At 40.6% G+C, this 144,179-nt stretch overlaps 1 protein-coding gene across 2 annotated transcripts; it reads right to left on the minus strand.

The window, feature by feature from the left end:
• Nucleotides 1-12,227: 12,227 nt before the first annotated feature.
• Nucleotides 12,228-101,079, minus strand: NCK2 (NCK adaptor protein 2). Of its 2 annotated transcripts, XM_037377057.1 has the most exons (6): nt 100,815-101,079; nt 98,646-98,737; nt 67,595-67,666; nt 44,295-44,536; nt 23,300-24,021; nt 12,228-13,612 (listed from the first exon to the last, which is right to left on the minus strand). In XM_037377057.1, exons 4-6 carry the CDS (start codon nt 44,518-44,520, stop codon nt 13,418-13,420), a joined length of 1,143 nt encoding a protein of 380 aa, XP_037232954.1. In that variant the 5' UTR covers nt 44,521-44,536; nt 67,595-67,666; nt 98,646-98,737; nt 100,815-101,079; the 3' UTR covers nt 12,228-13,417. The 2 variants fall into 2 exon arrangements, with proteins under 2 accessions (XP_037232954.1, XP_037232953.1); XM_037377056.1 differs by lacking the exon at nt 98,646-98,737.
• Nucleotides 101,080-144,179: the final 43,100 nt, after the last annotated feature.

A 144,179-nucleotide genomic window follows, 5' to 3' on the forward strand; every position in this document is an offset into this window, starting at 1 on the left:
AGGAGAAGGGCACAACAGTGAAAGCATCAGGGCAGTATTGGTACTGGGGGTCATCTGGCACGGGTGTCCCGCATCCATACAGGATTGTGATCCTGCTTGCACAGAGAGGCTTAGGACCAAAAACAGACAAGCAGAAGAGCTGAGCATGGAGCAAGGGGACTCACCCAGAAGAGCTCAGGCACTTGAGCAACTCATGTTTTAGGGCCCAGAACTGGTGATTGCTTTGAGACTTCTAAGCTTTTAGGTCACTTTGAACAAGCTTCCCTTAAGCATGTGCAATGCAAGCCATTTCCAAAAGTCCCAGAGGCCTAACACCATCCCCTTGATGGAATCAGATTACAAGGAAAACTTGGGTCATCCAAGAAACATCATCTAATAACAAAGTCATCTCTGGCAGTCCCAGTGGACTGCAGCGTAGGAGGCTGTGAATCACTGAAGACGTGGGAAAATGGCAGCAAGAGACAGAAAAAAAGACCAGCTCGCAGCAGATAAACAGGTGTAACCCTGCTAAATCCTTCTGCAAGCAGTTGTCAGAACCCAATCACTGCCTGGAAACTTGCTGCTCTATTCTTTAAGTAGCCCAGTTCTGATACTAAACGTCTGGAGTAATTACTGCAATATTAAGCTTGTGAATCCAGCCAGCTCCAGCCAGTAGAGAAGAAAAGAACATCACTAAGCAGCAAGGACTGTGAAGCTGAAATAAAAAGAACCCAAGAGAAACAAACCCCCAAACTTTAGCTAAGGCTTGTGTTATACCATCACAAAGATAAACATCAAAACCCATGGGATGAACAAATTGAAAACCACCACTCATAATTTACCCTTTAAGCTCTGTCACATATTAATAGTTTTCGCTACAAAGATGCAATAAGTGACTATCTCAAAAACAAGTCCCAAAACCGGGAATATGCTGGGGGAATGTCTGCTCTGTAGTTCCAGAAGACTGAGGGAAAGTGAGTTTGTACAGTCAAAGTTTATTTTTTTTAATGCTGGCTTATTGTAAATGAACTAAATATGCAAAATCCCTATGGGATGGGAATATAGGGTCCAAGAGCACAGGCACAGCAATACCACAGCGGTTCCCTGGAAAGCTGGAACATTATTCGAAAGGTGAAATAAAACAAAAAAAACAAGAAAGCAGTAACAGCATCCTTTTCTCTTCCAGCCTGAGGTTTCCAAGTCCAGAAGTAGTATAGTATTCTTTAAATTCTTAATAGTAAGAAGGCTTTGTCCATTAAAAATATATCTATAACTTAAACCACTTTCCACTAGCTAGGATAAAGTAACATTAGCAAAGGGAGCTCTGTAATTGGAGGGCTGAATTTTAATAACCAGAAAATCTGGGAAAAGCCATAGCAATTCTACAGCAGAAAGCCTAGGAAGTCAGGTTCAGTTAAAGAACAGTGCAATAGTTGATACTAAAGTAAGCATGAAATCCTCTTTCATATGACATTTTCTTTGCAGATTTGGCACCAATTCCACGTTTTATCCTTTTTGCAAGATTGGTAAAGTAAATATGCTTCGCCTATGATAGTTTAGAAAACACAGATGTACAATGCAGTCAGATGCTCTGGAACAGAAGTTAACATTTCTGATTCCCCCCTATCCTCTAAAACCAGGCCTCTTAAAATCATAAGTGCCTTAATACTTTCTGATATCAAACAAAAGTCAGTAAGAAATGAATTATATTAACAGTTTGATCCAAAGCCAAGTCTAGTCACTTTGATCTTTCCATTAAATTTCAGCCTGCCTTGGTACAAAACCTTAGAAAACACGCAAAGTAAATGTTGATGCTCTTTGTGGTTACTGTAATGTTGCAAGGCTCTTTGCAAAAGGTTTTCTCTTTCTGTGTCTCAGTTCATGGCTACTGCCCATTAAAAGCCAAAGCATTATCAAAGTAACAATCAGGGTGCCAGATAAAGGACATGAATCTGCATGTGGTATTTAGTTACGGAAAGCAGCCATGCACACAAAAGACCAGCTAGAAGTCTACAAAAACCTGTAAGAAATTAAATAAGCACTATCATGTTCCCACACCTAAAAGAAAAATGTTAAAAAAAACACAACCATGTGCAGAGGTACATGTGTGCCTACCAGTACGGGCAGCATCACAGGGTCAGTGATTTTGTCTTGTGCTTGCATAATTACACAAGAATCTTGCTGAAGTATGTTAACAAGTCTGTATATTCAACACGTGGTGAGCATTAATTGTAAGCACTTACCAGAAGACAGTACCAAGACTGGCTAGTTTCCTGAGTTCTAGGGCAAGAAATTAAGATGGAAGGAAGCACTGTGAAATCTGGAGTACTGCGTTCAGCTCTGGGACCCCAGCGTAAGAAGGACACAGCCCCGTTAGAGTGAGTCCAGAGAAAGGCCACGAAGATGGTCAGAGGGCTGGAGCACCTCTCCTATGAAGCCAGGCTGAGAGAGTTGGGGTTGTTCAGCCTGGGGAAGGGAAGGCCCCAGGGACACCTTCCAGCAGCCTGCCAGTACCTAAAGGGGGCCTACGGGAAAGCTGGAGAGGGGCTTTTTACAAGGGCACGTAGTGATAGGACAAGGGGTAATCGTTTTAAAGTTGAAAGAGGATACATTTAAATCAGATATTAGGGAGAAATAAACGCTTTACTGTGAGGGTGGTGAGATGCTGGAACAAGTTGCAGAGAAGCTGTGGATGCCCCATCCCTGGCAGTGTCCAAGGCCAGGCTGGATGGGGCTCTGAGCAACCTGGCTGAGTGGAAGGTGTCCCTGCCCATGGCAGGGAGGTTGGACCTAGATGATCTTTAAGGTCTCTTCCAACACAAACCATTCTGTGATTCTATGATGATTCCCTGTGGGCTGGAAAGCCCAAGGCTTACAGAAAGCGTAAATGACATTCAGAGAAAGAAGCATCTTCATTAACTCTTCCTATTTTGTAGTACCTGGCTACCTGTCATCTTATATGAGCATGAAAATCTCTAGCTGTCTAGATCATCCGCTTTCTTTTTCAAGCCAGTAAGTGATGGATGTGGTTTTCACCATCAGAAAGCACAGCAGTCCAAAGCCCAGGGAATGATTAGTTCAGAGCACCATGCTAGAAGTTCCTAACTCACTTCTACCCATCCCACCTGGGAGGAGACAGGTCCCATTCAGAAGTCAGAAAGCCCCACAAGAACTGATGGGGAACGAGCAGAGACTTCGTCGGTCAATAATACTAGTAGAAAAGGTGTATTTTAGTTTAGATGCACTGTTTTGCAACAGTTATGTTCTCCTGCTTTAGAAACAGAATTGTCACAGTGAATTTCAGTGCTTTTCAGGCCTTGCATTGCCCTAACATATGTGTACCGATAAGACTACTATTAAAACTTACAGGAGCACCAGCAGACCTCTGCACTGAAAAGAGGCAATTCAGAACTGGCACCAAATCTTACATGTTCTCAAGCCTTACACATCATCAGCTCCCAATCCAACTCATATCCATGTGGATGTGGAACGATATAGGCCCAACACAGAACCTCCTACTGCTCTTCCACTGATGGAGCAATCCTGTATTTTCCGGATGCTGATGGCAGGCAACATGTTCATCTAGTTATGGCAGTGGGCAGCTGGGTGCCCTGGCTGGCATGAGTACAATTACACAAGAGCAGCCACTTCTCATATTCAGTGGGAAAGGCTGGTCTGAGGGGAAGCAGGCTCAAGGGGGTTGGGTTTTTTCCAAGTATCAGAATTAAAGTTGGAATAAATTTGAAGTTGTATCAGGGCTGTAAAACAGATGACAGAAGCCAAAGGGATACATGTCCCCAGCAATCAGCATGGTGGGTAAGGTAGAAGAGCAGAGTACTTTTAATGCAATCATGGGCACAAGTAAAACTGTTCAAACATTGGCTCTCCCTTCAGAGAGCACTGAGCTCATCATGGATTAGTCACCCATGTGCAGCCTAGGGCAAGTCTGCACTCATGTTCAAATGTAATTAAACCTTTCCCTAGCAATCACCCTGCTATGGAAAGGCGTGCACCGATTCTGAAAGGATAAGCAAGTTAGTTCTGGAACATATCAAATTTGAAAAAAAATATTTTAAATGGAGGGAAAGTAAACACATGCACACACACATCTATCTGGGACAAAGGGGATTTCTTAGATGTCTTCATTTCCTGCCACAGAAGCAGAGGCTGACTGCTTATTCAAGTCCACTGCTATTTATACCCTGTCTCCACATCATGAGAGAAAAAGCAAGACAGCTCCACAATGAATCTGAAGTTCCTCTGGCCTGGGCCTGCCAAGCCCAGTCCCTCAGCAAATGCCTTGTGCAATCATTTTGGACTTCCCTCTTGCTCACTGGTGCCAACACATGTATCATCGCACTTGCGTGGGTGAGCACACTCATAACAGCTTTATCTGTCACCGGTCCTTCATGATGCTTCATTTCCATGGCTCCTCAGTGCATGCTCTTTGCCTGTTCTCCATCATCACTCCACAGTACACAGCAATCGTTCTGGCTGCTTTCTTCAGTTTGAGCTGCTCCCTCCTTTTGTACATGGGCTGAGGGGTATTTGTTTTCTTTTTAAAGTAAAGGGCTTTGCTTACAGTACCAGGTTTTTAAATGAGGATTTATAGCAGACCCCATAATTATAACAGTCCCAATAAACAGTACAAACTGTCATTTACAGCTGCAACACAGTGATATAGTTATATGCCAGCATAACATCTCCACTATGTCAGCCTAACTATACATTGATGCACTTCAAGCAAATCAGATCTCACAAAAACTATAACTGCTGAATTACAGGTCTCTTGGAGGAATCCTTGGTATTTCTCTCTTCAGTACTGGAAAATACCATCCAGCAGGTCAGGGAGAAGAAACTTTGGCAAGCATGAGAGCAGGGGTGGGCGACCACCTCCAAATACCAACACAAATAAGAATTTCACTGCCTGTTTTGATGAGCACGCTGTGTGACATTCAGGGGAAATATGCAGAAATACTGTCCATGTCATTTTCCCCTCACCACTTCTGAGCTGCAGTTGCTTAGCCTGTTTGAGCACCAAGCTTTCAACAGTGAGAACACAAGCAGTGAAGCCCTAAAGTCAAGTTGCTGATTTAGGCTGGGATGGTATCGTCCAACCAACCACCTCTCTGAATGATAAGAAGAGGTTTGCTCAAGCAATACAGTTGCTTGGTGGCCTGCTCCTTGCTGTGCCTGCAGCACAAATACAGCTCCACCCAGGGAAGCAGGACTGCTTCTCTGCAACCTCGACACATACAGGAAAAGCACGGAGTACAGCAATTTTTCCCGTTCATTAGGTAGGCTCTAAATAGTAAAGGTTGGAAATGGAGGGAAAGCAGAGACAACTGAAGAAAGGAAGGAGCTGAAAAACTGGAGAAGCTTTAGTTTAGGGTACAAGAGAAAAGAAAGGAAGAGAGCAGAAAAGGTGAGTATGAGATGAAGTGCAAACAGGGCAGGAAGGCAGGGCAGAAGAACAAAGCACAGGACAGGCAGGATTCCTGGAAACTCAACCAGCTCAAAAGGAAGCGATGTCAGACCACATGCAACTGCACTAGAAAACACACAGGAAAAATCCATTCATTTGAGTAATCATAAAAGTAAAATTGTTGCAGTTAACAAAAAAATAACAAAAAAATCAAGCTAGATGACTGCATGGCGCCTTATCCTCAAAGGTTCAGTACTGCATTTAGTATGCACAGCTTGGTTTCAGATATATTTCTAAAGGCGTCTGGGTTTGTTTTTCAAAAATTCTATGAGCATCACAGAATCAGTGTTCTGCTAATGCTGAGGAAAGGAGTCTCCTTCCATCCGTAACTAAAGTATATCCTGGCATTGCACTATATAATGAGCTTCTCCCTTTTTACAGTTTTAAAATGATTGGCGAGCACTTGCAGAGTGATTTGATTTAAACCAGAACTGTAACCTGTTCTTTTTTTTTTTTTTTCTTCTTTCCTAAAGAATGGCCAGAATTCATGCTATTAGCATGAAGTGTTTCCAAGAACTAGCATAACGTAGGAAAGTACCTTCAGTTCTTATTTCTCCCACCACAGGATAATGCAATTCATCAAGAAGGGTATTATTTCCCATTAAGCCAACATTGGATGGAAACACCATTGTTCCAAACAGTCCACAAAGTTTCAGAACAGCAGCCAAAGAGACTTTCTGGGAAGTAACAGGACTGCCAAAGACAGATGCATGTGCATTTTTGAGGAAAAGGTGGAGAGGGAAGGAAAAGCAAAAAAGACAAATCTGATGTTAATTTAGGGAGATGAGTCTCAAAGATCACCATTAAAAAACATGAGATATTGCTGTCAAGGGGCCGGTGACTGATAATCTAACACTCACCACATGGCAAAGGACTGACCTGAGGCTGTTAACTTTTGAAACATGCTCAGACTTCTCAGTTTTGCAGAAAAAGTTACACCAAAGAGCATCAGAAGGCTGACAATGTAGGTTCGCCATATACTATATCAGGAATGCCAGCTAAAAAGAAATAACAATTTCTCTTAAACCATGCCAAATTTCATACCAGAATGATTTCAGAGACAAGCCAGAGAGAAGCGGCACATCTGATCAAAGTTACCTGTTAGCACAAGAAACAACTCTGTGCCTTATTAACACGGAACATCAAAAACTGGTAATGTCAGCACCCATGGCTGAATTAGTAAGGGCAAAGGACAGAAACAGGCACCCTGTGGCATTCTCCATGGCTCCCGTCCGTGACTGGTGAACACTCATTCAGCAGCTTGCTCTCCTCTTCACGTTCAGCTCTGTGCTCAGCCCAAGCCAGAAGCACAAGAGCCTTGACTACATTATGGAAATCCCTTCTAACAAAATCCCAGTTACCTTGTCTTCAGTAAAGTCAGGTTATGTTAGCACAAAGTTGGGCCAATGCTAGCGCAAACCCAAGTAACGTGGAGAGGTAGCCCACTTTTCACTGGGATATAAGCCTTGAAGGATTTTCAGTAGGAAAAGCTGTCACAAACACCAGTACCCTTAATTTTCTTTAGGGCCTCAACATCCACTTTCCCTCCTGCAGTGTTAATTCCTTGAATTTACTACTCAATAAACAGACTGTACACCAAAAAAGGGTTAAGTTTCACTTTTACAAATCAGCTATGCATATTCAAATGAAAATAAGCATACTAATTCTCCAGAGAGAAACCATCAGATACCTGCTTCATGATCCCAGGAGCTTTTTATCTCTGCCTGTCTGCTGGTGCCTTACATGCAATTCTTTATGGCTGTATTATCATCATCATCATCTATGGACTTAGTATTCCGCACGTACCAGCCACCCACAACTGAAGGGCTTCTTTGCATTACCGATTATAATTGCACTAAATGCTCTGCTGGTTCTTTAACATAAAAAGGAACAAACAAACAAAAAAAAAAATCATCAAGCTTATTTTAACTTGACAGAGTTGAACCCAGGTAAAAAGCTAAGTCAGTAACCCACGGAACCCACTAATTAATTACCATATAGATGTATGTATCCAATCTAATGGAGATCAAAATCAAAATTAAAAAAAAAAAAAGAAGTAACCCATTATTCACCACCACAGTTTCAATTACAGCTGGGAGAATAATTCCGGTTAACATATTCTCTGTGGTCTGGCTCACACCCAAAGAGATGCTTCTTGGGAGGCAGCTCAGAAACAAAATTTGGCTTGAAAACTGGAGCAAGACACCTCTTTCGAAGTCTTCCACAAAAATCAAAACAAAAAAAAATGACCAGCACAGAAAAGTCCTCAGAATCACAGTTCTCCCCTTTTGAAGATTACTACTATTTTCTGGAGTAGGACATTGAGATTAATAAATGTATCCATCCATTCCTTCGTTAAGATGGACTGAGCCAGCATTAATTTGTTAACTTTGTAATACTTCACACACACTAGCGCCATATGATGTCAAACTAAATTCACTTAGGAAAATAGAAAAGAACATTTCTTACCTGTTACTTTTTCCTCATAATTGTGGACTCCCACTGCTGAAGATAATTTGTCACGTTAAGATTCTTCTTTTTATTTTTAACCTCCCACTCCTAAAACATTTAATATTACCAGATATGAAAGAAAATGCATGGAAAAACTTATCTTTCAATGGTTTCATGCCATTTCTGTTAGTCTGCTTCTGTATAAGCTTGGGTAGATTTTTCAATATCAGGGGAGACAATCTATTTTATAACAAGAAAAGAAACACCAATAATATGCCAGAAAAAACTTGCATTTTAAAATACAAAAGTAGTATAGGGTTCCAGAGGCATGCAAAGGAAAATATTATAGCATTACGTAGATTATATAGAGATTACATTTCATATTAAGTCAATTTAGGTCAAAACCCATTGTGCTGAATTTTTCAATGTACTATAACTATATCCAACAGCTGTAGATATGAATGCCCACCTAAAATAGAGAAAAAGACAAGACATTATTGCTTTTGCAAGATACCAGCACAAGAACATACATGTATTAGGCATTGTTATATACAAAGTTGGTGCACTTTGGGTTGCAATTGCAGTACGCTTTCTAGAATAGTATTGCACAACTGATTTACTTGTTACTTAAAAGCCTATTCCACCGAGGGGCAACTAGTGAATGAACAGCAGCATTTACCTACATCCTCCTTCTACTCTGGAACCTTTCACTCCAGGCGATCTATAACACTATTCAGGACTGTGCACCCTGTAACTTCCTGGTTTACACTTTTCCACTTCGTAAGAAAGGCACCGAATTTTGGAGGTACCGAAGAGAAAGGAATAGAAAGTTCCACAGTTCCTAGTGTTTTTTAAGAGCTGAGAGTTACTTCAGCAATACACCTTTCACAGATTATCAGTATAAATAAGTTAACAATTTTCCATTTAAAAATGAGTCATCCCATCCCACTGGAATAAGGAAACAGAACTAATCAGATTCAGATTCTGGTGATTGCACAGGTCTCATTTACCTCTACATCACTGAATTAAACTAGTTTAAGACCAAGAATGAACAAAAGCACTCACAGATATTTAGTAGCTTCTGCCAAGTAAATTGCCAGACCTAATCCAAAAGAAGCGTGATCCATTTTCTAGTTTCTGATTTATAAATTAGGCAAAATCTGACTCATTTTTATAAGTAAAATTGTATAGTGGTATTTTAAAAGTACCTCATCTTTGTGTCATAACAAAAGTTACTGTTTTAAGTGTGGAAGATCTCTGTTTCCCCTTAGTGAAATCATTAAACCAGGCAGCAAACTTTACAGCATAGAAAAGTTACAATAAACGTTTGGAAGAACAGCTGTAAGCTTTAAGGATTTCTATGAATTTATGAGACAAAAATATCTGGAGAGAGAATACTAAACAGAATCATTCAAGAGTGGGACTTGACAGTCCATTCATATAGTCCATATTCATGTTAATTACCCAACTGCATGTCTTTATTGCCTCTTCTCTCCCCAAAAGCCAAAACTACACGAACTCTTTGCTTTTATAATACAGTAAATCCATGTGAGTTTACCTGGCATGCTTTTGGTTCACTCTTAGATTAATCCTTCAATAATTTGTCCCCACCTAATACGTGACTGCCTTCAGTACCAAATCAGGTCAGCCGTGGCTACCTGGTACCCAGCGACAGTATTTTGCTGACAGGTACTCCAAGCCAGCTGAGCACTGCACAGCTGTATTAAGCGTTCTGTTGTACTTCTCTGCCAGACCCTCGGGCTGAGACTCAGCACCATGCCGTGGGTTCCTGCTTCTTCCAATTTGGATCTCAGCTGCCTAGCTTGGGACTTATGCAGAAGCTTGCGTGCATTTATCTGCAAACCAGTGTAAACCCTGAAACTCTCCAATGGTTTTGGCCAAATAACACCATCAGTAGCATGGTAGGTACACCACACTGGAATGGCTGGCGTAACACTAGCCTTCTCTCCTTGGAAAATGTCTCATACATGCATCTTTCATAAGACTGAACAGCATAAGAGCTGGGACCAAGGACTACACTGTAGATATTTAGGAAGAACAGCTACTACAGCACCCTTTAAATAATACATCCTCAGAAAAGGAGTGCTACAGAACAGATGGGCTGTGGTGTGTAAGTTCAGAAGTGACGGGATTTTGACCTTCTTTTTGCACCTACTTGAGGCAGGGTTAGTTGGCGACACCACAAACAGTCAAGAAAACTGGAAAAGGAAGCTCATCAATAAGCTCCTGGAGCTAAAAGTGAAAACACAGATCTCAAATTCCTGCCACTGCATGGAAAGTGTGGCAACTGCTACAGATTCAGACAACTCATTCACATTCTTATGTAAACACCAGCAAGGCAAGAAAACATTAACAGCTGTACAGGAATAATACTGATACATCCACACGAACCAGGTAAGATGGGAAAAGCCAGACTGAATACCATAAAGAAAAATCACCACTTCTACTCCATCAGAAAATATTTCAGCCTTTAATGAAAACTGCAGGTGAAGAAACTCAGGTCACCACAAATTCCTCTCATCTTAAAAAAAAACCCAAAAAACCAAAAACAAAACCAAAACACACACCCAACCCCAAGCTTTGGCAAAGAGGCTTTAAGTAGTCAAAAAATAAGGGTGAGGTTTTGTCAAACAATAGAAAGGTACATTTAAAATAGGAAAATAAAAATAAAATATGTGTCTGTTGCACATTTATTAAGCAGTTAGTACTGAACATTGTTAATGCTTATGTCCAATGCAGCAAATGAGGTCAAAAATGCAGCAAAACTTGCAGAAACTTATCTCAATTTGTAAAGACCAAAACAACTGAAGAACTATTACTGAGCCTGTCGAATGGACAGCATATTGATTAAGTACAGCATGGGCAAAAACAAAATGAGGTTGTTTCAAACAAACACCACCCCCCCCCCCAAAAAAAAAAACAACCAACAACCCCAAACCCAAAACAAACTCAAGTTAGTCATTCACACTGCTGCATCATAAATTAACCAACTGCTTCCAAAACAAAATACTTTAACAATTAACATGTCAATACACAGAAGCTGTTTACAGAGGATGAGGTAACAAAAATTTTTTGATAAATCCATTAAAATATAAAGCATATGGTAAAAACTTCCTTTATACATCTGTTTGATTTAGTTCTAAGCTACTAAGACTAGAACGGGGTTAGGAACTAAGATAGCTTGTAAAAAGGGACTATTAAAAAAAAAAGTGGAAAAAAGGATTGCAAGAGGCATACAAAGGCTCCTGGAACAGGAAACATGGAGAACATTACAGAAAAATGAACAAGGGGCATGAAAAAGTAATTGCAGCAATCAGTTTACTGAAAAGGAAAACCATTCCCGTATATCCTTCTCCCAGATACTACAGAGTCAATGAGATTGAAAAGCAATTCACTCAAACTTGAAAATGCCCATACAACATATAGTTGACCTTCTTAATGTCATTGCCATACTCGGTACTTGCTTAGTTTCACCTAAAGAACTAGATATTAGATGGCAAAAACCTACATTCTCTGCAGAATTCATTTAAGAAGTTCAAGCAGCAGCCCACTGTGGAGTCCTTCTGTAGGTAGACTGTAAACAACTGGTACTTCTAACCAACTTCCCAGGGAAAGTTTCCATATTCTCAGAAGATAATCATGGGTAGGTGCTCTTTGGGATAACACATGACCATTCGGGAGTGCTCTGACTCACTACTTTCCTTCATTAAGCTGGACCAAGCAGAAGTGTCACTGCCCAGTTTTCAGTTAATGCATGTACACAAATACAGTTGTCAGTTCAGATAACCTTACAGAAATAAGATTTCAAGAGTGATGGGAAAAGAGCACATGTGCACAATTTCAGAAATTGTACTTGCCCCTCGGGTCTGAGCAAGGCTGCAATTCATTCGCAGATGTACCAGTGCAGTCTCTGGCAGTGGTATGATTTACGCCAAAGCAAGGCAGACAGTGCTGGTGTCTGCTTAACCTACGCTGGAGTTATGCACAGAGGTAGTTGTACTACCACTGACTGAGATACAGTATAGGTAAGGAACATGTTTTAACAGCAAAAAGGTACCAGGAAACAGCTCCATCTCGCAGTTTTCATTAAAGCTATGAACAGACTTACTTATCACAGAAACAAGCAACACAGAGCTCATTAGACACTGCTTCATATCACTGTCCCCTGCAGTCACAGAAGTTTTCTTTTTAGGCCACACAAATTCCAAGACAAACAAATTCATTATTCACTCTATTTCACCATTCTAAAGCAACACCAGGACTACCACCCAAGGATAAATCCAGTACTCCATCATGACATAATACCTTTTTTATTACAATATCCAAAAAACTGAGTATGCAAGATTTTGAGATCTCATGATCCCTTCTTCAATCTTAGGAATGTGCCATCTAAAGACTGTATATTTAAACCATAAAGGAGTTTAAATGTAAAGAAAAGAGAAAAATGCAATTTCTTCATAAACATTCTGTGTGTCTCTTCCTACCAACCACGCCATCCTCTGTAAAACCCGAAGATTTCTTTCTGTAAAGCAAATATATATATAGTGTTGGTAGCCCGCCCCACCCCGTCCCAAGATCAGTTTTTATTAATCTTCTGTATTAGTGTCAACAATCAGCTACAGATACATATTACTTTGAGAATTAAATACATAATCGTTTAATTCAAACAAGCAGAAGGGCAAGAGGAAAAAGCATTATGTGGATGGCACATTTGGTTGCAGATTACCAAAACATTCAGCCTTTACAATTCAATGATTCTTTCTCTAGTAATCAACTTTCAAATAAAATTTCTCTTTGTTGCAATTACAGACCAAAATACACTAGATAATTTTCTTTTACTACAATCTTACCATAGTAGTTTAAGAAGTACTATTACAAAATGCTTTTAATTAGTGTACTCTTTACAAAGAGTCAGAGAGGCAATGTAATAGCAGAGTACAGTGTAAAGAGTGCTTCTAGGAACTAGGAGTTTTTGTAATATGCTACTTGGTAAGCGATATAGCTACAGAACTCACAGCCACAACTGTTATGTCTACTCTCTCTCACTTAAGTAGCTGCAGCTTCAGTGCATTCAAACTGTGCCCGATGTCTCTGAACGGAGAGTTCTGCCTTTGTGAGCAATCTGAACAGATTAACACTGGTTTGAATTGAAAACACCCCTCCTTGATCTGAGCTAACTATGTAAACGTACACAGGAGAGGGGAGTTTTGAACTCAGCCAGGAAGGTGAATGCTCACCACGGCCACCAAGGGAAACTCTCAACCTGAAGAGAGGTGGTCGGAGAATAACAGAACTGGAACACAAAAAGAGGCAAACAAAAAAAAAAAAAAAAAAGACAAACAGCAACCAACAGAGCAAACACTTTAGAAAGAGCCTAATCCTTAAGCCTGCTTCAGATATTGCTCTGCTCTATAAAAGTGAATTTAGGACCTAAGGCTTGTAAGTTATAAGAGGCCCATGTGGCCAAGTCCATCTTCAACGTCACTGAAGTGCTTTCACAAGATATAGCTTTTCCCCGTGTTCACTGGTGAAGATGGGAGCCTTTTTGTAGTGTTCCACCAACTCATCCATAGTATTAAAGCGACGCTGCCCAATACAATAGACATTGTCCACGAGCTGCACCTTGAAATGTTTGTTCTTCCCCGATGCTTTTAGAGATACTGAGAAGTCACTGGGCTGTTGAGAAGAATTCAAAAGAAAAAAAAGAATTACATAAAAGTGAACAAAATGAAGGCGTAATTTTGTGGTTTCAGGAACAAACTGTGTCATATAGTTGATGGTAATTTATGCTAGTCTTTGTTCCACAGCTCGGTGCTTCAGCTACTTAAGAAACCCAATAGTCTATTATTCAATAAATAATTGCCATCATTATTAACGTGCACAGTTAAGTCAGTTAAGTGAAAGCTCCCCAGATGCACAGTCTGAAGTTGCCAATTACATGACTAAATTGCAAATATTATCTTAGTTACTCAACCTAGAAGCATGAGAATGTCAAGGAGAAGGGAAAAACTTCCAGCACGTATGGTTTCTTTGCTAGAAAGTCCTGGAGAAAGCAATTATTGCCATACTGCTTGGGCGAGATGAAAATTCCCCTTACCACTTTTTTTAGAGCCGTGACCACTAGAGGGCCGTTCTTGCTTTGCATTGCAAAAGCCAAAACCCCATTCATCTTTTATCTTCATTATCACACGTATGGGGAATAATTTCTCCTATTGAGTACACATTTTTTGTAAAAAAATATAAAGCTATAGAACGAAAACACAGTACAAATCTCACCATCAAACCACTGTCCAAAAAAAGACAAAATGTAAGCACTAATTAAGATATTCAGGACAGAACAATTTCACACTATACATCTCTTTGTCTTGGCATTGCCTTAAGGAAGACAGTTGGGATGAGACCATTCCGCTTTCTGCACCACATGCCACCTTAGGAGGGTAGAAAGGACACACTGTCCCTCTCTTCCAGCTGAACTCCATCTCTATCCATTGACTGCTGCTGGTTGGCCATACGGATGGCAATACAGGACTTGCCCTGCGAGAGGCTGCTGGAGGCAGCTGTTGCCAGCCAGCAGAAAAAGGAATAATAACAAATAAAAAGCACACACCAGAGTTTGTAGCAAGTGCTTAATGGAGATAAGTAACACCTCTGCCCCACCACTCTGCTGCTTTGGTTGGGCCACTGCTGCAAACCTGACCTCGTCCAGGGTAAACAAAATGCACAAGGGGCTATGTGGTTCACAGCACTGCCTGACAAACAGCCCCAAGCGCAGCTGTGGCACAGCAGAGGTCCAAGCGGGGTGGGGTGAAGGCATTTGTACATTACTGCTTTCACCAGAATTTGGTTCATGAAACCACAGCCTCTGGAGTCCTCTACGCTGCATTTGGGGGGTGAGATACTCACTGAGTACATACCCAGGTAAGCTGAAGGACAGCATTTTCTCAGTCACGCTGTCTTTTTTTCCTGCAACGATGCATGTCTCCACCCCACGCATCCCCCGTGTTCTGTCTATCCCAAAATCTCATCCCTTGCACCTCCCTCTCACCTGTTTTAGTACCGATGCCTTCTCTGCCTTCCCTTCCGACTCCACCTGCCCTGCCCAGAGCAAAGCGAGCTCCTGCTGTGCCTGTTGATCTGGCTCTGGCCCAACTCCCCAGGCTTGTACCTCAGCTTTAGGCAGCAGCTCTTCCCCTGTTGCACTGCTCAAGGCAGCAGCTAGCTCCCCACACCTCTGGAGTAATTCTCTTCTACCTCAAGCCCACTACATTCCAGATCCACAAGCATCAATCATTAAAAACCATTTTACAGAACACCCACAGATGAATTACCCCCTCCGTCTATAACCCAGGGTCACTGGGCCTTGGCCAGGTCAGTGCAGGGTCCATCAGGAAGGCTGCCTCAGGCATCAAGCAGCTCCAAAGCCACCGGCTCAAAATATACACAACACCCTCCGTGACTACTTAGAGGACTGGGGAGGGTGGGGAAAGGGATGGAAACAAATGTGCATGAGAGTGTACCTTTGGGGTTTCCAGGGCTCCACCCAAGATACATTTCATGCCCTGTCATCCATCCTTAGCTCCAAGTTGGAATACTTCTATTTTAAGCCAGCTAGCTCTGATATTAAACCCCTGCCTCAGGAGCACTGCAAACAAGGCTGCACAGAGCTCACACCAAGACTGACCTATTTTCAACACCTATCCTACTGGGTTAAAGCTAACCCAGTTGTACCAACACTGCGCTGTGCTTAAGACCCTGAATGCAGTGTGGACAAACCCTCCAAGCAACCATAACCACACAGGCCTGGGACCTGTTTTAGTGGACATCTCCATAGTCGTAAGCAGCAGCCATTGATCGGTAACAAAACACGGGCCTGCACAAAAGAAAGCTCTGCAGAAGCTCTGGGACCCTGGGTTCATGGAGGAGAAATCTATTGCACGGGCTCTGGGCAGCGTGCTGATCACTGTGCTCTGAACACAGGCCACCAGGCAGGTCCATAGGGTCTCTTCAAGGACAGCACTGAGGGGGGCACTTACAGACTATCCGCTTAGGATTCAAGAAACATGATCAAGTCTTGCTGACTGAGGTTCTGCTCCTTCCATGGGCAATGCCTACCCCAAACGAAAACCAGTAACCAGAAGGCCCTCATTTAAAATAGAAGAGCTTGCAAATGGAAATTTCATAATCTGAACCAAACACATTTTTTTTGGTTTTAGGAACAGGAAAAGATGTTATGACAAAGGTTTAAAAATAAGTGAAATAATCACTTTGTGCCCAACAACGTTTTAATATTTTCTGACAAAGCACAGTTGTTTTCAGCATATCCAAATTATGAGTTTTCAAAGCTCTTTGTATCTGCTAAGCATCATTATCTTTAGACCAAAAAGCATATGCTAATGACACACAGAGACATGCAGCACTGAAAGAGGTCTTAGACCTCTGATCTACTGTCCTATGTCCCAGGCCGTGGCCAGACTTAGACCTCTGTGAGACGATCTACACACTATGTTAAATACTTTCCTGCCATTTTAATTATAACTTCAATGAATGAACGTTCCCCTGAACTATTGTCCATTCTTCCCAGCCTCCGCACTGCTAGTTAGATTAATGCATAAATAGAAGACTTTATTATAACTTATTTTCTCCAGAGTATGTTACAAAGTTTATTCTTTTTGTGATCCGATTTAATTAAAAAAAAGCCCACAACCAAAAAAACAAGCGGAAAGGCTGATCTAACTCCTGAGAGCCATCATCCGGTGCTAAGAGATGGAAGAGCTCAAACAGCTGTTGCAAAAATCCTGAAACCCTTTATTGGCCTCAGCACAGTAATTTCTACAGGAGTCAAACAAACAGCAAAAGAAACTGGACTTGGGGGTTTGTTTTGTTTTGTTTTGGGTTTTTTTTGTTTGTTTTTAGTTCCTTCCCACTAACAAAACTGCAAAATGGTTAAAAAGACTATTTTAAAAAAATTCTAGATAAACTACTGCTCTTAATATTACCATTTCAAAGTATGCTGGTTCAATGCAGCTTGAATTGGTTCCCTGCTGTCCTCCTTGGATTTGCTCCAAGTCTGTTTATTTTATTTACTGTTTAAACTATTTTGTTTCAACTGCTGGCCAATTTTTCTCCCTTCTCCCTCTTAAATTAACTGCTATATTTGGATGTTTGCACACTAACTTTTCCAGGAATAAAAGCCTCACATACACCAAATAAAGGCACATCAGAAGTAAGCTTTAATCCCTGAAATCTACAGAGGACTTGATGATGCTGGAACAGAATTACAGAACACAGATTCATGGCAGAGAACCTGTGAATATTTTTACACCATCATAACTGGGAAGACCTAAACCTGAAGTTAAATCAATTCCTACAACAGAAAACTGAAGATTAGCTGCAGCTCTTTAGTCTAGGTGAATTACTTTTTTGAATTGTTTCATATTCCTTTATTTTAACACCAGATTATCACAAAGATGACCACAGGCTAGCTGGTGCCTACAGCATGTGGAAGACAACAGGTAGGAAGATGTTCCTTTAATTTTACTTCTTTGGTCAGGAACTTCACTGTCTTTTTAAAAAAGGATAGAAAACCTTATCAAGAAGACAAGTTAGAAAATGACATAATAGAAAATAAGGGAAACCAGGAAAGAAGGTTCCCTCTTTACAACCTCCATTTGAGAATGAAACAAGGCAATTCTATTATAAATGGCAATGTTGGGGAAAAATAACTCCCACTGGAAGCCTTTTACTGATTTTGTAACTTGTTAATCCACTTCCACTTGGCAATGCCCTTCCTCCATGGAAGATATTCTCATGCACTCATTCTTCAGACTATTCTAGATCCTTTAAGCTCCAGCCTGTAAGCCTGACCCGGAGCTTCCCAACTCCTTCCACTTCCATACCCAGGTTTTCCCTCACTCCTCCTTCACCCAGCCAAAAAAATCAAGTCATAGCTCAAAGGTCTGAAGTCAGGCTGGACAGAAACATCCGGGAGAGTTAATTCCTTTTTCTACCCATTTAGATATAAACAAATACCCTTCCTCTCCATGTAATGTTTGCCATGTTCCAAAATCAATGTTACACAGGTCAGAAACATGAATTGGCTCCATCAGTCTTCAAATACAGCTCTAATAAGATTTCTGTTCTTCCATTTGAAATAGACTACTAAGGTATTTCCTTAAGCCTGGTTTTGAAGGTAAACTTTCTCCTCCTCTTCGTTGTATTTGTCAATCACAGCATGTCACGGAAAATGACAAATGCTTCAGTTTTTGAACAGCTGCCACATTGCATTGCTTCTATCCAACACTTGCAGGATTAAAACCCCAGGAAAATATGGGACAGCCTGAAGGCTACACAATCAGCATCTCAAAAAGCATAGAAACTCTCAACCTGTGCATCCTCCCTCTGCTGTCACTATGGCTGGACAAAGAGCAGAGAAGCTAAATGTGATCTCAAAGGGCTGACACAAATCCAGTTGGACCTACAATCCTCAGTATCATCTTAATACATCTACGATCATCAGGATCAGCTGGTATTATACCCTGCAACCTCATTTAGGATCGGTTATTATAATTTGATAGCCGTGACACTATCGGCAGAAGGTAGCCATTACTTCCTAATGAATAATTGCTCCTGAAATCATGCAAAAAATTGCATAGCTTATTCATGCTAATAAACAGAACTGGTCTGAGAATAAAAAACATTGTCTCTGCTTCATGGGAAGATGTTGCAGGGCTATGAAGTAGTGGTGTTTTGCACCCACTCACAACAGAACGCAATGAGACTGCAAGTCCTGACAGAAGCTCCCTTTGAAGTCTAAGGGTGTCTGCAGCAGAGGATCTGCTCAGAAGCTTGAGGTGTGGTGTGGCTGCCCTCCCTCATCGCCAGCCACAACCTATTACTGCTTCCTGTTAGCTATAGCACTAGCAAGCACACTTGTTTCCCAAGGTGAACCTGAACAAAAAAACCTCTTCCTTCCAGATTTGCTTCTCTCCCCAAAGGAATCTTAGATCTTCAAAGCATGTCAATCACCTACCCAACCCAGACCAATGGTGTCAGCCAAGTCTTACTTGTCTTCTGTTAGGTACCAAAAAGAGAGAACAAAAATCTGACCGTTAAAGAACTTGCAATTCAAAAAAGGTAAGAAATGGCTGCACAGAGACCGCATCGATTAAATCTGCATTATTTGTTCAGAAGTACAACCTAAACGAGACAACAAACTTCAGTTTTCAATCAAAAGGGCAGCCTGCAATGCAAAGAACAAATCAAGCAGTGTTTCTAACTAGGTATGTTCCACTTCAGTCTCCTCCTTCATGTCTCCAAAACTAAGGTGACATTACTTAGGTGTAACAGAGTTGCAAAAACGTTACCAGTAGGTAACTGTGCCTGTTACATAAACTATGGGCTTAAATGGTTCAAACAAGTTTATCGTTCTAATAATAGTATTTCGTAATTAATGAAGATAATCAGGCTTCTAGCCACCTGACAGAGTTCGTCTCAGGATATTCTCCACTATGGCAGCATCCCTTAGATCTAAGGGTAACTGAGGAGATTATTTACGGCGAAAAGAATCTACCTGTGAGACAAATATCTGGTAAATTACATCTAGAGAAACATTGTAAAATCTTGCAACTACTAAAATTTGAAATGGAAAAACATGACAGTCTCATCAAGTGAATACAGAATGATACAAGCCATCTATCCAAGGAGAGCTTTTCATAGCTCAGTAACAATAGGAAAACTCAAATCTATGGAAAAATCTTATACATACAAATGTTTGCAACTAGGGTGACAGAAGGCTATAGAAAACTCTAAAACAGGTCAATAATCAGGCAAAGGATTAGCAGAATGACTCACAGTTTTATCTATGGGCCTTATTAGAAATGAATAACCCCTGTACCCACAGCTTTAATAGGTGGGTTCATAACACAATGCAATGGGACTTGCTGGTCTGCTGGAAAGATGAGCAAACTGGAGAGCTGATAACTTCGCTCTCTTCAGCCTGGTCTCTCTAACCAAGATCTTTTGCTCTGATTGCGCAGACACTCCTGGTGACTTTTAGCCACTGCATGAAGGGCCTGTGTAGTCATGCATGTGAAGTACAGTAACCATCAAGAATTTGAGACTCACTTCTAAAGTCTTTCTGTGTTCCAAGCTTGAAACAGGTATTTTATGATATTTTTCCCAATGCTACCAAGTATGCTTATCTGCTTATTGCACCACTCCAGACACTTAACAAAAAACAAAACAAAACCCCCACCAAAAAGTTAGCAATCCCCAATGCTTTTATAATTCACATGCATGAACAAATGACATGATGGTATGACATATAAAGATTAGGGCATACAAAAGTCTGAGATGTAGCAAAGTATTTCTTTAAACCTAATAAAAACTAAAACTCTCTACTAGTACTAAGACAGTAGTACTCAGACATTTACATGTGTAACTACAGTTTTTCTCGTTGCTCAAAAAACTCCAAATACAGAATCATTTGGATACAAGACCAGATCAAGATTAGAAAAAAAGAAAAAAAATTAAGTCCCTCAATTCAGCACTTTTTTTTTTTTTCATGTGTGCAAAAACTTGCTGTAATATGAATTGAGAAATTTTTCCTGGGATTCCATTAAGCGTCAGATGTAGAAACAACTTGAAGACCACATTCTGAATGAAACTTTTTGTGCTCTACAAGCAACAATTTTCCCAGCAACAATGCAGGAAGCAGATTTGAAACTGCTTTGAATACAAGTATGTTCAGTGTTATGATGTCATGTTAAATGAAAAGGTTACTGTGTCTTTTCAAGAAAATTCATTTACTCCAGAGGTAGACTCTTCAGCGCAAAGAAACAGGCTGTAGTACGGTGATCACTGTGATATGGCATGGGCTTAGAAATGGCTATGCATTTTTGTATTTATGTAATGTATTAATTTTCAAATTGTCCCTCTGGCACTTCCCCGAAAGACAGCAGAAAATTGATAGCTACTGTCTCAGAATAACCCACAATGCAGCATCCATATCTGAAAGTGAGCTTCTACCTGCTGGATGGACACACCAAGGGCACACCATATCCAGTATGGTTCGGACAGGATGCTACTTTGAAGAGACTGCTGAAATACTGTAATTTAATGATTACCATAATCCTCTAGTGGCTTTCTACATTTTAGAAGATGTATGCCCCATCTTAGCCTCTTCTTCTGTTGATTAAAGAAACTTGATTTCTCCCTCAGACTCTGTAAGTCAGTCATGTTTTCTAAATTTCTATTTTTCTTCCTGTTTTCCTCTGGTTTATTTGCATTTGCCTTCATCCAGTGATTACAGTTAACTAAGAGCAGAAATAGAAACTCAATGACACAGAGCTTCAAAGAAAGGGTAGTTTGACAGCTATTATGTTTTCTGCAGAGCAAATTTATCAACGAAAGATGCCTGAAACCTAATCATACAATACTGTATCCAGAAAAAAATAATACTTGGGACAGTTACAGAATTGTATTTTGTCAATAATATTGGTTGTGATGTAAAAATTTCAGGGAATAGCAAGAGTCCTAGGTTCAATAATAATAAACAACTACTGTTTTCAAAAAATTAGAATGCAATTTTAATTGGATTTAGAAAATCCTGCAGAATTAGCAATTTCCTTGTCTTTCAACTGTTCTGCTGTCACTGTTCATCTCCCTCACCAGAAGCCAGCATGCCTGCCAATCCCAAATTTTAGCATTGCATATGAGGAATGCATGACAATTCAGACTGAAACCTGAAATACTTAGTTGCTTGTCCACTGAAGGGTACCCTTTAGTATGCACTGTTTAGTGAATCTGCCTCAATACTACCTCATATTTTGACTTCATCCAAGTACCTCTTCTGAGTAGTTAAAATTTTAACTTTGGAAGAACAAAAACAAGAGATGAAATGCAAAACATATTTCCAAAAAAGTACTGGGAGCTACAAGGGTCTTTACTTCCACATTCCAGCTCAAGCCTAATTTTATCTGTTAACGTAAATTCTTTGTCTTACAGCCTGTAGTCATGCCAACACCTACTACTGACTAGTTACTCAAATCATTTACACAAAAAATAGCATATGAGAACAGTTTTGTTCCAGTTTATAGCCAAATATGATAAAGAATATCACAAGTTCTAACCAGAGGTGATATATGCAATCAATACAGCCTTCTAAAGTCATTAAAGTCAAGAAATCTTTAAAAAAACATATTATAGCTCAAACGGAATGTATTTGACACTGCTCTAGTTTTTATTCGTAGTCTACGTTGTAAACCAGGATAGCCCACAACACGGGCACAGTGAAACCTGATATAAATATGACACAGGGATAGATATCTGTAGCTGTATAAGGTATACTTATTTTAGTAGTATCGTACACTCAAATTAGAAGACTGAGCTAACACAACTATATTAATTTTGAATTTTTATACATGAAGCAAGAAAATACTTAGATGGAGGCATCTGCTAGACAACACTTTGTCTTCAGGGACTGACCTTACAATTGAAACAATAAATGCAGAACAGCCCTAATCACAAATTCAGATTTGGTGGGGGGTTTTTTGGTAGCTTTTAAAAGACATATTAGGGAATTATTAAAAACTCTCATCTTTTCAAAATCACAGTCAAGGAATAATTAAATTTTGAGCACTTTAACTATGAATTCTCTGGCTTCAGCATACATGAAAGACCTTTCAGTGTAATTTAAAATTTTAACTTCCAGAATTACAATGATCCCTAATGAATATTACTCATATCCCTCTGATGTCATCAAAGCTCAATCTAGAAAGCATGAGCTGCTGACTTGACCCCCTCTGTTGTGTATCATAACCTTAACAATTAGATACAACTTTACCTTATTAAAACCTAAATAATCTCAGTAGAACAGAAATACAGTAAAAAATGGGATTTTAACCAACAATTTAAAGAACCTATGTTATTATTCAATTAAAAGCAGAACAAACCCAACCAATACAAAGATCTCAATTTGCAGTTAGCTTTAAAATCAAGTTAATGACCAAATTTGCAATTCACAGGAATTATTTTATCTTGTAGCGCTGTAAATTTGAGGAGGATTGCATACGAGGAACATATGAAAAGTCAGATTGAAGCCTGAAATATTTACCTTGCTTGTCCACTAATTAAAAAACCCTGGCTAATACAAAACAGCTGCTAAATTTCAGTGCAAATGTCACTGCATTTCAGTAACAGACTAATTCTCACAAGCAGTAAGCGCATCAGTTGGTAATGCCAAAATGTTGCTTGTTTCTTTAAGGGGGAAAAGCCCTTTACTACAGATAGGGAAGCTATTAACTGTCATGCTTGCTAGCCCAAGCATTGGGTATTACAAAGCCTACCAGGCTGAGTACCACTTACCGAAGATTCACTATCTCTAACAAGGAAGTCTCCTTCCACTCCCCTTTCATTCAGGGCACATTCTGCTTGGTGTCGGGTAACATTCCCGTAATACCACTCTCTTCCAGCAAACCGTCCAGTAGAGGATGGTCCCGTGTAGCTTATCTGAGGCGGATGGGAAGTGTTAATGGTAGGACCATCGCTAATGATTACTACATAGTTTTTAGGAACAAGACCAATTTGCCCTCTGGAATTTTTACATTTCCACCATTCTGGGTCATTTTCTGGCTTTTCAATGACTTCCATCGTTTCCCCTTTCTCAAAATTGAGCTCTTCTTCTGTGACGGAGCTGAAGGGATACAGTGTCTGAACAACGTGAAGTACTTTGGTGCCCTGGCCGTTACTCATGGAAGCGCCTTTCCTTAAGCTGAGAAAGCTGGGGGAATCTGCAGTTGCCTCCTCAACCTCCTCTACCACATAGTTCGAAGGAAACCATCCAATCTGTCCATTGTAGCTACCTCTCCACCAGCCGTCACTGCACTTCTCCATGACAATCACTCGGGATCCTTTAACAAGGGACAGTTCATCCTCCCTTTCCGCGACATAGGCAAATTTCACGTAGGCTGGAATGTTAAGATCATAAATCCGGTCGGCACTACTGCCATTGGATGGGTATTCTGCGTCTGTGCTAGGAGTGGGTGAGGCGTCTCTTGCACTTGTCTTTCTCTTGGTTTTTCCCAAACCTGTTAAAGAAAGACACATAAAGTGGTCACTTGGAATGCTCATCCCCAGACTGCAAACACTGGATTTGGTGACATGCTCTCCACCACTTTAACAACACTGCTAAATGGAGATCTCTTCTGTAACACTACACAGTCAGAAAACACCACCTTTAAGAAATTATCTTTAACATCCAGTTGATGCACCATTAAGTAAGGAGCAATTTGTGTTATAATAGCTCTAGTCCCTTCCCAGAAGTACCAGAGTTTTAACACACTTTAAAATAGTGGTTTCTTCACTACTAGAACAGCTAATCACTGGAACAGTTGCACAGCTTGCTGTTATATCTCTTAAAAATCCAGCCAAATTATCATGCCTTTTAATTTTAGTGATGACTTTAATTTGGCTTAAGCAAAACATGAAAGGAAATCTACAAAAATAAACTAACACAGCCATAAAAGCTTAAGTTTCTCTGCAGATTACATTCTGCTCTCTTCATTCTTCAGTGAGTCCCCAGGCAGCTACAGCTGCAACTGCTTCCAACTGCAAGTCTCCTTTTGAAATCCACACCTCTTTCATCTACATTTCATCACGTACTATAAAAGCATAAACCTGACAGTGAGGAAGGCCATTTGCATATGTTCCCCTGTAATCTGTAAATTCTGATGTACTGTTGTGGCTTTAATTACAGCATGGAATACAATGTACAGAAGTAACAACAATAACATGAAACACAACTTTTTTTTTTCTTAATTAAAGGAACCATGCTAGCGTCTGTTTAAATATAGAAGAAAAAACTCACAACACACTTTGTGTACTTTTCAAACTTCTGTGGCAAGGACTGCTTAAGCTTATACATAAACAGAAAGATAGAGTGAACAAGTAGCCCTCACTTGTGAAATTCATTTATAAAAAAATCTGAAGAGAAAACAAAAGATGAAATCTCAGTATAACACAAACTAAGCAACACCCAAAATGTCATGCAGGGGACAGAAAGCAAAAACCAACACAGAAATTGGAGTTTCTGTACTTTTCTGCATGCTCCTTGAGCCTTGCTGGCAAGCGAGAGATTCACTTGAGACAGAACCAGTACATGCTGATTATGGCAATTGAATGGGGTGCATATTATTTCATTTTTACCAATTCAGGACTATTTAATCTGGCCACTCCACTGCTGAAAATGTGTTCAGTTTTAATATATACACATATATATGTACATGCATATACACTGCAAAACCACCTGGTTTATTTCACAGAGTTAGCTGTACAGCACAAACAGTGTGCACACAACCATGTGGGCACTGCTAGACAGAAGGGTTAAATACATTAATTAATACAGTCTTAAGGTCTCAGAAGACTGCAGAAAATTCCAATGATCCTAAAGTGTTTCCTGACCTTCCCCAGCAGCTCCTTGCTTCCTGCTGGAGCCTGCTTACATCCTAATGTCATTCTAACTACATCATGTCAGCCATGAGCCAGTGGCTGCACTTTCAGGCAAAATGAGGGAGAGCAGCTTATTGTACTAGGGGAGACAATCGCAGGAAAAGAGTGTCCAAGCAAGCACTAATGGGAAGCTGCCCAGGCTCTGATCTCTGCCAAGACTGGAAATTTTCATCAGTTTAGAGATCATTCTCAACCAAAGACAAGGAAGTATCAGAACTAAGGAGCATTAAATTAGGGTGATATAAACAAACACAACTTAAGAGTCATTCTGTTAGGAAAGGGGGGCAATTACTGTTATAACTTCATAGAAAACAAGCAACTGTATTTCAGTAGTCACTCTACACAAAGCCCTACACTGAGATTGAACCTCCAAGATTAAAAGCTTAGGTTTTGATGTGCTTGGTAATGGAGATATGCAGCACCACTTCTTGGAATTACAGTAGAACAACAAATACAATACAAAAACCCCACCAGATGATAGAGTAGCTGGCCAGGAGAAAACTAGCTGAAAATCAGAGTACAGAAATAATGGAGATATATGAGGACGCAGTGTGTTAAGAGAATGCCATAAACTGAAGTATCTAGAGAAAAAACTGTTGACAAACAGGTGAAAAACAAATTTCTCAAAAATAAATTCTGAGGTCTGATAAAGGTGCCTAAACATTTAGCAAAAGGTCATCATCCAAGCACTTTCTTTCAAGTGGAGGTTTTTTAAGTTGCATCTTTTTCCACAAACCTTCCAGTGCTGCATCTTACATTTTAAATGTTCCTTTCTATCCTCCCCATTCAACATAAACCATAACAACATCGGGAAAAGAAATCAGAAACTTCACTACTTTGCTTTATCAATAAAGGCAGTTGGAGCTCTTCAGTTTAACATTTAACGTAACCAAGCTTTTTAAGGCTGATAGCATGGTAACAATTAGTCTTTTGCAATAGCAGCAACGTGCACCAAAGATTGTGTTTCCAGCTGGTTTGACCAAGGTAACTAACTACGCAGAGACCCATTTGAGCCAACCACAGCAAAGGGTACACACAGCTTTATCTAATACTCATTTTTAATGTGAGGTTACAACATTCCTAACTGCCTCTATGACAGAAGAGGAAACAAGTTGTTCCATGAGCAGAACGAAGGAAATCTGTTCCTGTTTTTCTCCTTACACCTCCTGCCGCATTACTCCCCCTCTTGCCTCCCCCATCTCCTGTAGGATCCATAACAAGCCCCTTTACCATATGACTGCCTTCGCATGCCCAAGTCCTTCTCATACCTCCAGCTCTCCACTGCCATGTCCAAACTACCCTCAACCTATACCCCCCCCTCTTCCCTGGCGATGCCCTCCCTACCTTTGTTGGGCTGGCCAGCCAAGCACAGTGTCTGGCACCCCGCTGCCTTTCAGCCCTGCATGGACTGAGCAAAAAGCTGGGATTTCACTGGCTTCTCCAGTGAGGGACACCAGCAATGACCCTCCCAGGCACTGAGTTGGAGAAAACCAGTTAGTTTATCTCTGCCAGTCTGTCAAGTTTGCTTAAAATTGGCTATCAAGGGTGGACAGATGGATGGACGATGACAGCTGACTGTGACAGCATGACTAGTGTAAGCTTCATTTCCTTAGGAAACAAGAAAAAAAAATATAATTTAGTAGGATGGCTGGTCATAGTTAAGCAAGAATAAAGTAGGATGATTACAAACTTCACATGCACCCATGACAAAAATCACAAACCTGTTAGAAAAAAAAAAGTACAACCTACATGAGTCATCTCTGGAAGAGTAAACACTGCCGTTACTCACTACTAACAGAAACATTTGCTTACTACTACTTGTAAGGGTATCCCTATTATTATGTTCAGATGGAATGAAACCCATGTAAGGATTTTCATGGAAAAGAAAAAATTCAAGCACATTTGGAGACATGTTTGGAAGAGTCAAATATACTTGTGACTGCACTCATGATTTTGGCATTTTTATTGTCTTTGTTTTAATGAAAACTTATCTACTAGTGAAATACAACTGTATTTTCCCATTCTGACTCATTGGTTACAGTTCACCTGAAGCCATAATCCTTTGGAATACAACTAGTTGTCATACCCAGAAACCTAAAGCAACGGATTAGCTTTTAAGTGAGGGGAAAAAAGTGGGAGTAAAAGCATTGCAAAGCAGAAGAAAGCCTATTTTATGGTATGGTATCTCATAGGAAATAACACTTTACAATCTACAGCTGACCCATCCTAAACTAGTTCATTTTCATTCTCACAAACAAGCTGCCAAGTGATGTAAGTAGGTTTAATTTTTAGATGGATATATTGCAGAGGTAAAAAAAAATAATAAAAATGGTTAGCATCATTTCCAGAGAATGGATCCACTGCAAATCCTCCTTCTCTCTGCAGTGAAAGAAGTCTTCTGGCCCCCAAGTTAGTCCTATGGAGACTCAGAAACATGCCTCCCCCATTACTTTGTGCCCTCTTCCTTTCCTCACTCTGTTGCAGCTCTAAAGAATAGCTTGTTTTGCGAGCAGCAGGCTGAAGGAAGACCAATTTCCTATGCATTTGCTTCCTGTCTTTTAAGTCCCCATTGTGCAAGCCCCAGCTTTTCACCCTTTCGTTACCAACTTGTCCTTCAGCTCACACCTCCGATGCCCTCCCCCTGCAGTGCTTCCAGCCTTCTCGCCTTATTGTGCTCCTTAAGCTCTCCCAGGAAATGTTCTGAGCTTCCCCCAGACCTCAAAGTGGTGGAATTTCCTTCATCACGCCCCTTTGGCCTGATACTGTGATACTGACAGTTCCCCTACCCCTACTCTATGTCTTCTGCCATGCTGGCCAAGCTCCTGGGCTCAAAGCTTGGCCACCTGTCAGACAGCACAGATGCCCTGACTGCCCAGCCTTCCTCCTGTTAAAACCAAAAGGATTTCTCTCTCCTTCTGCCTTCAGTGAAAGCACTGAAAAAGGGCCGCATAGCTACAACCTTTATGAAAATTGGTGCTTAGGATAAGCAAGTTTAGTTATCTTTAAAACTTTATCCTAATACAGAATTTATCAAATACAAATATAACACGTGTATAGCAAGGGATCTTTTCCCCACTAGTAAAAATTCATATTCCATTTGCTAATTATGGTTTGTAGTACATACCACCTTTCCCAGAAAAAGCCCATTTACAAAACAGATCTTTTCCTAATTTTAGGAAAAGCTATCTGATGAGTCTTTCCATGCTCCTGTGAGTTGGTGTCCTTGCTTGAAACTGATGGGTGACCACATTTTGTATTTTAACTGCTTTTGCTCATCTCCAGGAGGTGAAAGAACAGATTCACTGATGTGGCTGTATAATGCAGGCTTATTCGTACTCACATTTATTTTATTAAGTTCTGTTTAAGAATAAATTCACTAGACACTGAAGATATTTGCAGTCAAATTGTCTAGCACCACCTTCCCCAGACTGCTCCCTATGTTTATTACACCTTGTACATAACTTTAAATAGACTAAATACAATTGCATTTCTTTTACAAAGGAATTTCATTTGATATCTCAGATTACTGACTTTTCCATTCTCCCATTTTCTGTATATAAAAAGGTCAGTCAATACCCAAAGCCAATTTCTGAAAAATAGTTGGCAAGTGACACTAGTATCATCTGAATTCTCCCAACCTATCTTTTCTAAAGCCTTCTCTGATTTTAACACATAAATTATGAGCAAAAATATTTTCTGCGCATCAAATCAAATTCACAAAACAAAAAAAAAAAAAGCAGCCTTTCAGAAAAAAAGGTGCAATACAAGAAAACTGTAATGCTTTGAGAAATCATAAAGGCAACACTAAATTTCTGAAGTGGAATTCCTCAGTCCAAAACTCAATGGAAGAGACCATGCCATTAAACATGCCAGATACAACTGCTTAAGAAGACTCCAATAACTTCTTATTAAAATATCAAGAGCATTTAAGGAAGGACACCCCCCCTCCCCCAAAGTAAGTGACCATTAAACTATAAAAAACACTCCAAACCCAACAACAGAAGTGTCTCAATACAACTCAATTCTTGGAAGCTACTTCCTCTTTAAGGAACTAGTTTTCTACTAAATGGTGTCCTTCAAATATCCTATATCAATGCTGGAGTAGCTAGTTTGAACCCTAAATATACAGCTGGAAATATATTAACAAATGCTGCTGAGTAATGCTGTTACCTTGCCTCTCCCCACGGGAATTAGAAAATCAATTTTTTTATCTATTTTCTTTTATTGCTAACAGATTTTTTTCATAACAAGTCAGAACTAATTTTTGTACCATGTATTCAATCTTTTATGTTTGAAATTAGTTTTCCATCAGTTACATATTATTACAAAGCTGTAAATTGGCAAAAAATTAATTCAAGTATGACATAGGTCATCAAATAGATATCTTGAACTAATAGTACATCACATACTGCCAGCTACTTTCTTTCACAGTCTATTCACAAACACAACAAGCTTTTTCTCAATTAAAAAAACTAAATTATGCTGTATTACCTAGTCAAAACACAGGAACTGATACTACAACTGAATTAAAAGCACACTTATGTACAGTCAAAAACAAAGGTGGATAAAAAAATGATGTATTTAATTTTTATCTCTCCAAACTGTATTTTGTAGATTTTTTTTATTTTTTCAATCATCTGAAAACAGAAATGTGATGCCCTGCCCACCTGGAAAGGCAGGCAGGACTACTGAGGATCCCTGCCTTCCCACCTCCTGGCTCCCCACCAGCTCTTAAGTTGCTCAAATTGGCTATGTCTTCCCCAAAGAGACTAGCTCTACCATCAGGTTAGCACCCAAAAAATCAACCCATGATGCTCAGTTCTGTCAAAAGTCAATGAATTGGCATGATTTTAGTGAGATGAATGCAATGCTATGCTGATCTTGATAAGTCAGCAGCTATTTGGTATCAAACTGATGAACATATAAAAAAAAAAGGTATTGAGAAGAGGAGGAAAAAGGGTGAAAGTCCTGGGAGACTGTTGCTTCAGTTTCTGCCTTAAAACCTGTCCACGCTACCACAACTCTCACGCATGCTGTCAAAGCATGGATTTTAAACATAACATGAAAGAGTCTTTGAACTAAATGAAATAAAATGCATTTATAGGAAAAAAATATTTTTTAAAAGGATCTTTCATTGGCATTACAAATTACCCAGTAACTGAAATTTCTTTACATTACTAGCATTCTTCTCTGAATTACAAAAACACCACCAAAAGAGTTACTTGTAAAATTTTTCATACAATTTTTAATGTAATCTGTGTACCCTCCCTTCTAGAGTAAAACAGTTTAAACAGCACTGTTAGCTTTATGGTTAAAAAAAAAATGATCATAGAAGCCACCACAAAGAGCATAAGTAGAGTACGTTTTTTATGAAAATATTTTAATTTTAATCAGATTTTTAAAATACTGTTTTTCTTCTTTAAAAATAAATCCATTAAAATTCAAATTGAAACAAGACACTCCAGAGCTGAAAAATTTAACATTATTGTAATCTATTGAGATGACTTCCATTGAACAGCTGAAACAAACAAGTGAAAATGTTTAAGGTTGATAAATTTAAGGAAGCCAAACAAATGAGCTAGGAGAACTCCCAGTATAAATACCTAGAGCAAGACCTTGTTCAAATACTGAATAATAATAGTAATCTCTGAAAGAGTTAGAAAAAATATTTTTAAAATAATTTCTGTTTAATGGCTTCTAGAAAAAGTTAAGAAATCAATTTCAGCTGTGATGAAAATACATTTTTGTTCCCCCAAATATAAAACAAAATTCTAGAGAACAGCTCTCCTAGTTGTAAAAATCTTAAAAGACAACATAACCAGAAATTCTCATTCAATTTACTAATCAGGTGTTTTATGTTAGATGCAGCAGCAATAAGCAAGCTTATCAAAACCCATTTTTATTTAGAGGCTTATGTAATATTTTAGCCAATTTTTATTTAAGAAACTTAAAAATCATGATTTTTCTTGTGCATTTTAATAGAATTGCAATTCCACCTGGCTTCACATATACGCAGTTAAAAAATTTTCCTTTTCTGTCTAACAAGTTATTCATCTCTTGATACTAAGGCTCTGAGTTATATTCCATATTAATGTATGCATCTAATAAGTAAGCAAAGTTTACAGTCGTTTTTAAAAGAAAAAAGTATTTAAAAAGAAGTCATTAACTTTTCAGGAAAATTTCTAAGAAAAAACAAACTGATGTAAATTAAGTAATTCATTCATCCAAAGCAGAAATAAACACATCATTTCTTAACAGCTGGAACATCCAGACCAGACATTCATTCATTTAGCTTTACGTTACTTATTATTTTTATAATTTTAAATTAACTTGTCTTTGCCTCTTTATTAAAAAGGAAAAGTTTCTTCTGTTACACAGAAAGAAAAACCAAACATTTCTGCACATTTTCAGTCTGTAACCTCCCACCCCTTCTTCTGCCCTTCCACCTACACATCCAGTTTCAAAGCAAATGTTCCAAGGCCAAGATCCATATGGACAGTCAGTATTTTAGAAGCAATATCTCCATCAACAGCACTCTTTAAAGGACACTGCTATAAATTCCAGAAATCTTCATCTGCACTTGTGATACAGAAATGAAGCCTTACAGCTCTATTAATGATTTTTCTGTATCTTCTTTAAGCAGCTCAATATCAAAAAAAGCCACACTAGAACAAACCAGAAAACGGAAGCTGCTCTTTAAATGTCAAAGTGAAATTCTGACATTTCGACAACCAGGCTGCTTTGTCACTATGTTTTTCAAATGCAGGAAAAAGTAATGTCAAAGTTTCCCGTGCATCAAACACTATTCGGTATGGAGGCTCCCATAAAGAAACCAACTCCACAATTGTATTAAAAACAACTACTGCATTAGTTCTTGTAATTTAGACTGTGTTAAACATGACTACCTGTTATCATGAAAAGCAAATCCAGTACCAGATAACAAGTTTTCTGTACGCAGAGCATTTTAGATCAAAAGGTTAAAATGAAACATGTACTACAGGGGCGTATGTGGACAGAGTTTTCCAAAGATGCCAAACACACGATCCAAAGGCTTCCATCAACTGCCTTGCGTATGTTCTCACCCCACTGGAAAAGCGAAGTAGATGAAGTCTTACCAGGCCAGTTTAAAATGGCCTTGGGATTTTAAATTCTCTAAGGAAAACAGTGTTCTCAGTCTCAAATAGAAGGCATATAAAATAAACGGGGTTTCTCAAGATCTATGGTTCCAATTTCTGCAAATTTAAATTGAAGACAGTTTGCTTTAAATACACACCTGTTGCTTTCAAATAGAGATCATTTAAAGATATTTCCACCTACTTTGTAATCTTATTAATGTTGCTCTCTTGATTTTGTAGGATACCCTGATAAGAAAAAAACAAAACAGGACTACCTTAAACCTAAGGCAACCCTATCATTCTAAGAACAGATGTATAAGGGATGAGGAGAAGGCACAGTAGCCCTGCAGGACTTCCTAGTGCTTTCTGTTCCCTTCATGTAGAGAAGGAGAGCTACGCCGTTTTGCTTCCCCTTCACAAACACTAACAGAATACTGACAAAGAAACCCCTAATATGCATGAGGTGCTCCAAACTGTTTACCCCAACACATGCTCCTGTCCCTCAGCAAGCATACAACAGCTTATGTTCCCCCCTCCTTCTCCAATGTTTGATGGGAAAATAATTTATATTTAGCTATCTTGCACTTATATGAAGCAAAAGAGGTGCATGGGACAGCTCAGGATACAAATCCAATTTGCTAACACAAACTTACTCAATTTTTATTTTTTATTTTTTTAATAAATAATACAGCAAGCACAAAGTAGATTACCCCTCAATTTAAAGGCTCTTCCCGATACATGAGAATGAATCATTCTATTTTGGGTATGGGCAATTATACTACTAACTTGGTCTTTTCACTTCTTTTTTGCTCAAATTTGCTCTCAATTCTGTACATGAAAATGAAAGGTTTTATAGATGTAACAAATACAAACTGAAGTTCAGATAATCAAGCCCAAACCTGACTAAATAAATTACAAAGCAGTATTATACATAGCCCCTCAACTCAAGGAAATGCATTAAAGACAGCGATGCAAGTACTGATTAATGGGCAATCTCTTGGGATCAAAAAGCTCAAGGCAGTCCTTCCTGAATGTACCATGGGTCGGCTACTCTTTGAGGTTACAGTGTTTTATTCCAGTTGGCCCATACCAGCACCAAGCATGATGTAAAGCCTTAGTAATTCCGGCATAAGGTCAGAATGACCATGCTATATTATACTGAAGTTTTTAACCATTAAATAGCATCTTGGATAGAAAATCCAAGGTGTCTCCGACTTTTTTTCTTTGGAAACGACGGAACTCCTTACAAGCCCGTCATATATACTGCAGTTTTAAGAAAGGAAAGCACCTTCTCTTCACTAACTTCCTCCCTGAACTGCAATGCCCATAGCATCATTAATAAAGGGCTCTCAAGTTATTTGCAACTACATGCACAAAACCAGACATCCCCACCACTGACGAGGATGTACCAGGGGAAAATGGCTTGCTTAAACAGCTTGTCTCCTCTGAGGTTTGGCCCTCACAGCCAAAACACCAAATCCCACAACTCACAAACTAAAACAATTTATTCTATAGATTAAAATTCAATAATGAATTAGTAAGTAATGCAGTAATAAATTTAGCTCCTGTTCTGGAGAACAACTTCCTGACTGAACAATTAAAAAAATATCTTACAGATTTGTAAATTGGTAGAGACCATGTACAAGAACAACGACTTTTCACTACACCAGAACACGTTTGCCCTGTCTTTTCTCTTTCACTTTCCATTTTCTTTCATTTACAAAGTCTCAAAGACTGCTGAACAGCAGCAATGGCAATGATTGCATATAGCTTAGACAGTCTACAGCCAAAGTCCTAAATCAATTTTCTGGTGCAAAATACAGTTACAAATAGTCACCTAGTAGAATCAGCGCCCATGAATGTTCACATGGCCAACCTTACCGCGCATTCACAATAAGAGCAGTGTTGGTCCAAATCTCTTTGCTGAGACCACAAAAACTTACTTGTTAGTAACTAATCACATTTACCACTGAAGTGACTCAAAGAAAGCCATCTCTGCCACTGGAACCCTCCCCTCCTTAAAAACAAGTGGCCATTTTCTCTCACATACCAGATTTATGCTGGGTGCCTGGATACACTGCATACATCTTGATTTCTGCTTTATGGATGCACTCCACAAAACAAAACATTTTTGAGACTCAGAAAAAGGAAGGAAATCTTCTCCTGTACATTCTAAGACAAAGCCCAATTTTTTTGGTGTGAACACTATGTTAGAAGTTTTGTTTGTTCAGGTCTTCAAAAAAACTGAGAAAACAGAAATCTATAGAACCCAAGTGGGACGACACAGATTAAAAAAACCAACAAATGCTCCAGAAGACCCTGGAAGATTAAATATTAAGACAGCCCAAGGCCTCAAAAAAAAAGAGAGGGAGTCAGTAATATTGAAAGGATTATTTAATGATGTATATTGGAGGAAATACCTGCATCTAAATGAGAAGAATTCTACAATGATGCTGAGGTGGTAGAAGAAGCAGCCATTGTCATTTCAATATAGAAAAATTGCTTGTCCTTCGAGTCACTGGAATTCTTTGGAAAATGGTGTCCCCAAGAGTTCATACACAGGCTATTGATTTTTGCCAGCCATCTTAGATCGGTCTTTCTAAGAGTGACCCAGCTACACACACCAAACAAGTTATACACAAGACCTCAAAACCAGCTACTGTCGACTGTTCCTTCTCTGCTACCACATTCACACACTAGGACATGAAGCTAAAGGAGAGGACAGTACACAGAGACCACTTTTTCTGAAGTGTGGTCATTGCATTCCCCCACAAACACATGCTTACATTACAGGAGAAGTCCAACCCTGACAGCAGGGCGCAATGTGGTGATCCACACTGCAGCCCCAGTTCTGCTGCTTCAGAGGACTTTGGTCCTCCCAGGAACCTGAGGGAAAGGAGGACAGAAGGGAACACAACCCAAGAAATCCAGTACAAGACACTACTTGGAAAAAAAGTACTCTATTTTAACTGCCTCAGAAGAAGAGACTTAATTAGCAGATTGCTTAAAGGATTTTATTCTATAGAAAAAATTAAACATCAAAAGAGTTGAGGATTCAGACACAAGCTTTTAACACTACCAGAGCAAAAAGCTCTGCCTCCATGGCTGGAACAGGGTATAAGGAAGAGCTACTGGCAATGGGGTGACTCTCTTTAATAGGGAAAGATGAAACTGCCTTGGGAGCTAATCTTTGGGCTTGCATGTTGAAATATAAATGGCTCGGAGAGGGGCAAAACCAAGGGTCCTCAAAGGTGACAGTTGAGGTAATGCCACCAAAGACACCAGTACACGCAGCCACACCGAGTTAAGGTGATCCTTTTATCTTTTCAAAACATAATTATGACTAAAATAAAGGCTCATTCTACAATCTGTAAATGTCAAATTGTACCCCCATACACTGCATGGGAAGGGAGGAGAGAAGTACCTATTACACAAAACTTCTAATACGGTACAAGGAACAAATTTATTCACTCAACATGGCCTAAAACCAGCAAGATTTCTTTACACCTTCAACTTTTCAATGTTCTACTGCAGCCATCTTATTAGAAAAATCTGCTGAAAGGTAGAACACATCACCTTTCCATTATATGTTTGTTTCAAACTCATGAAGCAGTAAATCCTTTAAATAATGCACTCCAATAAATAGTTTGCATAAAACAAACTTTCAGCAGAATATAATACACGCAACTGTAAACTGAAACGAGCAAACTTCTGCTCCCATCACCAGCTAGTACTGGAGCTTGGGGCCACTGCAACAGGCTGCAGGCTCTGCTTTCGCTGCTGCTTTTGGCTTTTCAACTCAGCTCAGATAAAGGGCCGGATGCATACAGCCGGCAGAGACAATCTCTTATCAAGCAGTAAAATAAGCTTTACTCTATACCTTGAGCTCTCCAAAATATTTACTAATTTTCTTTGCTTTCGAGTCTTTTTGCTACAGGCAACAAAAAAAGCATGAAGTTTGTGATTTATTTTGTTTTGGGGTGGGTTTTTTTTTTTTCAGTAGTCTGCTTTGCAATTTCAGATTTATTTTCCTTCATGAGTACATGTTCCTTTAGAAATGGTAACACGGTATTTTTTAGAAAGTCTGATTTTAGTTCCACTAAGCAGAGACTTCAATTCCTTTAATGCTACTTTCACTGGACATAGTTGATATGCATAAAGTTATTCAAATTTTTACAGGCATACAACAGGTACATAACCATAAATTTGTGAGTTTGTTTTGTATTCTGGTAACTATTTTAACATGCACAATGGTAACACTAATTCAAAATGAATATATTCTTATGCTATTATGTATATATCAAATTGATAATGAGATAGCAGACGCTACCATGTCAGCAATATCTTCTTGTATTATTTTCCATATGCAGAGCTACTGGTATCAAATGTGTGTCCAGATCTTCAAAGATCATCAATGAAGTGAAAATAGCTGCTTAAGCTAGTCTAGGTTTTGATGACGATCATGAGGCAGATATGTTTCCAGAAAACAACAAAGCATTTCAATTCCTTATCATACAAATCATCTGCTACCCCTCCAGCGGTATCAGCACTGCCAGCTCCTAACTCCACATGCTCTAGATGGGAATGGAAGAAATCTCTTCCTTGTGTTTTGAAATCATTGTGAGCATCTCCCATTTCTCCTTTCTCAGCATCTAATGACAGTAACCCGTGCAACCAGACTGATCTGTTACTGCTGTGAAGATGGAAGAAATGCAATTGTTCCAGCTTCCCCCTCTCCCAAACCACCAAAGACACCACACCTAAACAAAGTTCCCATCAGCTTCTCTTGCTACCAGAAAACCATGTTCCTCAATTTCATCACTGGTGAAGAGTCACCACTGTTGCTACCCTGCCAGACAAACAAACATACATGCGTACTTTGAGCAATGCAACTAAAAAGCAGGATGAAGCACAGCAAAGGAAGTGCTTTTGTTAAACAAACTCAACCATGGAATAAGCTATTTCAACACAGAGATACTAGAAAACTGAGCAAGAATTTGTGCCGTATATAAAAAACTTCAACTACTTCCTCTCTGCAAATATGAACTTAAATTCCTGTATATTGACTGCTTAAAAGTGCCGATACAGATGACTTACCCTCAATCCAGTCTTCCAAGACACATGACAGATGTGCCACAACTGTCATGCCTACATTTTCTGACAAGCTAGAAAGCTTCAAAGCAACATAAAGCGACACAGAAAAAAACAAACCCAAAACATATTTGTTTTGAATTCCTAACAAGAGGATTTTACTGCTAACTTCAACTGGAAATGTTTGGCTAAATGAAAGGCTTCCTATCGTTCTTTCTTCAAAACCTTTATATATGACATGTAATTTGACAAGCAGCTACATACTGTAGAAAGTTGTTAAAGTTGGTTTGTTATGTCTTTAAATCAAATTTATTAAATGCCTGCTCTTAAGTGGAAAGACTAGCATTTCTTACAGGTCTGTAATAAGGAAGTCCAACAACATCGGGAACTTGCAGTTCTAGAGAGATTAAAATAACTTCTGTTTGTCTGATAAGGCAGCTCTGTTTTTATTAACATGAGCTCTACAAGGCTTAAGAGGCTGTGCTATACAGCAGTGTACTTACAGAGTGATACCATATTCATATTTCCACCATTCTTTCATTCTGTAGTAAATTTTACACCCACATGGTGTCCAGAAAAAACTAAACTTGAGAACAACTAATTAAGAACTAATAGATATATTTTCAAACTAGTACTCGGCCATATTACCGATTTAATGTGTTTTCTGTGATCTTGCAGCTAATATGGCTAGGGCAGTTTGCTGATAAACAAACACAAATTCATCAAGCAAAGAGTACGGAAGACTCAATTTATAGCTATCACTGTGCCAGAAATACTGCATATGCTTCTCATGATTACACACTTTTAAACACTAGTGCTGAAGAACTGGAAAAAGTTCAGTTAAAAACCACAACAATTTGAGTCACATAAGTAACTTTCACCAGTGAAAGACTTAATTAGTAATCAAATTTCAGTATTCAAGACAAGATTTAGAAGCAATCAGATGAATGTCAAAATACTACCTTGTACAATTAAATCTACAAAACACACCATGTCAGAACTATTGAAATTGGGCCACTAAGAGATTTTAAATAAAGAAAAAAAATCCTCAAAACCAAAATAAAATAAAGACCACTAACCTATATACTAGAACTTAAAGGTTGATGACTTATTTGGAGAATAAGATTTCATGACCACATTATACAGAATAGTAATAATTTGAGTTGAAATACTTGTATCTAAAAAGGAAGTACACCAAACCTCTTAACCAACACTTTCTTCCAATGTTAAAGAAAACATTGCACTAAAAATGACCCGCTCCACATTTCTGCTTGTTACGAAGCAATGGCTGCCTAAAGAAAAGAGCTACCTTCCCTGGCAGTTTCCAGAAAGGCATGGTGAAGGTGGTATTAAGTAGCTCTCAAACAGGAAAATGTGAAGCTGTAAATATGAAAAGAACCTTTTCATGTAAATAAATTTAAATAGCCAGGGGAGAGGTCTAAAACTGTTGGTTCCTGGAAGTGACAGTATAGCTCTCAGGAATTTTTGCACAGACCTACACGCTGACCCAGGTAGACACCATGGAGGCTGATGAACACAGGAAATACTCTTGGACACTCACACCACTTCTGAAATAACGTACTAGGAGCAGTGATGCAAGTAAGGACTGGTTTCTGTAGTTCACATCTCACTTGTCAGTTCTTACTTCCCACATGAAAATCTGGCACACAGAGTGAATTAGAATTAAAAAGTTACTGAAATGTTTTGCTGACTTACAGAAGCTTAATAAAGAAGTCGTGCAACTTAAAACATCTCTGTGAAATGTTATGGAGATTACTGTTACTTGCCATCATTGCCAACACTCACTAGTGTTTCTGTTGTTCCTACGCATTTTGCAAACCTAAAACCACAGCAAACCTCCTGTATTCCTGGTGTCCAATCTCTCTTTCAATACCTTTTAATAAACCCTATTTCTTTAGCTGGGCATCTGTTCAAAAACTTACACTAAGAACCAAGTGGAAATGTATTCAAGGTTTCTTATGTGGTTGTTCACTGAAGACAGCAAGACCAGACACCTTTAATAAATCCCTGTTACACAGTGCTAGTTGTGAAGCAATAGTGGTAACATTCAGAAAATTGTGGATTCCCACAAAAATGGCACCCTGCTGCTGGATCACACGCATAAGTCACCCATGGCACGCTGCTGCCTGGGGAGTTGTGCTGTTGCCAGGAAAATGACTTGCAAAGGGACGGAAAAAATGCAGAAGTTTTATTTTGCTTACACAAATAACTGACTTCTTCATTATTTTTGCTTCCTTCAGATAAGCCTTCTGTTCAGCATGACAGAGACAAGCCAGCAGCACAGATCTTCTTTGCTGCAGAAGGGGAAACCCATGGAGCCCCACTCACAGGCAGCTCTGAGGGTGGTGCTCGCAAACACCTGCTCCATCCAAGCGGGTCTAGGAATTCCTTCCCACCTCCAGTGCATGGGAAGAATTATATAACAGAAAATTACAGTTTGGAAGACATATGCTGGAAGTATCTTGCTTAGCAAGATTTAATCAAAATGTATAAAAAATACCCTCCCCACAAAAGAAATACTGTACAAGGAAACTATTTTAAACTTCATTATAATGAATGAAGATGAAATTTTAATCACAAGCCTGGAAGCCGGCTTTTGCCTTAAGAATATTAATAATTACCAGATTTCATTCAATATGAGCAAACAGAAGACAGCAATTTGAAATGGCTAAATTGCCATTAACTTTTTACTTGCAGTATCACTCAGTTAAGACAAAAAAGGGAATGAGAAGATGAATCATTTAAAATACTTAATAGATGGCCTATATGCTACGTTTCCATAATTAAAACTGGGCTGTTGTAGCTATGCATCCATTAGAATTCACCCAAGAAAGAGATTCAAGAACACAGAAATTATATATATCAAACAGAAAAATGATAAAAACAGACATCCATCAACAGAAAAATTTAAGTCTCAAAATGTCTCCAAGTCACTTAAGGAAAGCTAAAAGTTTTGGAAAAATTCCCTGATGACAGGACTAAAAGAAGATACTGCAGAAGAGAGTAAGACCGTAGAAGTGAAAAGACAAAGTGAATGGTGCAAAAAAAGGCTACTGTTTTGTAAAAAAATGTAGGATGATCCAAAGGTACATCTTCAGAAATTACTGGGGATCATTTGAGATTTGAGGGGAGCTGTTTTCAGTCCACAAGTAACTGACCTAATGAACATTTGCTAAATAAGTGTTAATCAGCATTTTAAAATATACCCGGCACATTTAAAAGAGCTGGCTCTGAACACATTTTACCGCTGAAATACAATGGAAATTCCAGAAGCCTTAAGACATTGCTGAAAACAGGCTGATGTTTTAAACCATCAAGCCACGTATTCTAGATATCCACGTGCCCATTAACCTTCTACCGACCCGAAGCCAAACAATGGTAAAGCTGATGGGATTCTATTAATAAAGTATTCAAGGGCTGAGATTCAATTAATGACAGTCAACAGAGTTCTGGGAAAATTCGTTTTCAGCACAACAGGCACGACTTCATTCTTTGATGAGATTAAAAGTTTTCCTGATAAAGGCAATTTTGTAAAGTAAACTTTTGTGGGGTATTTTGTTTTTTATGTACGAGACACCAACATATTAAGTGGTGCCATAAACTTCCATTATAACACAGACAACACAGATTAAGAACTATTTAGATGATGTATCTTCAACAGCCAACTATGAGTACTATTAATTAAATAGTAAAAGCTCTTATGGGGTCTGCCACAATTTGAGCTATGGTTGGCACTTTTCATATTTATTGACTATCTGGAAGTAAGTATAATTCAAACACCAGTTAATTACTGTGGATAAGCCTAAGAGTGGCAGATAACCACAGGCAATCACATAGACAACACACTCAATCATTTGCACAATAACAACGCTTTCAGATGAAGTATGTTCGAACACAAGGAAATGTCATCAATTAACAAAGAGGTAGGGAAAAGCGCATCTCCATGGGACCAACCGTTTGCTGGAGCGCTGCAACTATGAAAGGTGAGTCCACATATATCAGAGGGTTACACTCTTTAAAGCCCACTAGCCTTGACCCTGAAAGAAGCTAAAAGCCTGCTGTTTCTCTCCTGACATTTCACAAGACTTATGATTAATTACTGACTGATTATTAATTTTATTTTTGTTTTGTGTTGTTTTTGTTCAGTACCTGATATTTTGGTAAAAGCCTCAAGGTCAAAGTTGAAAACAGACTTCATTTAAGGAATAATACTCACAACCACCATTCCAATCTGTGCTGGGTTAGCAGGTATTTTAACGTGAATTTTCTTGTGATCTTAGGAAAGGCATGTTTGATGAGACATTAGACATATTTCTATTAAGAGAACTTAAGAACTTGTTTCACTGGGCACAGCAGAACTTTCAAAAGCTGTTTCACTAGATCAAGTGTCAGCCTTGCAATTTGCAAGCCTTTATTTAAAAAGAAATGCATTCTTGATGGGCAGTTAAAACAAAGGATCCTCTTAAGGAAGGACACATGCTCTCCTTGTTCTGAATGGGAAATACTGTACAGCTAGACAAGCTTAAAGACTACAGTTAGTTGAGGATGCAGATTCAGGTAAGATAACAAGAAAATTGTACAGATACGTGGTGCACAGCACAGACTAAAGTTTCATTATGCATACATAATATGCATACCTTCAACTGTAAAAAAAGAATACTCTTAAGCACCAACTTTTTTGTGGGGGCATTAAGAATATCCTGAGCCAATGTGTGGGTTATGTATGGCTTCAGCAGTTTCTTACTGTCACAAGATGTACAAGCACAAAAGAGCATGAGATGCTCTTTGGATTCTGTATAATTAGCCGGTAAGTGTGGTCACTGCAAAAAAAAAAAAATAAATCTAGGCTCCGTCACACAGTATTTTCTGCCTCAGCTGAACAAGCAATGCACAGAGAAAACCATTAGAAAAGGTAGGGGAATCGGTAGATTGTAGTTTACAGTCCTTCAGAACATGTGTGCAAAGGGCTGAGGTTTGGAAGAGGTGACACGAGCGAAGGCTCAGCCATGAAACCAGCAAGCTTTGTTCTCACATATTTTTATCAGTCACCACCATAGTGAAGCATCCTGCAGCACACAGCTTTGCTAAGATGAAGGAGGTAAACATGCATAAATGCTTGGACATGTCTCTGTTCCTTCACTTAAACACATTTCTGTTGAATATAAATAAAAATGAGTTTACATCAAGTAAATACTGTCCACATTTCACACAAACACGATATATAACCACAATAGAAATGCAATCCTTTCATAAAGGAGCTTTCAAACAAAATACATGTATTTTAAACAACATAAATCCATGTAAAAGGAGCATAACACGCAAAATTTTGATTTTAACTAATTAATTGATGTTCAGGCTTATTCCTTATACAAATCTTTGAAAAAGGCATAATCACATTTGCTGGCACTGTAATGAGTATATTCCAGAAGTATCTGTAGAAAGACCTATGGTTTTAAATATTACTGTGGTAAATCCTGTGATAACCTTGTTTGCCTGCCTCCCATCCTGTAGTCCTCAATTTTCATGTACTTTACGGCAGCTCAGCAATGGAGGACACCATAATGAGGTGACCAAGAAACCTAACTTGCTAGATGCAACACCAGCACAGGACACCTGCAATAAGCCTACACAAGCTATTGCCGTGTTATTTTCCAGTGAACCTTTTTGCTTTTTGACAAGTCTAATTCCAAATTCTAATTTTTCTGTTGAAGAGTCTGTATTTTCTACAGCAAATTGCAACAGAGTAAGTTTTCTCTATGTAAGATTTGCAAAACACAGGCAAAAACCAAAACACAAGCAAAAAATAACCTCAAAACACCTCCAGGTGCATAGCTGTTTCTGTTTTATTCATAACATCCTAAAATACCACTAGTAGGGGGTTTTTGGCCTCTAGATAAAAAATGATTACTTATCCCTACGTTTAACCTTTCTTAGCCGCATGCAAAGCCCTTAATTTTTTAGTAATTCAACCAGTCATTAAAAATCATTGCAAAAATAAAGGAAAAAAAATAATTTAACCAGACTTCCAAATACATTTCTTAAAAATACACTCAAAATTTTTCAAAGGTCTACCATTTTATATGTATGATACACTGTTGTGAAGAATTTATGTACAAGTATAAAACGGAGACCATATTAATGGCTTGGAAGCAGAAGGAACATCTCAGACCACAGAAACTTAGCCCCTGACATTGCACATAGCCACATTGTATAATCCCATTCATAAAGTGATTTAGCTTTGCTATGATAGCTGTGCTGAACAATCCAGTTTACATCCTTCTATTTCTGAGCAAGTGGACCCAGAATGAGAGGAGGGGATTCAGCAGCTGATATCCCAATGAAAACACAATTCTCAAGCCACTGAAAATACACAGCCTCTGACAAACTGGAACAAAAATAACATCTTACTCTCCTGGATGTGATATGAGAAAACCTTTTACAGATTTTTCCATGATTCTTCACGACCCCCTCATCCCTCCCACTCCCAACCATCCACAATGTTACCTCAAACCAAGGATTAAGAAAATCTAAACAAGCCTGTTAAAAAATATTTATGTGCACATTACATTCCCAATCTGAAACCCATCAAGTCTACTAAACTTCTTCCAAAATACAAAAGGACTTACCCAATGTGTCTTTTAGATTTTTAACCAGAGAACCTTTCTTCAAGCTGTTTTTTCGCTCCACATAATTTGATGGCACATATCCCGTTTTGTTGGCCGCGTTTCTTACCCTCCACCATGTCTTGGAATCATCTAATAGCCAAAGACGCTCATTTTTCTTGATGTCAAGTTCTTGGTCCTGCTGTGCAGTGTAATCCCACTTTGCAATAACAATAACTTCTTCTGTCATCTTTCATGGAGTCCTTCTGCAACAAAATATTAAAACATGCTCATCAGTAAATTATATCATGTAATTCTTACTCAGTTTTTTCTTTGAGCTCTTCTGAAATAAGCAAGAAAAGGCTAGGTTAAAAAATGAGAAAGCCATACAGAGAGAAACCTCATAGATTGGAACTCCTAAAAATAAGGGAAATCATATCAATCTTTCTTGCTTTTTCTGCCACTAAAATATGACACCACCTTGAAAGTAAATTCTAGTCATAATGTATTTATGTTTGGTTCCTCTGAATGTATACAAAATATTATTCAGATATATGTTAACAAAGGCTAATTTATGAAACCCATTTAGTTTTTGCACATGGCATTATAAAACTATCCCACATCTGGCATTCAAATTTCTGATCTGAGGAAAAAAAAAAAGGCAGCATTGCAAAAATGTATTTGTTTTTCTTCTGCCCTAGTTCCTCATCCTCATCCTAACGTATTATTTATAAGTTTTCTGCATATAAAGTTATCCATCTTTTTTTTTTTTTTTTTTTTTTTTTAGGAGGAAGTTAAAAATAATTGAAGAAGTAATATAATTCAGCAGGGAAACCTGCCATCAAGAAGAGGGCATTGTCTTTAACAAGCCTTTGTTCACAATGTTTTGCGCAGGCAGCACAAGACTGCATCTTTGGAGAATCCTTTGCTTCCCCTTTGCTCCTGGAAAGATCCCAGCTCACTGCAGTCCTGTGCCACGCACAAGTCAGTGGGCTGGAGGAAAAGTACCCACTGCACTTCCCTCAGTTGCATATCATTTATTCTCTACCCGAAACTTTGAATTCAGAGTTCTGTTAAGACTGAATGAGTTGTCTTTCTTTTAATTACCTATAACAGGAATGATCTTTTCCAAAGCTATTTGTCACCTGCATAAAGACAGCCACATGCCTCCACGTTTTCCTATGCATCCCAGTAATTACTGGGAACAATGTAAGGGAGCACAACAGTGTGCAAGGAAAAGTGCCATGCCAATACCAGTAACACTCAAACACATTATAATGCCAACCAAAACATGTTGATTGTACCTTTTGAGTTCTAAGAAGTTACCTAAAATTTTCTAATCGCTGCTGGGGGATTTTGGGGCAGAGGGAAGTGGAGGAGGACAGGAGAGAGTGGGAGGTGAGAATGTATTTGAAAATAAATGTAGCAGATAATTTTATTTAAAAAGCAAAAGCTGCAGTTTTCCTTTGAATTACGGTTTAGTAGAAGTAGTAGAGACAGGTCCCAAGTAGTAGTAGAAGTAGTAGAGACTGTACTTCAAACTGTTAATGTCCAAGGATCTTCTTAGCATGATTGACTTTGTTGCCTAGTTCTTAGCAGTCCACAACCCTATGAATTCTGATACCTAATAGTTTACAAGACAGAGAGGTAATTAAAAAGAAAACCCAAACCTCATTGAGAAATTCTGTTCAGCATTTAAGTTGTATAACCTATATTCCAAAAGGGTTCCTTCTGCAGTCTGTAAACACACACATACGCACCTTCTCCCTTTAGCTATAGTACAGGCTGTGAGAACTACATGCTAGACAGACTAGCAGTCTACTCTTTCAAAGAAGTGTTTTCCCTTAGTTAAAGTTAACCTATAATCATAAGACACAATAGTGGATTCCATTATAATTTAACAGCCTCCTCTTACCATAATTTTTATTTCCATGACAGCATCATACAGGGTTGAGCTATAGTTACTAAACTATTTGAAAGCAAAGCTTTGGAAAACACCAGCAACGTCACCCCTCATGACCAAGGTAGGTGACATTTTTGAAATCTGAAGCTGAATCGACACGCTTAAGTACTTACTTTCCAATTAGAAAACAGAAAAGAACATACAACAATTAAAACATTTTTCAAATGTGTTTGCATAGCTGAAAGCCCCAAGAGGACTTCAAAAAGAATTTAGGACATTTCAAACAAGTGGAAAGAAATGCAGCCCTTACAGTTCAAACAGGTTGTGACTTATGCAGATAGAATTGATGATTTTACAAGAAATAAGTCACTATACCCTTCAACCATTTTTTTCCTCTAAAACAATAATCCCATCTGACAATGACATGGGACAGTCTGAGCTTTGGACCACAGTCTCCAATAAACCGCCCTGGTTTCTGACTCACATAAAATGGACAGATAGCCCACAGGTCTATAAACTGATGTAGCCACAGGGGGATTGCAATCAAGCATGTCCTGGAGGCCAGCGTTGTCAGTGTAATCTCTCTTTCCAATTTAGATCAGTTTATCTCAGCAATTGTAAAATGCTCTATTGTTACTATTCCAGGGGACATGGAGAACATAAAGAAATAGGACACCGTCAATGCAGTTGGCTGATGTTGCCACCACACAGGCTCCACTTCTAAAAAAGATTATTTTCACAACATAGGCAAGTTAAAATTCTCTATCAATATTACAGTATATTAATAATAAAAAAAACACACATTAGGCTTAATATTTGACTAGTGACTGATGAAAAACTATTACACTTCCTATCCTTCTGAAGAAAAAAAAATAAAATTGAATTGGCCCCTGCTGCAAGAGTTGCCAAGTGTTTCCCTGCGGTGTTGGGCAAGGACAGAAGCACAGGAAGAGACCATACATCAGGGCTGATGACATCAACTATACAGTCCTCCAAAATTCACTCAGGACAAGGAGACTCAAACTACCCGATTTCTGTAATTCCAGTTATTGTAGATGTGTAAAACTGCCACTGTGCTTGAGAAACCATATTATGTCACAAGCAGACCCCTTGCATGATGCAATTATGGTGGAAGTGTAGAGTAGCCAAGTTACTCAACTGGTATGCTCATGAAGAACCTATTTTAGTAAAGTACTCCAGGTTTTGCTGAATGTATAATGGGGCAAGCATTTCTACCCAAGAGGGAACAGGAGTTATAAAGAGTCAAAATCCATCATATAATGGCAGCTGAACATTTACAGCTGTATGCGTGTGGAGGGATTTCATTGTGCTGGTTTTTATCTTGGGGAGAATTTGGGTGGGGGGTGGTGTTTGGGGTTGGGGGGGTTTGTGAGTTTCGGGTTTTTTGTTTTGTTTTGTTGTTTGGGTTTTTGGGGGGGTTTTGGTTTTTTTTGTGGTTGTTTGGTTTTTTGGGGGTTTTTTTTGTTTGTTTGTTTTTTATGTGAGGAACTAGTATTAAAGTTCTTAACATTACTTTTGTATGGTTACATCATTAGACTGGTTCCGTCAAGGACAATAAGGTTCTTCCTGTGACATCTGCAGAGCTAAGATCTCCTTGTATGTGAATAAGGACACATTTGTTCCCCAGAAGTGGGGCTGTGGAATTAATAGTTCTTAAACGCTTCTGCAACACAGTTGTGTGCCAAACAAAACATTAGAAGCAAATGACATAACTAGATATGGGGAAAAACATAAGTAAAAACCAATAATATGGCCTTCCAAAGCATCTGAGTGTCCCATAAAAACTTGACATGCATTCAAAACATGAGATTTCTTTAGTACACTGCTTATAGACCACACAACAAAAAGTATCACAGTCCCTATACACTAACATTAACATGGGAGTGCTTCACACCAAGAAAATAAAAACCATTACTGCAAAGAGTATACAACTTTCTAGAATGTTCCTCCTTAAACAGCTCAAAAGTCCTAGTGCTGAAATACAGTCTTCTCATATCCAATATAACGCACCCACTTTAAAAAGCACCAGTGAAAAGCTCTGAAATCCCTGTGCAAAGGACCGTAAATTTACAGAACGCAACAGTCATTTCTCAGTACAAGACTGTTTCACTTTAAGAAGTATACTTATAACTTCGTTTTTAGCTTACCATATCACGAAGTCATTTGCTTTACTTTTATGGCAATCCAACTTGCAACTACAGTTTTTAAAAGCAAAAAAAAAAACCCCAAAACCGACACCACACTAAATGAGCAAATAAACAAAACGCCACAACCCAGACCTTCATAAGGTAATTCTTCTATTAGCTACGTTACCAATCCAAACTTCCAACGCCTTTTAATCCAGCATTTCCTTCATTGCTAGCAGTGGCAGTAAACTAATTTATTTTACCAACATAGTTACAACATTTCAGCAAATACAAAATACTTTAGGTATTTTCAGTGGCTTTGTTTCTTCCTTCCAGTTTAGGTTTTGTTAAGGAGTCCTGTCTTCAGTGGCAGCTACCCTACTGCAGAAGCACACATGAAAATTTTCCTATACGAAAATACCCTTGGGAGAGAGGGGAAAAAACTGTAAAATCTGCCAGGCTAGGAAGGTAGTGAACAAAAATGCAGCCAAGGTAAAGTATAAGACGACTGTACTGAGAGCCTGCTCAGACAGGTGAGGAACATTAGCTAACCCTCAGCCAGAACAAAGGCAGACATCAGTGGAATATCTAGTACTGTAGCTCCCATATAGACGTTATCAGAAGAAAGTCCAGAAAGAAAAAGGTTATGTTGAATGAACTATCAATGATCCAAGAATTTAGCAATGCCAGAAAAAAACCAAGGACGACCACCTGCATTGTTTTGAACTAATGCTTAAAACTGAACCATGCAAGCAATACTTCAGATTATGGAAACTTAAATGTAAAGGAACTTAAGAGAATTTGTTCCTGAAGCTTGTAAATCTGCTAGTTATATTTCATGTGAAAATTTGCTCAGTCAATGTTATTTTAAATATCAAACTACATCCAGTTGTTAATACAGACCTCATTACCTTTTACCAGGCCTGGATTCCACTAACACCTACACACTCCATATAGGGCCTAATGTGTTTCTTCCACAATGATACGTAAGAAAGGAACCATTCCAGTTCCAGCAGGCTACCTGAACTGGAATCCTCTCCTATAGCATGATGCAGGTTAGCACTCCCACTACTCCCTGGCCCAATGGGCTGAAAAGCAGCACCTTTTCTTGTCTTCAGGAGGAAGGCTCAGGGTTACATCGGGGTACAGTTAGTTAGGATAGTGTAAACAGGAGGTATGGTTAAGCTTTAAAGATGCAGTGGGAAAGGAAGCAGTTGCTTGCCTTGTTCACAATTTAGTTTGCAAAAGCTAACATGGCTGAAAGATGACTGACAGTAATGCTTGAAATTTAATCCCTCACCAAGGGAACAAGCAAAAATTCTATTAATAGGAAGTGCCAACTGATATAACAGACTGTTCTGGAATTGGATGTCCTCCTAAGACATGCTGAAAGAAAGGCACTAAACTGATACAGAGGCTTTTACATGACACTGATGTACATAAACCACATAATCGCTACACAATATTACATAAGACATAATTACTATATACAATGTGTAGTTAATTGTCCTGGGAGAATGAAAAGCTAACTAATGACATGTCACTGTTTTCTCTAAAACTGGAAGGCTGAACAACCTCCCCTTCTCTGGCCCTGAGAACACTGAAAATCAAAATGGTTTCTGAACCCTACAGCACGTGCTGCTGGTGGGCCAGCTATCTGTGATGTCCACTTGGTTAATCTTTCACAAACTATAGCAAAATAGGCAATAGTTAGTCTTCTAATGTAACACAGTTGTGGAAAATAATAAAAAAAAACCCAAGTCTCTTTCCATCAAGGCCTTTTCCATAACAAGTGGATGAGCTTACTGTACTGTGTAACTAATGAAATATCTTGTATCAGATCACTTCATCTGAAGTAAACCCTTAAGTCTGAAACTTGCTTATAAAGATGCAATCTCTGGTGAGCCTGCCTGCTGGTTCAGGAAGTTTGAAGCTTTGTTTTCACTTACAGTTATTTTCTTTGTTGCATGTGTGTGGGTGTAGTTAGGTTTGGTTTGTTGGGGGTTTTTTGTGTTGTTTTTTTTTTTTTTTTTAATCAGCCTAGATTAATAGTTTTGACATACAGAAAGATTTCAAAAAAGCACCTCTCTCTGTAGCTGAGATTGTTTCACTCTGTTCTTGGGGCTCTGTAAAGCAGCAAATTCAAAGACAGAACTCAGAAGGCATTAAAAAGAACAGAAATGTGAATTCAGATAAAAGCTTGTGAAAAAGAATACACCTTTTGGACACATTTTTTAGCTATTTCCAGTAGAACACAGCATTTTTGATACTTAAAGTATGTATGTTTGAAAAAAACTTTGGCCTTTGTGTTTTCCTGTTAACCTAAACCAAGTGAAACATATTTCTAATGACTGCTACAGGAAAATTTCAAAATGCAGAGGTTTAAAAAGAGTAAACAAACTGACCCAAATTATGGCAAATCACAGCCCTCTGTTAAAACCCTTTCCATGCTTTGTTACATGGGCTATTTACTGGTGCTCAGACAAGTGGAGATGAATCACATAAAGGCCACCTTGTCTAACTGCTTCTGCAGTTTAACACTTCAATACTGCATATAATGTGTGTCAATCCACCCCAAGAGACACATTTATATGGAAAGAGGTCACTGCACCAAAAATTATTGTAAGAATACTCCCCTCCTCTTTCAAAGAAAGTTAACCAAATACCTGTAGTGACCAAACATTCATCATCCTGTTATGCAGTTCTGAGGTGTCAAACCAATACCTGAGCAGAAAAAACACTCACATACCTGGGCTGCCTAAAATTGCTGTTTTAACACAAGCCTGACAATTAATTTTGGTTATTTCACTATTAGTTCTGTAGTTAGCACATCCTAATGAAACATAAAAGCGATAGTTGAGTAAGTGCAAGGGACTATTATCTAATTTACTTTGCTGCACAAACTGAAAACAACCCACAGGCAACTGAAATCACCTGTGGGTCCTTTAGGGCTGTCAATTTTCCTAAGGTGAAAGCAAGGATGAGTGGAAGCTGTAAAGAATAAATGTGAACAAAGATGTAAATAAACAGATGCACTGCAAAGGAGGAAATTTTATTACATTTCTCAACCTATTCTCACAATTTAGTATTTATGAAAGAAGTATTATATGGTTTAAAATGTCCTGTTTAAAAAGTGAGGTAAAAAGCTGTTGAGGTGCCTGTGTCCCCTCTTTCTCTGCTCCTTTCTTTGAAAAGGAAAATCTGATAGCAACAAGCTCAAGTCAGGAAATACAAACTGAAGGTATCAAAAGAAGTGCAGTTCCGCTCATTAAGAATTATAAAAAACTATTAAACTGTGTCTGGAATAGATTAAATATTAGCACTAAGTACAGAATTAGATAGAACATTAAGTTTCCTGCACACGATGTAGGGGAAAAAAGTATGTTTAAAACTTAGTTCTACACTATGGGATTATTTTACAATGACAAACATTTTCTTCTCTGTCGTTAACTAGGGTACAAAAAATAATAAGAAAAGTTAAACACTTTTAATCTTCAAATGCACCCCAAGATAGCAGAGCTGTCCACAAAGGTTTTGCAGTTTTAGCATCAACTCTGAGGAAAATCTGGAGCAATGAAGACGTTCCGGAGAGTTACAGTTGTGCCACTCATCTGAAAGCACAAATTGGAAAATCCTTGATAGCACTACCAAGTAGTCAGACAAACTCTAATCCTAAAGAAAAATAAAGAGATAAAGATGTCCCCAAAAGACCTACACAGCATACCAGCAGATTATGGGTGTGCAATTAGTACTTATTAAGTGTTTTAAGGAAGATGGGAATGAAGAAATTTTTTTTTCCTGTATATTTTTCACTTCATGTGAGCTCCTGATTTAGGCCTACCCATCCACCAAAGCCTGCACCCCCGCTGAGCAGATGAACAACCAGCCAAGGGACAGGCCCAGCCACATAGGTGACTTCAAAGGCAGGCTCAGCAGACACCAAGAGCTTTTCTGGCAGGCCCCCAAGACATTTGTTCTTAGGTGCAAAAGCACTCTGTTTCCTTATGAGTCACCTGGAGCAGGGGGAAGGGGAAAATACTTTTAGATAAAACTGTGAGGGCAATACAGCCCCGTGGAATGGCTGATCATGTCGGACATGCTGGGCCCAGGTGCCACTGGCAGGACTGCCCAGCCCCAGCCGGCTTCCATGGGCACCACAAGCGTGGGTTTTTCAGGTGATACTTCTTGCTAAAACACAAGCGAGCTGCGCATCTTCAAAAAAAGCACGAGAACAGTCTTAATTAACCAGTAATTTAGAACTGTATTAACTTCATCTTGATGCTACCCAACAGCCTGCCCTGCACACCCCAGACCCTCTTCCCCTCTGTATCGCCTGCCATTGTTTCAGGGCACAGCGCTGCGAAGTTTGGTTTCTTCTTCTTTGGTTTTGAAGTTTCTTCAGCTGGGTGCCTCTGACAGCTTCTGAGCAACGTTGTTTTCTCTCGGCCCACAATATATCTGATATCCCAATCTCTAATACAACTGCTGCTACACTCGAGCACCTTGTATCTTACGTTACAGAACAACTGCAAACAGGAAACCTCAAGACTAGTTTAGTGGTAACGAATTTCTGCGTAGCTCCAACAGCACAAAAGTTAATCTTGTTTTTTGTCTTGTAAGTGGCTTAGAAGTCTTTTTAAAAGACACACAAAGAAATAAAGGAGAATACAGAATAGAAACACCCAGAAATACATCCTTCCTGCTAAAGGAGTCAGTACAGCACTTTACCATTCAACAGAAATCTCACTTTACAGATGTTTGTATAATAACATAAAAGGATGTTTGTAAAAAAATTTTCCCACCCAATGTTTTCATGAAGCCTACCACACAAATCAGTCTGCTCAGATGAAATAAGCAGGGACTGCTTCAAATGATCTTTTGAAACGTAAACTTGTCATTTAAGGAAAAGGAATAATTTTAATCACAAAATTAAAACTATTAAAACTCTCCTTGGTGAGACCCACCTATGTCTTGTGTGCAGCCCAGAGTCTTAGCGATGACCATCTCTGATGCCTGTAGGTGATGCCTAGGCCCTTTCCAGCTCTCCAAGCCCCACTCCAGCAGGAAGGTACAGCACCAGTGTCTAGCTGACAAGAGCAGTGGGGATGGCCTTGATGGTAGAGACTTTCAAGCACAACAAAAGCACCGAGTGCAATCCCCCAGCTCACATCTTTCTTTCTTTCTTGTAAGCCAAGGTCACCTCACAATCACAGCTGCCCATTATTCAGACTAATACAGCTTCATAATTTGAGGCGTACAGCCTCAGAAAAAAGTTGAAGTTGTAAGAAGACAACAATGCCATCACAACAGTAAGACTCTGGAAAATATTATGAGATAAGATTAAAATTGCTAACATTTATATGAGAAAGTAGCTTCACCAAAGGCAAGTCCTGCCTGACCAACCTAGTGACCTTCTATGATGGAGCAGCTACATCAGCGGACAAGGAAAGAGCTATGGATGTCATCTATCTGAACTTCTGTAAGGCCTTTGACATGGTCCCACAAACAACATGCTTCTCTCTAAATTGGAGAGATATGGATTTAATAGATGAACTGTTTGTTGGATGAGGATTTGGTCAGATGGTCACATCCAAAGGGTAGTGGACAATGGCTCAGTGTCCAGATGGAGATCAGTGATGAGTGGTGTCCCCCAGGGGTCCTTACTGAGACTGGTACTGTTTAATGTCTTCATCAATAACACAAGGGGACTGAGGGAACCCTCAGCAAGTCTGTAGATGACACCAGGCTGAGTGGTATGGTTGACACACCTGAGGGATGGGATGTCACCCAGAGGGACCTGGACAAGCTTGAGAAGTAGGCCTGTGTGAACTCCATGAGGTTCAACAAGGCCAAGTGCAGGGTCCTGCATCTGGGTTGGGGCAGCCCCCAGTATCAGTACAGGCTGGGGTATGGAGGAATTGAGAGCAGCCCTGCCAAGAAGGACTTAGGGGTACTGGTGGATGAAAAGCTGGACACGAGCCAGAATTGTGTGCTCGCAGCCCAGAAATCCAACCGTATCCTGGGCTGCATCAAAAGCAGCGCGGCCAGCAGGCCGAGGGAGGTGATTCTGCCCCTCTGCTCTGGTCCGGTGAGACCCCACCTGCAGTGCTGCATCCAGCTCTGGGGTCCTTGGCACAGGAAAGACATGGACCTGTTGAAGTGGGTCCAGAGGAGGGCCACAAAGATGATCTGAGGGATGGAACACCTCTCCTGTGAGCAAAAGGCTGAGTTGGGATTGCTCAGCCTGAAGAAGGCTCTGGGCAGCCCTGACTGCAACCTCTCAGTACTAAAGTACTTTCTTATAAGAAAGATGGGGACAGACTTTTTAGCAGGGCCTGTTGTGACAGGACAAGGGGTAATGGTTTTAGATTAAAAGTGGATAGATTTAGACCAGGTATAAGGAAGACATTTCTTACGGTGAGGCTGCTCAAACACTGGCACAGGTTTCCCAGAGAGGTGGTAGATGCCCTGTCCCTGCAAACATTCAGGGTCAGGTTGGAAGGGGCTCCGAGCAACCTGCCCTAGTGAAAGGTGACCCTGTTCACTGCAGGAAGTTTGGACTAGATGACCTTTAAAGGTCCTTTCCAACCCAAACCATTCTATGAAAGTAGCACTGCAGCTAAAGGTACATCAGCCTGCTGCCTCTCTAGTGGGAGAAAGAGAAAGATGTCTGGGCTGTTACAAGGTAGGCTGCTGCAGCATTAGAAGAACACAAATCTGAGTTCTGGCCTTCTATAATTTATGCAATACCACCCTAATTTTATACAATGTTGACTGTTTCATCTTGTGACCTTCATACAAGCTAACCTTCGCAATTCCATATTTTTTTAATTTCATTAGTAATACTGCTATGCCACAAAATGTCCTGGTCTCTGTCAGTTCGAGGTACAAATGCTTAACCAATGTGACAGCGTTTAAAAGACATAATACTATCTTTCCTATTTATTTGGTAAGCACTCTGCTGTTTTGAGAAGCAAAGTTTTAAAAATATCTTTTGATGTCTCACTTGAAAAGGGTATTTCTATACCATTTTTGGAACAGCATGCCTGTTATAAAGTAAGCAGTATTCATTTTTAGCTTCTGACAGGTGATTTAAATTTAAAATTTTATTTCAAAGGACAAAAAGCTGGTTTTCTACAGAAACAAGCTGGTATTATAGCAACATATGTTAAAAGTTTTGCAATACTAGTTAGAAGCCTTATAACTTACCTATGCTTAAAAGATAGGTAATGATAATAGAAGTTACAGAGAAAACACTCTAACTGGTCTTTAGCTAAGCTGTAACTGAGTATGGTCACCAACACACAGGGCAAAGGGCTTATCATAACCTGGCTGAAGTAGTTCCATAAACATGGGATAACTATTAAGAAATTGGCTAAAGAAAACCTTAAGGGATTATAAAAAAATCCAAAAAAACATATTTCAGCCTGTTTAAGGAGTTGTTTTTAAGAAATTTGTGTTTTTATTTTACTCAGAAAGCAGGACAAAGATTAATAAGACAGTACTGGCAACCTTCTAGAGACCAGACAAAAAACACTGAGATGATTTTTGTAGTTAGATGATTTTATCAGCACTTCATCCAACCCTGATGGTGGTTTTGGAAGAAGGTACTTCTCCCTGTCTTGAAGGCTATACAAAATTGCATCTTTTCATGGCCTTTTATTATATACTTTCCAGAAAACACAAGGAGCGTGAATTATTAAATTATCATCATCTGCTGAAAGAAGAGGGGTGTGGTGGAAAGTTTGAATATAAACCAACTCCAACCGCAGATGGCCAGCTAACATCCCTTCCCACCAACCCCTTCCTGCAGCCTTTAGCCCCTGCATGTTCATGCCATCTGCCTGCAACTTCCCTTTTCTGCATCTGTTGCTGCAAACTCCATCAGCAGGGCTCAGGCAGATGCCAGCTGCAGCTGCAGGTTCTCATGCTGCCTCTGTCAGTAGTCGATGCAGATGCAGCTACTGCGGATGACCCAATCTGCATGACTTCTTTCACTATTAGTGCAAAAAGCTTCCTCTTGCTTTATTTTGAAGGCATTGCCATCAAGACCAATGGTTTTCCATGTTCTAGACAGCAATGGCAAAACCCAGACTGTGCAGACAGGACATCTTCAGACCCTTTGGCTGCAAATGGCATGCAAAAAACAGGGAAGCAGCGGCTTTTTTGACCTATGTTTCTTGGTTGCAGAGTAAACGCAACAGAACCCCAGCCACTGCCTCACATTTAGATAAATACAGAAAGAGGGTCAGAAAAGAGCATCAGCTCACCTTTTCCTGAATTCTTTTAGAAGTAGTTTCAGAAAAGCCACATAGGTAATAAACAGCTCAGCTGCACTAAAAGCAACTTTTGGTTTAAGGAGACCTCATCTTGCCTCTAAAACAACAGCAATGATGAATAGCCACATCTCCACATTGGTTTATGGGTGTTTCTGCTAAGTCAGAGACACAGATAAGCTTAATGTTTGTTAGTGTTGCTCTGGATTGTTCTCTCTCCCTTCCTCCCAGCCAACAATATTTAAGCTTACCTATACATTTCAAAATACATGAAAACAAAAAACCCCAAACAAACGAAAAAAAACCCACCCAAACATCAAGATAAAAAAGAGGGGAAGGTCCAGGAAGAATACAACGTACATTGATTGTATACACAACACAAAATTACAAATCATTGTGCACCTACCAACCTCTTCACAGTCCCTTACAAAAAGGGGGTAGGAGGGAGCCAAGCTGATAGAATAAAAAACCAGACACTCTACTGAGAGGACATTTAGGTAACATTATCTATATAAGACTGGTGAAACATGCTCTGTGGAAGAACAAATTAAGCGTATTGCTGTTCATGCATTTTCATCCTCACTATCAATACACCTTCCTTCTTGCCTTGAAATTAGAACAGCCAGCCACTCAGGATATGGTTAACACCATGAAATGTATAAAGGATACACCCTTGAACTTCTTTCAAGATTCAAAAAAAAGCATTTGAATTATTTGCTTCCATTGCTGCTGCTTTTCCCCTAGCTCAAACATTCAATGGTCTGCAGGAACTGTACTTCACTGGAAGTGTTTGTACATTTATGTATTGTATAAACAATGAACAGTGCTCAGATGTAAGAAGTTTAACCTTGATCTCACACAGAAGGACAAAGCTCAGAATCACTGTGGATTGCTACGTTTTACTGCTAATCCCTTGAAACACTGCTACCTACTTTTCAAGGGATTTCACTTTAAACTGTCTATAAAATGCTGAAAATAAAATTGACCTGCTGACCTTCTGTTCCCCAAAAGAAAAATCATATCTTCACTTTTTAACTAGAAAGAGGAAGAGATGTTTGTTCAGTTCAAAAACACATTTATTCCCAACCAAAGTTGTTTAAGGAAGGAAAAAAAAAAAAAAGTACATTGTCCATTTCTAGACAATGTTCACTTTATAGTCTTAAGTAACTTCATAGTTTTAAGTAATTTATCAATTGCTTTACAAGAAAAAAACAACATTCAATCTACCACATGACAGTAGTGAAAAGTACATATATTAAAACAACTTTTAACTTTCTAGCTCACAGAGCACTAAGTAATTTAAAGGCCCTATTCAAGACACTGTTCCTGTGAGCTTTCCAGTTTACTGTAATGTCAAATACTGAATGAATTCTTAGACTTCTGGATTTTTTTACCAGGTCACCTGGGCAAGAATTTTTATCCAATATGAAAAAGTACATGTAATGGGGGGTGGGGCATGGGGTGAACAAGAAGTTTAACTAATTTAACTCTCAAGGTAAAGTTCCACAAATTTTTACCTGAATTTGGAGTTATTGAACACCTATTTCTTATATCTAGGAGAGTTTATCTGGCAAAAAACTTCTTTCTAGCAGCAAGGTCTTTGAATAATACAGGCAAAAATAATGACCAGGCACAAGATTTCATTCTTGATTCTGTGCTTACATATGTAACCAAAGAGGTAGCTTGAAAGATACAGTGTTAGATTTCATTAAGCAGCAGCTAATACCATTAAATTTATTTCTGTATATATCTGTACATCTTCTTGAAGAGACTGAACCACAAGATCGTTACTCAGAAAGTTATCCTTCTAGTTTCCTTACAGGACACGTACCAAAAGAAAGCACAATTTAAATGAAGAGACACTCCTGGATCTTGTACGAGATGTAAGTGAATGCTGCAGCTTCACAAGTCTCTTGTCAGTCAGATTGACTGCTGTCAATATATAGTGTCAATATAAATGTCAATATTATATCTAATGCTATAAAACAGGGAAAGTATCAGCCCATGCAAGAAATGGCCATCCCAGTCTCCCCCAAAAGTTATTTGTTCTCCTTACATTTAACAACTCTTCAGTCAAGACAGGAATCCTTTCTTACCACTCCCAAAACACAAGTACAGAGGACAGTCTACCCCTCACACTTTTCCAAACAAAACAGGTTTCAAACCAACCTGTCCCGTAGCTCTTTAAAATGCTTTAAAGTCAAAATTTGATTTTTTGGTTTGGAATGTTGCAGCACTCTATTTCAAGCAAATTACTTCTTATATATCTTCTGCCAGTTCAAATGAGGTCTTCTTCCAAAAAATAGTTATTTGTGAGTGCTCTGCCACATGATTACAGCAGCAAGCCATTGTTAACTCCTCAAAGGAGAGGGGCAAAACTAAGAGAGAAGCACCATTCACCAAAGGGGGGAAAGGATGAAAGGGGAAACCCTTCTTGCCAGGTGTGATCCAGAGAAGAGAGGCTGCTGTAAGAATGTAAGGAAGATGTTCCTTATTCTGAACTCTCACCTTGCAGTTCAGGTGTCAGCTACTCTAAGACAGCTGACACAGACAACCTAAAAAGTTGTTCCACTACTATTACCCCAGCATGACTTTCCACTGTACCAGAACTGCTGCTCAAAAAGATAAGCTTCTGAAAATAAACTTTTACTGGATAAAGGCTAGGAATATCTGACTTTTTCCACAGAAATAGCTACCCAAAACCATGAATAAGCAATTAGAAGAGTCTACATTTCTGGGAGCAAAATACACATTCAATGGAGACCAACACTGCCTGGCAATGCCAGACTCTCATCCTCCTTTATTCCTACTCTCGGCTCCAGTGCTTGAACAAAACTGAATTTTTTCTAACTCTAAGCCTCCTCCTATTGTTTTATCTTCTGCCAGAAATTCCTCCAGAGCTCACTTTTCTGAATAAAATCTCCCTGCAATAATCAAATCAACTCAAAATTAAGCATTTGGCTTTGGCTGCTACATCACATCCCCTTTCATCCAGAAATGTTATCTACACTTACATGAATGCAACGTTCTATCCTCACACGCTAACTAAAACATTTTCTTCCTTACTCCCACCAGGTAATAATAAAATGCATCAACAAATGTGAAAGGGAAATAATAGTAGCCAAATAATTTCCAAACATGGAGAGAGACTGTGGGGATTAATATCTGTACTAGAACCAAAAATAAATAAAGTAAAAACAGGTTCAAAACCATAGGTCTGAAATTTGGAAGTTTAGCCACAGAGTTCTTGTTCCTTCTAGATTAATACCAATTAAAAAATTTCTATTGCTACTGAGTTTCAATAAAAGTGACTATGCCATCATTATTTCATACACAAGTTTAGCCAAGTACCACACAAAATATTTAGCACTTGACATGTTCTTGTAGTACCTTAGTATCACTTGTAGTCAAAATTCCAAGAGCGACGCGACACAATTGTGTTAAAAGTAATATTACAACAGAAGTAGACCATTTCTTCATTATCTAAACCAGACCTTACTAAAAGAAGCCAATAGTGTTACCAAATCTGCATCAGGCCTCAATGAAAAAGGCTTTTTAAAGAAAACTCATACACAAATATTGGGAGCTATGGAGCAGTATAAGAAAGGAGTGGTAAGTTACAAACCCTTGATTCATCAGAAGTAGGAACAAGTCTATAAAAATCCACAAATTACCTCAAGGTTGGGAAGAGAATAGGGAGAAGGGGGAAACACATGCATCCCCTCTACATCAGGGAGAACTTACAGAAGAAGAAATCTCTTTTCCTTTCCTGCATCACAGAACCTCTGAATGTCTCAAGTGACCAATACCAAGCATTTTTATTTTATTTGTTCTTGATCTTAAGCTTCTTCTTGAAAATAAAGCTCTGAGGAATAGATCTTGGACTAAAGTGTTATTTGATGTCTTGTCCTTGCTCCTCTAGTGTGTAATAAATTTATGTTCAAAAACTCAACCTGAAACCAAGCTTTAGCTCCATAAAGGTAAGCAGCACCATATCATTGCATCAAATCTGCCCTCAGTTTTTGTTTCTCTTATTTTAAGGATTCTGCAGAACTAGTCAAGGTAGTGACTCTGGATGCAAAGACATCCAGCCACCACTTACAGGCCAGAATCCTTAAGCTGACCAGTGGCCTGCTTTGCGCCATTATTTTCCTCTGCTGACCTCTCTCCTGCCACCTTTTTTCCTCAAGAATACACAGCAGCAGCCACCCCTCACACAACTGGACATAAGCCCAGCACACATATGGGACACCCCTATTGTGGCCACATGATGATGCTACCAGTTACATGAGAAAAGGCTTACAGCTCAGATCAAGACTTCCTGAAGTTTCAGTAACTTACTGCAGTCAGAAAGTATGTTATAGCATCGATGCATCCAAAGACTGCCTGAAGTAAGCAGTCGAGAATGCAAGTTTTCATACTTTCAGAACCAGTTTTATAAACATACATATATAAACACACAAGGTTTGTAGTTCTAATCAAAGCATTTAAGTCAACGCAAGGATGTTGCACCCTTTTCTGTTGAGATAAACGCTTGAGCTTACCAAGCACCCTGATCTTCATAAACCAGCATTCTCTCTAGTAATAATGGAACAGACCTTTCCAGATCCTACACAAATCCAGGGCTGGCAGAAAATACCATTCAGTAATCTTGAGGGAGAACTAAGAACGGAAAACTAATACTCTCACTGTTTAACCTTGAAAAACAAATTCAGAGATCAAATATAGGGAGGTCTAACCCTCATTCAACAGCATTTTTGGGACTGGTATGTGATAACTTGAGAAGCCAACTTATCAGGGAATGTGCTAAGTGACAGACAAGGAGCTTGGCGCAAGATAGAGAATTCAAAATCAGCCTCTTGGGGAAAATCTGGATCCCTCAACTACCTGCTGCTTCAGGGAAAGGATCTCTCTGACATCACCTGCCATAGCCTGCTTGCATGAGAGGCAGATATTTAACTTCACATCAAAATGTGTCTGTTAAGATGTCTGTATTTCACATTAAGTATCTCAGGCTACAGGTAAATTTTAAAGGTTAGCAGGAAGAGGTAGAACAAGCAGTCACAAGGAAAAGACATGCTAAAAAACCCACAACTAACTAGGGAGGAAAAAGACACCCAGTGTGAGTAGGAATGACAGTAGCAGGGGGCCTGCTGGAAGGTTTATGCATACAGCTGCTGAATCAAAAAGCAGGATTAGGATTATTTAAAAGAAAGGAGTGAGGAAAAAAAGAGGGTGATGGAACAGGTAGAAAATTAGCTGCACAGAGGCTCTATTATAGGGAACAACTATGAGCAGCTGACGCAAACAACAGCCTCTGAAATAAGGAGGGATAAGAGATGAAGGGGATCCCTGAAACAAAATGGTGTGAAGAAAGGGTACAAAGGGAAGTGGAGGTTAAAACCAGGAGACTGCAAGCAGCCTATGATGTCTTAAAATTGGACTCGCAAACTTGAAATCAGGGAAAGAAAAACAGATAGAAACCTTTTATGATCTATATGCATGGGTTTGTATTACTACTGGCTTAAAAAATAAACAGGACAAGCTCATTTTCTCAGTACTCTCAGTTTAGTACAATTCAAGTTTTGTCACTACAGTGAAAACAGTAATTGTAATCTAAGATTAATTAACCGCATTATTAGAAACAGAACTCCACAACAAGTATACCACACTAACATTTAAATATTTTCTGTTCTGTGAAACTCACCAAATTCAGCAGTTACCCGGAGTGCCCCTGGGTAACACATAAAACCATCCTCCAGAAATGAAATGAGATTAACTGTGTGCATAGTCTTTCCCCATTCATTAAAAGGCTGTATTTCAGCAAGCTGAACTGTTTTCTAATATCGTAATACATTTGATGTAATACATACCATTTGAATATGATGTTATATGGAGTTCGTTCAGAGCACTACTGAAAATACATTTACAGTTTTAGCTGTATTTCTACTACACACATCTAACACGAACAATGCATCATTTTAAGTTCCCTCAAAGCTTCTGCACCAGAAGAATGGCCTTCCAGCCACTATCAAATAGAGGAACAAGCCTTCAACTGATTATGTAAGTGACCTATGCCAACACTGGCTGCATGCCCGCTTCTGCAAAGTGCCAGCTCAAGCAGTCAGCCCTAAAGAGCTACAAAACCAGGCACAGCACCTCTCAGAACCCTGAGGGAGTGGACCTCCAGGAGGTTTGCAAACAGAGATGACAACAGCTGCTTTATAGGACAGTTAGATCTTGGAGCATCTCGGTGGCCTGAGCTGCTAATCTGCTTCCTCCTTCAGGAGGGTTTGGGATCACTGACCCTGCACTGATACAGCCCTATCGCACTACACAGTGCTGGCACAAAGACTGCTCCCAGTCCCCACACCCCAAAAGCTTCATGCTGACTTTCCCTGACATAGTCCAATGTTGTACATAGAGGTGGTAAGTCATGAATGCTTTCAGCATCTCGGGATGCTCTCCCTGTGAGAGGTTAACTGCGTAAGCTATCTTGAAGAGTTTCTCAGGATCATATTCTAAGCCACATCAGTTGTGCCTAAGAAGTGCAGTGCATATTTAAATCTTCTAACTGAAACTGGTGTAATGCAAGGATATGTTTATTTAGAAGCCACAGAAACAGGGGTTCAATAACCAGTTCTGCCAGTGGCATTCCTCCGAACACTAGTCAAGACACCAAGGTTCGTTGCTGTTTTGTACTCAATTCACAAATATACTTGGGCACAAGCTTAAACTTAGCTTACTCGTATATATCTATTTTAAATATACATAGCTTAATTCACAGCTATATTCAGAAGCAGTTTTTTGGCTCAGAAAAACTGACACACTGGATGAGAAGACAGCCAAAGTCCACACTGGCTACCAAACCACAAAACTGCTTCCACCAGGAAAAACATGGTCATTGTTTTATTTTTACTGAAGTAAATTTTCATGTATTGATGAAAGCCACAGAGTGTTCTCTGATGAGGAATCCATATGGACTGCTAAAGTGTACTACAAAGGCCATTTGTGGGTCGTAACAGATACCATTGATATCTACAAACCTGAACTGCACCTGGAGCTATCAAAGCAAAAAAAAAAAAAAAAAAAAAAAAAAAAAAAAAAGAAAGAGACAAATTATTAAATTATTCTTAATAATCTGGTTTGATACTACTAGCAAATAAAAGCATGCCTGTATTTTCATGCAAAGAACTACAATTACTACAAAGAGAAACCAAAAAATAGTAGTAAAAAAATCTAAGGAAAGAAAGTACTAAAATTACATCATTCAGGGAAGATCAATTTACTTGGGGGATACATGTGATTGTGGGGGCGTAGGACTGGGATGGAAGTGTTCATCCCTGCTGTCTACAATTGCAGATTAGAAAGCATTATGCCACTAGCATAACGGGCAGTATTCTATAAAGTAATTTATTGTACTAAATGTCTGTAAATATATTTAAGTAATGCTAAAGTTGCATTCAAAGGCTTGAAATCAACACTTTAGGCATCTCAGATAATTGACGTAGTTACAGCAAACTTTTTTTTTTCAGGGGAAAGAATCCAGACATCCACTCAGTACATACCTCTCATTCTCTTAGTGTCAGAATCAAGATTTCCCCATAACCTACTCACATGAAACACTAAGAATAGGGTTTTTTTTTCCTGGGGTTTAAACACCTCACAAATCAACAACTCCAAACATGCTAATCCAGAGAAAAATACCAAGAAATATTTTGATACACCACTGCAGACAGTTCCATCAAGTTGAAATGTCTGTGGTGCTTTTTCCTCTTTAAAGGAGGAGGATGATCAGTCCTTTCAGTGTGAGTAGGTCCCCAGTCTCACAAGGTGAGGAGCGCATTTGTGTTGTGGTTGTTCTGAGTATCTTAACAGACTAGGCTTTCCACCAAATGCTGTGGTACTGTAGCCGTTGATACATCTGATCGCAATTTGGCAAATCTGCTGAGTACTAAGACTCTGATAATTGTTCTTGTACCTGTTTGCTTCTGATCTCAGACAATCTCCCTCCTGTGCATGGAGGTATCCCTGAAGAACCAAACAGTACATTTCATAAAGGTGTATGAAGTCTCAAAAAATTACACTATTAAAGAACATTTCCCAGAACAGTTTATCTAAAATAGAAAAAAGAACTGCTGAAGGCACATATTAATATTGCAACCCTTTTTCAAAATATTCTATTGTGAAAATACAAGATGTTGCTTATTTTTTTATTCAAAGATTGCAAGTGAATGAGGAACAAGTTTAAAAGCACAGAATAGCACCACATACAATATGTTCTAAAATTGGTTAAAATGCTTTATGGACAGTTTCAGATTTTTAACAACTTGATGACTGCAATAAACTGCTAGAATATTTGACTTCAACTGTAACTTTATACTAATTTAATTGCAGAAATTATATATTTAATTTTTTTTAAAGGGTGCTTTACATATAGATTTCTTCCTTTAAAAAAAACCAAAACAAAACACAAACAAACCAAAAAACACCACACACCCAAAAAACCAAACAAGTGAAGAGCCAGCTTGCCCAGCTAGGTAAAAGATAAGCTGGCAGATCTTGACAACCATATACTAATAACACTGTGGTTCTGACTCAACTAAATACTAAAAGGACACATCATTGTCCGCAGTTTGGTGAAGTTTAATAACATTTTGAGTGTAATTTGTGAATCTTTCTTCTGCTCCCAATTGCATTTCCTTTTCAAAGAGCAAAAGGTTTACTATGTTCTGGTTCAACAAAGCATTTCAAGTGCAGGCTTTACTGAACCTACACCTGTGCATTCATTTCTCTTCGGCAAAGGCATTAGAATGCTCCATGTTTTGCAAAACCATATCCTTACCAAGCTGAAAACAGTTCATCAGAAACATGCATACAAATGATAGAAAAAGACATAAAATATTAATACAGAAGTTAGATTTTGTTACTGAAATCAAGTGCTGTCTATTGGATACATCAAGCATTCTGGGTAACCTTACTTTAAAAAAAACAAAAAACAAAACCAACACATCTACAACACACCCCTCTACACCCTACACCTTCCTGCATCAAGGCGTCCAAATAATTCTTCCTCTCCTCCTTTCAATGAGCTATTATCTATTCATTGCCTTTTTGGGAAATATATAAAACCTTCTGTAAACACCTTCCCTTTGGGCACATTTTGTTCCCCTCCCCCCTTCTTGTTTTAAAGGGTAGAAGAAAAAATTACTCATTAAGCCAAATACCACAAAAATAAGTTCAACAAATAAAGATGACCAAAACCATAACCCAGATTCCAAATACCTATTTCCTTGAACAAAGCAGTGGATTTTTTCTTTTTTTAATTATTTTCACTGAACACTTAACTGAAAACTAATAAAAAGGACAAGAAAGATTCCAGATATAAAAACTCTAAAGCGTTTTGTATTGCACATTTGAAATAAGTACAAAATTTGGGCCTTAGTCAGTAAAAACAACCTTAATTTTTAGTAGAAATTTTAGTAGAAAAATTAGAATAATTTTAGTTTGATTAAGTCTACAGTTTGATGAATCATTGGCTTTAGGAGCATGTGTTCTTTTGTTTTTACATTAACAGCCCTTTCAAGAATATTTTAGTTTTGCTACCTAAACGACACGCAGAAAGTATGAAGAAAACTTACTGGACTTTCTACTCCAGAAAATTGTTATTTTCTCACTATTAGTCTTTAAACATAAATACAAAATGTTCAAGGCTATACTCTCATCTGTTGGAAAGGCCAGGGTTATAAATTCTTTCATTACATTTAGAGACACGTAACAGATAATTTGAAAATTTAGCACAAAAGCCAATTGTAGCATTTCAAGGCTTTCTATCCTAGTACTTCAGAATTTCCTTTTCAATTTGAAAGAAACAATAATTTGCAGAAACATATGTAGATGTTATACTTAAGACTGGATTGCATTTTTAATTCTAACTGGTTCACCTGCACTTTATTAAACAAATTAAGGTTAATTTCAACATCTGATAACACTTCATTGAACAATTATTTAACAGAACTCTCAACAAATATCAAGGCACATGAGGACTTCATACATTGTTTTCCATTTGAAGGCTCCAAAATATCAATAATTAGCCTTCATAGCTACCTTCTGAAGAAGGTAACATTATTTTTATTTTATAAACAAAGGATTTGAGTAAGAAATAATAAATCCACCTGGTAAAGTAATGATTGATACTAAGACTCCCAGTTTTCTGTTCCATGCTGCAGCCACTACAATTTCATTTGGCGTCCTGCCTTTTTGCTTTTATTTTTTGGTACAGTTGTAATGAGGTTTCATTTTATTAAAATTTTCTGTTAAATCTCTGCTAAGCCACTCAGATCAACTACAGTTACTAGAACCAGAAAACAGCGTACATGAATTAACAGAAAGAAGATAGCCAAGACTTTATGAAAGATGAATCCTATGGAAAACGTCAGCTTCATTAGGTTACTTCATGTCTTCCGAGCTAGACTGGGAAGATATTCTCTATATATGGAATGCAATTCTGTTCTCCTCTCACACAAAAGCCACAGAGTTTCTCTCCTCTCAATACTTTATAAGCTATTACTTAGTTTTTAGAATTCAATCGAAGAAAAATATTAAGCGTGCTCCACCACAGGCTATGGATGGCTGCCACTCCTCCACACTTCCCACACCACCGTGTCCAGCACACAGTGCCTTCAGGTGAGAATGTCCCAAGTCATAGCAGTAGGTAACAGGAGACGGGAGCCAAAAAACAATGGTAGCAATAACCACCACTTAGTTAATAGTCTGAGCCTATCCTTTTTTCTTGTCTTTTTTTTAAAGTAAGAGCTAAAACTGATTTGTCTCAGATCACTGAAGCAAAAAGACTTGCTATGTAATCATCCATCCAGCAGTTAAAAAAAAAATAAATATCACAAGTACTACACTACATAAAAGCAAAAAACAAGCAATATCTCCAGTTCGCTCGTTATCTTTAGCTACAAAGACAGCTACTGCAGTTGAACCACTCACCTTTAGCACACTGTTAAAAGGCTCCAGGCAGTGAAATGCAGGACTTTCCAACAAAGTTATGTACACCACAATCTGAAACAACAAACAACACATATTTTAGTAAACTCCGAAGACCTTTAGCTAGGTAGTTTAGCTTTCATACTATCAAAATTTCCTAAGAGATGCTGAAGAGCAGGCAGAATAGCTCTAACTTGATACACCTGTTTAGCATATATAGAATCTATCTTCATATTTAACTCTTCTCCACCAATACAAGGTCAATGTAACCACAGACAATCCAAACCATCTAGCCATCACAATACAGAGAAAAATCAGTCACGAAGTGGAATTAAAAATTCAGCCCAGTTTTAGAAAGATTACATTTTTTAAAGTGAAGGAAGCAGTAGTTATTTTAACTTGCCCATACTTCCGAAAAAAAGGAAAACTATTATACTTGAAAAACTAAGGTACATCAGCAAAAGCAGAGCCCACAATTTTGTGGAGCATGACTATTTCCACTGAGGAGGCACTCAGACACATTTTGTTGTGTAATCCAGCTGGATTACTACCACATGTAGTTTGAAGCTCTCTTGGGACCAACAAGAGTGAGCTCTGACAGCAGTGGTGAAGCTGGTCATAGAGCTAGAGAACTCCATTAAGGGAGATGCTGGCTGGATGTAAAGAAGCCATGAGGATGGCTAAAGCACAGCCACATGCCCCCTGAGAACTGACAGACCTTCTTCCTGGGAGACTCTCAAATGGACCTCCTGGACATGGCCCCAGCTGTGGCCCTAGCCCTGCTGGGAGCTGGACGGCACAAGCTTCCACAGCTCCCTCCTGGCCTCCACTGTTCTGTTAAGTATTTCTAGCCACAAAAGTAATCTTTCAGAAGGGACTTCAAAGTATTTAAACACTTGTTTCTGTTTTTTAATGATGCTTCTAACTCCTTAGGTTGTCTGAAAAATTCAGGCAGTGTAAACCCATTAAGATCCAATTCAAAGAGAAGGAAAGAATTCTGAGCATCTTCCTCCACCGCAGATCCTAATTCGTAAGGATGATACATTGCAACTCCTACTCAACCTGAGACTACTCAGGCAAAAATGTTTCTGTTCGAAGTCTTCTCTGAACAGATTCCAACCAGTTACCACTCTACAAAAGCACCCTATGAAGAAATTCAATTAAAAAGAGCAATTCATCCAGTGAGCCTGTGCATCATGATGAAGGGGGGTAAAAAAGTATTGACAAAGGTATTATAAATGCCTTACACAGATGTTTAGAAGTGAGATTCAGACTTCCACCTATTAGTAAGGGGAGTAACAGAACTACTGAACCCAAAGTTTGACAAACATTTAAGCGCAAACATATTGTTAGGGGGTAAAGCACATGACAGTCCCTGCCCCTCAGCTCCATGGTGGCTCACCCCTTGCTCTCCAGCACCTGCGATGAGAGCCTAAGCACTACTGGCCCTCCTGAAAAACACACAAGGAAAAAACAAAACAGAGAGGGGAAAATTGTGACGAAGTATTATTCAAACAGAAGAGCCTCCTGATCCAGTTCAGTCCCTGAATGAAGATATGCCTGTAACGGCACAGGGCACTGGAGGGTGACCTACCCACCTTCTCCCCGGCCAGGGTGCTGCCTCACTGCCTGATCCTGGTTTTCAGCTTTCTGCAGACACAGAGCATGGGTATTCACACTTTGCTGTATCAGTTTTCCTACCCGGTTACAGACCTCGACTGCATTCTTGCTGAAAATTGCTCTATATTTGAAATTATAGGACAGATAGCAAGTAAATGGGAAAGATACTTTAATAAATGAAGCAACATTAAAACCCTGAGGCAGGGCAGATTTATTTTTCTACTGGTTGATTGTTCTGTAGTACATGTTTTTCCCCTGTCAATAACACAAGAACATTTTAAATATAAGGGAAAAAGTGAGAAAATAAAAGTCACTTCATTTTTTGTTATGAGATCTTCTGAACAGAACTATCTTTCCCCTTCCTACCTCACAAATCTTCTACTGCCCATTACCATCCACCACTGAAGTACTGTACCAAGCTTCTGATTGTCTGGGGTTTTTTGGTTTGTTCCTTAAAGAAAACCCAACACCTCTCTCAATTATTGCTTCCACCTTCACAAATGCGCATTTGCATATAGAACTCGCGTTTGAAACCGAGCTGAAAAACAGTACTGTTACTCATCAATACCTGAAAAACTAACCTTGTATTATTAGTCAACTGGATAGGAAGCACAGTTGGGGAAAATAAGTATCCAAATTCCATCTAAACACATAAGAAAAGAATGAGTCATGTGTTTATCTCAATATAACAATGCTAGCTTCCTTCTGTACAGCAAGAATAGTTTTATTTTCACAGCTCAAGTAACATAAATCAAAAGTAGCTCAGGACATTAATGGTGATAGTGCAAAAAGTCAAAGGAAGAAGATGCACAGGAAAACTTCATTGCTACCATCATTTGGATTGAAATAAAACCATGGTAGATAACAGACACATGAGTGCAAGATGCCGACTGGTCTCAGTCGCCTCTGGGCTCAATTCCATTGCATTGTGACCTCATTTCCTATTTTTCTCCTGGTAAAAACCTTAACTTTGCTATGGAAAAGACAGAGGAATTTTTTTGCTGCAAGTCACACTAAGAGTCACTTCCCCAGAAGAGTAACCAGTTTCCATCACACGCTCCCACAGCCCAACACTTTGCCTGCAATGTTGCGACTTGCAGAGTGACTCAAACGCAGTATGGAAACCTGGGCCTTAAATAATTCACTTATATTCTAAATATGTTCCTTCAAACAATCTTTCAGTTATAGAAGTTCAAGATCTTTCTTCTCAAAGGGCAGTAAATGGAAACAGTGGTTGGGATTTGGGACTATCTGCCCTCAGGCAGAGGGTTTGCAACATACGTGGCAGTTTCTGGTTCTGCTGATGTGTCCTACCCAGGCAGGACTGTATGTGATAGCAAAACAAGGGTGGGGAATGAATAGTTAAACTTTGAGAGTACAAAAAAATCTCCATCAGCCTTCAAAAGCTTTGGAGCACACATGGCAAATACTTACTGCCCACCCAAAAGACAAACTGGCACATCAGAAAACTTGGGAAATGAAGTCAACAACTTTCTTGAAAGGCAGCAAGGCAAACAAAAGCATAGAGCTGGGCAGTCACCCCATGGTATCACCAGTGCCCGTCACTACTGTACCACCTAGCGTGATGTCCATTTGTCATATCTCAACCCTAAAGCCAATACTACTGCAGTAACGTCAGCCCCGGCTGCATGTAAAATGTCACAGTTCCTAACCACTCATGACTGCCTTCATATTCTATGCTTAGCATGAGGCTCAGAGCAGAGGAACAGGAGACAACAACAAGGAACAGGAATTGGCAGAGTATAGGAATTCGATGAACAAGTGATTACAAACATGCAAGGCAGGAACGACAAATCTGTCTGCACTTGAACAGCAACATCAGTCACTCAGCTTTTTTCTAGACCCAGGTCTTCCTGTACAAGGGCTATACTAAAGTGAAAAGTACTTTTGAATAGTCAGAAATAAAAGTTTGAACCCGATGCCAGCAAACAAGCACCAGAAGATAAATATCAGTAACGTCCAATATAATAAACACTGTACATTTAACTGTGTAGTCTTTAAAGATTACAACCTTAAGAGTAAATCTGTGCTTTTGTAATGATTACAAGTAACATCCACAGTTACTAACCATGTTTCCTTTCACTAATAGCTCTAATGTGCCCCATTTTCTTTATCCCCATGGCTAAAATCCAGATTCAGCCTTACAATGACTACTTCAATGACAATTCTCTCAGGCTCTCTTCTCAATACCTGACCACGTCCTATTTAAATTCTGACATGAAATAGCTAAAATAATCTCTTTGATAGTTAATATGCTAATACACAAGAATGACCTGACCATAAACCTGTACTACACAGACTGGGAGTTTTAACTCCAATGGTAAGGCATTCAAATGACTCCAATAACTATGATAAAATTCAACAACTGATGTATTACTGGTGACCTTCTGGAGAACAAATGAAAAGCATCACGTTAATACAAATTCTCCTGTGGAAAAGATCAAGCTGGCAATCTGCCAGTTCATTACACCATCTAGCTCCACTCCAACATTAAATATTGCCTTCCTTTGTAATTGACTGAAATACGCTGGAGCAATTGCAGGTAACCACTTTGGGCTATTAAAGTATTCCATTAAGACTTCTCCATTAGGCAGATACTTCAAATGAAGTTACATCAAAACAGGCTATGTTCAAAATATTTTAACTATATAGACAATTGGGCAAGCAAAATCCAGTTCCGTGGAGCAGCAGATTCAGCAGAGATCAGCCTAAGCACTCAAAAGCTCAATGCTCGATTACTTAAAGTGAAAAAAAAACCACCAGGTTTACTGAAGACTCTAGTATATGCTTAGTATTTTAACCAGCTAGTCAGATATAACCTCACAAAAATCACTTATTACCTTATTCTAAAGCTAAGAAAATGGTCATGTTAAAATATGCAGTAAATTCTTTAACTCTGATAAGTCAAGGCATTAATTCAATACTACATTTTAAAACTAAGTATGAAACAGAGAAAACAAAGGAAGACTGGTTCACATTGTATTTAAGATTTTTAAAAAGGCTGCAAATTGCAACATTGCATTACGATGTGTATAACATTCTAAAAACAAACAAAAGAATGAAAATCCATTCATGCTAGATACTCTACACAGCTAAGCGTTTCTCGTCTTAAGATCACAGTACCTTAATGGCAAAGAAGGAAGTGAAAATGGGGCACAAGAACAGGTTCACTGCCTTGCATGCAGAAAAGATTGTCAGATACTAAAACACTGGAAAAGATTTAAGCCTGTACGCCAGTTCTGAAAATGAGACTAGCCCCTGAAGCAAAGACAAGCTTCTGTGTTTAAATGGGCTTTTTTAAGCGGTCCAGGTTTGGAGCCATCACTAGAGGCTATAAGGGTTAGCCTAAGAAATTTGGGTCTCTTCTGAACAGTGCAAAAGCAGGAGGTTGTGTATCGCCTCTGTGCTCTAGCATACAAGAGCTGTAGTACACCCCCTGGCCATGCAGCCTTATCAAAGAGGAAATGATTAGACAGGTATCGTTTGCTGCTCAAACAACTAGCCCCCGCCCCCCCGCCCTCTCCCCCAAACAACGATTTTGGGACAGGGTATAGTGAGAGGAATGCAGCTAGAGAAAGCATGCAATGGCTCACACTTTAACAACACGCAAAGAGGCTACACTGACCTAAATTCTTATTTATCTCCTGCAGTCAAATGCATTTCCTCCGCAGACTCAGATACATTCTCAAAAAACAGGAACACTTTTTACATCTACTTGCACAGCCACCAACTCCCAATCTATTCATGAAACACAAGTAGTTGATTGTCCAAATAATATCAACATTTAAAATACTGTATTTCAAAAACCAACTTTCATTGTCAGCTTCCTCTGTAGTTGCAATTCAAACACATGCATGACTAGCATCTTATTAAACTGGAAATAAATGAGGAGGTTTACATCTGTTAGCAACTGCATCTGCTAAAATTCTGCAATATACATTGTACAGATTCACATTATTTTGTTAAGAGAAACCACACAGTTCTTACATTCTGTCAGCAAGAATTTTTCCCCAAAAGTCCGAGCCATTAAAAACCTAATCCTGATACCAAATTACTACTTAAACTCACTGTAATATGCAAATTTTTTAAATTCCTGGCTTAAGCAGGATTTTCCACTTCCATTTTGATACTTACTGATATTGACCTAATTCAAATTTGATTATGCTGAGCTGCAAACTTCCAGGGCAGTCCCCGCATGAGAAAAGGAAAAAAAAAGAACCAAAAAAAAAACCCCAAAGCAGAGTGGAGAAATCATAAATGGGAGGCCAGGAAGCCTTCCCCACCATGAGGCTATAAACATGAAAGGACATGTAATCTTGCACTCTCAAAAACAAACAAAAACCCCACCACCAACAAAATTCCACACACACCTGTCTTTGAGGCTGATAACCAAGCATCAAAATAAATGGAAGCCGTGTCCACTCACGGTCTGCAGACTGAAGGAGGCTCACAATAAAGGTACTGTGCCACCAAAATAGCCCCTGGTTTTTTAAGCATTCCTATTCAATAACTACCTGTGAAAGGTCAAGTATTCAAACTCCATTTTATCTCAATTCCCCTATTTTTTTTCTTTTCTACTTAAAATAAGGAACAGGAACTCACAATCTTTCTAGTTTTCCTCATTTAAGGGTTTACAAACTGGGTATGGAAGTGTATGTATAAATATCCCTAAAGCCCACATTGGAGAAGCAACAAAGATCTTAAGTTATGCTTAGGACAGCTCTAAGCACCTCAAGAACCCTTATTAATGTATGCTGGTAGAGCCGAGTTACCAATTATAATGGCAGACAAATAAGAAGAAACGAAACTATACATACCCAGGCTGTTCCTAAACTTTGTCTCACAGTATCTTTAAGGAAAGGAAAGGATTATACTTCAACCTTAGGTACTGCTTAACTAAGCAAGCTTCTCAAGGTCATGGTTTGAACACGAGATAATTATTTTGGTTTCCTTAAGGGGATACCTTATTATTCAAATTACAGATTTCATTTTTAGAAACATCTTAGCACTTACAGTTAGATAAGTTTCTTCAGCATTTAGAAATCAGCATTTTATACATATAGTTTAATAATTCACTCAAGTGGAACTTTAGCCTTGTTCCAATCAATACTTTAAATTTTTGTTTGTAAAAACTGCACAGTGACAGTCTTTTCTGTTAAGTAAAATCAGCTCAGAATCTTTGAGGACCTGAGTGGGTAACAACTCATCAACCCAAGCAGCTCCTTCACAAATCTATTTTTCCTATCGCACCTCTGCCATTAAAACGGTTTACACAGACACATATGACCCACCGATCATACCCGTTCTTCCAAACCTCTCTACTAGAGTCAGAGATTTTAATTCAATATTTGTGGGTGTCAGGGCTGTGAAAGATGGCTACAAACAGCACATCAATATACTCTTTACAGCAATCTAGTAATCTGCACATGTCAATTACTGAAAACGCACACCTCCACTGGAAAAAAGGCATTTGCAGATGCTTTTTGGAGAAGTGAAAAACCACAGATTCTGATGAATTAGCTACCACAGAAGGATGCCACGCTAACTCACTATCAGAGAAACGCTAGGCAGAGACACTTGGTTACTGCTGTTGGAAGGGAGACTAATGTTTAAAATAAGCAAATAAATGTCCCATCTACCCAGTCAAAGAAGATTTGCTTTGGGGTACATGTAACAGAAAATGGGACGGACTGTAACAGGGGCTACAGAGAGACTACAGATCACTAATAGTGTAAGGCAGACTTAGCCCACTGGCATTCAAAGTTAAAGGCTGACTGCAACCCTTTCTAGAGCTCCTGTTGGTGGTAAATTATTCGTTCGTTCTTAGGAAAGATTTTCTTTTGGACTATGTGTACAGTCAACACACCACGGTCCGAATTTGAAATAACAGGTGCACTACAGCCTCTGTGCTAAAATACACGGGGGGTAAGGTGATGTTAAGAGGCATAGGTCAAGGTCAGTGGCTGTCTTTGAAACCACCAGGCACATACGGGGAACTGGAAGAAATGCACAGAGCAGATCCTGAGTGACATATTCAAGGAAAACATTGTCAGAAACTTCTTGGTAACTCTCAAACTGCAAAGTGGCAACTTGATATGTTATCTGATAGAACAAGGCCTGGCCTGGGCACTCCCCAACTCCTGTAAAAGCTGTCAGCAGCAGCAGCTGCAGCAATCACTCCTTGTACTTGAGCCTGTTCGCTGAAGGTGTTCGGGTTTTACCTTTCCTTCAGGTGCACAGCCACCAGGTACGCAAGGGTGCTGTAGGCATTACTGGCCAAGTAGAGTACCTCATTCTGAAGAGTATACAAGCTCTGCCCTATTCTGTTCAGGCAAACTACATCTGAAGTACTGTCAGCGTAAAAGACAGCCATTTCACTTTGAAGGGATGGCAGAAAGAAGTCCAGGCATCCTGGCTCTCAGGTGATGAAATCTGTAATGACTTCAGCTGAGGAAGCAAGCGGAAGAAATCCCTCTCTACCACCACCAGCAGAAAGACCTGAAAGATTCATTGCTTACTCAAACTTGGTATTTCCTTTACAATGTTAAAAAGCACAGGGCTGTAAAACTCATATAAACAGACATCAAAATAGAACCCATTAGTAAAATTGAGGGAGGGGTAAAAAAAGCCAAAGATTGCAACACAAAACCCCTTACTGAAACTGGAATATGCTGAAATAGTACCTGGTGTTAGAGTTCAGTAATGTATTGATGAAAATTATCTTCCTTGGAAGGAGCAAGACATTTTTGTCTCAATACATTTGTATATCAAAGGCTGGGAAAAACTGGCATTCCAGATTCAAAGTTTTTCTGAGTGTCCTCTGATGGCCCAATTGAAAAAAAAAACCAACAAACTTCATGTGGTTCAAGCACAAAACTACCAAGACTAGGGGTTCACGACTAAGAGCCAAAGGAAGACAAACACTTGGAACTTAGAAGTGGCTTTGGTTCCTACATGATTTGGTAGGCGGTATGCACTAGTCAGTGATGCGTGGTACCATAACCATCCTCTTTGGACATGGCAGAATGGCAGTCCCCAGATTCAGCACCTTCAATGTGCAGGTCAAAACAAAACCACCAGGTTCCTCAGATCCACGAAAAGGAACCAACAACTGAGTTCCTAGGATCACTACTTCCCAAGAACACAGTCCCTCAAAAGACCTGCTTTTTCTGTCAAGTTACTAATCAGAAATTGTTGAAGCAGTTTTTGCCTGACCTGCCCCAGAAACATTGCTTTAGGTTGACGACAAGAGAAACATTAACAGAGCTTTGGTTCCACCACAGCATACATCAGCCCTAGCCGCAGGCACTGCTATTATTGCTGTTTGAAAGATAACTAGATAGTCCAAAATCTCCTAATACCCAAATAAAATTTGGCAACCGCCTATATTCTGAGGTTTTCAGCACTGATTTTCTCCCTTTCATGTCTTGTACATGTTTGATGGTGTCTTTTTCTACTCATTTTAATCACACCAATTCAGTAGCAGACTGCAAATGAAAATGCAATAGAAACATTGCAGGCCCTGTAACAATACTCAAAACAATGATTTCCTATGGCAGCTGTCAAATTAATGACATCTCCAAAGCTATCTAAATACAGTATATCTGGGCAGAAATCCAATTATGTCAATTCCGTCTGAATACCCTAAAAGAGAGTCCTACTGGGGTTAGAAGTGGAAATAATTTTAAGCGCAGATTAGCTACATAAGCAGCTCCACACTTGAAACCAGAACAAGGGAACAAAAACCTAAAGGCATGACATTTATCTGGACACAAGGGGGGGGGGGGGGGGGGGCGGGAACCAACCTGCTAGACATCTGGCAAAAGGTCAAAGCCAATTACCTTGTCCAAATTTCCTCCTCAAGATAATAGCTTCCAGGTTCACTTATTTGAAAAAAGATGTATTGACTGCAGTAATTAAGAAGATTTCTGCTTACCTCTACATCCTCCACTACTGCTTTGGTTTTTCTAAAACTTCTTTTTCCCAACCAAATATTAACAGCAGTAGTAGAACATGCCAACTTCCCAGAAGCACAAACTGAATTTATCTGAAACCTACATAAAAGAAAATAATATTCTCCTTCTAATATCAGGCAGTAGTGACAAATGGTATTCAGGGCTTTTAATTCAAGAGTATGATTTCTTGCTGCTTTTGCTGCTTTCCTTAAACCATTGTAACCACTCATTTCCTTTTTGCCTTGGAAATGTCTGTGTTACTCCTTAATTATGTGGCAAATTCAGTTTGCTGAGCTTTGCCAAAGGACGCTGTTTATTTGTGGTTTTAAAACAGAGAACGACCAAGGTGGGGGTAAAAATAGCTTTCTAATTCAACAAACAAAAAAATACAAGGATTTTTGTTCTCTTTCTTTGCAGGCATATGAAAATAACTTCTTTTGAAACTACAGATAAATATACATTTATCTATTTTTTAAACAAAACTATTCAAGAAACTGCTATGAAACTGAAGAAAAAAACCTACGTGTCAAATAACTGAAGCAATATATATTGGTTAGTAACTACATTTCAACTGGAAACCTTTATCTTTATTATGAATAGATAAATAAACCTTTAAACACATATAAGTGAATGATGATGAAAAATATCAGACTGATTTACACAAAGTTTCTAACCCTGATCTGTCTGTACACAGGAAAGAATGCTTTCAAAAGTAGGGATATAACTCACTGTACATGTATTGCAAGTGCTGCTTCTACCAACATGATACCAAATTCAGGAGAAAGTAAACCATTCATTATGGATGGGCCTATACTTAGGATTGCATGTTCCAGCCTGTGCTTCTTACACCAAGACTCACACTGCTAGAGGTGAGGGGGTTTTGTTGCTGTTGGGTTGTTGTTCTTTTTCCTGAGCACAGGTATTCAGCAAAGTCCAAAAATAAGCTTTTTTGGTGAAAACCTGTTAAGTTCTGAAGTATATAGCTAATTCCAAAAAGAAATTCAAAGAAACGGGTAATACAGAAACGTAGGGTTGCGCTCCAGAACTCACGACATCCTTAATTCAAAGTTGTGCCAATGAAGACCGGCTACCACCTTCACCCATTCAAAGAATTTAATCTCAAAAGCATTTTTAGGCACTTGCACAGAGATTCCTTTGCAAGCCAGCAACTTTGGATATTACCAGTTTAGGCCAAATTCAGATCAGTAACCCACCACATTTTCTGCTGTTAAAACGTAACTTAGAATATCAGACACAATAATTTTAACTAAACTTGTTAAGTTAAAGCATACTTTACTGTATTTTTCACAAAATGAAAAATACATTTTATTTAAAATAGCTTCCAATTGAACCATGCAGTCAATGAGGCTATCAGAAACATTTTGGCAAAGCCTAGAACAAAATTCTTCAGCTTCAATTTTTGGGTTTGGGTGGGGTTTTTTCTCTCTCTCTTTTTTTTTTTTTTTTTTTTTTTTTAAGTTTAAGAATATATACAAGGAATCCATTTGTTGCCAGTGCTTTATTACAAGAGATTTCATTTTTGCACTTGCTCTCTAGAACACACCGAGCACAGTACCATGAATCCTCCTCTGTGTCACACAGGCACTGCAAATCCAATTACTACTCTATTAGGTCTCATTTAAATCCCATACGGTATGACAATAAACTGAACAAAATGAGCATCAGCACGTTTTTCAACCATCTTTAAAGCATGACATAGATGGCAATCCCAGCTTAATAAAATTTCATTTACAAGGAAGGTAGCTCCGAATTTTCTCTTTGTCTGCCAGGCATTTCAAGTAGACTTGGGAAATGCCACTTCTTCCCACCTTCCCTTGAAGTATCCAGGTGGACATCGCTATTTCATGCTTCTCAAATGCCTGAGCCTTCTGCTTCTGGCACATAAGTTTGCTCAATGTTTAAAACACATGCAAACCCTACCAACTACCACCTACAATTCAACAATTACTCCAAAGGTGTCACAGTTTCTTCCCCCCCACCCCCCCCTCCTTTTCCTGGGTAAGGAACTTTCTGACACAGGGTAACATCAAGTTGGGGAGCACGGAGAGCAAAATCCCACCAGTCTCAAGGGTACTGAAAAGATGATAGTATTTTTAAGTAACCTATTATCCTAGCTGGATGCAAAAAACCTATCATTGTTCAACACTGATGTTCAACACTGTAAATCTGCACAACTTTCAGAAGCTCTGAATACTTTACCACTTCAGTGCAGTTAGTTTATGCATATATTACAAGCATGTGCTCCTCTACCTTATATTACAGTATTTCCCAAGCTCTTCTCACTACCCAGCAACTACTGTTTACAGATGTCCGGGTCTGCCCTTTTGGGAATAAAAATAATCCAAAGAAAACAAAAAATGCCTCATTTGTAGTAAGCAGCCATCACAGTCAAAGCTCTTTCTGAAGGATGTATACGAGCCTTGTTGAATAGCTGTTTTTTAATAGCTGACCTGACTAAATCATCTTCCTCGTGCAGGCTAGAAATCAAAATGTCATGCTGACATTTAAACACATGATCTCTTGTTAAAAAAAAAAAAACCAAATTGCAGGAAAAACACAGGCTGTCCAGTTTCAACCATACTCCCCAGATACTTTGTTGCTAGGACAGAAAGGTACAAAATTTCAAGAGTAGACTTCTAGATATTTCAGTTATTCCATTAAACAATTTCAGTTATATTTTTATTAAATTTTGTCCTTTACATGCATACCACCCATAGCCAGTAAAACCATGAGAAACGGGTAAACTCCAGGTTGAAGGAGAAAGGGTAATCAAGTCATTTCAAGGTTTGTGCTCCAATTATGCAATTATAATGAGAAGATTTGGGCCAGAGCTTTCTCTGTGCAGAGGAGATTATAAAGGCTGTAACATTACTGACGTTTTTCTTCTTTTTGCTAGAAAAGGAAACAAAAGGCAGAGGCATTTTTCCATACATATTATGCAATCACATGGTCTTTTCTAATGTACTTCCATGGGAATTTTTCTGCATGCCTTTTAAAATGCCTTCCCCACTGTTTCACCTATCGTTTGCTGCAATTTAAGTCCTTCCCATTTATCTTCATCTTGTGTCTAAAACTACAGGCAGGCCACATTAGGGAACAACAAAAGCCAAAGACCACAGACCCTGAATTAACTCTGCCTGCAACTTTGACGTTTATGTCCCATAAGGTGTATTATATTGCTCACTTACAAAAATATGAAGATGATGATCACGATCCAAATGTCTTCGCCTGAAAATGAAGCTAAGAGTATCTTCTTTAGTTTTTAAAACTAATGAAGAACCGAAAACACTAAATTGTACTTGTATACTTAAATAATTTTGAAAATTCTGGTTTACTTTCAAGGAGGTAGAATGATTTCCCCTCCTTTCTATGGAATTTTAATTATATTCGCTTTCATTGTATTTCACTATTCCTTTCAATAGGCTATGACAGCAAATACAGATCCTATAACAAGAACTTATCCTCTATGGAAGTTACACCTCTCGAGCTGCAAAAGAGCACAAACATCCCACATGCTTCAGGACACAAAGCTTATTGCCATGAAACCTAAGAGTAACAGTCTCAGAAACCCACTGTTGATTGCTAAAGTATACACACAATTTTTCTTTGAAAAATTCAGTTATAGCAACCTTCCATTCAAATCAGTGGTATCACAGATGCTACGAGTGTTTCCTTCTTGACAAATATAAAGTAACAGTTCCCAGCAAAAATCAAGGAATTTCAAAACTAGAGCCTAAATACAGACTACGAACATATCAAGTGCTTAAATTACAGCTACTGTATTTTTAGAAGCACTAGGTACCTTAAGAAAGCAGTGCAACAAACTTCAAGCTCTTAGCACATTTGACATATGGTAGCAAAAAAAATATATATGAAAAAAAAAAAAATCAGTCCAGGAACAGACACCCTGTGCAAACAGGATTCAAAATTCTGGTGATGGTCCAACAGTCAGAAATAAACATAACATAGTGAAGCAATACCAAGGACAAAAAGCATGATGCATCATCTAGTACTGGTTCTGCCCCCTTATGGGGTACACCATTAATTCATTCCTTTGCCCAAAAACAATTCTTGCCTTACATTTTACTAATCTGTAGTAACTTTACATGTGCAAACTTACTTGTTCAACTAGAAGTACCTCATCCTTCCTGCTGATGACAGGCATTAATGTTCTCAAGAAATGTCAACCAATATTGAGCATTTCAAAATATACATGGAACAGAGCAACTCGGGGCTACTTATTTTTATTACAGAGAGATTACCAGCTCACTTAGTGAGACACAAAGGAAACAGGACAGGAAAAAAGCAGCCCTCCAGAGTGCATACCTACCAAAATTCCCTAGCATGGGTTTCTAAGCCTATTACTGATCAGTAATGAAATAATCTTTTGAAGAAGATAGTGCTGCACTTATAAACTGTAAAGCTAAATGTTACACACTTTGCACAACTTACGTTTCAGAAGCCAGTTTCAGCTTTGCCACCTAAAAACTGACTGGCTTCACCACAGAAACATGACTCCTCTTTTCCGCAGAATACAACCTGATGGGAGCTTCAAATGAGCACATTGGGTCTGAGAACCAAACTGAAAGCTGTCACAGAGTGAAAATGCCTCCTGAATAAAGCTTTAGATTCCTGAAGGAAGGATCACCTCAAAGCAGGGCGGTATTGCTTCTTCTTCCAGCCTTTTAATATACCCGCAGGCAAAAAACTCTTTCCTATCAGTGCTTTCACTGGAGCTGAGAGGCAGGCCAACTGCCTGGACCTGCTACTTGATGAAGAGTTATGCCAGCAAGTAGAAGAGCAGCTAATCCAACAAACACCAGCTTTAAAAAGCTCTTAGCACATGCTACTCAGTCAAATTTATGATGTCAAATTAAAGAGTGAGCCATCAGACTTATACATACACATTCGCAAACTGAAGGAATCTTGCGTACCTACACAAAAGCTTTACTGAAAAAGGAATGAGACTGTAGGGTCCTCAAAAATCAACCACAGGACTTCTGTAATTCTCAGCAGGCCAGGATTTCCCCCACAACTAGAAAGACTGACTAAGGCTAATTACTACCAAATGTTATGAAAGTTCTTCACTAAAAAAACCACAACCAACCCAAAACAAAACAAAAACTAAACCATACATCTATGGTTTCAAAGAAAACTAGCAGAACTAAAAGTATGTGTAAATTGATGGCCTGAGGGCAGCATGAGTTCTGTTTCAGGTCTACAGAGCTTCTCTAAACAGTACCAACATGTAAACGAGAGTACAAATCTGCTGGGGATATATCCTGGTTGCTAGACCATGCCATCACATCTTCATTACTGCCATTACCTGCAATATCTAGATTAAAGCTTGTATGGGCATGCAATCACAACTTCATTTTATTGCAGAGATCTGCCAAATTGCTCCTGGTTGGTGTCTTCAAAACAAGAGCTTGGATAGCAGATGTAGTCTTTTAGCAAGTGGCTGGTGAAGACTTCACACCTTGTGTACAATACGGAGTGGGAGGCTGGTGTGATAACTCACACGCGATGGTCAAGCAGTGCAAAAGTGGGGGAAGAAACAGGACAGGAGCAGCCAAAATGTAAGAGGAACACCAAAGAGATGCAGAAAGATTTTAAGCAAATAGCAGCTCCCTGCACAGACAGGGAAGGGAAAAGTACACACAGAAGAGCTATGAAGAGTTTATCATCAGCTTAATCAAGAAAACTAAACAACCATTAATTACAACAGATTTTTTTTAAGTATTCAGAACAATTTGATAGAAAATAAGGGTTGGCCGTTAATAGCCTAGGTGCAGACATCCTTTTTGATACACTGACATTTCAGAGATAATGAATTTAAGGAAATCTATAAGCAAAGGAAATGCAGACCATCTACACTATTACACCAAAAGATCTCAGGTTTTACTTAAAGTTTTGTATTTGACAGCTTAAACTCTAATCCTGAAAGATAAAATACTGATGAACTCGAGCCAGTCTTTCAGGAGGGGAAGAATCACAGAGATTTTTGTTGTTCGTTCTGATCCAAGTCAAAGATGCAAGATGAAAAGTTTCAGCATACAAGGATTCTTCAAATGTCTGACTACAAGGTCATTTTGTGACCTTCCAAAGTTTCTTTAAAGATGTGAATACACACAGCAATTCTGGAAAAAAGTGGGAGAAGACTTTTCAAATGAAGATATGAAGAAAGAGGCCAAACTAACCAACCCACAAAGTACTAATACTCCTCTTAAACCATTTCAAAACCAGTTCTATACAGATGGAAATTTGAGAAGCATATTACCATTCTGACACAGAACATTATGCTTACAATTTATTTTGTATGTAAAACAGGTAAAGATAAAAAACTTTAAACTGTTTTTTATTTCATTCCTACCAAAAAAACAGAAGTTGCATTTCAGAAATGCAAAATTCTTGATCACAAATAAGCATGACATTAAGTACATGCTTAATGCTACATATGGTGTTAACAGAATTTCAAGAGCAAAGACAATGCCTTATTATTGTTTGCAGGCTTTATTTACATTCAAGAAGTCTATAAGTGGAGTAAAGATATGAACTGAGATACTGTATAAAAAAAAAGTTTATTTAAATTATTAAAAAAGAAATCCTTTGTCTCAGAAAGATCATTTGAAAATGGATTTCACAAACACACAAAAAAAAAGCCCATTCAGAAAGGGTATCGTTTTTCCCTCCTAGAAATCTCCTCGAATTTTCAGTTGCCCATTGTTCCTGACAAAAGGACATGGTCTCAGCATCAGGAAACCCCCACCCTGTCTGCTCATGCTCCTGACCACAACGACCTCTTAACTGGGGAGAGCTGTCCCATGGCCCAGAGCAGGAACACGCACACACAGATCCCAAGCACAACTCCTGGCCCTCTTGCCTGCCACCAGCAAGAACCACAGCTTCCTGCTTCTTGACTCTCACCAGAAGATCCATCCTTGTCAAACTGATTACTTAATTAACATAGGCCTAATGAATCAGTGTTTTCCAGGAGGAAGGAAAACGTTTTTCCACCAGAAGGCTGTGTGACTAAGAACTTCAGAATTGTTCGTAATTATAAACACATGTAAAACTGCTGCTTTACATCAGTGAATACCAACCCTTCATCGTCACATTTTCATTGCAACTGGAGCGCACAACACGCTTTCATTCAAGGTCAGAAACAGCAAGCAACTGGCACACAACAAGTTGAACTGAACCATGGGGATGATCTAACATGGAGGAAATTCACAATCTTATCAAAAGCTTTGGAGTTGCATAGAAATTAAAGGGCTTATGTAAAGAAATTAAATTAACATAAGGGCTATGGGCTGGAAGTGGTCATTAACAATTACTGTATTGAGGTACGACACTTTAAAAGTACAATTTGGGGAAAGGATTTAGTAAAGCAACATGATTTCCCCTGTGAACTGTCATTGTTACAGGAAAACAGAATTCATTTTAACAAATTCTACCAGTTAAGCAACTACTGTGGCAAAATATTAATCACTCAGATTATCTATTTCACAAGTAAGTTTCTCCCCTCCTTTCTATATAAAAAAAAAATTCAAAATTTATTGTCTTTTATTTTGAAGAAAACTCACAGAACTTGTATAAACTTACATGAATACAGCTACTCTTTATAAGGAACTACCTTATTAGTTTGTGCTTCACAAGGAAGAGATGTTTTTTCTAACCAAAACCTGACACAAATTCCCCAAACATCTTTTCTGCATTTAAAAAGTTTTCATAGATTCCAGAATTAAAAATAACTCTGGTAAAATACCTCCAGTAATGCTTCCTCAGCTTTTACTAAGCAACAAAAGCTTAAGAAATCTACTCATGAAGTACAATCAATACAGAACCTTTTAAGGAGATACAGAACATATAAAAATAACAGTTCAACAATACATAAAAATTAAGTTCAGACATTAAAGCAAAGCATTAAACCTCAAAACGAGAGGTTTAAGCACAAAAAGGGTTGGAAATGAAGGAGTGAAAATGGTAACAGAGTTGCCAGTAGCGAAAGGATGCTCAGTATTTCTTGGCATCTCCCAGAATAAACATAGCAGTAAGTAAACTGACAGTCCTGCTGAAATTAAGTGTGTATTTTGAAACATAAATTACATCTACACCTTGCTGCATTAGGACAGCAGCTCAGAAATAAGCATGCAATCCCTCCAGCGGAATTTACTTCAAAGCCTCCCCCCTCCTCTGCCTACAGAGCTCAGCAACAGATAAAATTGAGAAAGTGGTTTTCATTCATTTCTTCCAGGCACTCTAAAATTCACACATGCACCTCGGAATGGCTTGAAATCTGGCATGCCATATGGCAGTGCATTTGTCATTTCCAGAAATATGTTGAATATGGGTTCCAGAGATATAAAGCCCCAATAAAAATTAAAAAAAAAACAACAAAAAACAAAAAAACCAAACAAACCAAAAAAACCGACAACCAAAAACAAAAGCCAAACCCAAAACCTCCTGAAGCCAACAGATTCTGCTTAAATGCCCGAACACCACCAACTTTATACTACACACTGCTGGAGAGAGCCTGGGCTTTGATCAGGCTTCAAAGAACCTCTTCATTTGCCCCAGAAAATAAATCTGATGCCTTAGCTTGTGGAGGCTTATTTCCCTACTGTTTTGCAACTCTGTAAAGTTATTTACACTTTCCTTAAGTGAGACTGAAGTAGAAATAATACATCAACATCAATACTGGAATTATACAAACACGTTGCACTCAAAGCACAAAGTAAATGATTTACAAGCTCTAAAAAAGCAGAGAATCAGGATCAAGAATTTTATGGCTATTTCAGTGTGAATCAACTGAAGAAGAAACAATTACTTCTTCCCATTCCTGCATACAAAGTTTAATGGTGCACATTATGAAGTAACATTCAAAAAAATAACAGAACAATTAGCAAACAGATTTTTTTAAAAACCTGAGAAAGAAAGAAGGCTCTCCTGCTGGCTGAAATAATCACACAGTCTCCAAACTCAGCAAATTATAGTGAGATTTCAAAATGAATTGGCGGAGCTAAGCTAAACATCTTGCTGTTGCCAAAATGAGCAAGTCTTGTGCTGTAGGTAGAAAGAAAATAATTTATCCTTCTACTACAACTTCTACTTTCCAGAGATGTCTACTTCCCACTATTTACAATTCGTGATTAAATAATCCTTTTTTCTTTTTCTAAGAAAGAAAACACAGATTAGTAAGCAGCAATCAAATAACATTACATGACAAGAACAACTTTCCTCCTTGCTTTTTTCTTTCAAGGCTGGAATCACAAATGTTGGTATTTTCTGACAGATACAGCAAAATGAAGAATCATTCACCTTTTTGCTGGCACATTTAGTTTTACCTTCCTCTCTTTTCTCCTCATGTTGCCTCTTGAAACTAAGTTATTTTAGCATACATCTTTTTACCCCAAGGATGAAAATTAACAGTGAGTACCAACTGTTGACAAGAACTGCTTTGGGGGTGGTAGTTTGTTTTGAAACACACATAGAAATCAAGAAGAAAAAAATCTTACTCCAGCAGGGTGGATCCTAGAGTCTCTGCAGAACTTCCCATATGCGTATTACATAGCAAAATTTGTTTTGGAGACAGTGTATGTATACTGTTTATCCAGCATGAGAAGGTGTCTGGAAAAACAGCAAGGAAGTACAGGTGATTCTGTAATCAGTCTAAACCAGACCTACTGCAAGGTTTCTATGCATAAGGAAGAAAATCAAGAGCGTTTCTACCCTAACTGGGAAAGAATACTAGCGAGCACCTAAAACAATTTATGGCAGCATCAACTGGGATATTTAAGACAGCACAGACATTGTTCCACTATACTAATCAATCATGTTCAACCAAGACCAGGATCCATCCAGCTGCTCCAGCAGATGAGCGTTTCAGCTATCCAAAGACAAGGCTCCCACATATCTGCCACTCACATCTCCTAATGATGACAGCATTATCTGCTCATTGCTGCTAGAGGCAGTGGGCTTTCTCAAAGCCTGGGCTTTTTCCCCAGGCCCAACAAGCAGAGACCTGCCAGCCACTGGTGTTGCCATCTAGAGAAGCTATTCCTAGAGAAACAAGAAAAATGTGTGGGTTGAGCTGCAAGGACAATGTAAAAACTAAAGCAAGCAGAAAAGTCCCTGTAATAAAAGAGGTGAAGAAAATCTGCTAAGATTTAGGGTGATGAGCAGATCTTCCCCCCTCCAAGGCAATAACTGGACTTTTTAGGTATACTGACCTTACGGGTGGGATGAAAAGCGACTTTCACATGCTACAGCAAATTTTTACTGTGCCCAGCAGACAAATAAAGTATGCTGAATTTCCTGAGCATTTTAATATTCATTGCAAGGCAGAATAAAAAGAAAAACCCTAGAAAATCTACACTTTACAGAACTTTCTATATGTTTTGCATGTTGCGTGGAAACCACCCGTTGATGCTGCCAGAACAATTCAAGAACCACCCAAGTCTGTGTCTGACAGGTCCAGACCTACTGCAAAGAAAGGAAAAACCCACATGGGAAGCCTAGATGAGAGTGACTTCAGCATGATATATGGAGGTGTTCCTGGATAATACAGAAGAAATTTCTGCTTTAATTATTCTTAAAATCAGTTTGAAACTCAACTTTTACCATATTCATAATAGGTCTAGAGAACAGAAAAGTCATCAGCTGTTGAAGCTGCACACACTCTACCACCCTCCCACAGCTACTACTACAGTGGCAACAAACTATCCTAGACAGACAAAAGTATCTCGAATAGTAGTTCTCACATTGTCACAACTAAAATGCTAAAGAGACAGAACCCATTCTCACTGTGCATACAGTTCTTTTCATCACAGTTTTCTTCTTCACATATGTGCTTTTCTTGTCAAAGTCCCAAATCTAAGCCTCGGAAATGTTAACTAAACATGTTCATAAGTGGCTTGAGTATCACAACTCAGTTGATTAAATATTTGGAAGAGTTCACCTGGTGGCTTTGAAGTGAAGCAGAGGACCAAACCAGAGCTCTGCAAGTGGCAATATACTCCATGGGGGTCTATCAGCAAAATGGTAACAATGCTTCAGCTAAAGTAAAGCCAGAAGACTAAAGATGGGAAATGAAGTTATAAACAGTGAGAACATAAAAGTTTACTTCCTGTACCCAAGGTTAGCAAACTATTACATCAGTGTATGTGCCAGTAAAGCTATTTTCCTTTCTTACTTACAGATTTAGCCTTTAAGGTGTTCTATGCACTTTTTCAAGCCTTACTGCATATTTTAATTTTACACTTAAAGATCTTCCTGCATTCTGAGATAATTCTTACTATTTTGCTTTGATGCTTTTTTTTTTTTTCCTTGGATGTTTTCCAGATGAAGCTCTAAATTGAAGTTCAGCAGAAAAACGATCAGAGCACTACATTTCAATAACAGAAGCATTGAAAATGTGGCCTTCAGTGTATTAAACTCATTGCTGGAAGCTACATATGAAAATATATTACCCACCTCAGAAAACTCTCCATTGTTATAATTTGGTCATTTCACACACCAGTGATCAATCTCAGCTGAGCACATTCTGTAAGTCCACACATAATGATAAAAAATTAGACATACCAGAGAAAAATTAAAGCCCTTCCTTTGTGAACAAGTTTATTCACCTAGTGATTTTATATAAAAATCACTTTTCTACTGCTTCTTGGTATGAAGCTAAACAAGCTGAAGACACATAAATTGTTGATTACAAGGGTCAATGACTCAGCAACCTGCATTATGTCCATTTTACAGCAAAAGCTGGTAGGCACAAAACATTGACTTTAAAAAACAATCTCAGAAGCATACCCAAACAAAACTTCACACAGAAGTTTTATACAATGCTATATACACATTTAACGCTACAAACGGTAAGTCATTCATCCCTTGTCTAACTCTCCCTAAACTCAGGATTTCTATTTTCCAACTCCCTTTCCTTACCCTTAAAAAATTTGAGTTTCAGATGATGTTGCACATATGAAAGCCTCAGAATCAGCAACTGTCACAAAGTATATTACAGCACATCCTTAAGCTGAAAACGCTGGGCTACACTTCAGTACAGAAGGACACAGACTTTTCATAACAGCAATGTTCCACAGAAATACTACTAAAAAGAAAATATCCAGCCACTGGAACACAGGAAAACCTAAGTAATACTGCTTTCTGCCATTCCCCCAACACTCCTTTGCACTGAGATCCAGTTGTGGACCTCATCACACAGTTCTCAACTATGGCAGCTCTCCCACAATAAAGAGTGGACAAGCAGGAGGAGGATGCTGCACAGTGAAGGAAACTATGGTGTTCTTTTTATAAAATTAGTTTTAGTTCAAAGCCAGTTCACACTGGTAAATCCTGCCCCAACTTGGACCACAGTGATATTTATAAATTCAGTTCAGATTTAAGAAATCATTCCCAAATACCAGGTTGCAGGCACATACATATCTAGGTAGAAAATGAAAGCATGATATTCAACAGAATAACCTGTGTTAACCATACTTACTCCCAGCCTCAGCAGAAAGCAAGCAGACAACCTCATTTCTGTGACTGGTGTGCAACTACATGCTTAGAATAGTGAGCTAACAAAACAAAAACATCCAAACCCTATTCACAGGTGTTAATTTAATGGAAAGACTCTTTCCGTCTGAAGAATATGTGAGTAACAGCCTCCAAAGCAACGTTAATGGCAGACTGTTGGACAAGGGGCTTCATAACACAGCAGCTGGATGCCATTCAGCTACCTGATGGCCGCTAAGCCACTTGGAAAATGTGAATTAATCAGAAGACATGTATTTCTAAGGCAATGACCAGTGCCTCTCTGATACTACAAGGGAGCAGAAGGGACATGGGGGGAAGGAGATGGATTTGGATACTTTGAAAGAGGGAGTAGAGCAAGGGGCTGTGTGATTCAAGGCAATGTATGATGATCACTCTCACACAGCTGCAAGAACATACAGATTTCTCCACAGGACGGTTACACACATTAAGGTTAGCCTCCTGTAAATTTAAAATATTTTAAAATTATTGCACTGAAAACAACATAAAACCAATGTAAAACTCACAAGTTTTCTCAATGTGAAAATGCTTCTTTTTATTTAGTACAAGACGTTTATTGACTGAAACATGCGGGAGCCCACCCCAATACCCTAATGCAATGCCAGAGCATATCCATGAAAAAAAGAAAGTTTAAAACTATACAGAAATGCTGTATGCAAGGGTTCAAAAGTGTGGATAATCCATCCTCATTTGAGAAACTTCATCAATTGTATTTTTGAACATCACTTTTAACTGAAACGTTTTAGCCAAATCTTGCTCATTTTACTCCCAAAGTAGTGTAATCACACTAGACGGGATACAAGGTTTTCTTAAGTTTTATCTAATGATTTTTTTTATTTCCTGAAATATTCCTGCAATACAAATGGATTATAGACAACCCAAAAACATATACACTCACAATCAAGGCTATTCCCAATCCTAACTATGTACGATAAACTGCAAAATGGAAAAGGTGGAGGGAAAAGACTAACAAAGCCACAAAGCAGAGGTGATTGTCATTTGTCTAGATAACACAACAATCAAGGTATACACCAATTAAAAGTTCTTCTAGAATGAAGAGCAACTATTTACAGACTTTGAAAAATAAAACAGTATTTCCCTAAGAAAATCTAAAGGTCCATCTACATAACCACCAGAACTATGAACTATATTGATATCAGGTGCAAGTATTCTTACTGGGGTTTGGGGTTTTGATTGTTGTTGGGTTTTGGAGGGTTGGGTTTTTTTGGTTTTTCTTACATCTAGTAGGCACCACGATTTTAGAAGGACAGTGTCAGCAATTTAAACAACCCCCTGAAATCTGGCTGCTTAAAACCAGGCATAGTGTTTTGCAAGTTGTGCAGATCCCTTACATTCAAAAAGCCAGTCTCAGGAAAACGAGGCAGAAATGAGAGCCAAGGGCTGCTGCCAGTCAGGCCAGCAGCAGGCAGGTAAGGCTGACCAGCTGGGTGGCAGAGGGAGGTCACAGCAGACACGGCATGGGCTCACCTGCAGGCAGGATGGCTATGCCTGAGGGTCGGGATTTGAAAGGTAACACCTGATTCCCCCCACCTGGGTGGGATGAAAGTCGACCAGTGGACATGATTAAAGCTGTTTGATATCGCATTTCATTGTCTTGGGGTTTGAGCTGCCAGCAGTTTACAAGCCCTGCATTGCACTCCTACCAACACTTCCCCACATGGCTGTGGAGCACAGGAGTCCTGGGGGACACACAGTCCTTCCCTCATTGTTCATCCTTACCAGCTCCCTTGCCAAACACGTTCGGTTCACGCACTGAAAAACAATTTCTAAACTGCCAAATGCACCTGGAACTAGCAATGCCAAGCTGCTCTTCACACAGTCAACACGAAAAAGTATTTAGAATCACAAGTTAGTTAATGATTACCTAGCTGATCTATGCTGTATAGATAGATAGACGACTCCTAGGTTTTTCTGTAACTAAAGTGACTTGATAATACAGCAACAGGTGTTCTACTCAACCATGAGAAAAACTATCTTCTCTCCGGTGTAACTCCACCGTGATGCACCTGCATTCATGATTCACCAACATCAGCCTCAGGATTGCTATCTTTGAAGAATGAAACATTAAAAATTTTACTACCTGCTTAGCAAGCACTGTATAACCCAATAAATACCAAGCTGCATCTAATACTATGTCCACTTAGTAAAGTATGCCATTGCTGCAGAAGAGTAAGGCAATGTCCATTAATGTAAAAAAAAATGCAGTTACGTATGGTACCTTCTTTTAACCACGAGTATATTATCTCAAAGGAATCCAAATGACCAACTACTTAACCACTAAAATCATCCATCCGGAAAGAAGAAAAAAAAATAAAAATCAAACAGAACTGATACATCGCAAGGACAAGCTGAAAAAACTTTTATCATAGAAGAGTGAAACTAACTCTACTTGCACCATTAAACAATGTATTATAGTTAAAACACAGGGGGAAAAGAGTTTTAAAAATTGTTTATTTCAGTGATCTGCAGGAATATACCTAACTGCAAACCTCAATTCCGCCAAAACCAATATAACCCTCAATGCATTTAAGGGTTTTTTTTCTGCACCCTGTTCTAATTTTTCCTTTTCTCTGCTTTCATTTTTCTGTTTTAAATATTTTAAAATTAAACAACAAATTAAATCATTCCTTGCCTTTCCCATGACAAGCTAACTGCCTTTTTCCATCAACTTCAGCAGGCATTATATCAAGCACTGTCTGATCCACTCCTGTTCTTTAACACCTCAGTATCATCATTCATTAAGCAACGCTAAACTACTAGGAGTCCCAAAGACTTTGAGACTGATGATGATGTAATACACTATAGGTAGGTGTAAAGCAGGGGTCCTCAAACTTTTTAACCAGGGGGCCGGCGCGCGGATGCAGTGGCAGGCAGTCATCTGCGGCTGCTTGGTTTCCCCCCCAACTCCCGGCGGGGGGCAGGGGTGTCTGTAAATACCGGGGACTGGATTAGATTGAGGACCCTGGGGGGCCGTATCCAGCCCATGGGCTGTAGTTTGAGGACCGCTGGCATAAAGTATATCTGTAAAAATAGAACTTCTTCTGCAGACAGAAGTTCAACATGTAATTTAACATACATGTCACGACAAGTCAAAGAATGTCTAATCAAAAAAGAGTTGACCTGCAACCTAACTGTGGTTCTTGTCTTGAAAAAGATGTACTCATGGCTCAGCTTCATATTTTGTCAACAAGAGATACTCTTTCTAGTAAGACCACTAAGAATACTAAGCACTTGCCTGCATTTTCACAGGGCCACAGCAACAGCAGGAAAAGTTGGGATACAAAATAAAGAATGAACATTTTGGCAAAGCTACAACATTGTATCTTCCCGATGTTCCAGAGAGGCGAAAAGAGTATCTGAACAAAATAAACATCCAGGATCTCCTGTCAGCAAAACTAGGAAAGATCCTAAAGGAATACAACCATCAGTATTACAAGACAGGACTAATGACAGAAGGCACACATTGCTGCAAAAACATTACACAGACTTTAATAGTTTTCTGTCATAGGAGGTCTATAACATTTTGGTTCATTATGATTCCCCATGCATCCTTTAAGAGCCTCAGAGCTCATAAAAATGATGTGTCATATTTTGATACCTGCGCTAAACACAAGCTTTATTATTACCAGTGTTTAAACCCAACACAATCCACAAAGTCCTTGCCGAGATATCTGATTAAATTTCTAATATTCATGAACTAGAATTTTAATATTGAATGCTCAAAATGATTTAAGTCTTTTGATGTAACAGAACGTAAGTCATTCAGTGTCAAGTGGAAGGCAGATCCTTTATTATAGCATTAATTATTTGGGATATTAGCATTAATTTCTTTCTCTATTTGAATTAAATGGAATTCAAAACAGTGTGAATTTATGAATAGTCCAAACAATTATTTCTAGAATATCCCTATAGCGTTAGCAGAAAGATTGCCTACAGACCTGAAAATGTAAAAGAAGGAGATTGATCATTAATTTTTCTTTTAATATTTTTTCTGAAAGACAGGAAAGGTGAAGCTTAACATGTTTACACTCTAAATGGCTTATACCTTTTTTTGATGTAAAAATACATGTATTAATACCTATAAATGCCATCTACATATTTTTGTATTCAACATGCAGTGATTAAAGGAAAACACATTTAAGCAAGATATACCATACCCAATGTCTTTCACAACTGGAACAAAAACATTCTTAATTAAAACCACAAAGCTGCAGAAATAGAAGGGACTTTTTAAAAATTTCAGTACTCACTGGGAAAAATGCTATGTCTTAACTTACATTTCCAAAGTTGCTATATCCACAGGATTTCAAGGAGTTATGGTAAGAAGGACTAATTAAAGATACAAACACGGTACCTTTTTTCCCCAGCAGCTAAATGGTACCAATTTTTAATCCACTTAAGTTACAGCTATAGACAGACAATACTGCTAAGAAAAGTCATCCAGAACACAAAATAAACATTGCTCTGTAAAACTGCTCTTTGCAGATCATCTGAGTTAAGAGAGCGCTAGATACTGAATGACTGTAACCCAGCATAGCATTCCATACAAAACATACAAAAATCAATATTTACAGGGTTTTATCCAACTTTACAAGACTACTGTAGTCTGGTTAAACCAGAAACAGCTGTCCAACTGAAATTGCAACTTTACAAATAAACAACAGCCAAGGCTAAAAATAAGCCAAACAAACCATCTGTGCCACTGCCCCTGTTCACAGCCTATCTACACAGGTGTCAGCTCCTGTCCCTGCACGCCACAGCAGAACTACCATGGGGTGTTTGTATTGTCACTGACTGATAGCACTAACACAAAATGAAAAAAATCAGTGAATAAAGTGCCCACTTCTGACCTAAAAAATACTCTACACTTGTCCTTCTGGTTTTGCTGATGTTCTTATTAAAAACACTGAAAGCATCTAAAGCATACACATTTTTAAAAGTGACTGGATGAAGTCCAGCTACCTTTTTTCCTCTTCCACTAATCCAGCAAATAAACTTCCAGTCAAAAATTACCAATTAAATTTCCAACAAACACTAAATCAACTTAAAACAAAAACAGAAAACCAAAGGGCAGTTGTAAAAACAAATTGAAAAAACCCTGAACTCAAAATCAAGAAAAAGGCTACGGTAAGTTTTACTAAGCCAGGTGGCAGCGTGCATTTGCAGCAGCCCAAGTCTCCTGTGGTGGAATCCAGAATCCTTGACATGTCATCATTCAAGATCTGTCAAACTTGATAACACTCTGTGTGTGTCTGGAGGGACACCATCCATTCAGGGAAATGAATGTGTGATTTGTTGTCATGACAGCTATCAAAATTCAGCCCAAGAACATATCATACAGTCACGTATCTCTCCTTCTGCATTAAAAGGTTGAAAAATACTTTCCTTGTCATTCTCCAAAACAGCATTAGGATGTCAACTAAGAAGTCAACTCCCTTGGAACAAAGGTAGCCCAGGATGGCACTGGAAGCCAAGACAGACACACAAGGGATGTGGGACAAAGCAAGTGTGATGAATACACTGCTATTCTAAGAACAGGAAGGAAAAACCTTGCAGCCACACGGAGGGGGATGGCCCTATTGCACTAAATGAAGAGGTCAGTCCGATCGATGCTTGGGAGTCCTCTCCTCTGGTATCAGCACCAGGGTTTGCTAAACAGGAGGCTTAATTTATTGCAGTTTCTTGAAACATTTTATTAGTCCAGAACGCCCTAAAGAAATTTGAAGTAATACACCAATTTAACTCTCCATACACAGAGTATGTTTGAACAGGATTTAATGTTCCTCTTCTCTCCTAAACCTGTGAAGGGACTACTCATGAATGCTTCATTTTACTATATAGTTAACTAAAAACTTAATTGGTATACAGAAAGGATTTTTTCAGACAACTTAAATTTAATAAGATGGACATGTTAGAAAATCCCAATATATTCAATTTATAGTTTGCATGCTTAATGCACACCACCATTCCTTTCTAAACGTTCCCACCCTGCAAAGGATCTAGTCTCATTTTGAAGGAAAGGTTCTAAAACAGTGTTTAATGGCTTTTAAAAAGTAATATAAATAAGGACAATATAGTTAAATCAGAAGAGAAATGGACTAATATTTTTAAACAGCGTACTTTTATTTTCTTAAAAATAATTTTCTTAAAAAAAAATCTTAAAATGCTGCACTGCCAGCAGAACTCAGAATCCCACCCCAGCATGAGCAGAAAGCACTTGCTTTTGCTAACTCTACTCCTGTTCTCCTGCAGGGTCTGACTGCTCCTCTGTATTTGAATGGAGCCAATCCAGTGTAACCTGTAGGGAAAGACAGACCAGAGATAGCACTCAGCTAAAAGCAACTTCTCACACCATAGAGTGGACATGACCCTGCATCAGGAGGAGTGTCTGCAGACTCTAGCCTCTTGCTAAACTTCGGTATCCACTTTCACACCCATCACTTGTCCTTGTTAAGGCCCTCGCAAATACTCTGATCATTTCTAGAACACAAAAACTTCAAATGATTCACAAGGCTAAAATCTGCCTTTCTACCAAAGAAGTAATAATCTGAAGGCTTGCTCACTTATTTTTGGTTATCAATCCATTTCGGCTAAACAGTTGAGCCCTGGCACAGCAAACACTACCCACATCGCTTCCAAGGACCATGCATTACACACATTAGATACCTGCTAAAGTGACAGAGGAAGAAAGCACCCTACCTATCAAAACAGCACAACCTGCTGAAACAATGATAATGAGTTACCATCTAACTATATTTTTTAAAAAAATTAAAAATCTTCTTGGAAACAAAGTTTATATTTCATTTGATTAAGGAAAAAAAAAAAAAAAGAAGAAAAAAAAAAGTTGCCCAAGAAGGTTACTACCTGATTTTGTAAACATACTAAATATACTGGTTTTGTCTAATAAAGTTTCAGCTATACTCTATCTGTGGTATATCTCACTACCTATTTTTGCATCTATTTCTACAGTTGTGTGTACTCTGCAGACAGTAATTTCAATGAGTTTAGGAAAACTAGATCAAGTTTCTTCAGCCTAGATTAAAGACATGCCTGTATTGCATTGTATTTTGCATTTGTATTCTGTCATGACTGTAAGAGAGAAGCAACATTTTGGAGAGTTCAGGTATCTACCAAGAGTCCCAGCATGTTCACCCCACTGTCTGCCTCACAGAATAATCAATACTAGTTACATGTCACCATATTAATACTTGTTAATATGATCAGGACCAAAACCAGCACAACGAACCAGAGGCTCTTTCCCTCTGTAGAAGCCACAAAACGTGTTTCTATGACTTTGAATAAATACTAGCTACACCAGCATGCCTGAGCCTCCTCTCTAACAGATGTTCTTCTTAGCATGAGTATTTCTAAAACTTTACTGACATCAGGTTATTGTGCATAGCCGCAGTAACTTAAAATGCAATGGGTTGCTATTCTCAAATCAAGTTTTATTCCTCTGCACCTGATTCTTAAAATCTACAATACTCTATTAACGCTTAAAAACATATACTGCCAGGCCACCTCACTGCACACAAAGTTATTTATGCTGAGTATAAAATATGAACTCACTTCATTAATGGTGAGAAGCATATTCATTTGTTGCATCACATATATTTAATGGAATATAAAAGTATGTATTTAATATTTCAATGCACTTCCAATTTACTCATTTCATTAGTATTTATGAAACAATTAAGAATCCTTATGATGGGGGAAAAAAGATTACTCCAAGAAAAAAACCCAAACAACACTTGAAAGAACTACTTTACCCACCACTGAACAGAGCAACGGTTTAATTGGGCAGAACACCAACGACAACGTTATTATGAGGAAACTAATGGGCCTAATTGAATCCACAAGAAAAATTTAAATGGAACTATAGAAAACAGAAATAAGCTTAGGATTCCTGGGCTGACATTCATAAATTTGCAAAGCAAAACAAACAGAAAAGCCATTTTTCAAAACATGTAAGACACCAGGATCTCATGTAGTGTCTTTTTTCAGAAGACTGGACAATGGTTAAATTAATAGTACAAGCCTCAACTCCACTCTTTAGGAGGAAAAAACAGTGCTGCTTCCCACATTACAAACACCATCTCAGTTCTCTCTGAAGGTCTTCCACTCCAGGAACTAGTAAGAATTCTTGACTTTCACTCTGTGGAAACCATTGTTCTGCGATATTTCTGTATACCTAGTAAATACAAGGATAAAGTGTATTGTCTTTAAGTTTATTATTTCAGTAGAATTAGAAAGCAGCTTTCCTGCAGAGCACCTCAACTCTGCCTCTTCAACATACCAGATGACCTACTTCAGGGAAACAGTGTGTCCAGCAACGAGTGCCCAGCACCTTACCCCAGCTCTGACTAAACTGAAACATGGTAGGGTCTGGTTTCACAGTTTTCAGCTATTTAAAAACTCCTTCAAACATCTTCGATAAGTCCCCACCAGCAATCCCCCTTTCTCAAAACTGGGGGGGGGTGTGTGTGTGAAGGAGAATACCCAAGGCTTAGAAACCATCGGTCCCTTCATACAAGCAGGAAATATCTTCTAGAACATACGTTTCAGATTCAAAGATGCCTTGGTTTTGATTTCAAACCTGCAGCAAGTAAATTGATACAGCACCTGTCTCCATGAGTCTGGAAGCAGCTTTTATGCTTGAGGAGCATGAAAAACAGATACTCCAGGTAGTTTTGTTGCTGCTCAAGACCATGACCAGCAAACAAAGCTATATGGGAATAACTTTTTGAGTTGCTGCTGTTATAGTTGCTACTGAGAAAAGCCACAAGCACTGCAAAGGAGTAACATATCAACAGCCACACAAGGTACAAAAAACAAAGGATGGAAAAGAAGCAGACGCTACTGACCTTGTCCCTCTTCTTTAGCTGACATTAGACACAAGGTGACACATAAGATAGCAAATACCTTTCCTTATGCTCCCACACAGCTAGCCAGGAAACTATAGAAGGAGAGAGAGGAAGGGGAGATAAGTTCCCTTTCCACTGCAGTAACAAGCCAAAGGCTGACATTCTGAATTTATCATATATTCAGTAGCCAGGACACAATGAAGAGAATCATCCAGACAATCAAGGACTAGGTCTGCTGTTGGTTTTGGAAAAATATAGCAAAAGAGATTTTGTGTATCGTTATATCACTACAGCAATCGGAAATGCAATCTGGTAGAAGCAAAAGGCCAATACAACTGCTAATGTTGCAATGACAGAACGACAGCAATGAGAGCTAACATCAAAACAAGTCTGTATCTGTTTCATGGCCTATATAAAATATTTGCTAATTACACGCTTGATTTTCATGGTACAGGTGCCTTCCATCTCTGTATTTATTCACTGTTCCCAGAAGTGACATCTTCCGTCAAAGTCTCAAGAAGCAAGCCTGTTATGAAGACAAAGCGATCTGCTTAACTGCTTAAAATTACTTTGGTCAGACAGAGGATTTAGATTTTCAGAGTTGTGAAATCAGTATTTCTAAGAAGCAACAACATTATTTTACTTCAGGAGTCATAATCCTAAAAATGAAAACACAGTACCATTAACATCATTTAAGTGGTGCAGACTGCTTCAGATTCCTAAAAAGCAGTGGCCAAACAAGTACTTTCAAACAAATTTTTCATAAGCTCCTACCCAGTGAGCCCTTTCAAATTCCTCCATATTAAGTTACCAGTCCAAACTCCCAGTGACACAAACCACGCGTGGTTAGGCCATGAAAATTTGTTTTTACAAAGGGCACTGCTGCCTTTCACCAAAGAGAAGTCTAATTCTGCTACATTGAGCTGCTGCAACAGTAGCAGCACCTTCCTCAGAAACAAATCCTGCTTCACTGGGAGGGGAAGAAACACGGTTCAGAGAGAACGTTTTACATTCTTGCCGAGGTTCAGTCAGCATCCAAGTTTTAAAGTAACAAAAGAACAAGACAGTTCCGAGTTAAAACACTACATGGAATTCACGAAATAAACCCGATGCAGGCACAGGGCCACATTTCTGTGAAAATACCAGCCGTGGGAGACGTCCACATCGGAACCAGAGTCGAGCGGTGCTCACCATCAGCCAGTCGCGGGTCAGACCTGAGCTACGAACCCGAATCCCGACACGACAACTTTATCTGACGCGGGCCACAGTGCCAGCCTGCCGGCAAGGGCAGCTGGTGGAGCAGGCGCGCTTTTAATTAAAAGCGGGATGAAAAGACTTACAAACTTCGATATTTTTCCTCCCCAAACATCCCGGGATGCACTTTACTCAACAGTCACTATACGAGGTTTAATTTTACCTTGTATTTTTCTTTTTTTTTTTTTTTTTTTTTTATTAGCTTTATGTCCTTTAACCAACATCGCCCATCGACCGGGGGGGGCGTATTGCACCGCGCTCCTCAGGAAAAACCCCGGCCTCAGCTCTAATAAAGTCGAAAGCCGGGAACGGAAAGAACGATGAGGGGGCCCGGGAGGCCGCGGTGTCCCCGGCCGCAGCCCGATGTGACCGCCCGCCGGTCCCCGCGCTCCGCACCGCGGCCGCTCCCGCCCGGGAAACTTTCCGGTTGCGCCGCGGTCCGGCCGGCAGGCGCTGCCCGCCTTCCCCGCCGCCGGGCCCGCCGGCTGCCCCCGCGCCCGCCGGCTACGCCGCCTCCGTTCGCCCGCCGGGCCGGGCGCGGAGCCCCGCGGAGGGGCGGGGGTGTCCCGGCCCGCAGCCGCCCCCCGGCAGAGCGCCGGGTGGCACAAAGCGGCGGCTGTCACACACACGCACACACAAGAGGCAACTCGGGAGGATGAGGAGGAGCCGCCCCCGATACCCACCCCCCCCCACCCCCCCCCGCAGTTGGACGTGGCACACAAACACCTTCCCCCCTCCGCCGCCCCCGGCAGGTACCAGCCCCCCCCCCGGGGCGGCGACGGGGCCTCGGCCGCCCAGGTGACACCCGCCCCTCCCCCGCTCCCGGCGGCCCTTCCCCCCCGCCGCCCCCCGCGGCCGCCACAAGTTTACGGCGGGCCCCGGCTCCATCCCCGTCCCGCCCGCGGCCGCGCTTACCTCCGGCCCGCCGGCCGGCGGGGAGCGGGGCGGGCGGCGGCGGCGGTGGCGGGGAGGCTCCCAGCCCAGGCGGGCTCCGCTTCTTTGTCTCCTCGGCGGCGGCGCCCGCTCGCTCCCCCCTCCGCTTCGCTCTGCCCTTCCCCGGGCGGATGCGGGCCGCGTCCTCCGAGAGGGGCCGGCTGGCTCCCCCCCTTCCCCTTCCTCCTCCTCCTCCTCCGCTCCACGCCGGACGCGTCCAAGGCCCCGGCCCTCGGCGGCGGCGGCTCCGCTCCTGCCTCCCCTCAGTCAGCCTGCTGCGCCCGGCGGCGGCGGCCCCTCCCCCGCCAACCGCCCGCCCCCCCCGGCACAGGCACAGCCCCCGCCCCCGCCCTGCCCTTCCTGCCGCTGCCGCTGCCGGGATCGCGCGGGAGGAGCTCCCCGGACTCCCCCTCGCCCGCCGGGAGGGCCGCCGCTCCCCCCGCCCCGGCGCAGCGCTGGAAGGCCGGGCAGCGCCGGGCGGATCCCTCCGCTCCGCGCCGCCGGGGCTGGGGCAGCGGGCGCTGTGCCTGGCGGGAGCGCCCTGACGGCCCCCCGCACCCGTCCCCCTCAAGCCCCGGGAGACCCGGCACTCCCGGTAAAGCTCCCCCGCTGGGAGCGGAAGCGGCCGGGGAAAGTACTGGCGAGCGCTTAAAGAAACGGGGATGGGGACACGGGGATGGGGACGCGCGCCCGGGGCCGGCCGGGGGAAGGGCGGCGGGGCGAGGCGGGGGGCGCCCCGCCGGCGCGCCGGGCCGGGTCGGGGAACTTCCAGCCGTGGCATCGGGGCGCCTCCGCCGCCCATTGGCCGCGGGCCGTGACGTCACGCCAAGGCGCGTGGGGCGGCCGCGGCCCCAGCTCCGCAGCGGCGGCGGGGCCGGGCTGGCGGCGGCCGCTCCGCGTTTGCCCGTTCCCCTTCCGCCCCGGGGCCCGGGCTCTGCCTCGACGCCCGGCGTGTTTGCCGCCGCTGGGCGGCAGTTTTTGTTACGGGGGCTCGGTGTGTACCTGCCCAGGTGCTGTTCCCTCAGGAGAGGGCGCCGGGCACGGAAGCCGCCCCAAAGCCGCCCTTCCAAAATAGAGCCCCGTGCCCGGCTGGGCCGGGCGGCCCCCTGCACCCCTCCGGTGGTGGGACCGCCGGGCTTCCCCACGAGTGGGCAGAGACGGCGGGCGGAGGTCCCTGCGGAGCCCGCGGTCTCTCGTGGGAAGGGCCAGCGTGCCAGCCCGGCCACCGGCCTCGGGCGGTCACGGCCCCGCCGGCCCTGGCGCCCTTCCCGGGCCGCAGCCCCTCGGCGGGAGCCGCTGTCCCTGAGCAGCGGGGATGGAAGGACCGTCCCGCTGGAGTAACCCGGGGAGCTCCGAGTAAAACTCAGCGCTGTGGGGGGAAGCTGCTCTGAAACGTTCCCAAACCATTAACCCTCCCCAACATGGCGGCGGCCAGAGCGGAGGCCTGTGCGGGTTCGGTCGCCCCTCGGGGCGCGCTCCCTGCCGCGGGAGGCAAGGCCGCACAACAGCACCTCTCCCACGGCTGAAACACAGTCAGCAGCCCCAGTGTCTTATTTTCCCTGACTAAGCTCAAACTAGCCGGGAGAACTTTGGACAAAGATTTTCAACTCTTTAAATACGATGATTAAAAGACGCGTACTCTAATATCTTTCCACGCTCCTACTTAAAATAGTTCAGAAATCCTCGACTAACAACCTCTTCCCTTGTTAACTTTTACTAATTCTCGCAGCATTTAATGAATGGTTTGGGAAGACCCAAGCACCTCTCATGTGCCTGTGAGATAAACCTGAAAGGAAAATGTGGGCTCTTCTTTCTTCCAAGAAGGACTTTGCATGCACCTCACAGAGGGACAGAAAGGCCCTTTCCTTCCCAGGCTTTTCGTGCGCGCATTTGACTTCGATTCAAGGGAGGTGTTAATCTTCCTTTTGAAACAATAATCTGACCATGCTTTTTTAGAGCTGGAAAATATTTGGGGTCCCTGCTGCCTCCGCATCACCGCGCAGTCAGGCCTCACTCCAGCCTGTAGAGGCTTAGACTGAATTTAAATGGGATCGGTCATCCAAGGACTTTCAGATATAAGTCTCTTGTTGTTCCTGGAACAAATTGCACCATGGGAGCGATAAAGGAAAGGTGAATTATCCCTGCTCTCCTTTGCATTTATAATACACAGTTAGGTTTCAGTCTCAGTTTTGTCCCTTCTTACCACACCCTTACTAATGCCATCCTACAGAAACCTTCCACTTTGTTGCTTTCCCTACAGTGCCTTTGAGCTGAGAATGTCCAGGGGAAGGTGATGTGACCGTGCAAGGTTTCCAGGCCAAATTAGACTTCTGAAAGTGTTCAGCACCATAAGACGCTGAGTGAGCGGTAGATCTCAAAGCTTTCCAGGTACCTGAAAAAAAAAATGATAAAACACACCTAGCTTTAGCAGATTAATGCTAATAGGATTTACAGAAGAAGAATGTTTTAGGGAGGGATTTGGATGAATGCATTGTCTTCAGGCAAAGGACTAATTTAAGGACTCTGAAGCATGCTGTTGTTAAATATATTTAATTACATTAAGAAATGATCCATTAAAGCTGTTTTTTCCAAACTGTGGCTGATGACGAACAGAAGATACTGTAGACAGGATTTGCAAGGGTATGCTGAAGGGTGTTTTAACTGCCTGTCTGCTGAACAGATCCCTACATCTCACCAGCAAAAAAGACCAAGATGTTGCCCTGAGTAGTGCTTCAAAACAGTGAGCCTACTGAAATATTAATGTATGGGTTTTGAAATGTCATAATTAGCTGTTGTCTCTGGAATAACTGTTATTAAGAAGAGCTGGGTGCTTGTGATTTGAGTGAGAGTTACATTCTAAATATGAGATGATAAATTTGGGGAAATCGGCACAGAAGTGAAAGCTGTACATGATGTGGCGGGCACACTATTTTGTATAAAGAAAGTAAATATGCAAAGTATGCACTTTTGCATATGCATAAGAGCAGTGCCATCCTTAGAAAATATATACACAGGAGAGAAGAGCATGAATATTCCTCCCAGCCTAAGGCTGTAACTGTATAGTAAAAATAAAAAAAAAAATCGTTAAGCAATAGAAAGATGCCTCTTCGTCTTTGGCAAAGAAGCAGCCTGCCTCATGCTGCTGCTTCAAACAGGGTTACATGCAGACAACAAAGCCAGAGGTTGTGTGATGGACTTATTTTGCAATTACATAATGGCAGTCAATTCATCTTGACATTTGTATCTCACACAAGAAGCTAAACAATCATACTGTGTCTTTTGGCTTGTATTTATTTATTTTTCTTCTCCTGTCTCTTTTTATGACTACCCATTTTCTCTCCCCTGTGTGATTCTGCTTGTGCTTTACCACTCACTCAGCAGAGCAGTGGCTTCCTCAGGATGGGCGCATAGCTGTAATCTCCACCACAGATCCCAGCCATACAGATCCAAACTATGCTTTTGGATCTGTATGTATTTACACCCCATTGTGGCAAGGAGACAACTGTCACCTCCCAGATGTGGGTACTTCCACCTTCTGCACAAATACCTGGTTCTTTTTCCAGGTGCATCAGGTTTTCTCTCCAGCTGCTCTGTCTAGAGTACAAGCTAATACCTGCTCACGTAGGCTACTGGGTGACATTTTAGCAGGAATGTGAGGAGGAGGGACTGGAATGTTGTTTAAAAATCTGGAAAATGGTGTTGTCCATTTCAGAGGTGGACAGCAAAGGTGTTGGGTCATTCTGTGTTAGTCCTGGGGATAAAATATACCTACATCTAAATTAACTTGTTTTAAAAATCGCTACGCCTGCTTTTCAAAACTGCCTTTTAAAGGCATCAATGTTGTAATAAACTCCATTTATGCAAGTGGGGTTGTGATACTCTATCACTAACATATGGACAGGTAAAGAAACAGTAGGTACTCTGGGAAAAAAAACCTATTCCTTTTAATTCTCTCTAATTTGAAAAAAATGTTCATTTTAATAACAACTTTCAGAAAACTTCCCAGCTCACAATTCAGTTAATTTTAAAATGTTGAAAGTAGTGTCAGTGTCTTTTCTCTTTCTCAAAAAAACCCAAAACCCTCCATCTTTAACGGTTTACATCACTACACTTCATCTAGTTTCTGCTTCAAGCATATGCTTGGTTCCCATGTAGGTGAAGGGGAATTACATGACCGCTACCAGGGGAGAATAGCTCCCAAATACTCAATTAGTTACTGCTGAGTCACTTAAGTATATTTGCACGATGATTCTAATTCAGCCTGACGGTAACACAGCTGCTTTTCTCACTTGCTGCGTGGCTGCTGCATCTTCAATGACATTTACGAAAAATGTTGAGGGGGAAGAACGTGTCCTTAGAGCTCAAAATACATCCAAATTCTTCTCTTCAATGGACAAAAGCTACCCAAAGGTGCTGTAAAACTGCACGCTAAATCTATCGGCAGATCACATTTTATTATGACAAATTCTATCGTTATCTTTTGTAGACAGTTGCTAAGATTCAAAGTGTTTATGTAAGGAAAACAAAGCGGTGTTTTGGGCTTTGGAAATGTCAGGGCCCTTGATTCTTCTGTTTATTTGAAAGTGAAAGTGTGCTGAGGGACATCTTTTGAACTCTATTCAAAGGTTAAAACTGATCTTTCATACAGTTTTGAAATTCAAAATATTGCTGCTAAGTGTTTTGACTGCAGCGTAATCTCCATTTTGCATTTAAATACCAAATTCTGTCCAGAGCTGGCTGTTACGCCAGAGACCCAGGTGTTGCATCTTCCAGCAACGAGGTGCAGCCATCTCAAGGGAGGAGCACAACCCTCTGACATGTGGCAGAGCCGTGCAAGAGTTCAGAGCGAGTGGCGCAGGGTATAACGTCCTGCTGCCAATGCAGGTTACGTCAGCAAAATTTAATAACCCACACTGGACTTTGCTCAGGACTGCAAGCTGGTACTCCACTCTTATGGGGAAAAACATGCAGGGAGAGGCCATGGAAGAGAAAGAGGAGGTTAATTCTTACTTGGAGATCCAGCAGGCTACATGACCAATCTGCAGATTGTGTAAGCCCATGGACCAGTGCTTTCTTTGGAAGGAGCATTTTTCAAGTATGTAGTTGTTTCTTTCTGCTGATGGAGGGAAGCTCAACTCGGTGGGCCTCAGCCTGGTGAAGCTCCATGGAAGCTTCCTTGGGGACCCACCAGCCACAACCTTGCAGCATCTGTGTGTATGAGAAGGACTTCTCTGGCCCATCGCAGCTTGGCATGGCAGCCACGGTCTGGGGAGGGGGGCAACGGGTTTTGCTGTAGATCTATAGTTGCACTGGTGGATCCTGTCAACCCAGGACCTTGGGCAAATGTATCAAAGGGATGGTGGCACTGATTTGGGCCAAGAGGCTGGAAAAGCAGCTGCAGGTTGTGAGTGAAGGCAACATGACAATCCTGTAAGATGACACAGACTTGGGTTTAAGTTCCTACTTGGCTCTGTACTAGGTGTCTACAGCCTTAATTACCAACTTCATACATGAGAGGTGACTTCACCTGTAGGAGCTCTAGCTGGTGTCAGAGTTTCACAAGCTAACAATACTGTAGTTGGCTGCAGAGGGAAACAAATGCTCCTTATTAGCCTTCCCATTTCTTTTCTAATAACCGATGAAAATTCATAGGCCTGCCTTCAAAATCTGTATTGCCAATTATTATACTATTGTCATTGTTATACAAAATATTTGGTATCTCTGAGCGTAAATTCCAAGAAGCATTAGGCTATGCAAGAAGCTCAACCTTCAGACAATGTTTTCATCCTTCGTGACTGCCAGGGAAAGTCTGGAAGCCTGATCCCTCTGAACTTAGAAACCTGTAGATAAAAGAAAAATCAATGTGCTTTTAAATCAGCATTTTACATTAGTTTCATGATTGGCATCCTGATTGAATTTTTGAATGTTTGCGGTTGGTGATTCTGAATTAGGTCAGATACTGTAAGTAGTTTTCTGCTGTTATATGCTGGCATGAAGTTTACCTTCATGCAACATTTCCTATTTGAATAGGTAATGCAGACTGTTACCAACCAGCACACAAGGTTTTAGTCTACAGTCTACACAGATGTACAATCCACACAGATCAAGCATTGTCTACAATCTGCGTGGGCCAGAGCCAAATCTGTTTTGTCTGGTTCAGAAAATACGGAAATGTAGTCTGTGTTTTACCTTTCAATCTGGAATTAAAAGACAAAAACTAACAGCAGAGTGATCACTAAATGATTTTCAGTGCATCTATGCGCTCTAGAATAATGGGATAAAACACAGTGGATGTACAACAGCAAACCAAGACTCCGCCTGTTTCTGAAGAAAAATTTCAGTTGTTTTGTATGGTCAGTTTTTAAAATCCCTTCTCAATGTTACAGAGTTATGATCTCTACACTTAACAAGTGAAGTCATCCTTGTTTTCTAATGGGAAGTAGGTTAAAAAAGACGTAAATAGGTGTGACGTGAAAATCAGCATTTGAATATACAAGGTGATGGACCACTGTTTCCCGTAGAACTCGTATGTAATTATTGTAAAATATGGTGTACTCTGGTATTTTGCTGTCACTCAGCAAATAGCCTCAGTCACCACTGTGGAATTAATTGAATAGTACATCAGTACAATCAATTACTGCTCTAACTAATTAAAATTAGAATTAGCTGAAAGAAAAATAGTATCAAGAACTAACACGACTGAAAGAGACATTGTCCTGTGACTCTGTCAGTTATAATTGAAATTGCTGAACGATTATACATAATAGAAAACATGAATACAAGACAGCAATATAAAAATCACTGGTCAAATACAAATATTACATAAAATAATCTGGAAACGCTGAATTGTTAAATCAGAAATAGAGAAAATTTTAACTATACAAAATTATAAATATGTGTTGTTAAATGAAATCAAGATAAAGTAAAATTAATTTTAAATATTAATTGTATTTTAAATAGAACTCATGTTCTGTACAATTAGTTATTTTAAGGTGCGACAAAAGAGCTGGAAAAAAATAATCAGGTGGCAAAACATAGTTATGGTTTTCTTGGGTCTGGGTGGGGTTTTTTAGCTTTAAAGCAACCCCTTGTTAAGCAACTATTGCAAAGACAGCAACCTGGCAATAGCAAATGGCTGAGCATATCTATACTCAGATCTGCTCCACTACCATTCTTTTAGCTGATCTCTGTTACATACAGGTAGTGTCTAGAGACAAGAAAAATAATTCAGAAATCAGTGTTCCCAGCCTTTGTTTTCTATTTGTCACTGTCACCCAAGTGCTATATAGCTTTAGCTTAGTAGGTAAAGCTTCGGCAGTTTAGCATTCCTATCTTTTATACGATTATAGTAATAGCTCCCCGGGATGATGGAAGGCTAATTTGTAGATGTAAAGCATGGAGGGCATCGTATACAGGTGGTATATTTTAGTGTTATGACTTGCAGCAGCATAGTCAGTTCTGATTTAGCTGAAAAATCCAGCACTCAGCTGAACCATCTTGGGTGCTATTTTTTTACCAATAGGTTTTGTGTGGATCCATTGTATTTATAGTTTTGACACTCATTAGCCAAATACCTTTGTCATACTAACGTAAGTCAAGACATGTCTATCTAGCCTGCGAACATACGTGGGCATATGTAGCAGAGGACTCTGGATGAGCATCTGAGTCAGCGCCATCTGCCAAAAGCAGGGAGCAATTTCTACTCTTGGAAAGAAATAGGCTGTTCCAAACCAAGGGTCTGCATAGTTCCCCAAATTCACAATTTAAAATACCACAGCTCTTTCAGTGTCAAACCTCTCTGAAGATTGCTTGTTGTAGCTGTGAATGCATGGGGCATGGGGCGCGGGTGGCCATGTGCTGCTCAGCTGCTGTACAAAAATGCAGTGATCTGATGCATTGTGTTATTTGGCCTAATACTAACAACCAGGTCTATTCTAGGTTTGAAATTACCTGCACATTGACATTTAAAATTACGTGAAATTACCTGATTCTTACAAATTTTTACATGGAGTTTTCCTCCTTGTCTCCTGGAGAGTTTTCTGCAGAGCTCACCACCACAATATCCTGCTGTTCTTTGTGATTTTAAATTTGGTGGGTGATGTCCCTAGATGACAGGGCAAATTATGTAAGCAACCTTAATTGCAGCTCATTTACTTTGTGTTGGTACTGGCAGGTCCTGATGGTCCTTTCGCAGATCAATCAAGAAGAAGACTGGTTCCTCTGCCCGCACCCCACAAAACAGGTTCCTTTACCATAGAGGTTTCCCAGCAGACCATAGGGAACCCTGCAGAGGGCCAAGGCTCAAGGTCCGTTACCTCTGCAGCCCACCTCGAAGCCCCTGCCAGCACATCTGTAGCTGCCTTGCCTCCCCTTGCCAGCTGCTGGCTTTGGAGCGCCTGCAAAAATGTTGGGGCTGGAGAAAAGCTCTGCACTGTGGGAGGGCGGGTAGGAAAAATGATAATGGGGAGTGGTTGCATTCTCCCCATTCCTGTCCCAAACCTCCTAGTCACTGAGCCCTCTCCACCAAAATACACGCGGGAGGGGAATTCCTGGGAAGTATCCAAGCTAGAGAGAATGAATTGTGCCATTAGGCCAAGATGTTATTGTTCACATGGTCTTCAGATGTTGCAAACTGGGCTTTTTGCTGGTCCCCACACTGTTCTTTGCCCAGTGCAGTGTGTTTTAATGGTACTCTCCCCTAACAGGTGCCTAACACACTGCTGCCTTGTGCTTTGGTGTCTAACTTTGAAATTGTTTATGGAAAAGCTCATGGCTCTTACTGATTTCATCTGCTCTTGCAATTTTACTGTGAGTCATCCAATATGGTGTGTACTGTGTTTTACTTACAGACCAAACTGCCTGAATCCCATCTTTAGTTAGGTCGTCTACTCTCAGCTTTATTTAGGCAAAAAAACAAGCAAATAAAAAGCTACTTGCTCTCAAAGCTGTGGAGGCACTCTTGAAAATGTGTACTCCTAAGCTCTTTTTTACTGGAGGTAAATACAAACATGCCTGCCATCGCACTTTTAATAGTGGTTATTTGGAGTCACAAGTTATGCATACCAGTGACTGGCAGTTCTGGGTGTTTGATGTCTCTGAAACGTCCACGTATCTCCATGTGTGCGCTCAGAAATTGCATTACACACCCTTGGGAAAGTAGCAATATTATAACACCTCACAGGGTGGTGGTGAGGCTTGTAAAATGCTTTGAGATCCACAAAGGGAAAGCACTGAAAGAATAATAGTCCTGTGTTTTTTAAGTGATTCTAAATAACCTAGGTCTACTTTTAGCTGCATTCAGTTGAACACATTTTTTCTTAACTGGGCTTGCACTACACTGCTTTGCTTGTGAATTTTGATAATAGGGATGGTATAATTACTGCAGCAGCGCAACACCTACCCATTTAGACCTGACTTGATCTTTCAAGGGTGGTAGGTGAGAAGCAGCAGCACACAACAGAGCCCAAAAGAACTGCAAAGGGAATCTGCTGAGATGGGTACAACCGCCCACTCCCCTTCTAGCCCAGAGCTTTGCTGCCTCTAACCTGTGAGACTGAAATAAAGTCAATCTTGCACTCTTCTGACAAAGCTGAGCCTATTGAGAACACCAGTTACAGTGAAAATCCTTATACTACATTTGCTGGGAGAACTCTTTTACGTTTATGATTTGCTGAAGCCAGGAAGTCACTGAGTGCAGCCCTCTCTGAGCGGGGATGCTGCGAACAAGTAGCATCAGTGTTGGTTTTAAGAATAACACATCCAGGTGCACCCGCCAGGCTAACAGAACGGAAAGTTGTTTTTCCCACAATTTGGCTAAAAGTGGCATAATTATGTCCATTACTTTATCAGAGTTGTTAGCTTTGCAGTTGTAAACAAGAAAGCCTCGCCAATTTTCCACTCAATGGAAAAATTCTGTATGCACTGATAGCAATACACCAGAGATGGCACATAATGGAAATGTTGTTGTGGAGCACCAGCTCAGAAAGAGAGGAAAATGGCTGAAGAATTAACCCTCAAAAGACTATTTTCTTTCCTTTTCATTTCCTCTTCCTCTTCCTCTTCTTCTTCCTTTTCCTTTTCTTTTGTCTTTCTCTCTCTTTTTCCTCTTTTCCATTCTCTTTTCCATTTTATTTTTATTTTTCCTTTTCTTCTTTTTCTTTTCCTTTTTCTTATTCTTTTTTCTTTTTCTTTTTCATTTTCATTTTCTTTCTTTTACTTTTTGTTTTTATTTCTTTTTCTTTAATATAGAAACATATAAAGAAAAGTATTTCTATCTCAAATAGGCCTGTATGTCTTTTGCTATAATTTAAGATTTAGACCTGCAGCAAATCCACTTGACTTTTCAGCTGTAACTTGCCAGGCTCTTCCTGCTTATGTCTTCTATCAGTGATGGTTAAATATTGGAAAAATAGACTTGTGGGCATGCAGATTTCATGGGTTTAAAGGTAACGCTCTGCATAAGCAGAATAAAGCACTTAGGGAATATATCTGCCAATTGATTTCTCTCAGTTCGATGAATGCTCTATTGTTTGTATGTATCTCTGGGTCTAATTATGATCTGCTCATGTGCCCTCACCTGGCAGTTTTTTGCCTTCTGAAGGGCAGGATGGGCAGAAAGATCTTGGTAAGCTTGGTCTCTGCTGCCTACATACATCAGCTGAGCTAACGCCAAGAATAAAGCAACCTGTCCCATTTGGAGCTATATTTTAGTCTCCGTTCTTTTCCCACAGCAGTGCAAAAGTGTTTGACCTATATCACCTAAGTTCTCTTCAATACAGATTAATTATTTGCTGACCAACAGCAATTGATTATCTGAAGCAAATGTAAATATTACTCTAGACATTTGTGGTTTCCCTAAGGCTAATTCCTAGATTAAATCATAAATGTTTATACTCTCGGAGAAGAAGTTTATTCAAAGCTAGGAGAGCGTGCACCTAGTACAAACATATCCCTAGCAGCCACCATTTAGGCTCTATGTGATGATTTGGACAGCTGCCTGTGTTCATACTGATTAATCTTTTCCTAATGAAGTTATACCAATCTTCCCCATTCCTCATACCTTTGCTAATATTTTTATTAGCAGAGGTATGCATTACGTGCGAAGAAGGACCGAAGCCTGCAGCTGGGAATGGTGCTCCCTGGAGAGCACACACGGAGCCTGTGGATGCAGCCACTGAAACGCTCAGCTCAGGACGAAGAGGAGAAACCGCATGGCTCTCTCCTTTCCCAGTCCTGTGTCCTGCTTACACCAGCTCTGGCCCTCACGGGACCCTCCCTTTTGACTCACTAGTGTGGCATAAAGCTATGTGGGTTTTGCTGTTGTTTGTTCGTTTTCTTCCAGGTTGTTGAACTGAGGTTTTCAAGTACAAAGCCAATGTGTGAGGGCCATTTCACCTGAGATACAGAGTGGGACTGTGCATTGGCAAGGGCATGAGAGATGGGTGGACCTCCAGCTCTGGGGTCACAAAGTAGTTATTTGACACCCTAGGACTTATGAAACCAACCCCTGGGAAAAAGGGGTCAGAATAACAACACCCTCAGCCAGTACCTACTGCAGCGAGCACCCACAGCCTGGCACCAAGAGACACAGTGCACAAGGATCTCCTAGGGATCCCACCCCTACTCCCCTGGCCAGGACAAAGCAATCCTGAACTTGCTTTGCTGACTAGGAGATGGAGATCTCTTGATTTTACTGACTCCCTCCTTTCCACATGAGTGCCTGCTATATTAAGCAGTGACATTACACACCCTTTCTCAGGCCCATAAATCTTGCCTTTACTGTCAACAACAAAGGTGGAGGGTATTTGTAGTCAAAGCTGCTCCATAACCACTGCTGCCTCCTATAGTGGATCCATCCTGCGGCTGTGTGCCAAGCCTGCTGTTGCAGGCCCTTAAGGCAAATGAGCGCTGTATTTTTGGGTTACAATCAAGCCCAGACATGACAAGAACATCAGGGACAGTCCCGGGCACATGCAGGCACAGAGCTGGTGGTGTTTAGCGACTTACGAAGTCAAACAGGAAGGTATGGATTTGCAATGTTGAGCACAGGCATCTTAATAATACATAAGTCTTTTGTTAGTCACTTAAACCTTTCATTGGGTCAAGCCCTAAGCAGCTCATTAATTTGCAGTCACACAGTCAGGAAGCTGGAGCAATGTCACGTAGAGCCACTGCCTCCACATTGTCCCTGCTGAACAACTGCAGGGATGCAGTGAGCCATCTTTAGCCACCTAAAACCAATTCCTGCAAACTATCTCATGGGTACTCAAAAGTAAAGTATACATTCGTGATTTATGAGTGAGTGGAGAATCAGCCTTCCAATTCTTCCTAGTTTTCATGAACATTTGGTTTACTGTTTAAGCAGGTGTCTTAATTTCTTCAGATTAAATTGATGTATTTAGACAAGAAAAAATCTACTACAAGTGGCTTATTTTACAGATTTTTATGTATTAGGAACAAAACCTTTATGTACTTTAGGTGGAATTGGATTTGACGAAGAAACAAAAGTCACCAAGTGTCAGCCTTAGGCAATAGCATTTTGTTATTAAAAATAACAAACAGCTGCAGAGAGGGAGGTAGAGTCTATATTGGGAAATATTGGAAGATTGCAGCCAGGGAAGAGGGAGGCTGGCTGTAGGATTAGCAAATGAATTCCCCTAACTTCTTTCCCACAAATAAATCAGTGGAACGTGGATGACCCTGATTCTGGCAGGGAGAGGCAGCACACAGTAACCCTACCCCCTCTGCCCTGCTCCCTTCACTCCCAGTAACACCCCCAGCCCCAGAGAGCAGAAGCCTCAGCTTGTCCTGCCCTGTGGCTGCTGCCAGCCAAGGCAGTGCCACACGCAAGAGCATCACCTCTGCCTTTGGCTCCCAGACTAAGTTTATGTGTTTGCTGTTATTCCTGCATGCTCTTCCCAACCTTCATTTTTCAAGGAAGTGGATGTATTCTAATCCAAATGCTTTGGTTTGGTATTTTAATAACACTTCCATTCATTTACTGCTTGCTAAACAAAGAGCATAATCAGCACATCCAATACAAGAGTTCGGGAGGGATGTTCATACTGGGACAGACTTCAAAGAAATAGTATGGATACAAGAAGCAATTTACTTTGACACGTTTTTAGGTATTTTGCTTCCTATTACAAATGATGAAGTGATGCTATTTAGATTAATCAATATGATTACTGATTTCTTCATTTTCATTAAGTATGAGGCAATAAAATATACCTTCTATAAAACAGAAGCATGAACTACAGATGCATCTGATACCACCCAGGCAGGTAAAAAAGAAAAGGCATCTCTACAGTGAGTATATATACTGGAAACCCATACCAGGAAATTTTGCTTCAGGTTTAAGTTCTTGCTGGTTCAACTATTAGGATGATGAACCAGGTCTAAAATGTTAAGCCTGTCGATTAGAATAAACACATAGCTGTTGAAAACTTAGGTCAGAACATCAGCTGGACTAGACTGGCACTGTACCACTGCGCAGCTATTAGAGGTGAGGATATGGGCATGGGTCATGTTGTCTGGATAACTCTAGATTAGAGCACCACTCAAAGCAGTAGTCTTTTTTTCATGATTTCCTGTAAAATACCATCTATATCCGTAGCAGCATGGGAGCAATAATAATACAATTACTAGTGCAGCACAAATTAATTTCTGAACAACTGTGTCCTCATATGAAAGTCCTTTTGGAGGGGAAAAAAATAGATCAGTAGGCAAAATCCACTGCATTTGCACAAGGGCAGGACACTTGGGCTGCCTGTGCAGCTGGAGAGTTGTAATCCAAATCCTCTCTGCACGTGACTGGAGTGCGCTCAGGGCTGCTTTGCTGGTCTTTTAAGTGTTGTCTTTCACAGAGAATGAGCAAGCAGTAGGCTGCTGGACTCATTGCAGCCGGACTGGGAACACGTTTCTTTGGGCGCCAAGCCCTACAGCCTGGCCTGCTCCCAGCCGTCTGTGGGCAAGCAGGCATCCTGGCACCGGGGCTGCGGAGACAGGGTGCCGGGCTGCACATCCTGGAGGGGGAGGTCAAGCCACTGGGGAAGCTGCAAGGGCTCAGGAGTCTTGACTGTCCTTCTGAAAATACATTTTATCAACGTGGTGGGGGATTTATGCTGGTGAAACATAACTGTCCCCTTCTTCAGCAGAACAGCAGCCCAGGCAGGCATCGCAGCTGAAATGGTATGGGATCCTCAAGGAACCTCAGGGACCCCAGATGAGCTGAAGGGGTGGTGAGGGGCTTGTGCAGGTCTTCTGCACCATGGGTGAGGCCAGGGTGACTGTAAGGATAGCCACGGTTGACCTTGCCAACAGCCTGTCCTCTGGCTCCATCTGAGTGGTGCGATTAATGTGAATCACAGTGTGGTCAACCCTGCCTTGCCTACAGCTCAATTGCACAGCGCTTGCGAGGGCCATGGTGGTAAGTCCCCATGAAATCTGCCTTTCCCCAGCACACCGAGCTCTCTGCGCAGGGGTGTCTGGCCTTGCTCCCATCTCCAAATTTCCATCTACAGTGGAGCGTAGCAGCTGGGGCAAGCACTTCTGTGTGTGTGTGCAGAGAAATGGGTGATGGGGGCTCCTCTGCATCCTCCTGCTGCAGCACCACTCCCACGCACAGCCTGATGCTCACAGTACAGACAGTTTGAAAGCACACAGGTAGAAAGACCAAAATAAACCATCCTCTTTAGTATCGATATAACTCTTCAGTTTGGTCTAAACCACTTAGCCAAACCACAATATTTTGAGAAAGAGAGTAAATGTAAGTACTCATGTCCTTACAGCCAGTAAACCACAATAAAATAAATGCAGCAGACAGCCAGTTATAATGGACTAACAGTCCTTTGAGGAAGACTTTTCCAAGCCAACCATTAAATTCAACACATTGTTCCCTGCTTGCTCTGGGCTCCTGAAGAAATGGTTGAGCTCAGAGGATGACAGGGAAACTGAGGAAGTGAGATAAAAGGCTATCAAAACTGAATTCCCTCATGGAGTAATTCTTCCATAAGCTGCATAAACTTTCTGTACCTAAATAAATGCTCTGAGACACACAAGTTTTCACATTTCCAGTGTGGATCTAATGGTAGCCTTTGTCTATGTTATGACAGCCCAAGAATCTCAGAAAATAGCTGACACATTTTCATCTTATATGCCATGGTGAGCTAGGCAACAGTTGGAAACCACAAAACCCTTCCAAACCTTTGAAAATACCAGAATCTTAAAAAATAAAAAACGAAAAAAAAGGGGCAAAACATCTTAATCTCTCCCCCTCCACCCCCCCATCCACCACCACCGCACCCACCCCACCCCCGCTTCCCCCCCATTCCCCCCCATCCACAAGTTATAATTATTTTAAATATAGAAAGAAAAAGATCTCTGGACTTTTCGTTGACTTGACCATTCTGGACTTTTCGTTGACTTGACCATAAAGAACTCTGCCTCTTTCCTTGTTACTGCTTAATTGATTCTGCCTGGATAGGCCACATATCAGCAGAGAAGAAAATAATGACATAATGAGAAAAGTGTTTCAGACGCTTAGGCTGTAAAATATCAACCTAAATATCAGCTATAGTTGCACTATGTAGTACTTTCAATGTGTACAGTCCTGTTCGTTGCAGGAGTATCCCATGAGGCAGGTACACTTTATATACAGCTACATTTAGGACAAAGAAATTACAGCATGCAGCAGTTGGGAGACTTGCCTTTGATCAAAAAGCAATTTATTATCAGAGCTGGAATTCAACACAAAGCTACTGATTCCACTGCTCCCACCTACTGTCTCAACAAGAACGTAGTTTTACATTAATAAAATAAGAATTAAAATTCTTTTGCTTCAAGTGCTTTTGACATCTCAAAAGTATTAAAAAAATAAACCCAGCCCTCAATTTCTTACCTTACCTATAATCTAAATGAATGAAAAAATCCATCCCTTAACCACTAACCCTACAAAGATATTATACAGCAGCATGGGGCCAATAGCATCAGCTCTTGACAGGTGAAGATGGGTAAAGTCTTACTGTCTTGCTTTACCAGAGCTGGCCTTTGGAGAGTCAGTTTTTAATCTCACTTTTCTCTCTGTTAAATGAACAGCTCAGATCAGATTAATTGCCTTGAAAAGAATTAATTTATATCTTTGTCCATGAGACTCCCATAAAGATCTACTTTCCATCCTTGAAAGAAAAAAACCCATCTAAATAGAAGCAAAAACCCAATAGCAGAGCATGAGCTGTGATTTATTCAGTCCATCATTGGAGAATCAGTTCTTCACTCAGAACTGAAGATGGAGAGTTTAGAACTAGACTTGCTCCTTTCAAAGACAAGACTGTGAATCAGTACTTGTTTACGTACTGTCTGTCTCACTATACTTTGTGTAGAGGAAGTGCTTTCACCCACACATTGCTCCGCCTGACCTGTTCTTGCTCAGATTTTGTGTAGAAATGTCCTTGACATCAACAATTACAGGAACTAAATATAGTTTTGTAGTATTTAATTGTTTCATCAAGAATTCCAATTAAAAGAAGATACCTTAAAGTTAACCTGCTGGGAAGAAAGGGGATAAAATCCATCACCCATATAGATTTTTTTTCCTTTTCACTCTTCAGAGCGGCCTTCAGTCCTGCATCCCTGGAGTTAATTACCTTTAACGGAATTTTGCTATTTCCTCATTTTTATTATTAAAAAAAAAAAATCTTCCTTCTTAAATTTAGACCACCATAAATGGAATCACAGACCTCAGCTTATGATTATTGCTACCACCGACAATGAAAAAGTTATCTGCTATACTGGAAAAATTCCCACAGCCTTTTAAGTTGCCTGCATGAAAAATCTGTGATGTTCCCTATTTTAAATCTTTACTAACATTGTCTCCCAGTTTTGAGAGCCTTGAGAATTGACAGGGCAGTTTCAATTTGTTGCAGCCTAAAGATCTTTGCAGGACCAGGAATAAGAAGAGTGTTTTTCCGAACAGCAGGGAAGGGATGGCTCCAGGCTGGCTACCTGTTGTGTTTGCAAACCCTGAAGCATCTGATGGTGCATGCAGGGGCTAAAACTCCTTCCATGCTGCTTTTCTCTCTCTCCTTCCCTCACGCATCATCTCTGCTGGGTGACTAAAGACAATATTCTCAATAAAATGTTGTCGTTGAAGATACAGGAAATACAGCAGAACAAAAGGTCAAAGTATATTTTTGGTCCACTGACCTGAAAATTCAAACCAAATCAAACTGACTTATAGTATGAAGAAATTTATATTGCTGATGCTGGCTGTGTGCATACTTCTGCGTCCTCCTGACCAAGAAAATGCCATCACCTTCATAGCCTGGAATGGTATAAGTGAATTTTACAATTAGAAGAGATATATGCAACAGCATCACTCTGATATAAAAACACTCGTAGCCAGAAAGAAAATGCGTTTTTATATTGTCTTTGTTGCAAACATTGAAGAGCGTACCAGGAAAGGTGCTTGTGCCATCTCCCTAAATTCCTTCCATCTCACATAATAAGGGACAAAACCAATGGGAAAATAGCTTTGGGGAAATATGTGAATAAAGGTAATACTTAAATAATTCAGTTCTCTGGAATGCTCTCTGAAGTCTTTTTCCCATCTTAATGAAAAAGAGAATATCCACTTGTGGCAGCCTATAGATGAGGACAGTATTAAAAGACATTTAAATCAAGATGTGATTCTAACAATTTCCAACTTCCCCTACTTTGGAGAGCACTCTTTTGGCATGGACTGAGACTATATGAGTTGTAACAAATACACCATTTTAAAACACCTTATATAATTTTTAGACTATTTAGCATCTATTGGAAAACCACAGCCTTTGAAAGAACAGAACTCAAACCAAGATTGAAACAGAGCTCTTCTGCAAGATTTACATCTCCGCAGGATCTAGGGAAAACAAAAAAATTTGCATCGACTGCTCTAAGATGCGGGTGTAATGGAAAGGACTGGAGCAGAAGCATGTTTTTAAACAGAGTTATCCCTGGAGGGATATCGTTCTTTGGATCACAATAATCTGGCCTCAGTGCCTGGGGAGAGGGGTCAGCAAACCTCCAAAGCTCTTCTTATGGATGGCTTCTGTAAAACAGCTAAAGTGTAGTGCGCACACATTTGGGGCAGGGGACTGAGCAAGAGATAATCACATGGTAAAAGCTCCTTTCGCGGGTCGAGTGACAAATGCCACATGCAAGATTTGCAGCACCATCAGGGCAGAGGGGGTTGGTTACAGCTCTGTTCCTTCCTTCACAACTCCATCCCTGGACATAAGTGCCAAAAAATAAAGACTGCGTCTTCAAATGCATTTTCACACAACTGCATTTTGAAAAACTTTATTTCCAAGATAACCCTATTAGAATTTTGTTTGCCCAAAATACAAGCGCAACAATGTTACAAAAATAAAGGAAGATAGATGATTTGGAATGAAACATTTGGGTGGAAACACCGAGTTGTTGCCATGACTAAAAGGAACTAATTTATTTACTTATACATTCTTTGTAATCTTTTTCTCCCATGTGACAGCCAATGACTCATCGTTTGTTTACTGATGAAGAAAACATACTTTCTGAAATCTGTACATGGAGAGATCTTCTCTGGACAGTCCACATTCCTCCCACGCCCAAAAGCAGGCTGAGCCTCCTCCGCAATGCCCATCCCATACGGCCCTGCAGTCCCACAGACACCAACCCTCAGCATCGGGGGCTGTCAGGGCAGGGGGAGGTGGGGGAGAGGCACCCACAGAGGTGCTGCCTGTAGGGACCACCTAGGGCAGGTAAGGCAGCTTGCCTTGCTTGGCTTTCCCTGCAGGGTTTCTCAGCCTTGGTGGTTTGGGGGCTTTCTGGGCAGAGGAATGTAGTGCTGGCAATGCTGCTTGAAGGGTGGTAAGGCTGATACTTTGGAGCCAGCTCTGGTGTGAGCTGTCTACTGCATTTCTGGGCTTGATATATACTAGCTCAGGCAGCGCTACCAGGAAAAACAAATGGGGAGATGTTTACTTTATCTTTTCCTTCCTCTCCCATTGCTTGCATACCCATGCTGATAAAAATGAGCAGAAAACGAAATGGAAAGATATTTCTGAGATGCTTCTTCAAGTCAACAGACAAAAGAAAAAGATCTCCATGGAAGAAAAGAAGATAAATTCATAATTTTTGACAAAGCAAACCAGCTGCAAGAATCGCTGTGGTAATCTGCAAGCATTTTAGGAATGAGGAGTACTCACTTGTAGGCACATCATGTAAAAGGCTGCTACTTTATTGTTGCTCATTTGATTTTCCCTCTTCCATTGCCTGTCCTTTGGAGAGACTTGCTGGACCGCTCAGAGCAGCCGTTAACTGGTGGTGTACACCATCCACGTGGAAGAAGGTGGCCCCAGACCCCAGTGCCTTTCCCCAAACCACAGGTCTCTGTACCATTTGAGGTGACAGACAGCCACCATCGCTTGGTGCAGTGGGTTTGCATCATTCTGGGCCTCTAGTTATTAAAAAGTAACAAAACTGCTAACAGATAAACGTATGAGATCATCAACCTTTCCATTAATTAAAAGGGAGTGCTTCAATCTGAGCAATAATTATCTTAAGTGAATACAGGATACAAGCCTCGTAGAAGGACTGGGTACAGCAGGGAAGACTTTAATGCCAGGAGATAGCGTTAGTCACCTAGGAAATCCTGAGAGCCCTCACAAACACGGAGACTAAGCTACCTGTCTGCAGCTGGAAAACAAATGATGTCTTTTGGTCTAAGCCAGTGCCCATTCCCAAGTCTACAAATTCTGCCCATGGCTTAGCCTGAGGCTTGCCTTTGACAGTCCATTTCATGGGCCTGTCGCTCAGTTTCTGTAATTATAACATCAAACATAACAAGAAAGCCCCAGATTCAGGGGAAAAAAAAAAATGATTCAGTGGGGTGGCTTCAGGAGGGAAAGGCAGTGGTTCGTTACTCCTCTTGCTGGAACTGTGCCCTCAGCAAGGAGGAGGTGAAGCCACCGAGGGGGGATAAAGCCTGGCTGCACTGGGATGTGGACGACTGTGTGGAGGAGATGTTGCTGCCTGCTCCCAGGCAGGTCATGCACTTTCAGGCTGAGATACAGTCAAGGCTCCAGACTGCCCCTCTGCAGGGAGACCCACATTGCTGGGCTGGAGGCATCACATGGTGACCTGTGAGCTGCATTGACGTGATGCTGTGGAGGGACAGCGCACACACACACACACACACCCCCGAAGCTCTGGAACCTGGCAGTGATGAACCTTCCCCATCACGGCTGACTGTGGCAGGGCTAGGCATCCCGCCGTCCCAGTCACTCCATTGATTTAGCTCTTTGAGTGCTTGTGTCACTGTTAACGTTTGCTATACTACAGCAATGAAATAGATTATTAGAAATATTTTTAGGTAACCCAGACTCCAGTAGTAACCTGATTTCTGCTTTTGTCTCACAGAACCAAACTGTGAAAGCACAGAGCTCTGCCTAGTATGGCCCTGCAGGAAGGACGCCCAGAATGCCTGCAAACCTGACGGTAATTCAAAGTTTTTATGCATATTCGTCTTTGAATATCTGCTCACATGAAAATTTGGATGGACTGATAATTTATCTATCTTTAACCTAAAATACTCTAGGGTGATTGTTCAGTTTGTAAAATATTTAGATGCACACACCCACACATGGCCCAGTTTTTTAAACTAGGTTTGTATAGCTGTATGCCTAATTTGTTTGTGCAACTTTTGTGACTGAACGTTCAGCTAGCACATGGACATGCAAATGCTTAGATCTATAGATACCAAACTCTCTGTTTCCTAATTTTTAGGTGTAAACAAGGTAAATGTTAGATAGCCTCCTATCAGACCCCAAGCAGACAGTGGTCCATACTGCTTTTTTAAGGAAAGTGGGCCCAGGAAGAAAAAATTCCAGTTACCCCACCACTAAATGCATTAAGCCTAAAATAAGTAGTTCTATAAATATACGTACTAAAGCTGTAAGTGGGAACTATTCATAGTGGATGGTCACATTCTTAACCCTAGTCTGTGTCGCTTATCAGATAACTACCGGAATTCCCAAGTTGCATTTACAAGTACTGCATTGTATTCCAAAAACACTTGAAAATAAAGTTATGCTTACTGTAAAGAGGTACTCCTGAATTTTGTGTACTCACTAATGCAAAAAAATTTTAATTAGCAGGTTCCTTGAACACTGGTTAAGTTAAACTTTGTAAGGGTTTTACCAGATACCATACATAACTGCTAGGAACTATCTCAGAGAAGTTTTAAACTTGAATTATAGGGACAGATGAAAATAATGTCATAAACAAGATGCATATATAGCCTATATAAAATCATATGGTATTTATGCATCAGTCAGTGCTGTGACTCATGTTAAACTATAGTGTGAACACTCCATCACTGTAATACAGCTATTACCTATGAGAGATCCCGTGCCTTACAATGCACTGTTGTTCCCCTTAGTGCTTAAGAAGCACAGTTTTCCAAATTGGTCTCTAATTTTGTAGATGTCACCCATATGGAATTTCTGCTCTAATGTTCACCTTAATCTCTGCAAATTGAATGTCTTCCAGTTGTTTGAGATATAACTCTTGGAGCAATCCCCTCCCTCTCCGTGGCATGTTATTTGCCCTCCACAGTGGTGGGAATGGTAGAGATGTGATGCTGTATTTCATCAGGGCACAGAACTGTCAACAGGGAGTATTCTCCACTCCCCCTCCAAAAAATCACACCGCATTTTCCCAGCTCACTGGCCAATCCAACTGTGTTGATGTGGACACGCTTACCACAGCCCTCACCCAGAAGGAGCTGGGATGGTTTTTTACCCCACAAGACAGCAAGCAGAGGAAGCCATGGGCCAGGGCTGCTGTGCCGCGGATTTACGTGATGCATTTGCAGACTGATGCAGGGTTTGTTTTTAAATAAAGCTACCTCTACCTAACAAGCCTCACACAGGCTATGGAGGGTGAAGGCAAGTGACTCATTTCCTGAGCCTGGTCCCCATCCCTGTGACTCAGTGTGGTGAGTCTCACTCTGGGTGTCGCATCCTTGCTGGGGACCCACACTGCATCCCGTGGGGCATGGGTGCCTCTCCCCACAGGACCCTGGGTCTCAGGGCAAGTTGGACCAGGGACAGGCACCGGGGCAGATGCAGCTCTGCAGGGAGAGGAGCCAAGGCCTCTGCTCACTGTGTGATGCAGTTGCCAACGCAGGGAGGACACTGGAGAGCGTTACAGTTCTTCTTTCATTTTGCCATATATAATTAGCCCTCCTAGAATTTCTTCAGGAGAAATCACCTCCAAACCCTGGAGAAAAAGAAAAATCTACTTTTCTTTTGCATGCACCAGCAGAAACCTGGGTTCATCACCCTAAACACTGAGAAAAATCACACTCTGCAGAGCAGCAAGCACTTGAGAAAGGGAATCCCTCCTATTTCAGAGGTATGCTTTGGAGTGAGAGGGATTGCACCCCCATGCCTGTCTGTCTTCATCAGCTGTGGAGGGGGTGGCTTGCTCCATCATAAACCTCTCTAAAGGAGACATCTGAAGTTAGAGCAGGATAATGAAGATAACTGGGAGAGGGCCTCCCCACATGTCACGCAGCCCAACTGCTGGGCTGAAGTTGTCTGCTGCTTTAAGTGCTGTAAGTGCCCGTACCTTAGATTAGCTGAAATGATCTTTAGGCATGATGTTCAGCTGCCAATAACTATAGTGAACTATTTGTCTACTAGAGGAATATAGTAGGAGCTCTAACACCTAGCTTATGTGTGGATATGGGCATCTGGAGCCTTAATTTGGAGCTACCTCCCATTCCCAGCTCCTGGTTCGGCTGTTTAGCCACAGGTGCCTGGTCCATTTTGAGATGCCCAAGGCCTGTCCTGTCCTGTCTGGCCTCCAGCCCTATGCTCCAGAGGGACGTGGGTTTCCTGTAGTTCCTGTGATGTATCTCTCAGTCCCCAGTGCATGTCTGCTGTCCCCCTGGGCCATGCCTATGTGTGAGCAAGTGAATGAAGCCCTAAATTGCCACTGATTATAATGGGACATTTGATACCTCCATCATGTGTAGATGCTTCACTGTTTATGCATGACTTAAATCAGCAAGCTGAGTCTTACCCTATATTCTTTCCCCCATCTTAATGTATTTTTCTCTTTCTCTGAGACATAGGAAAAATACACAATTCAATAATAATCCCTTCAATGTTATGGATTAATTTAGTCAGGGCAGTTAATTTACCAAATATTTTCTCACATGTTTTTTTTTTCAACAGCTAAAGTGTTGTCGATACTTCCTAATCGCCAGCACTCCATCTTTATTTTTCTTTCTATAAAACAAAGTTTGAATATAGTTCTGCAGCATTCCCGTTTTGTAAGAATTTATCTCACTTCCGTTCTTAAAAGGGGGTCTGCTTCCTCTTTAGCACGGCACTCCCTTATCTGATGCCCCTTTGGCTATCCTTCCCTTGTTCTGTTTTCTTGCTAGTTTTATCTTTTCCCAGGGACTTGAGCTGAGCCTGACAAGCAGGCTCCCTAAAGGCACACAGCCTGCTTCTTTCTCCATTCTGTTTTCTCTTTCAGAGGGAAAATATAGACAGACATGCTGCAGCTGTGGTTCCTTTCAGACTTCTCCAGGTTTCTTAGAATCTCGTGTTGGTTGGTTTGTTCATTGACATACGCCATTGCATCATAGAGACTAGTTTTCTTAACACATTCCATATTTTCTTCCACACCTCTTACCTCCTGCACTAAACATCTAATCCAAAACTTCTGGTTATCAGCAGCAGTCTCCTATACAACACCTTTTTGGGGTTTGCTTTCTTGGACTTGAATCATCGTGAGTATGAGGGTCAAACTTTCCTATTACTCTCACGTGCCTAATTCCCCCCTTGCTGAATAGAAATTGCTGCAGGCTAACATCTTCCTTGACAGAATTCCAGCTGTGCCAAACCAAAAAAAAAGTCAGAAACTGCAGATCAATCTTCCTGTCTACAACTGTGTGATACTGTGTTGAAAAAAGACAGGAACATGGAACATCAAGAAAACATGGAAGGAAGTAAGGTTTTGTGTTTCAGTCTTTTCAGCATATGGGGCATCCTTTTGCATTTTTCACTGCATCAGAGAGAGAGAGAGATGAAAGGAAGGGGAAAGGGGTGCAGAGAAAGGGACAGCGGAGGGAGAGACGGAGGGAAGGATAGGAGGAAGGAAGAAAAGGAGGGAGGGAGGGAGGGAGGGAGGAAGGAAGGAAGGAAGGAAGGAAGGAAGGAAGGAAGGAAGGAAGGAAGGAAGGAAGAAAGGAAGGAAGGAAGGAAGGAAGGAGGGAATTTTTGTGTGACAGGATAACTCCAAAACTGAGGGTTTAAGACAGCTGTTAAGAAGTTCCCATGAAAGTTAAAATGGCTGGCAACACTGAGGCACTCTGTTGTCCGAATCACGATGCAGCTGTGCCTGCAACTTAGAAATGCCTCAATATTTGCAGTAGCTATAGTTGTCATACCATGGATGTCAGGGTGGGGTGGGGTGGCCCCTGATCCCTGTATTCCCAAGCTGTGAGGCTGTCAGTCCTGGGATTACTCAGATTCATTCTCACCAGGCTGTCAGCCCTAGTACCCGTTCCTCATTTTTCCTAATAAAACTAATCTAACTCCTCTTACCCTGCTGCCCCCTTTCCTCATCTGATTGCACCCAACTACATTAGTGCCCTCTGTCCCACCTCCATCTCCCACAACCAAGCCTGGACCTGCATAGCTGGCAGCCACCCTGCACACGGATGACAGCTGTGAGGGCTCTCTCCTGTGCTGGCACCCTTCAACACTGTCTGAGAGCTGCAAAGAGAGGTTGGGGTGCTGCAGTGGGGAGGGTGCCCTCCAGCTGGGCCTCCACCAGCAGAAGCCATGCAGGGAAGCACAGACAAGAGACTGTGCTTCAGGCAGCTTGATACAAGTGCCTGCCATGCTGGAAAGGAAGAAAATTAGAAGGTGGGGAGCTATCAAAACTAATAGCAGGTTTGTTCTGGAAGTGTTGGACAGAAGTGGTATGAAGACAAAAAGATAGGAAAACAAGATCTTCCCACAGTAGATCAATATTGTTAATATACCTAAGATCTTCACAAAAGGCAAGGGTGCACTTTTCCTACATTAGATGTTGTCATAGCAAGTGGTCCCTACTGTTCACATTCAAAAATTGACCTTTTCATCTTTCATTACTGCCACAAAGATCAATAATCTCATGCATGAGGAGAGATACTGGAATCTGTAGGATGTCCAGAGGATAAAAAAATAATGTTGTGGTACTCACTCCACTGTCTGATAAAATGATTCTTTGTGAGTGTCCCAAAACACCCTGTTTAAATTTCTTCTCCAGTGCGAAGATGGAAGATAAAGGAAGAACTCATCATCATTCATTCTACATAATTAATCAGCTATGATAAGAGCTTGATGAAGCAACATTTGCAGTAATATAGACTTTAAAAATAGATTGTATAATTCCTTCCATGTTTTCGGTTTCAGTCTACATTCATGCAGGATTTTATGCAAATCCATAATCATATCCTTTCCTCCCACATACATGTGCTCATAGGAAGACTGTATGATAACATACAGAAATAAAAAACATACTCATGCGAAAACATGCTTATGTTGAGCTGTATACATTTTATATATTCTAACAAATGTTTACATTATTTTCAGCATTCCTTTCAATTGCATGTTTCTTTATGTGCTTATATATCATGCTGCCATAACATCATATAAACACAGTGGTATCCATACATTAAGCTGCAGAGACATGGGATGAACATTGCTGGTGAGAGATACAGAGTACATGTTCAGATGCAACTCTATTACATACAAATACTCAAAAGGCATCTGTCCTCCCTAAGTATATCTCACAAAACCATTGCTGCAAAGGCATTTTTAGTCTCTGTTATCCAATACATTTAAATGGGAAGAGGAAAAAGAAGAGAGGAAAAGAAGGACAAAACAGAAAAATAAGAGAGAAATGAAAGAGGGAAAAAAAAAAGTAAAATATACTTTCAGTCAGTCTCTCTCTGTAATAAAGATCATAATGTGTATGATCATTTTTACCAAAGGAGTCTGATAATTATGGGTACACTGTCCTGCATCTCAGACCTCTGACTCATGCATAGATATAAATAGATACACACACACGCATATATGCACATATCCATATTTTCGTATGTGCTTGTATATATCCACATATATACGTGGATATATGTGCAGTATATAATAAGTACCAACCGAACCCCAAAGCTTTTACAAGGGGAGACCACCAAAGTAGATGCCTGACTGAGCTGGGGAGCCGGCTTATGTAATTTCTGTCTTCAGTTTGCTCAAAACACAAAGGATAAATCTCTGCTTTACACGCCGCTTCTGCGAGCAGTGCCTTACAGGCAGATTTACAGCACCACCAACATCAACAACAGCAGAGTGGGGACGAAGTCACTGAAATCGCTGACACAACTCCACAGCTAGAAAAAGCCCTGCGGTAGCCCAATAAAAAAAAAAAAAAAAAAAGAAAACAACCAAACAAACCACCCCAGCCAATTTCTTTCCTCATCATGTCCTAATATACACTGCTGTCATGTTTTGGGAGAAATTCAGGGCTTTCCACTGAAAGAAATAGCAAAAAGGAGGATAAATTGCTTTATCTTTGGCAGAAATGGAGCAGGCCTTCTGTCATATCCCCAAAGCTGCTCCGGGGAGAGGATTTCCTCACATGGATTCGGGCAATTATTTTACATTGAATGAAGAGCAGAAATGTTTCTGCTTCCGTGACTGAGCCTCCTTGGGGATCCTCTGCTGCCAACAGCCAGGATCTGCAGATCCTCAGAGACGGGTCCGAGGGCTAATGTGGTTTCAGCAGCCGGTGTCTCGCCAGGGTGCTGCCTCCCCCAGGTTCACTCCGGGGACATCTCACTTCCCACAGGTGGAAAGGCAGCAAGCCACCTTTCATCCACATCCCAACCCCAGGACAGCAGAAACTGGGGCACAAGCAGCTGTATATCAGCCCCCGAGCCCAGCCTGGCTGTGCCCTCCCTCCCATGGGGTCCAGTAGCTGGGCTCCTGGGCCAGCCGCTCCCAAAACCCAAGCAGGGGATGCAATCACATCCTGCAGAGCTCCTGCCTGTGCATTGCTGTGTCACCAAGCTTTCCCTCCCTATTAAAGAAAAGATATATATACATATATACATATATATACATATATACATATATATATATATATATCTCCTACCCTCAGGAAGGCTGAGAAGCCTGGAAAAAAAAAAAGGGTTTTCTGAAAAGAACCATCCTCAGCAGAGGTGCAGCAAAACTTTTTGTGCTGGGCAGAGGCTGCCTGGCCCGGGGGGGTGGGAAGGAGCCCCCCGGCAGTGCCCCAGCTGCAGGGTGCAGGGGGGAGCCAAGCTGTCCCTTGCCACACAGCCCCCCTGGTAGCCGCTGCTCCCTTCCAGGCACTGTGGATGGAGCCCTGCTACTGAAGCACAGCCACACCGTGCTGGGCAGGAGAGAAGAGCACATCAAAAGCAACACCCGGGATGAAAGGTGATCTGTTGCAATTGTTACAATAAATTAAAGAGATTATTGCAGTGAAGCATTCTGCATTTCTGCTTAGTTTATTTGCATCAGTTTCTATAAACGCAATGGGACTATGAACAGCGATTCCCTCACAGAGTGGCCATTGTATTTCTCTGCTCCACACAGACTCCTTGTAAACTTGATGTTGTAATTAGTGGCCAAGCACATCCCTTGGTATCAGTGACAACATCATTAAGTGAGACACAACTGAACTTTCATCACTGATCTAGTTTTAATTTAGGACATAGAAAAAATTTTTCTGAACTATTCGCTTATATTCACGGGCATCAGTATTTAAAATTTACTGGAGCACAGCCGCTGTGAATACTGTCTTCTACAACTTTTATTATTCTAAAGAATTAATTGGTACAGAATGTGAGAAAAATAAAACTGCACATGTAAACCTTATAGCCTGAATCCACCCACCTGTAATCGAAATAAATACTTGGACGATTCAGTTCCACCTAATTGAAACTCAAACTGATTGTGAGGGTGACAAATACGATTTATCAATCTTTAACATCTTTAAATAGGCATGATATTCATCTGAGTTTTCACATTAATTTGTAGCTTTGAAAAAGGGAGGAAATGTTAATTTTTTATATGTTGCCATGAAGTGCCTGAAACCCAACACGGATTTTTACCTGAAGTACAGTATCTGACTGACTGTCACCTTACTTTTAAGTGTAATAATTAGTCTGATGTTATATTGAGAGCATTTGGGGCATACCTTAGGGAAGGGGAGAGAGTTAATCTACTTTCACACAGGAGAAGCAAAACAGATTTGGCAAACTCTGCAACTACATTACCACAAGTAATTCGTGCATGACAGAGTCCTGCTCAGCAACTGGCTTTTTCTGAGCATGTTCTGCACACAGCTGCACAAGCTAATCCCGCTAAGAATCCAAGGTTTTGGTACGTAGTAACGAAGAGACAGAGAAACTTTTAGGGAGTTTTGTATGTAAAATGGGTGAAAAATATTTGCCTTTTTCTCAGGCTATGAGGCTTTGCTGAGGATGGGTTGTTAGCAGCACTGCTAGCAGCAACTATTAGAAAAGATGAGGAGAAGCCATTTCTGAAGCTGAAGGAGATGGAAGCAGCTTCCCAAGGAGCAGAGTGCTTCAGCAACAGGGACATGTCTGTGACAGACACACCAGGCTTGTCTAACACAGAGGTGTCCTGGGACATCTGTAACACTTGGGGCTCTGGGGAAAAAAAAAAAAAAAAAGTATACAGTGAAGGCTTAAAACTCGTATCAGGAGTGGGAATGGCAGAGGCACTGGCTGGGTGAGATGCCCCTGTGTGACACAGCTGTAGGTAAGCAGGAGTTCCTTTTGCACTGTGTGCAGGGGCATTTTTCATCGTTCATCGCTGAGAAGAGTCATTTCGACTCAGTGAGCTGTCGGCACCTGACTCCATCTCAGCGCATTCCCCCCAACCACACACGCTGCTGCTCATTCAAGGCATGGCACCCGGGGAGCAGCAAGAGTAACAGGGCTTGAGCTGAACAGCACAAGTCACGAAATGCGTGACAATAAAATATCAACAGAAAGAGAAAAGACTGAAGCTTTGTAAACAACTTAAAAGCTCTGTGAGACTCTCGGGGGGGGGGGGGGGGGGCGGGGGGGGGGTGGTGTGTGGGGAAAGATCTTGCAGTCCTCAGCAAGGGAGTGGAGAGAGGTTTGTGCTGCTGCCTCTCACGGTGCTGTTCCACTGACACGTTGCTGACATGAGCTCACCTTCGTTTAAGGTCAACTTTCCAGTGCTTGAAGTTGTTAATCCTGCTGAATAGTCAGGCCTGAAATGAACTGCATCCCAAAGGGAGCTGCCAAGCAATACTTGCTCACTTAACTAAGACCTGTTTCTAGGTTTTTTGCTGGCAATTAATGATCTAGTAGTTGTCTTCTTCCTACAAGATAGATCAATTGACAAGAAAACTATTTAATGACAAAGCTTCTAAATGCTTGTCTAAGTTCTTTCTGCATTTTAATAGTGGAGACAAGTTGTTCAATCAAGTATGGCACTTAGCAGTGCAGAGCCTAGTTGAAATGTATCAGCTTCTCTCAATAAAATGCTTTGGGTCATGTTGTGGACAGAATGTCCAGAGACACGTTTAAGGTGACAGGCTTTAGCATCTCGTATCTGTGAGTCTGGGTTGGAAGCAAGCTTGCAGAAGCACTCTAAAATGCCAGCTGAGCTTGCAAGCATGTAGCCGTGTTTGTTGGTTTAACCCCCAAGGACACTGCTGCGATTCAAGAAGCAATGTGAACGTGCAGTTGGTGCCTTGTAATAGCCCCGTATTTGTCCTCCGCTCAGTTTTTGGCTCCAGGCTCTCAGCTTTGTTTCACATCTACACAAGCGTTTCTCTGGTCATAGTTCTGTTAGGTAGTATTTTGTCACAAGGTCTCTGTGCTTTCCCTACCTTTACTAATTGGAAGCACAGTAGATTGCACTCTTGCTGAATAGACTAATTTATTTCTAAATCACTGCTCTTACACATTTACAAATTTGGCAAGGCGGAGGTATTACATTAGTCTGGAAAGTTTTCAGCCATAGTCTGCTAAATTAGTAATCCCATTCATAATGAAATTTGACTGATTTTATACTTTTTGTACTTCTTGGGAGTGTACCAAACTTTTCAGCACTCAAAGAGGCAGTGTAAACGCTGCACATTTTGCTGAGACTGAGTAGTACTAGGGTTCAAGAAGAGCCCATCTGGCCCCTTGCAGTGATGGCTCACTGGGAGAGGAGGTGGCATAACCCAGTCTAATTTTAGATGTTCAGAAGTGGGTGAGCAAGTAAGAAGGTGAGAAATTGTTTTCTCTGGATTAGATCCTGCTTTTCTTGTTCAAGACACATTCTCATTTCAAAACTGAACTCCTCAAGTCAAGGAGGCTGTCACTCTCATAGCTTTAGGACAGTGGGAGAGCCCAGACTTCTGTGCACCGAGTCATGTGTTCGAGTGTTGTGTTACATGCACCAAGTTATATGAGTTCACTAACAGCAGAGTTGCGCTGCAGTACCCTGCCCCTGTTTCAGAGAGATGGCAGAATGCAGGAGCAAAATCATGCCTTGTCCATGGGATTTTCACTGATTTTCCTGTACCTTCTGTATAAAGCAGGTCATGCTTTTTAGTCTTCCATATTTATGGGTAGTCTGAACTAAAGACCCTGAAATACAGCCTGCTCCAAAACTGCAAGCTATTAGAAAGCCAAGTCTATTGCGCTGGCCTGAAATGTGACACTGTTGTGCCTTTATCCTTTCCCTCCCTTTCTTCTTCGGCACTGTGGTTTGTTAGTAGAAGCTGTCTCACCTTTTTTAAGCATTAACACAAACTTTCTCTGCCTGAAAGACAGGGTAAGTCTAGCTAGTGTATGATATTGCACTCCTCATACCTATCTAATCAAAAATGACTGTAATTTCCCTGCAAGTTTATCTGACCAAGGAAACCAAACAGTCCCTTTCACAATCCCCCAGCTACGTTACTCATGTGATACAGGACAATAACTGGTCCAGAAAGGGCTGCTCTGTCACCACTGATGGGAGGCTCATGCTCCAGCTGAGCCTGCTGCTGTGCTTCAGCCACTGTCAAGATTAGAATTACTGCAAGTATCACTTAATCAACCTTCTTACACTAAAGTTTTGTCAGCCACAGATTCCCCACAGTGCACCAGCTGTCTCAGTATTTACTCTGTTTTACAACAAAAAAGTTAAGGCTGCCAAAAAATCACCAGACATCTTCCCATTTTTGCATATGTAACAAACACCTGCAGCTATATTCCCTTCAAGGCATGAAAATTAATCCAAAAATGAATTTTTATTTTGGGGAGGCTGTGGGACAAAAATATAAACCCAATTATTTTGCTATTTTTGAGGTAAAAGAGGATGAAATAACAAATAAACTGAGAAAACCACTTCCCTATCATTGACCATGTAGTTTGCTCAGCCTCCTTTGGAAAGGAAAGGAGAAAGGCAATGGTTTGAACACATCTAAGAATATGTACCCAGCTGGGTGCAGGCAGGTGTGCTCCTCTTCCACCTGCATTTGAGAATATGCAAAGCAAACGCACTCATCCGCACCTGTTTGTGTAGACACATCCTGACTTTTGAAGCTTGAAATTTGGTATCAAAATAATCCCTTCTGTGCACAGCAGGTGTTTGTGAAGTTGCGTACAGCTTATTTGTAAAAGAGTGATTCTGAAAGTTCAGGCAGCATGCACCAGCCCTGTAGAACAGGCTGCAGAGTTATGGCTGCTGTTTGTCTCTGAGTGCATGCACAAACTGCATGTGTATGGCTCACCAGTCTCGGTACTCATCCTACAGCCATGATCTAGCAAGTCAACTTCTTGTGTTTCAGGCGAAGTCACAATGATAGTAATGCTGATAGTAATGCATGAATTAACCACTGTCTACTGGGGCTCCCTGTGAACTTCTGAAGTGTGAGATTTCATTGGAGGTTTCATTTCATGTGCAGACCTGCAGATGCTCAGGCAATGCACTGAGGGGGTGCAAACAACCTTGTTCAGCTCATGAATGTTCCCTTTCTCCCCTTGTTGACTGTCATTTTGTGCGAAGACTTCTTTTCATGGCTTGAAGGTCCAGCGATTTCAGGTTTCTATCAAGAATGTAATGAATAAAGTGGGATCCAAGCCATCATGTTTACTAAACAAAGAAATCGTTATAATGACACCTCTACACTATGACAAGACAAAAGAACATCTACACTCCTAAGAAATTACATTCTTCTTTCAGGCTGTTTGTTCAACTGCACTGTCCCAGATCTTTTATCGGGACTACTGAATGCCTTCCCCATGAGCTACCTTTTGCCTCTGTAAGTACTTACACAGCCTGTCCAAGATGTCAGTGAATCCCCTCAACGATTAACCAGAAGAGGATGAAACCCAAAAGTCATTGGAGCCAAGCACTGGTCTCTCTCCTGGACCTCATTTCCACTGGTTTTCAATCTTGGGTCAATTGGCATCCTTGCTTTGACATCCTTCAGTGTCTCTACTGCAAATATCAATAACAAATCTGCACAAAACACTCCTCAGAGATGTTTCCTAATGTGGCATTCAGAAGTAAACTCCTTTCCCTACCTACCTCCTCAACATGATTTTGAGTTGTTAATCCATGTAAACATATTTTTTCTGCTCTTGTATATTGTCTAATATCTAGCCCTACTCAGAATGCATTTTTCCCCTCTACTTGGAACACCTTGCTTTTCTAGTTGAGCTGATCCTCCACAACCCTTAACATTTAGAATAAATGAGTAACATGAATCCTAAAGGCTTTCTCTGCAGTCGCTTTCAAGTTGCTGAAACGCTTGGTACCTTTAATTATCCCAAAAGTGAATGTTGCAACGTGACCGCACCACCTACCTGCATGGCTTGGGATCCAGAGCTGTGTTGGCTGCCTGTATGGTACTTACAAGGCAGAAGCATCTATTATACATGCATACATATGCATTTCTGCAAGACAGGGATTGCTCTATCCAATGCATGCCATGCCATGCTGGAGCTCTCCAAGTTACAAGCTGGTATGTCTCAGTGGTGCAACACAGCTTTGATCCCAGAATCACTGTAATTACGTTACCCTATTGCTCCCTCTGAACTGCTTAGCTAAGCCGAGAAGCCATCTGCATGATGGTTTGGGTTGAGTGACATCTTGCTCTCATATCACCACCGTGCATCAGGTGGTAGGGCAGGCTTGCTCCCAGCCAGCCCCAGACCTGTCAAGCCTCACTCAGCAGGCCCCAGTTTCAAGCTCCCCAGCTGCGACTACTTCACCTCCTTCATTTGCACCACAACACAGGCACCGCTCGGCTGGTCAACCAGAACTGGATGCCTTCACTCGGCTCATCTGTGCCAGGGCTGTGGCTCACAGAGCAGAGCGAGACTGCTGGGATGAGCAGACCTGGGAATATTCCTCCCATGCTGCATGGTGTATCTCCCCCCCCCCCCCCCCCCCCCCCCAGGGTACCAGCTGCTTTTCCTGGTCACCTGTCCCCGTGATGGGACTTTAAACTGGATTTTAGAAATTATGAAGGCTGCAAAAGGCATGACTCTCCATGGTGGGGACTCGCATGCTACATAACGGGAGACTACCCAGATCCTACTCACATCTGCAATTATAATATTTGTTTACTAGTTTAGGCAGAGAAACTGAGCCAAGTAAATTGTCACTGCCTCATCCCTGCTTTGACAAGCTCACTGTGATGATTATCATCAGGACAGTGCCTGAAAATAAACCTGTTGAACACAGGCAGACTACATCAGGGTGAGCCTGGATAAAGAAGGCGTTGCTTGGCTTCAAAATCCCAGGGTGGGAAACAACAGAAGGAATTTGAGGAATTTTCTGCCTTAAAAAGAGAGGAAGTGAAAAAGAGAGGAGATGCACAGAGTGGGAAGGATTGTCTTGTGGTTGAGGGTCTCAAGAGCTCTGGCCTCATTTCCCGGCTCTGCTCAGGCTTCTTGTGTAACCTTGGCCAAAGTCACTTCATCTCTCTGTGCCGCTGCTCCTCCATTACTACACGGATTCCCCCTCTCTAGCACTAACCCCTCTCCCTCCTTCTCTCTCCTCTGAGTGCCTCACCTGCTAAGACTGTAAAATCTGCGAGGTACAGACTGCCTCGGATTTCTGATTTCTCTCTGTTTGGATTTGATTGCCTCTGACATGATTTGTTTCTGTTTGTACTGTATCCAGCAATCTCAAGCGAAGCCTATATGGGTGATACTATAACAAACAAAATACACAACTGAGGTTTTGAAAGCTTCTGTGTTAAAAAAAAATAAAAATTAAAAGGTTTTGCTTCTGATGAGCCAGTAGTAAGTTTTAGGAAAGCTTGGCTTATTGTAAGAGTGTAATGGGTTTGCTGTAATGCAAACACTAACTGGCAGGTTCCTATGGTGTTACTACATGGTTTTTTACAAAATGTTTTTAAAGTTGTAAGCTCTGTCTGCTGCATTGAAATATTTGAACAAAGACCTATGCTCAGAGATGGTAAGCTTGATTTTGCTAACAGTCAGCAGAGCCATCCGCAGGTGAAAGAAATTCTGGTGTAAGCAGTAATCCCTGACATGTGGCTGCTATCTCCATGAACTGGGTACCAATTACCTCACTGGTGATAGCCTTCTTCCTGCCAAGATGCAAATTTCCATAGTCACAATGTAACAGTCAGAGGATTCAGACATTCTCTGTATTAGTGATGTAATTTTGCATAGCTGGCATTCACCTTAGGAATAAATAAAAGTTAATTCAGAACCTAATGTGCATTCATAAACAAGGAAGACGAAAATTAAAAAAACTTACTCTCTTCATTGCCACCCAGAGTGTTTGTTTTCCATTATCAACAAACTCACTAGCAATAAAACCTGATGGTGTTTCATTAGAGAAAGAGAAAACATAAATCAGAGTGTACGGGTACACAGCATTGTCATTGGGATTTTATACACTATTGTTCTGACATAGCAATATTTTCCAAGCAGTAGCAGCTTTATTTAAGGGGAATTTTATAATCATCTTTGCAACTCAGTAGAGCTGTCACATTGCTGAGAGATGTATGAAGGGCTCTCACTGTAGCCTGTGCCCAGCCAGCCAGACCCCTGTGGTACCTCTGGGCTTCCCCTGGGTGCTAGGACCCCCCTCCACCCCCATTACTGCTCACCCCCAGCCCAGCAATGAGATCCCACTGGATGAATGGGGCAGATTCAGCCCTCCAAACTCACATTTCAAGCTATTTCCCAGATGACAGACAGCAGGTACTTTCAGGCTTACTTCCATCAGGATTAGAAAGTGTCTCAAGATTTTGATCTCCAAGGGATTTACCCAGACCCTTCTTTCTCTTATTCTTTATTTAGCCCTGTTTAGGTCTCTTCCTACTTTCCTTAGGTCCATCGGCAGGTGAAGAGCTGAGTATAAAGCCTTGCACTTATATTCACTCTCCGTTTTTAGCTGGGGATATAGTTTCTCAGTGGAAGAAAAAACAGACCCACGGCGCAGCCAGAGAGAGCGGGCTTGAAACGCCAGGCAGAAATCCCAGGAGAACCTGAGGGAAACTCCAGAGAGTCTGCTGTTCAGCTTTTCTCCAACTGATAAGAGGAAAGGCCTGGCTCTACAGTTTACAGTGTTTTATTACTTCTGTCAGGTGGGAAAGGGATCTAAGGGCTGCTGTGGCTGTCCAATTTTGCGGAGATAACAGTACTATTCACAGGCCTCCTAAGCCAACGGCAAGGGCATCTTCACCCCAGCCACTTTACAGTACTTGTTAGAACACAAACCTTGCACAAACAACTTTAAATGAAGTGAGATAAACCAGTCCCTTTTATGTGCTTTATTTATTTATCTATAGAACCAAGATAAGCACTTGGCCAAATCAAGATCTCGCATGGCCCAAATTCAGTGTCTCAAAACAGGAATGGGTGAGAATCCGCCAATCGCCGGTGCTGGAGTCTCCTCACCAGGTTCATAATTAAATGTAGATGCACGGCAGATGAAAGCGTGCTGCAGTGCTGAGGCAGTTTGCTACCACGGCACTGAGGCATGAGAAGCAGCTAGTGCAAAGCGAACTGTAAGGAGCCAGTGAAGCTCATTTGCAAGGGAAATGCAAATACAGAGCTGATTGCATTCCCTTAAATGGGAAAGTGTGTTAAATCTGATAAGCGTGCTCCGAGTGTCTCCTAAGCGTGGGCTTGTCTCAGCGCTTAGTTTCTGTTCTTCAGTGGCTGAGGGAATGAATGCTGTTCTGAAACCCTGCACAGGTGAGAGACAGCAATTATTTCCCTCTACTTCTTCCCCTATCTGCATAAATTAACATCTAGATAGCCTTTATATCTCCAAAGCACTCCACATATATTAACTAATTAATGCTCACTGTATCCCTCTGTATTAAAGAAAGAATTATCCTCATTTTGCTAATGTTGAAATTCAAGAAAGAAGATTAAGTGCCTAGGAGCGAATCCAGCTAAGCAGTTTAGTCACTGAAGTCAAAGAGACTAAAAATTAATCATATGTTTAAGAGCTTCTGTGGACTGGGACCTGGGTCTTGCACAATGCCACGCACCTTGTAGGATCAGGCGCACCCAAAGCCACAGAGGCATCATGTATGAGAACCTGACATGAAGCTGCTCTCTGGCAGCTCAGATCTCAGTCCAGCACATGAAGCCATCATATGCTTCCTAAAATAAACTAAAAATGAGCTCTCTTTGGAAATATATGGTCAGATAAGGTAGGTATCAGAAAACACACTTGGAACAAAAAGGTGTTGCCCACATGCAAATGGTGCATGTTTTCTTCACCGCCACATTTCCAATAGTGTACTACATGAGTCTGGCACTTTCCAAAACCATGCTTCTCTCTGTCATTACCTGCAGTGCCTATGGCAGAAAACATAAACTGCTGCCTGCTTGTTACGTAGAGCTCTTGACAAAAATCACCAAATCTCCCTACACTTATAAAAACAAAGGGTCTGTTCTCTCAGAATTTTGAAGTCAGTTTTCCTGGGTTCACAGGTGCCACATTACCAGCCAACAGATCTGACAGTCCTCTCAGGAAGAAATTCACTGTAAAAAGGATTTAGAGGAGCCATGCGACAGTGGGCTTTGATTACCTTAATTTGCATATATGCAGAAGAACTTTTTTAGAGGCAAAGAGGGGAGAGATGTACCTGAATGTTTAGCAAGCGCCAGTTTTATCAAGTTCAAGTTCAGGACTAAACCCAGATTAGACACCCAACAAAATTTACATACAGTGTTCTCAGGGCTGCTCGAATTTGCCTTTCCCTCACAGAAACGCTGTGCTTTATTGATACTGTACAAGATTGCAAGGTACTTTTGTAAGCGGCCATCAGATGCTCATATTCAATGTTATTTTGATAAGGAGGGGCCTTATTTGGGGATAATTATTCATCGGCACCTGAATATGTTGAGTGGGTCATTGGGGCATTTTCCTTTTCTAAAGGAACAGCTCTTTTGTTGACATGGAAAATAAACAGTGAGCTCCAGAACAGGCTGGTCTATTGTAGAGTTCCCAAAATTAGGTTAAACGGCTGGTGACTCATTGTTGGGATATTAATCAGCAAGATAAATGTGCGTGCAAAGCAAGGGACATGGCTTATTTGATTGGGTTATTGATTGATTTTGGATTAATTTATGAAAGAGACAGGTGTTGATGGGGGTGAGGCCGCAGGCATAGAAAGGAGTAGGGCTTAGCTCAGCTGGCCCCTCCTGGTGTTGATAAGATGAAAGGAAAAAAACGCCTGAAAAGACAGAGGAGGGATAAAAGAGAACAGCAGGGCAGGGCAGCTTGTGCAAGCCTGGTGCTCACAGGAGGCGGCCTTTGTGTGAGCAGACAATAAAATGGCACGTATGCGAGGGGTGCAAGGGTCAACGATGGGGAAACCTGGGACCAGGCAAGCTCTGTGTAAGGAGAAGACTTTTTTTTTCCCTATGCCTACTCTGTGCCAGCTGTGCTGCTGTGACTGCTGGCAAAAGTAGCAGGTTTTGCTAGTAAGCAACCAAATCCAGAAAATCGGAGATGGTGGATCAGACTTCACCTGCCTCTCCTTTTCACGTGCTGCAAGACTGTCAAGCTCAACAGTTAAGATTAAACGGGAGCGAAGGCAGGGCAGGCGGTGAAACATGGAGGGGGGAAGCCACTGCTGGTCACGGGGGAAGGAAGCAAGCAATGGAGGGAAGGGCTGCCCTGCGGGCACGCGTCAGCACTGCTATCCTCAAGCTTCGTGAGGCCGCCCAGTACCGTGATGAGCACTGCAGAAAACACCAAGGTGGAGAGAGAGCACCGAGAGAGGAACTTGAGCAGCTCCTGGTGAAATCTGGAAGGAAATGAACAGAAAGCCTAAATATCCTTCCTTCAGAACATTCTGCTTAACTTGAGTATTTTGGGGGATTGTAGAATTTCTCTGCACAATACAGATGCGCTAGATAGGCAGGGCATGAAGGCGATCTTTGTTATTTAGCACGTCTCCACAGTACAGCTATTGATGTGTTCTCCCCCTCTCAACTATGTAGCACTTATTTTTCACATGAGTAAACTAGTTTTAATATTGGCTTAGAATGTAGATGAATACACCGAGTGTATAGATTTCTCTCCATCCCTGTAACACTGCATGCATCTCTGGCCTGGATCTCTGGCTTTTCACACTGGTAGCCCATCTCTAATATTGATTTGGAATGTAGATAGATAGTACACACGTTATGGATTTCTTTCACTCTTTGCTGAATCTCTGTTGGTTTGAAAAGTAGATAATCTGCAAGAATGAATTTCGCTCATAACATTGCTTTCAGTGCATACAGAGTGAGAAAATAATAGAACTAATAACTTCTAGCGTGCTAAGTAACTTCCCTTTTGCTGACTGTAACTCCTCCTCCTCAGCATCTGATGTCTGCGGCTGTCTCGGTGAAATGGCTGTGCACTGTCATAGCAGGGCACTTTCACAGTGAGACATCCCATCTGTCTTCCTTTCCCACAGCATTGCAAGTGTCCCTTTGGTTTAATACCAATTGCTGAGCCTGCCTTTCATCTACTGCTGCATGCTCTTAAATGGAGATGTAAAAATGTCAGGGCTGCTGGGGCTTGGGTTTGTTTGTTTTTTTCTGATGGCTTGGAGGTGGCATTTGGGTTTTACTCAGTGATGGGACACAGTCTGTGACAGATGGTGTCTGCAAAGCTTGCAAGAGCGTGGTACCACTGAGCAAACCAGTGTGTCCAAGTGCACCACACAGCCCTGGGTGGTGGCACAAGTTCAGGTCCTCAGCACAGGACAGCCAGCACTGCATGGCACTGCAGCTCGGTGAGCGTGCACTCCCTCCCAGCAATGTCACATATGATGGTCATGGTACCACACCAGACCACAGCTGCACGCTTGCAGCCTGAGCTCGTTGGATCAATGCAGGGTCAGTGAACGCTTCAGCAGATCTCCTTACCTAGCATAGGCACTTCTTGAGAGACAGAGCCCAAAATACGTTTAGAAAATAACCTCAACTTTTTGTGTGATCCCCCTTTTTAGCATAAAGGTTGAATTCTCCAGCTGTGTTTTTACAGTCCCATTGGATTTGGTGTTTGCCAGTGTAAGAGGGCACCAAGCTGTGCAGCACAGGTAGCTCTGGGCGGGACCTCTCTGCCCACCCTAGCAGGACACCCAGGGAATCTTTCTTTCCACCCTGAGGGGAAAATCTAAATCAGGTGAGGAAACTTGCATCCTTGATGTGTTGGTTTATAACACAGGGTGACCAGATCACATACAGGCATCTGCAATATGGGTGTTTGATGAATCATACATTTGGTGACTTAACAGTCAAGCTCCTGCCATTGCAAAGCAAATAAGGCATACACAAGGACTAGCTGCTTTGTCTGCCATTTCACTTCTCCAGTATAATCATATGCAGTAGCAGCCACCACAATAAGTGAACTGTTAATGAGCCTTAAGACTCATCCTGTGTTAAGGCTTGTTCTGTGCTCACTTCTTTTTTGGCCTACAGAACGTTTTCCACAAGCCCATCTCATTATCAGCCATGCTGATAGTAATCCACCTGCTTACTTTAATAGGATTTAGTTGTCAAATAGGATTCCCTTTAATTTATAATCAGTATTAGCTTCCATAACATCTTGCTGTTCTTTGTTAGCTTCATCATAATTGCTTAAGGGTTGGTGTAGGTAGGTTTGGGCTCTTGGTGAGGACCCCCACATTTTGGGGTCTTCATGTAGGTGGCTGGCTACATGCAGATACTGTTGCAGTCAGTGGCAACCTCTCTAGAAATCTATTACTAAATACAAGTGTCTAATACTGTTGGAAGCACGTGGATGGATAGAAAATGTGGGGCTGGGAGATGTCATACAGGGCTGCTGAAGAGTTGTGCTCTTTTGGAGGAGCAGCTGGAGATGCTGGGGGACCCCAGGGCTTCTCAGATGGCAAGAGACCGAGCCAGGACATCCATTCCCTAACAGCCAGTTGGTCATCCCTTGGATGTGGTCTCAGCCATCCGTGCAGCAGAAAATACCACCTTCACCAGTGACAGGCTTCTAGGTAGCACCATGTCTTCCTGATCCAGACCTTCATCTTCTGGTTTTTTGTCATTTTCCTACTGCATTTAGGGGATGCTATCTGAAGTCTTTACTTGTCAGTGGGATCAAAAGCAAAATCACTTTGTTTCTTTCTGTTAAAAAAATCCCTAGAAACAATAACAACAACAACAATAATAATACACAAAAAAAACCCCTTACACAAATAGCTGTCAGTGAGGAGGTTTTTAGCTTCCTATGTATATGTGTTTACGAATGCATATAAGGCTCACTTTTCATCCCAGGTCACCACACCTCACAAGGCTGGTCATAACTTTAGCCTAATGTCATCAAACCTTCATTTCCTGCCTATAGGTGCTCTTATACTGAAGCTTAGTAGGGGCTTTAATGAAATTTTTGAACACAATGGAGAAAAAAATAGGCAAAGCACAGAATGTTCATCAGGACTTTTTTGCAGAAGAACCTGAAGCTGCTCCCTCCCCCTGGATCCCTAACTTCACCCCTTCAGGGAGAGATGTATCCTTAGCCAACTGAGGAGAGGGAAAGCATGCTGCTAGAGGAAGTATCTTACTGTGATTTCTCTGCATGAAAAATATGTTTTGTTCACTGTGATCCTTAGCTTTCATGGAGTGCAGGAAGGATAGGATTATAAAACCCACCTGTCTTCAACTCTTGTTTGCTAGAGGGATGACACGCAGGAAACCTGTCTGCTATCTATATATGAATGCCAAAAATATCTAGGTCATAATAAGCTCCTGATTATATCTCCATCCATTCCTTGAGAGTTAAAATGTATCTTACTTTACCTCACCTCCAAAGTTTTTGTCTGATCAAAGTTTTTGATAAATTTAAGCAAAATTCTCTTAAATAAAACTGGAGTTGAACTCATTTTGCTTAATTAGCACTTTTTTTTTTAACACCGGGGAATAAGAGCAGAATGCAAAGAGACTGTTTTAATAGATTGGAAATTATGAGCATTTTATACTGTGTAATAGGGCTTTGTGCAACTACAACTAGCAGGCTTAACAGCTCAAATTCTCCTGGCTTTGAACATTGAAAATGCTGTTAAATTATTAAGCTTAGTCTCCACTGGCAAGGACATTCAGTGTCTGAAACCTTACCAAACCTCAAGGCAGTTGACAGTAGATAGTGTAATGAACAGAACAAAGAGAAATTAGGATTTTCTAAAAGAAATAATTCTTCAGTTCCTCTCTCAAACTGAAAAATTTTAAAACAGCAGCTATGAAACTTGAGCCAAAATGAAAACTTTTTAAAATTTCTCTTGTAGAAGCAAATTATAACAATTATAACTTCAGGCTGAAGGAAAAAATTTTAAATCTATTTCAAGCATTTTAATCCCTCATGAAATGAAGTGCAAAGTACAGACAACATTCAAAATGCTGGGAAAGAAGTAAAGAATGTAGTGCTTGTTTTATACAAAGACTCGTTGGTTAAATATAAATTGAACCAGAGGCAGACAAGGAGTGAAAGATGGATGAAGCAGAGGTCAGGGCATTCATCTGGGACTTGAAATACCAGGGCACCAGTTCCTACCCCAATAACCTTTTAGGTATGAAGAAGGGTAGAATTGACAGGAGCATCCTTATATTACACAGCCTGGTGTTTAGGCACTCCATGGAGGTAAGAAATGTAAGTTCAGATCCACTTTGGTTATGATAGGAATAAGAACAGGATTTCACATATTCTCCGGATTGCTTTAATCTCTGGACTTCAGGCAAAACGTAGGAAGATGAGCAGCAATACTTTGCTCTCTGTCATGGTTTTACGCATGCAAACCACCTGTTTTTCAGTATAACTTGTTCTGCTCATTCAAAAGCCTAGATATAACACTTACTGAAGTGTTAACTTTATGTATGGACTTTCCAAAATGGAAAATATTTATGGGTGTTGTAGATAGAATTAGTGAAACATTCAGGCTGTGATAATGAAGATGGTACGTATACCAGCTTAGAATTAGTGAAACATTCAGACTGTGATAATGAAGATGGTATGTATACCAGCTTCTGAGAGACACCTAAAAAACCCCAACAAGTGTAAGTGGGGGAAGATTATGTCAGTTGAATTTGCCCCTACTTTTAAAATACTGGATTTCTGCAAAATCAAGTGAGAATATGTTTCATTCACATGGTAGAAAAATATGGCTTACCTAGTTTCCTGTGTGAGTATCAGATGGAGACCCTACATCATACCGCATCACGTCCCTGGCCCCACCAAGAGATCCCCCCCTTCTGGTGCCCTGTTCCTGCCATGGGACCTCAGCATGGTCTGCATGAGGTGCCACCATTCCTCTTGGCTCTTTGCACTTGTGACCAGGAATAACTTGGAGTAGCAGCTTAAAAAGCTGCCGCCCGACTGCCAAGAAGCAGCCTGTGAATTTCAGTCATGTTACATTTTCTACACTCGCAACTAGTCAAGGTCAAGGTGTCCTAAATGTTTACAGGAGATCACTGATGAATGGAGAGCTGTTCAGACATGCTGAATTGCAGATAGCTACTTTAACTGACTTAATTAGAACATGTTCAGTATAAATGCTGCGTGAAGATGAATTTTGCTTCTGCTAGCAGCTAAGTGGTCTTTATCTAGAGGCTAAATAGGTTGGAAAAAAATTGAGATATGGACAAACTTCAAATAAATCATAAAAGGAAGGTGAATAAATGGAGAACTGAGTGCAAGATTGAAATACACACAGTGTTTCGACAGTATACATATA

Source organism: Falco rusticolus, chromosome 2 (assembly GCF_015220075.1).
Source record: "Falco rusticolus isolate bFalRus1 chromosome 2, bFalRus1.pri, whole genome shotgun sequence".
NCBI classification, from domain to species: domain Eukaryota; kingdom Metazoa; phylum Chordata; class Aves; order Falconiformes; family Falconidae; genus Falco; species Falco rusticolus.

Excerpts from the sequence above, each read along its gene's own strand:
- NCK2 (XM_037377056.1), bottom strand. The coding sequence starts at position 44,520 with ATGACAGAAGAAGTTATTGTTATTGCAAAGTGGGATTACACTGCACAG. Across the intron at positions 24,022-44,294 it reads AAATCTAAAAGACACATTGG|GTTTGGGAAAAACCAAGAGA; the intron begins GTAAGTCCTTTT and ends TTTCTTTAACAG. Across the intron at positions 13,613-23,299 it reads TTAGAGATAGTGAATCTTCG|CCCAGTGACTTCTCAGTATC; the intron begins GTAAGTGGTACT and ends TCTTCTCAACAG.